The 122,070-nt window shown below is 40.5% G+C and overlaps 3 protein-coding genes across 8 annotated transcripts; all 3 read right to left on the bottom strand.

Annotated features, from left to right (window-relative positions):
- Window positions 1-537: 537 nt before the first annotated feature.
- parvg (parvin, gamma) lies at window positions 538-36,815 on the bottom strand. Of its 2 annotated transcripts, none has more exons than XM_055009147.1 (13): window positions 35,650-36,815; window positions 34,810-34,924; window positions 33,269-33,333; window positions 32,512-32,614; window positions 32,206-32,349; window positions 28,590-28,705; window positions 28,426-28,481; window positions 28,301-28,338; window positions 28,135-28,196; window positions 27,229-27,297; window positions 26,991-27,092; window positions 24,636-24,708; window positions 538-2,109 (listed from the first exon to the last, which is right to left on the bottom strand). In XM_055009147.1, the coding sequence occupies exons 2-13, from the start codon at window positions 34,877-34,879 to the stop codon at window positions 1,985-1,987; spliced, it is 1,023 nt and encodes a 340-aa protein (XP_054865122.1). In that variant the 5' UTR covers window positions 34,880-34,924; window positions 35,650-36,815; the 3' UTR covers window positions 538-1,984. The 2 variants fall into 2 exon arrangements, with proteins under 2 accessions (XP_054865122.1, XP_023134344.1); XM_023278576.3 differs by lacking the exon at window positions 538-2,109 and adding an exon at window positions 21,962-22,226.
- Window positions 36,816-38,517: 1,702 nt separating this feature from the next.
- On the bottom strand, window positions 38,518-53,530 carry parvb (parvin, beta). Of its 3 annotated transcripts, none has more exons than XM_023278572.3 (13): window positions 52,964-53,530; window positions 46,445-46,534; window positions 45,903-45,973; window positions 45,686-45,788; window positions 44,076-44,216; window positions 43,254-43,369; window positions 42,722-42,780; window positions 42,544-42,563; window positions 40,986-41,047; window positions 40,810-40,878; window positions 40,446-40,547; window positions 40,288-40,360; window positions 38,518-38,685 (listed from the first exon to the last, which is right to left on the bottom strand). In XM_023278572.3, exons 1-13 carry the CDS (start codon window positions 53,076-53,078, stop codon window positions 38,609-38,611), a joined length of 1,098 nt encoding a protein of 365 aa, XP_023134340.1. In that variant the 5' UTR covers window positions 53,079-53,530; the 3' UTR covers window positions 38,518-38,608. The 3 variants fall into 3 exon arrangements, with proteins under 3 accessions (XP_023134340.1, XP_035807969.1, XP_023134341.1); XM_035952076.2 differs by lacking the exon at window positions 52,964-53,530 and adding an exon at window positions 48,160-48,277; XM_023278573.3 differs by lacking the exon at window positions 52,964-53,530 and adding an exon at window positions 48,102-48,271.
- A 1,976-nt stretch (window positions 53,531-55,506) lies between these two features.
- hdac10 (histone deacetylase 10) lies at window positions 55,507-65,623 on the bottom strand. 3 transcript variants are annotated; one of them, XM_023278578.3, is made up of 21 exons: window positions 65,517-65,623; window positions 64,923-65,120; window positions 62,967-63,101; window positions 62,759-62,855; window positions 62,512-62,609; window positions 61,407-61,511; window positions 61,234-61,302; window positions 61,015-61,141; window positions 60,367-60,432; window positions 60,223-60,282; window positions 59,974-60,063; window positions 59,716-59,822; window positions 59,573-59,640; window positions 58,249-58,495; window positions 58,042-58,135; window positions 57,846-57,931; window positions 56,799-56,855; window positions 56,585-56,666; window positions 56,097-56,285; window positions 55,786-55,945; window positions 55,507-55,676 (listed from the first exon to the last, which is right to left on the bottom strand). In XM_023278578.3, the coding sequence occupies exons 2-21, from the start codon at window positions 64,985-64,987 to the stop codon at window positions 55,624-55,626; spliced, it is 2,055 nt and encodes a 684-aa protein (XP_023134346.2). In that variant the 5' UTR covers window positions 64,988-65,120; window positions 65,517-65,623; the 3' UTR covers window positions 55,507-55,623. The 3 variants fall into 3 exon arrangements, with proteins under 3 accessions (XP_023134346.2, XP_054865120.1, XP_054865121.1); XM_055009145.1 differs by lacking the exons at window positions 64,923-65,120; window positions 65,517-65,623 and having other exon boundaries at window positions 62,784-62,855; window positions 62,967-62,984; XM_055009146.1 differs by lacking the exons at window positions 62,967-63,101; window positions 64,923-65,120; window positions 65,517-65,623 and having other exon boundaries at window positions 62,512-62,615; window positions 62,759-62,834.
- Between the last annotated feature and the right edge of the window lie 56,447 nt (window positions 65,624-122,070).

Genomic DNA, 122,070 nt, shown 5'->3' with positions numbered 1-122,070 from the left:
TGAGACTGAGCAAACACACAAACCCCCTGAGCGTCCCTTGGACCACTGTGAGCAACATCAGACGTGTGCACTGTGGTCACACCAGCATCACATCCATTCAAGTTACATGGTTCATTAAAAGAATCATATTACAGCATTTACATTTCTGTTAAAACACTTTGTCAACAGGAGCCAGTTGAAGGCTGCAGTGATTTTAGTGACACTACAATGTATAAGAGTGAAGTTATTGAATATTTGTCTCTCTTTACTGTTGCAGTGGTTTTACAAATTGCAGACGGACCCTGTTCACTCCATAGACACCAATGTTATTCCTGTAGCTTGAAAGACAGCTACTTTTGATAAAACTGGGCTTGTAGCACATTGTCTGCCTTGCAACAATGGGAAAGAGGCACCGTTTATGTTTTGACAACCTATATCTAACGAGTTATTGATGCTGGAAGTCCGAATCTGTGAATATCTTTCCAACTTTACTGAACTTGGGACCACTACCACCTAAGGAGTGATATATTTAATTCTGAAAAAAGCATTTAGCCATACTTAAAGCTTTAAGTGCTTTATTAACACGGAACTAAAAATTTTGTATTGTTTTATTATCACAGGTTCTGTCTGAAAAGAGGTGGCATCATTTTAAACAGTGAAATCAAACTAACAAAATGTAATGACCAACCAGTGAGCAATACTGGATTCTGTAAAAACATAAACAACTTTTTTAAAAATCTAAATCTTATCTTAACACAGTTAATATATTAACTTATTTTTGTGTGTATGCATGTATTTATTGATTTATTTAGTACTGTTAACATATCAGAGTTCTGAGTGAATTTTTCTTAAGATAGGCAAAGGCCATTTATTGATTACATATAGGCTGTTAAATGTTTATTAAAAACTAAAAAGCATTAAAAAAATTAGGCATTTATTGAGTCACTAAAATACTGTAGAGTACAGACCACATCAGCATGATTATAAGCATCCTCTGGTAAATTAACAACCAGATACTGATGTCTCTCACCATATGGACTTCAGGAGATGACTGGGGGATGATAAACTGTGACCTACTGGTTGGGTTCTCTCTGTTCTCATGTTTCTTACATGTTTGTCCCCTGACAGCCGGGTCCTAATGTTTTTTGAGCAACACACCATACTATGACGTTTTTACAATGATGGTTCTACTATGAAACCAGTTTGACATGTTCAGGTGTTCTTTGTGTGAAAACTCAGAGATTTCAGGTATCAGAAGGTGGTTTTCAACTTTCTTTGTTAACTTTCTGCTTCAACTTTAAACTAAATTTCCTTCACTAACCCCGCCCTCTGGACTTCCAGTAAGCTGTGTTCCTATTGGCTGTCCAGGTGGCTGCTTGGTGTTATCAGGAACACCTGAGCAGCTCAGTGTCTTCCTGCTTTATGTGGCTGCAGACAAACATTTCCTCTGATTCTCTTCACCACTGAACCGGGTTTGGCTTCATTGCTTTAGTTTGTTCTTTAGGCATTGGCTTGCAGCTTCCAGCAGTAAAATAGGCTTTAATGTGTTTCTTGGTGTGTTTTAGGGCTTTGTACTGGATAGTTGTCTTGGTAAAGGTGGTTCTTTATCCACAGTTAGCACATGGTGCCAATGTGTGCAGTGATTAGTGGATTTGGTACAGCTGAGTTGTGTCTTTATCTTGGCTGTAGTGAGTCTTTAGAGGTTTTTGGTCAGACACATTCTGTATTCTTGTTTGAGAACCAACGTTGGTTGTCCGGAAGGTAAGAGTTCCTGTCCTGATTCTCTGTTCTCAGAGGTTCTCTGGTAGGCTGCAGGAGACTTTAGCGTTTGGGTTGTGCTAGTTTGGTTTTTGTATGGTTTCATTTGGACGACTATCTTGAGGCCCCTCCATGTGGTTTAGTGAGGTTTTCTGCAACAGTTCTACAAAGCAACCTGCAGCAGAAGAGACTTTGAGAGTTTTTAGGAAGTTCTGGAGACCAGACTTTAGAGCAGCAGAAACATTTGTCAGCAGTTTGAGCAGGAGAAGGTGATCTTCAGAGTAGAAATGAGACGGAAACCTTCTTGACCCATGTGGTGAGGTCCTGTACCAAGAGTTTGAGCAGGTTGTGAAGAGTCTGTAGTTCTTTGGTCTGAAAGCACAAGAAAAGTCGACTCATTAAAGGAGAAAACAGGAGATATTGTTGGTTTTTCTGTCGCTCTGCAGTTTCCTGAGGCTGAATATCAAGTTTATATTTTAAATGATTTCCCATGTGAGCCCAAGAAGACTTCAATAAACTCCCTCCATCCCCTGGACACAACATATTTTATTACCATGTTAAATCTTTTTTTTTTTTTTTTTTAAATGTTTTTGAGTTTTATTCATAGTTTTAGCATAGTTTTTTCTCTTTGCTTGTTTAATTTTGTCATCTGTGTGAAAGGTGCTAAAAAAATAAAGTTGAATTGATAAACTGAATAATTGACTAACTCATGATTGTGACAACAGAAGTATTTTCATTGTGATTTAAGGGTTTATTTCATTTTAAAAGGTTAATAGGTTTAATAGAGTTAAACATTAAATACAATTAAATTATATTAAACAGACAAAATATTGAATTAGATCATTCAACAAGATACAATATATGTCATTATGAAATTAAACACAATGTTTAAAATACAAATATTAAAAATTACAGATAAAATATTTTCCATAATTAAACATTTAAAAAATACAATTAAACAAGAAGAATATTAAACATTTTTAAAAATGCAAAACATTTAATTAGATTATTAAACCTTTAAAAAGACAAAACATGTAATTAAAAAAATTTATGTTTCATTAGAAAATTACATCTTAAAGACAATAAAACTTCAAATAGGAATTAAACAGAAAATACAATGAAGCATTTAAAAAGAAAATTAAGCATTAAAAGATGGCAAAACATTTAAAAAGAAAAACCTTAAAGATTTAATCGAAACATTAAATATTGGGAAAGGAAAAAAACTCAAACAAGCCGATAAAACATTTGAAAAAACAATTAAACATTAAAAAGTCAAAACATTTGGAAATCAAATAAGACATTAGAAAAGAATAAAAGGTGAGAAAAGAGCAAAACTAAACGTTTAAGAAGAATCAAACTAAAGACAATACATTTGAAAAGACACCAGTTAGACTTTAGAAGATCAAATTAAACAGAAGAGACAATAAAACGATCAAAAAGAGATAAAGGTATTAAAGTGTTTTCTAGTCTGAAATGAAAACATCAAGTTGTTTCTTCAAACATTTCCTCTTTCTATGTTCTTGGTTTGATTGTGGACAGATTTACTAAGAACTCATTTCAGAAAACTGCTTTCCAGATAAAGTCTACTAGTAGTTGAAGGCATTTATCAAACTAATGTTACCTTCTGATCTCCACAAACTTTACTGTTCAGTGAAGAGAATCAAAGTTTGTTGAGGATTTCTAAAAAACCCACAGGTGAAGGTCTGACAAGAACTCAGATGGATGGTCTAAATGTGAAATCAAGACTCATGGTCACAAGTTTTAAGGCTTCTGTTAACCAGAAAGTTCAAACTAACAGAGAAGTACTGAGAAACTTTTAAAATTTCAGTCCTCAGACTGTCTGAAGGTTCAAACTAACAGAGAACTACTCAGGAACTTAGAGGATTTCAGTCCTTGGACTGTCTAGAAGTTCAATCTAACAGAGAACTACTGTGGGACTTAGAAAATTTCAGCCCTCAGACTGTGTGAAAGCTCAGGTCCTGAGGATTCGGGAGGTGTGGAGGCTTGGAAAGTCTTGGAACTGAGGGTTCCACCCTCCAGCACAAAGGGTGAAGTCCAACCTCCTGAGAAAAACGGTCGAGTCGAGACTCGAGTTAAAAAAAAACTCGAAAAACGACAAAAAGTAGATGACAAATGCGCAAAAAAAAGAAGAATTAGTATCTGAGCGAATAGCTCAGGGGATAAGAAGACAGACTACCAAGTGGAAGGTCGCAGGTTCAAGACCCACCACCGGCAATTTTCTTTCTTTGTCTTTGTCAGGATTTTGATAAAAACTTAAGAAGGGTCTGGTCTTGAACCAGCGACCTGCAGCTCCACAGGCAAATCCTTAACTCACTGAGCTACAGATCAGATGAAAAGAAATAAATTCGTCGTCCCTTTGGCATCGTAGTTCGTGAAGTGACCACATGGGTGGAGCCAAGGCGGAGTCTGGGTGGAGTCAGGGCGGAGAGTAGGCGGGGAGGTGGGTGGCGGCCTCCCCCCTCTACTCCCCCACCGCCCACCACACCTTCCCCCGCCTGACGAGTTCTTTGAGTCGCCACGAGTTCTTCGAGTCTCCATGGGTTTTCCCGAGTTTCTGGAGTTTCCACCAGGTCAGAGGCAGAACAAGCTGTCATGAAGAGGTGTTGAAGTCGGTCAGGATGGACTGACTTTTTACAGCGACTACAAGGAAGATCACTAGAAGAGCAGGTCTTTAACCACCAGCCATAAAATCCATGGAGTCGCTCCAGAGAAATGAAAGGTCAACTTTTATCAACCTCCATCCAGATGTTCAACTTGATATCTTTACTTTGACATTTTTAGCACCACAAACCTTTAGTATCACACTTTATTATCATTTATTAGGACTTTAATGGAATCCACCAGCAGATTTAGTTTTTGTTGACAAACTTTATTCTTGTCATCGTGGGACTGCAGTATTTAAAACTGTTCCTTCTATCTGACCTCATGTTTATTAGTTTTAGTGGAGAAAGTTATTTTAGTTGTCTATTAGTCTCTTAAAAACCAAATAATAAATTGGATTAGTCAAGAGGTTTAAATTTCTTACTTTGTCATATTTTGAATATGACAAAAAATATAAAAATAAAGTGTCTTGAGACAATTTGACCTGTATTTGGCATTATATAAATAAAATAGAACTTGAATTATATGTATCTTGTAATGTTGGAGTAATTCAGCCATATATGTTGGAAAACACATTTTCTTTGTCCATTAATCTGTTGATTGTTTTCTCCAATAATTCATTTCTTGTTCTCGTTTATAAAATGTCAAACCCAAATATATTCAGTTTACTGTCATAAAAACCAAAAAGATTTACATTCATGATGCAGGAATCAGGCAGTTTTTCACTTTTTATCTTAGTTTAGTCAGAAAGATAGTTGATAATGTGTGAATTGTTGCAGCTTGTGAGCCGTAAAAGGTTTTAATCTTTGGGGCCGAGTGTCAGAAAACATTTACAAACAAACATCAACAAAACACTCAACAAAGATTTGAACATCATTAAAAGGAAATCCAAATTTTGCATGACAATGTCTCATTAAAGGACATTTATTTCCAACGTAAATGTGTGATATTCATCCTCTGGAGCTTTCTCTTCACATCGTCTTCCACCTGGACTGGTTTGGTCAGGAGCATGTGCAACAAACATTTGAAAAACTGCATTTTAACATCAATGAATGACACTGAAGTTTAATCTCTACATAAATGAGACGGAGTCTGGATGTGCTGCTCTGTCATTAACTCCTAAGTTTAGGGAAAGTTCAAACAAAAGAGGACAGTTCAGATCAGACTTGAGAATGAGCTTATTTTGAACAAACATCTCAGACTTTCTGAGCTTCAGCACCTACAGCAAGATATTTTAACAAGCAACTCAAGAGATCTAGAAGTTGGAGAGAGTTAGCTTTAGCTGAGCCAAAGAACATGTGGGACGCTAACCTAGCAAACATTTCAGACTTTCCTCTGTGAATTCAGAGAAATAATTTACTATTTAATGACAGAGCTACACATCTTAACTCAGTCTCATTAAAACAGACTCTAATTCAGTGTCAACCATCCATATTAAAGTGCAGTTACCCAAAATGTTTGCTGCATGAGCTCCAACAAAACCTGTCCAGGTAGAAGGCCACTTTGACAAACAGGAAGTGGACGATTCCAAGCAGATTTATAGAAGGGGAACCGGACTGTACCAAGTGTGGTCGAGTATAGAGGGGTGTTTTATGAGTTTTTAAGGCTGATAATGATTATTAGTGAGACATTTAGAGTAGATATTCATTTGCAGTAAATGAAAGTATTTAAAATCTTGGAGTTAAACTTAGAAGAACACAAACTCTAACAGAAAACTTTGTTGATACGTTTTTGTTTTGTTTACAGATGTTAAGTTAAAGGTTTTATTCGTGACGTATAACCAATCAAATCACTCCAGAAGACAGAGCGACCACAGGCAGATAAAGGTTCAGAGCCAAAGTAGCACCATTTTTAAATGTATTTATTACCGTAAATCAATAAAAAATAAAATACTGATAATCAGTAAATCAGTCAGCCCACAATTACTACAATTCTACAATGTATGTCTCTTTCCTTTGACTTGTTATTTGTACACTATATACGATGTATATGATGGTGTTTTTTCATACCAAAGGCTATACTATGATGTTTTCTAAGAGACATACTCTGTTTGTTCTGGCCCTGGGCCACTGCACTCCTCCTCTGTTGTTTTCTGGATTGTACTCAGCTGCATGCCTTCGTCCACCAGGCCTCCGTTGACTCGTCCCGCCTGCCGTCTCTGGAGCTGAAGCTGGATTGGAACAGACCAAAGTACAGTCCAATCACGATGCCAGCTGCCTCTCAAAAGGCTCCTTCATCTGGTGGAACTTCTTCTGAGGGGAAGCTGAGCTGGCCCGGCAGAACTTTGGAGATGTGTTCCAGTGGTTGGTGGATGTGTGGGGAGATAGAGAGGGACCTTTGAATTGTTCAGAAAGGAAAACAGGGAACCCATTGGTAGTTTTAGTTTAGGGTGCTACTGCGGTGTGTTTTTGGGTTTTAAGAGGTGAACAGGAAGAGTTTTTTTTTCGTATTGATTATCTTTTACTTTGTTCCTGGTTGGAATGCCCATCAATGTCAACATGAAGTTCACTTTTAGTTCTGTTTATTTATTTTTATTTTACTAACACATTTGCTTTTAACCCCCTCACGTCATGTTGTTGTAAACTTCCTCTTTCAAATAAATACTCGTCTAACCCTCTGGAAACCAGCGTTTGGACTGTTTTTGTGTTGTTCCTCACCTGCTGACAGCTGTGGACTAAAGGCTATACTGTGACGTTTTTAGAGCGACATGCTATACTATAGGTTTTTTTAATTGACATATTACTGTGACCTTTTTTTTGTTTTAGTTTTTTTTTTTAGCAACATATAAGAATTTGAACAGTTTTAAAAGTTACTATACTTTTACTTGTGCAATGAAATTATTATTCTATGGCATTTTTTATATGACATACTCTGATGTTTTCTTGAATTACATGCTATTTTGACAATATACTGCACTATGACATTTTTTGAACCACATATTATACATGACAATTTTAGGCAACATCCTATCATTTTGCAATTTTTGAACCACATAATAATCTATGTTTTGTTTTGTTTTTTTTCTTGCCAACATGCTGTACTATGAACTACAGGCCATACTATGTTATTCTTGAGTAAAGCATACTATACTTTGATGTTTTCTGAACTACATCCTATACTATGGCGTTATACACAGAGTGCTTTGGTTGATTTATAATCTAGATTTTTTTTCTGTTTTGTTTTTTGATGGGATTACCACAGACCTGACCGTGAACACCGTCGACACCCACCTCAGGGAGACGCTGTCTAAGATCTCAAGGCTGCTTGGTCGTGGTCTTTCTGGCACGTACTCTTCCAAGATGAGCCGGGAAGTTTAACACTGATGGAATGACACCAGGTCTAAGCCGACAAACTTCCAGTTCCTCCTCAACCCATAGTCTCTGGGAAACCTGCATGGCGTAAGAAAAGTAGACAGAGAAGTAATTAAGTCTGTACACAACATATTAAAAAGAAATCATGCTAATAAATTAAGTACAAAGAACCGAATTTGCCAATATACTGGAGACCAGAGCTATTTAATTTGATAAGTATAACCTTGTTTAGTAACATTTCAATTATTTGAGAGCAGTCCTAAAGAACTGACTGTAATCCCAATCATAAAATGGGTTTGGAGGAAGAACATAGATGGTAATCTGGATATATGAGTTAGGCTTTATAACTACTATTGGTAGTATTGGTGGTAGTAATAGCAATGTGACTACTACTAGTAGTAGTGGTAGTAACTACTGCTGCTGATACTGGCACTGCTACTACAACTTGTAATACTATTACAAATGCTGATACTACTTCTACGACTCTAACAGCTGTTTATACTACTACTGCTGCTTGTACATTTAGTATTACTACTACAGCTTGTACAACTATACTATAGCTACTATTAATCGTCTGGTATTTGCTTGTCAAGCTGCTAGCTTGCCTTAGTGTTTTGCTAGTGGCTAACTAGTTAGCTCATAGACTGGAAGCTCTCAACAAGATTTCATAATGAAAAAAGAGCCAAAAACTATTCTTACCTATGAAAAGTCATTCCAAGTTTCCTTGTCTCAATCGTACGACGCAGTGTGTAACTGTATGCAGCACAGTGAGCCGGCATACTTCTTCTTTCCGTTTTCATGCTGTCTACATCAACGGAATGCACTGAAACTTTGCCCCCACTAGCTTAGCCTCGCTGTAGCCGCAGCTCAAAGGGGCGTGTCCTATCTACTCATTCATATCTATGACAATAACGGTGGCTGCACAGAAGGACGCCTGTCAATGACGTTGATTAGCTGCGTAAATACCATTATATACAGTCTATGGTAAATACGTATGTGAATCGCATCATTAGCTGCAGCAGCCAGTCACTCACTGACTCACACTGAAAAATAGCACAGAATGAATTGTTACGTGTTTATTTTATTTACAATTTAGGTTGAATTTTTTTTGTGCGCAGCGCAGATTTTCTGTGCGTGGAGACCGTGTCAGCAGTGCGCAATTGCGCACGCGCGCAGTTTAGAGGGAACAGTGGTTGTGAGCATTTCAACCAGCAAGTGAGGTTCTTAAATCAGACTCATTTAGATTGTAGATTATAGATGTCTGAAGGTTCCACCACTATCTTACAAGAGGAAACAAAGGTTAGAGAAATCACAGTTTGTGCAGCAGAAATGTGTTTTTATCTTTCCCTTTTAATCATTTCCTAACCTCTCAGAATGTTTCAGTGACCCTGATGGTCCAAAACCTGAGGTTGGAAACCACTGGTTTAAATATTATCAAACATTAAGACAAACTGTTTGAAATATACTGTACACAGACCATTAACTTATGTTATTTGACTAGTAGTTATTTGATAACCTGCATTTATAGTTACTTCATATACACTACTGTTCTAAAGATTGGGGTCGCCCAGACAATTTCATGTTTTTCCATGAAATTCACACTTTTATTCATGTGTTAACATAATTACACAAGTGTTTTATAATCATCAATTAGCCTTTAAACATGATTAGCTAATGCAATGTAGCATTAGAACACAGGAGTGATGGTTACTGGAAATGTTCCTCTGTACACCTAGGTATTCCATTAAAAAGCAGCCGTTTCCAGCTAGAATAGTCATTTACCACATTAACAATGTCTACACTGTATTTCTGATTCATTTAACGTTATCTTTATTGAAAAAAAAAAAAACAGTTTTTCTTTCAAAAATAAGGACATTTGTCAGTGACACCAAACTTTTGTTTACCTAAGTAGTGTAGGTAATCCCACAAAATCTAAACACCACAATCATCAATCACGATTCGGAGCAGCAAACTAAGATAATTTGTTTATGCATCAGGTAACAATTGCTCACAGTGAAATCACAAAAAAGCAATTCTATAAGCAGATGATGTATTTTTAAATGCTACTTAAGCCATAAACGAATGACAACAAACAACAACAGAAGCTCAGCAGTCAACAAGTCACTGAGATGATGATATGTAGGATAGCAAAGCGGGCTGTCACCAAACCCAGTGATCTGGGTTGAAATGTTTCTAATGCTCAGCCTAACATGAAATGTGTGGCGAAAATATGACAATGCGTGACAAAAGCTTTAGCAGGCTCCCCGTGAAGCATAACCGGAATACGATTATGCAAGTACCCTGCGTGCGGTCATGTTTACATCGCTAAAGCCAATACAGCGTCATTTTTAACAACAGACATAGCTTTCAATGAGCCCTGAAAACAACAAGAAGAAGAAAAAGCACAGGAGGGAAGCATGGACAATATCCATTCAGCGTCTGAGGCACAGTGCTCACACATGAGCAATGATAGTTCAACGCTATGTAAATCAACAGCATGAAAAAGTACATGAAAAATGAATCACCATCAACCATGTCAAGAACTTGCAGTTAACGTGGACGGTATCACTGCACATAATGTAACAGCATTAAAGTAGAAAGCAGCCAGCAGACATCACAAAGACATCAAGCAGATCAAAGAGTAAAATAAAACAGCCAGTTTCATAGTTGACTGATAATCCCAAGCGCATAAAATACCTACTAAACAGAGCCAACACACACACATATACACAGATTAGCACAAACAGCTAGCTCCGCTCAAACCTCCATGCCCTAATTATACATAGCTTTAAACCTTAATAAATTTTAAACAGGTTAATTCTATAAAAATTCAAACCCTGTACAGTTGTCATAAAATGAGAAATTAGCTATAGGGACTGACACTATTTCCATACCAGGCTGTTAACGTGTTTATTCCTACTGTAAAGTTTGACATTTTAACATGGCTTCTATGGGAATTGACTCACTTTAGTAGCCAGGTGTCAAATTATTTAAATAATCATTAATGTTTTGAAGCTCTTGACTGTATTTATTTAGTATTTTACCTGGGGTCTATATTAGATATTAGCTGAGTGGATACAGAAAGTAAAATTGGCTTTAGAAGCTCGGCTGCCTAAATGGCTGCTGATAAAACACGAACGCTGATTGCTGAAAAAGCTCATGTGTTGCATCATTTCACAGTGCGAATTGATGTCTGCTTTCAGCTCTCTTACTGTACAGTTTGATCAGAATCTCTCAATGCTGCACCTTGCAGGAGGTACATCCTCAATCTGTTACCTTCTCTCTTCACCTTCAATTCACCAGGAAGTCCAATCGAGATCAAAAATCTCTTTTATGAGAGAATATTGGGCGAGTTAGCTCAAGGTAAAAAATAAAAAAAAAAGGAGAAAAAAAAGGTTTCATACAAATGTGTCCAATTTTAGATCTTTCTGCAGATTATTTCATGTCCAAGGTGCATTGCAGAAAAACGCAGCTTTTCCGGATCGGTTAGATTAGATACAAGGCAACGCTTCCTGCCAGACTCTTACCATGTACCTTCTGATAAACAAATCTGTAAAAGTTGGGCAATCGTGGCTGAATTGTATCATTTTAAGTCGAAAAAAGTTACATAAGAACTAATAGATTGTTTTCCTCTGTAAGCTTACAAAATGTTTTGTTGTATTAGTATAATAAGACTTTCTGTATGGAATTTTTACCTTTAAATATTTGATAAATTAAGGAATATTACTTTTTATTCATTATGTATTTAATAACTTATGAATTCTGAGTAACATGAATAAATAAGTAAGGGCCTACCACTCACTACAATTACCTTTGGGCTTTAAAAAAAAGGAACAAAAACAAAGAAAAAAACACAACTATATCTTAATCTTTTTTAGTTAGGTATGCGTCTAACAAAATTATGTCCAAACAACAAACTTGATTGACTTAGGAGAATTAGTTTTTCCCCTTCAGTCAAAGGTATTTTTAATGACTTAATAGCATAAACACAAGTCTTTAAGCTACTTACTCATACAAATTGAGTTGTTTGAAACTATCTTTTTTACATTATTTAAAAGGAATTTTGTGTGTTGCATCTTTAAGTTTTAAGTTTTTAAAAATTAACTTCCTCCAATTTAATCTTTTTTTTTAAGGTATTTTATAATGAACTGTTTGCTAACTGATATTTAAATCCACGAATTTAAATTGTTGTAAACATGAAAAGCCCTCTGTAGCTGAGCAGATTTGTCAAATTATATGTTATTATTCTTATCCACAAGTATGCTGAACTGACGAGTGTGATGGGCAAATTTCACTTCTAAATATACAGAAAACAGATCATATTCTACCACCTGTCTTGGTTAATGTTGCCTGAACTCCATGCATGAATCTGCTATTGGTCGTATCACAATTGAAAATATTCCTAAATTTATTGCTTTGGTGGAATTTATTTGAAGAGACAATACTCACCTTAAAATGTCCTTTGTATCGCATTTGTTCTGCCTACAGACACTCTAACATACAATAGTAACTGTCTGAAGTTATCCAGGTATGTTCAATAGGAAAGGGATGGACTTGAAATCCTGAACTCAAGGTATAGAAAAATTATTTATCCAGCCAATTTCATTCTTACAATTAAACTATTATATCAACCCAACTGATCAAAATAGGGTTTGCAACTGAAAGCTTTATCTAAATCTGTAAATTACAGTTTTCATCTTACAATGCAAGTGTCTTGGATATTTATAGAGCATACTGATTCTATGTGGACTTTGTATAATGCTTATGTAACGCTCTGTCCATTTGTGACCTCCCTCCTGAAAAGATGCCGTGTTTGGTATCAGCTGCAGACCCCGAATCACTATAAATATGGAGGAGGGGTTAAAACCAGAGGACAAGTTTCCCTCAGGACAATCTGCAGTTTACAGCATGAAGAACATGAGGGTAAACAAAATGATGCTTAAATCTCTTTTCATTATGTCGGCGTTGGTCACAGCACCAAAGAGAAAGTGGGGATTATCAGCATCACTTATTTTCAGCAAAATACCAGGCTCACTCCAGGGAGGAAATAATACTTTTTTGGCTTCATTCAAATGCCTCCAATGTTCCCAATTTTTTAACAGAGCAACTCACTGTGATTTTTTTTCAAGGATCATGAACACAAGTGGCACAAATGATATCACTCATAAAGATAAGAAAGATAGAAATCAGGAGCAAAAGTTATTTTATGTATATCTTATAAAATGTAACAAAATACATAAAATCTGATAATAAATTGCCACTTTTTTGCAGCAAGTGTATAATTTATTTGTAAATACACTTACACAAACCCACAGGGGATCTTTTTTTTTATTGAAACTACTGAATAGTAATTTCCCACCCATGGTTTTCATGCACACCTCCTCTCCTGCCTCCAGTTCTAAAGTGATTGCATTTGAAACATAATTATAACGTCTGTAATGATTCTTCAGTGCAGCAGCACACAAGAAATGTTTGTTATTATTTAAGTCAGCGTAGGTCGGGAAACTGAAATAGTCTGACACAGCCGATGTCTTCCACTGTCAGAAATCCTGTAATTGGGTGAACTGTAGGTCACTGGTTCAACAAAAGCAGCAGAAGAGGCGACCTTAGACCTTGTTCCAGTCTTAGACTCTTCACAGAGCTTCTTCAGCACCTCATCACATGCCATTATTCTGGAAACAAAGACTGACAGCCACATATCGAAGGTTATTTTTCCTCAGCTCAGCTCTCACTGGCGCTCAGTCTAGTTTTATAGCAGCCAGTTTGGTCACTTTGGTTGAGTGTGAATAGTTGTCAACAGTCTCATTAGTAATCAGCCTTCTGTTCAACAACGCCTTTAAATGGGCCCCAACATTTTGAAATTTTGAAGTCCTTCTTTTCTTTTGATCACATTTCTCAGTTTATCTTTTTGATCTTTTAATGCAGTGGTTCCCAAACGTTTTGGATCATAACACCTCCAGATGAAGCAGTGTTTTTATGGTACTTCAAGAGGCAGCGTGCAGATATTATATATACCAGTTATTTCACAATTCTCTTACATACATCATGAGCTTTTGAAGATGCTGACTGTTTTAACTTCAGTCTTTTGCTGTGACATCATGTATCTGTTCATGAAATTCACATTTAATCTTTTACAAGACTTTGATTTTATAACATGTTAATCAGATAACACTTGATAAATTCAAACAAACAACAAAAATTTATAATTCTTGGCAAAAAATGAGAGGCACAGTTTTCAAAAAATTACAACAAATATGAGTGGTGCAACTGTTATCACATAAACTGTATATGTGTTCTGCCAGAATCAAAAACCTCTCGAGAGAAGCCACAAAAACTCGGGGCTGGGTCTTACGGAATAGTCAGTTATGAGCTTTAGATGTTTTTAGAGGCCTGAAGAGGTAAAATTCAAACAAAAAACAAAACTGACAGAAAATATGTTTTATGCTACATCTTTTTGATTATGTTAATTATCTTGTGACCCCTTTACATCAATCTTGTTTGAAACCTAATTTATACTTCTCCAGTTAATAAAAATTTAGTCCTTTGTCATTTTCATGTAGGGTACACAAACAAAACATTAATATTGTTCACATTAAATGTAGTTATAAAGCGCATTCAAAACAACAAGAGTTAAACCAAATTACTCTACAATTAAAACAGCAAAGTTTTGACCCATCTAGGTGTTAACATCTTTTCAGCAGTTCAGCAAAGACTGTACTGAGTTGTTCTTTTTTCATTCTCGCAGGCAGTTAGATTTGTATGTTGTCTTCAGAACAATGAAAATGAATCTGATGTTTCTTAAATATGGACCCCAAGGGGAGCATATACAATGATAACAGGACTGGGCCCAAAATGGAGCCTTGGAGTACCCCACAAGTAAGTGGGGCAGGAAGTTCCGGTCTGTGAGAGGTGTTTTGAAATGTCTGAGGACACTATCCTTGATGTCTATACACTGTTCAGCACTTGATACAAGGATCCTGTGTCAAAGACAACAGCCAGGTCCTGAATCAACATTTAAAAGAAGATCAATAAAAACTCATAAAAGAGCTGTTTTGATATTGTGAGATCTAATACTAGGTTGAAACTTTTTCCTAAATGAAATGATCATCTAGAAAAGACTGAGTTTGAAAAATAACTTCATTCTTCAGAACTCTGGACAGAAATGGTGGCCTAGAAATCAGCCTAAAGTTAGAGAGCACAGAAATAACTACAGTGCATGTATGTAGATACCCATACATGAGAATCTGGAGCAGCCGTTTTACTGCAGCTCCTGGTATTGTCTCCTGCTCTCTCAGCAGCTGCTTGTGGAATCTGACCTGACTCAAATAACAGCTTTGTCCTCTCGTCTGAACCCTGTAGCTGTTTCATCTACTCATTCAACTGTTCTCCACAGGCATCCATTTTTAAACATCTCAAGTATGTTTTTTTTCTTGTGACAACATCTCTGACTTCCCTGTTGGCCTGGCTTTTGTTTCTTGCTGCCTCACGAATGACTGACTGACTGAGTGCCTTGAATGCAAACCCTGTCAGTTTCAAACCCCAACCATTCCCATTTGCACTAGAGAAATTTAGACTAAGTTCTCCACTGCAACCAAAGCACTCACTTCACACAGATGCACCATTTGACCTCGAAAACATTTTGTGTCTTCAGAGAGATTTATCTGTCAGATATGCAACATTGTCCTGCACTTATCCCACATGTTGGATCATTTCCAATTTTGTCAACCATCAGTATGTCACCAAGAGAGAGCAGAGGCAGCAGGGCTCAAACCAGGAAGCACTTACACAACAGGCAACCTTTCTTTTCTCTTTTCTTCAGCATATACAAATCATTTCATGAAGTTGACCGTGAGGTTTAATTTGGTCTTTATTTTTCAGAATTGTTCTCATTCAGTGAGAGATTCATGTGTACCAGTGAATTGCTGGCTGAAAAAATACCTCATCTATATGTTTTTCCTACTTACTTAAACGTATTTGTGAATTTGTTTACAATAATCCCTCACGGGAATATAGTAGAGGGATGGAAGACATAAGGAGACAGGTGGAGGCTGATATGATTGAAATGGAGGAGATGTTGAGGACAACAGCAAAGATGATGGTCCTCAAGGAGTGTCTGGCTGGGTAAAATGACAGACAGCATTTTCTTGAAGAAAATAAACCCTTGCATGAGCCAAGCTTTCTGCCACTGAGCACAGGAGCAGAAAGCTAAAGCCAAACTTCAAGGCAAAGAAGGAGATCAGATCTTTTCCCACCATCTCTCTGTCTGCTCTGGAGGAAAAGAGCTTTCAGCAGGTTGCCTCTCTTTAACAGTGAATCCACATTCAAAAGAAGAACACTTAGAAGGTCAGAGCTTCTGCTGAGTCCAGCAGGGTGAAAGTCATGGTTGAAAGGTGGCAGAGGAAATTCAGCCAGCTTGAGGAGCTCTTTGGAGAAAAGTGGAAGCCTTGGCCCATTTGAGATCGAGTTAACTCTCAAACAGGGAAAACGATGCTTTGGAGGAAAGAGTCCAAAAGAATTTGGCTGAAAAAGGTGACCCCAGAAAAAAGGAGAACTTTAAGAAAGAGAGCTTGGCCAGGATGTTCTCTAAACTGTCAGAGAGCTGGGAGAGGAGAACCCAACAACTGGAGACGGTAAAAACAGAGGTGGAAGAGATGATGCCAAAGAAAAGCTTTGAACACACAAAAACGGAGAGAGGAAAGAAGAGATCCAACACCCCACAAGGCTGATCCAACCTCAGGTACAACAATGTATTTCAGACAACTCTAAGCCTCTGGAAGTGAAATACAAAATGCTGATTTTCTTTTTTCAGAAGTTCTAAACAGAGAGGGAGGATGAAAAGAGCTTCCTAAATGCATAAAAAAGTATGACAATATGCAATGTTTGTCTGACTCAGGATGGACAACTCCTCAGATTAATTAACTGATGTGGAGTTCCACAAGGTAGCGCTTTGGGTACACTTTTAGCTTTCTTCTCATTATGTATTAAATATAAAGTCAGCCTGTTCTGGTGTTTGTTATATGCAGATGAGTGTGTTTTACTGGAGTCTCATATAAATACAAGACTAGTTAAAGCTATGCTGTTTACTTCTAAAACTTCCGCAGCAGACCTCAAACAGACTTTTAGGTTTAGAGTCAAAGCTGCAAAACTTACTTAATTACCAGTAGAAATAGTGTTACATAATTGGGATGAGAACTCCATGAACTCCACACAACTGTCACCTCCCTGTGAGCCAGTAAAAACATACATAAATACATGAAGCAGCAGAAGAATAACCACCAGTTTATTTATTTTTTTACTGTCTGATACTGCTCTGTTGCTTCTGTTCCCTCTTTCATGCACAGAGAGATGCATCTGTTCAGTGTGACAAGGGAGGTAGATATTACTCATGTTTCCTGTCAACATTTTTGGATGGACTCCAACAGCTATTTGTCTAGTGGGTTTCCAGGCTGAGGGACAGCATTTGTTTTCTTCAAAATCAGCTTATGAGAAATCCTCTGCTGTATTGGCTTCAGGGAGCAAAATATACTCACAGTAGCCTCACAAATAATATTAAATGGTTTCTACTGCAGTCTCAGCCTTTGCTTTAAACTGTAGGCATAAATTATGTATTTCTATTTCCTATTGCTGTCTCATATTGTTGAGAAGTCAGTACTGATGATGCGCTGTCCTACAGGAGAAGAAAAAGGTGTTGGCGCTGAAGCAGAACAGGTTTAATCCCTTGAGCGTTTATCCTAAAATTTATCCTTGTTTGTTCAGATGGATTAGAAACTGGTGTCATACTAAGCTGCGACCTTGTCATTGATATGCATACAGTGGCTAAAAGACATTAATCTTCCTTGACTTTCACTCACGTTGTATGTCACAAAGGTCTTCACAAATCTGAGATACACAAATGTTTATACATACATGCAAAAACAGTCTTGCGATTTATGAATCCAGTTCTACTATCAGATAATAGAGTAAAATGCAGCTACTGTATGAATCAGGTAACAAAACAAAAAAAATCCTTGCCAGTTACCACTACCTACTGGATGCAGTGGAAGAAAGCATGACAAAAAAAGAACAAGAGAACAACAACTGGACATTTCAGATGAAAAGAAAAATTACATCTTGGAGTCTACACTAGGAAATAATGCTGAAGTCTGGTGAAAACAACTCTGATATTATTTGGAATCACATATTTCACTGTTGCAACATTCTGTCTAAACTGTGGGGGCAGAGTAAGGTAGCAAGAGGCTGTATGGGAAAGAGAAAGCAGTGTGGTCCTGAGAATCTTCAAGAGTAGGGTACAAATTATCAAACAACAAAGAACTTGTGAATCATTTTGCAGTATAGTAATGTACATACTGGGAAATTACAATGCCTTCTCAAAGCACAGGGTGAAACCAGTTTGCATTTTTGGACTAGTCTCCCACAACCTTACCTATCTACACAGCATTGTGTCAGTGCTAGAGAACAGTCTGACTATACCTCAGTATCAATCTGTTATAGGGGAGGACAAAAAATGCTCTGGCTTGTTTGTATTCTTTAAACTCACCACAGTCATTTTGGGCAGTGCTGAGCCCAGGAAACAGTGATGGTGCCCCAGCAAAATAGTGAGAATTGTTTTGTTGCAACATTTGCATACAGGAAAGGTGAGAACTGCTTTTAAAATGGCAAATTCCTGAAAAGGAGGGATGCCTTTTACAGGTTTCAAATCTTCAGTGAAACCTTTATTGTTTGTAGTTTCTGCTTGGAGGTTGTTGTTGTTGTTCTCCGTATGTTAAGGGATTTTGAAAACAGAAAATAGTGAAAGGGGAGGAGAAAGCCTTTTGAAATCAGCAACAGAAATGGCAGATCTATACCCAAAATCTACAACTAGTGAGTCCGACTGTCTTTAGATGGACTACCTTAAGGTGTTGTGGGAATGCAAGTTGTACAACAGAAACGAATGCTTTTGTCATTTACTCGTGTCAGTAAATAAATCTGTAAGGTTATGAGATCAACCAAGCAGAAAATGCTGCTCCAGTTTGGTAGCATATTCTAACTGCGAAATATGTAATGCAAAGATTACTTTCATTCCACATTTCCCTCTGAAATGCTCAATTGTTGCTCCCTTGTTGTCCGTTGTCTTGTTTGCCTCCACTATAGTAAATCCAAGCAACAATAGGAACTATTAAGTATTTGATTGTCACCTGATTTATACAACAAAGTTCCATTGTATTCCATAGGATGCATCACAGTGTTAGAAACTGCTCCGACAAAGTTTACAGAGTTTGAATGATGCAGGGTTCCAATCATAAAATCACAAATATTGACAGCAAGAACTTTTAACGTGCAAGAGAAGATGTGATGTGACTCTTTAAAAGACACTTGTAATATCAGGAAAGATTGCTAGCAATGACATCTACAACAATATGGTTATGTCTCAGTTATCTCAGCAGTCACCATATTCACTATCTTCCACTCAATACACTGGAATAAAGGCTTTAACCATTTATTGCAACAACAGTACACTTTTTTGTATGTTTTCATGTGACAATCGGCAAAATATCTGAGCATGCTTGATCAGACCGTCCTTGAATTCCAAATCCTTCCGACTGACAATGAAATACACAGCATTCAGTGAATGTGTCCAAACAGTTTAGCAGGAGGCTGAGGATGTGGAGGTGGAGGAAGATGAATTGCTCAAAGCAGCAAGGATGCAGAGTTCATCACTCATGTAAGCTACACCGAGCACAGAATGTCTACATTGTATGCCTTGAGTTAGAGATTTGCACAATATATGATGAATATGTGAAATATGTGCTAATAAGACTAATTTCATTCATGCTTGAACAATTGCAGAGCATCATATAATTTATACTAATGTGCACTAGAAAGCTTTGAAATGCATGAAATGAGCACCTTACTGAAAGTGTCTTCTTTCATGTTTTGAACAAGCATTGCAGCTGGTTTTGCTTTCATAAAGTAACGTGCAATTTCAGTTTCAACAAGCAAATCCAGTTTTACAATCACTCAGGGTGAACAGTTTGAAGGCTGCAAATTTGAAAAGAGCAACTCCATCATCTGAATTTCATAATATGAATGCTGGAGAACAAAATGGTCACTAAATGATGAGCACGTCACCGCGGTGTCTCTGGTGTCTCTTGCCATACAGCAGCAATGTTTCCATCTGACTGCTGAGCAAATTTTATGCAAACTTTTTGAAATGTCAGGGGAAATAAAATGGGAATTAGGAGCATTTTCCATCACCTTGGTGGAAACAAATAAATTGGCTTCTTGAATGTCAACAAACATCTGCAGTGTGACAGTGATGGCAGTTAATATTTAGTGCCACAAATTTCATACATTAACCTCAAGATCAAATCAAAGAGACACACAGCAATTTGCCAACACACAATCTAAATATAAAAGGCTAAACCAGAGGCAGTGATAGACTGCTGTTAATGTTATTATTTAACACTAAAGAACTGCTAAATATAACAGACTCCCACTTTTTAAAAAAATCACTAATGGCTTGAATAAATTGTATTTAAACAGCGATAGGGGGAGAAAATTAAGTGCACTTTGCCAGTTTTTGTCGACTTTTTTCCAATTCAACACATAATTACCTAAATGTGCTTCGTTAGAATGGTATCTATTGTCTGTCTGTCGCTGCATGCTGCACCCTCTCTGCGATTGTGTGGCGCTGAGTTGTGAACAATTCAATAGAAAAAGAGGGGGGGAAAAAGAGGTCAGAGACTGCCAGCAGGAACGCATGGAGAGGCAGAAGAAGAAATTCACATTGCTTATTGAGAAGTGACAGTCAAAGGCAGGGGGAGTGGTATGGCAAGAATGAAAAGTGACATGTTCCAAGAGTCGGGCTGAAAAGGAAATACAGTGAAAGAAGAGGAGAAAGAGACAGAGGAAAAAGCACTAAATTACTAGGGAGCGACACTTTAATGGGCTGACATCCATACCCAACATCTCTCGACAAAATGTACGTAATAGCTGTCATTACTTTTAAACATACCATTCAGACATATATTCACTGGCATTATTGCTTAGTGTGCAGTTGATGAATCTTATTTTATTGCATCATTTTAAAGTGGTAATAATTCCCGATTATTACAAATTAGGTCTTATTTCATGGCTTTGGCTCTAGTTTTCTTCAGATATGATAAAGATGTAAGCGATAGAGTAATTGCTGAGATGTGAGAGCTGACACCATCACTGCAAGTCAGAGGCGACAAAAAAACACAAGCAGTTAGATGATCAGACAGGCTGTTGAGAAGAGTTCATTTGTTGTAATACTTCTTTGCACAAGAAAACTGTGGAAAATATGAAGCCGGGATGTAAACTGTGATGGATATTTACAATAGAGAGTTTTCCCTTTCCTTCCCTTTTATTTCTTTTTGAAAGCTGTTTGTCTAACTTGGGCATTTATTTAAAACATGCTTGATCATGTGTCTGCTTTTTTCTTTTAAAACTGATGTCACTGAGCTCTCATCTGAAGTTTCATTTGCATTAACTTACTTGCATCAGCTGCTTCATTCATGTTTTGCCATCTCTGGCTCAGTCAGGTGTAAACAGTCATAACTTAACACTTCTCCCTATCAATCTTCTGATCCATTTCTGCCAAGGCCATTTGCTGCAGCAGCTGCTTCAAACACCTGAGCCTTGAAAACCTGAAGTTATTGCTGCTGCATATTTAACTACAAGACATAATGTTCATATACAACATATGCTGGATGAAGACAGAGAAATTTTAAAAACACCTTTTCTGTCATGATCCTGTGTTTAGAAACAATCATTCAATTATCTCTCATATGCTAAATGTATCAATATTTCACTGTGGCTTTTGATAGGCAGCAATAACAGCCCAAACTATGAAAATCTGGGTTGCATGAAACTAGTATTATCCTGGACATCAGGGGTGTCAAACATGTGGCCCGCGGGCCAAAAGCGGCCCTCCAGATAGTCCAATCCGACCCGTGGGACGACTTGTAAAGTGTAAAAATTACAGAAAGACAAACTGCAAATTTTAAATTTGTAAAACTACAAATTTCAAATAATTTCTAGACTTTGACAAGTTGTTTTGATCATAAAGCAAAATACTAGATTATTCATTGTTCTTTTGTTATTTTGTGTCTCATTTTTTGAATATTTTGTCTTATTTTTGTCTTCTTATGTCTGACTTCTGTCATTTTGATCATAAAGTACAATACTATACCATTCAGTTCAAGATACCTGTGACTAAATATTTTGTTCCTTTGTAGACACTCTGTGATCTGGAAGTTTTAATGTGTAAATGATAAAGTGAGGCATGATGTTGCTGAAATTGAATTTATTTTACTTAGGAAATTTCAGGTTGTTATTAATGTTTTGTAAAAAGCTAATTCCTAAATTGTGAACTTTTTCGCACTAAAACAAAGGAAATATTTGGAGTTGTGGTTATTTATAGGTTATTATGCTGTGATTTTACTCGTATTTCCAGCTCATCTTCACATAATGTCCTTTTTCACTTCTCTTTGTGCCTCTTGAACAGGGCGTACAGGACCTTCAAGGTGGCGGCGACGTCCTGAGAGACAATATCTGTCGCAGGAGACACAATGCACAATCAGCAAACACTGGGCCGCTCAGGCAGTGCGAATGTGAGGCTGCTTTTACCAACATTAGCTAATAACTGTTTTCGCAATCTGTCCTCACAGGTCACAGATCAGGAGGACAAAGGACAACATTAGCCCGAAACTTAATCAATACATCTTTGCTGAGATGAGATCCTAACAAAATTGCTCTCTGTTGTGAGATGCACTAACTGAGTGAAAGTGGCAGAAAGATGGACTCCAGCTCTGGCTAACCTAATTAATGCACGCGGTACGCTCCCATTTTAGACCCTGAGTGCTGGGATTCCTCATTCCATCACAGCAATTATGCCGTTAATTAAAAAGACACAAAAAAATGAATTAAATTAGCCACTTGCTCCTGGCTTAGATTAATTGTGCTGGTCCTTACATTAGCAGTTATCACACTGAGAACTTATTTTACAATTACAGGCTATATGGCTGGCAGGCAACATTATGGGAAAGTTTTAGTGATTGTGAGAGGGAGACTGAAGCTCAGAGAGAAGCTCGTCTCGTCGATACTGGATCTGCAGGGAAGCGAAGTTGATCCATTTGCTATTGACTGCTTCACGCACTTAGACACGTCAGTAACTCATCCAGTCGCTCGCTCTACTTCACGCCTCTCCTTATGGATTGATGAAGGCTGCATGGTCCAAAGTAAACACCCAAACACCGACGTAAGGTCTAGTAGTGATAAAAAACCCCTGACCCAAAACAAATCATGTTGACAGCTCTACCTACGGTGTGATAGGAGCCTAAGATGTAACTAAGGAGTGTAACCACCTTGGATGCAGTTTATACTTCTGTGTAAGCAACATTTTATACAGCATCCCTGAACTGAATCTAAAGGGATGAGTCAAAACCATGACAACGGCCTATAAACACATGAGGGAGATGAACATGCAAGTGGAATAAAACATGCTTGTTGCATGTGGTACCCATTATCTCTCTCTCCCCCTTGATTTCCTGTCTCATCCCAGTCTGATGAAGGCAAACATTACATTAATTACTGCTCATCAGTTGATTGCATGTTGTAAAATTCAATACAACTGCCATAATTAAAATTAGCCCATCATCAAAAAATGACCCATTGTTACTTTGTAATGGCATTTTATAATTAGCTAAATCTTCTCAAATGGGAAAATTATCTCCTTTAAAGTAAATTAGATGTGCTTTGCACTGTTTGTCCAGCAAAACAAGACATTTGATGGCATGTCTTTGGACGCAGGGAAATGGATTTTTAAAAATATTTTCTGATGTTTTGTAGACCAAAAGATTAACCAACAAAATTATATGCAGGTGAGGTGAAGATGGAAATAATTGCTGCTCTAAAATTCACTACAAGACTGGTCATAAGGTTAAATAAATATCGTCTGTCATAACTATGAAAACCTACTAGTTTATTACCTGACTTCCGGTCTTCTTCTGTTGTTAAATACTTTATTTATACCTAATTGCATGGCAGTAAGTGCAGAGGTACTTGAACTTATTATTTAAAGCCTTATCTAAACTTTTGATTCACTTACTGCATGAGCAGTACATCAAGAACCTATTCTAAACTCATTAAACCAGGGAGAAAGCGGAATTTTCTGAACATTTACATAAAACACAAACTGAAAAATCTGCAGCAAAAAGGCGTTTCTGTTGCATAATGTTTCCGATGAATGCTCCGCAGCCAAGTTTGTGACACAAATCAAAAACATGTTATTTTACAGTTGGAAATCTGATAACTCGCAGTAACAAGCTGGAACTGACAAACACTCTAAACTTCACAGCGAGGAGATCAAATCTGAATATTCCTGGGATCTAACTGATCGCTGTGTGATATACAGTAGCAGTGCTCATGAATACAGATACCATATCTTCCTCCAGACAGTAGATATAGCCATAGCAGCAAGGTTAAATCCCTGTGTCTATCAGCGGACACCACAGTGACATCGTCCCCTTGAGACTGTCTCCCCCACTGCTCCGTTCTAAATGAATGATGATGGCCTTGGACTGAGCCAATCATCCGCAGTGATACTCATCAAGACACGAGTCGCACTCATTCATATTCCGCCAGCAATTCCGTCTTTCCCTCCAAAACGCTGTCAAACCCTCCCTCCACGGTGCAGCGCAGATTAACTCAAGCTACCGGAGCGATTCCCCATCCCCACCTGACATACAAACAGATTTTGGCATTTCCCTGTCATCCAGATAAATGTTCTTGATAGAGGATATCATCTGAATTAGCTTGACGTTGCTGTCTTGGAGCTCAGGTGTTTTGTTGTTACAGTCGTACTCACGGGCCTTCTGTTTTTGTTTTGTTCCTCCTCTCTGCCTGGCATTTTAATTTGAGTAAAATCTGCTGTAAACAAGTCAGAGTGTGGGTTTTCCTCACCTTGTGGGTCAACAGTTGACAGCTGCAGGCCGCTATCATTCAGGAGGTCCAAGGCCAAAGTCACATTATGAAGCTAGAGGTCAAAGAGAAACAAAACACAAAAGCAAGATTCGCCTGTTAACTGTATTTACCACAAGACTCTGGAATTGATCAAATTTTCACTGTTATCCAGCAGTGAAATGTGACAACAGTAGATCTATTTACCCTGACATTTAGAGTTCTGAGGTGCTTGAATTTAAATGTTTACATTTTGTAATATTTTGCATTTTACTATTATCTATACAGCACCAGTCAAAAGTTTGGACACATCTTCTCACTCAGTGGTTTTTAGTATCAGTTGTATTGTGCAGAGGTAGGGTTAGACCACAGTGGATCACCCTTTCAATAGTTTAGGTGTCTTCAGCATGAATCTACAATGTGGAAAATAATTAAAATAAATTAAAACCATTGAATGAGAAGGTGTGTCCAAACTTTTGACAGGTACTGTATATACTATCAATTTATGAATTGTCTACTCCAATGTATTTACCTGACAAATATAGCTATGAATCAGTTTTATTAATCATTTATTATTAAATACTAATCGCTGATGATTAAAGTACTCAACTAAACTACTACTCAATTATTAATGGTATATATATATATATATATATATATATATATATATATATATATATATATACACATATATATATATATATATATTGGTAATTACTCAGCCAAGGAATGCGGTGGAGTTATGTGACGATCGGCATACGTTTGTCTGTTTGTCTGTCTTTTAGCAACATTACTCAAAAACGGAATAATGGATTTGGATGAAATTTTCAGGGAAGGTCAGAAATGACACAAACATCAAGTGATTAGATTTTGGCAGTGATGCGGCTTATAGTCTGGAGCTACAAATTTGTTAAAAATTTCTGCATCATTGCGAGATAGCGGCATGGCGTCACTGTAACTATGACTACAAGTGAACACTACGTCAGCTGCTTGCTGATGATCACATGATTGTCATCCTACTGCAAATCTACCACTGCGGACTTATCCATCGGAAATTAAACAACAACTGAGCAGCCTTGGCAGTGTACCACGCTCTCTAAGCTCTTCTCTTGTTATCTATGTATCTATGTATCTATCTATGTGTCTGTGTCAATCTATGTATCTGTCTATCTATGTATCTGTCTATCTATGTATCTGTCTATGTGTCTCTGTGTCTCTGTGTCTATCTATCTATTTATCTATCTATCTATGTATCTATCTATGTATCTATCTATGTATCTATGTATCTATGTATCTATCTATCTATCTATCTATCTATCTATCTATCTATGTATCTATCTATGTATCTATCTATCTATCTATCTATCTATCTATCTATCTATCTATCTATCTATCTATCTATCTATCTATCTATCTATCTATCTATCTATCTATCTATCCTATATTCATTGGTGCAATGGCCGATTGATTGTGAATAATCTCTATAAGGTATAGTAAGTGATATTTGGAATTAGAACTCAATGCATTATTATGTGCACACATCATTTCTAATCACTATCGCAAGGTTTTATATGCTGTCGCCTACAAATTTAGAGAGGAGTTTGTTTTAGCTGCTGACATCTTGGCAGAGTGCAAAGTTCTACAGCAGATTTCAGGGTTTTAATCATCCAGTCAGCTGAATCTATGCCTCTTTTTATTTTTGTTTGTGTATTGTTACATATTACGGTACGCTTTCTTCTTTTCAAAATATCAGAAAAAGTCATAAATTGAGTATCACAGCGTCTGTCCTCAGTAAGTTATTCATGAACTAATCATATCTGTGATAAAAGAGCCATAACTTTTTCATAGACTCATCTTATTGCTTCAAGTAAAGTGAGCTCAAAGATATCATTATAAGTGAGCCATGACACAGTAGTAATTATGCATCCACTTTTATTATAGGATTTGTAAAATATTCATTTAATCCTATCTTATATTGTAACAGGCATGGTTTTGGATCAGGTTTTAGCACTGTAGTTCATTATCCTCTGTGCTCCAACAGGAATTAGATTAGATTAGCTCCAATTAGATATGAGAAAAGTGTGGTATATTTTTAGTATGTGTGAAGTATAATAGCACAATCTATGTGTAGTAAAATGTTTGCAAAAAAATGTAAAAAAAAAATGAAATACATTCCAATGAATTTGATTATTTCTACTTTGACCAGCTGATTTTTGACAAATGAAAGGGGGGATACTACAGGCAGGATAATGGTGATGATATCATGAAGTTAAGTGTTGCAGGTGGGTGTAGTCTCAGGTCTGTCCTGTGTTAATTTCTGGCACTGTGTCATGAATCCAAAGTGAATCAATACTGTACCATCTCAGAGTCATTGACGGGGGTCAGGTTGAAGTCAAAGAGCGGGACGAAGAAGCCCTCCAACTGTCCAATCAGCAGCAGCAGAATCACACCATCAGCAAACTGGACAGGAAACACACAGGACATTGGAACATGTCCATGGAAGGTGATATAATCTTAGGGGAGGTAATCAGTGGGTCTATTTTTATTGCAGGAAAGCATGCAAGCACTACAACAACATTCAACTGTTGGTTTCTACCTGTTTGTCCATATCAGCCACCTGCAGACCCATAGCTGCCATATTCTGGTTGACAAAATGTAAGATGGCCTGAAAGTGGAAAAAACTGGGAGGTTACAAAGTTCGAAATGCAACTTCGCCTCATTTATCAAACATTTTAAGGAATATTTTCAAGGCATTTTGATAAAATCTGACATTCACCCTGTCTTTGTTGCAGATAGGAGCAGGGAATATAATATCAGACTGCTAATAGAATAGAAGCTTTTCAATTCTGCACTCCACATGAGCGCCTTAAAATCAGTTTTAAAAGGATTAGTCAATTCAGGGGAAATTAATGAACAACCATTTTCATAACTAATGGAGTCATCAAGCAAAATGGTTTACATCATACGTGCTCAAAATGCTGCTAATGGTCAGGTTAACTTGCTGATGTTTCACAGGTATTATTCTCACCATGTTCATCAGTCTGTTAGCGGCTCACGCTTTATAATTAGCAATAAAATCCAAGTACAGCTCACACTGATAGTTTCTGGCATTAATCAAGAATTGGACAAATTATATTCTGGCTCTTATAAAGGCAGTGGATGAAAAGTCAAAGAATCACCACCAAAATGATCACACATCCTGAGGGAGACACACATATGTGAACTAAATCTCATGGAAGTTCATGAAGAAATATTACTAAAATATCAACCTCGGGGTGACATTACAGGAAAAGGAAGAGGATCACGGCAGTCCTTAGATCCATATTCATAACCTACAGTAGCCAGCAATGCTTGTATATTGTAGGTTCACATTAAGGAAACAGACATACGGCGACACATTGATGTTCTGTGGTACCACGGCTGTATTTCTTCTCTCACTGTGGAGATTAAAAATTCTCCAACTCAGACTGTCTCAGCATTTCTCCACCTGTCCCTGTTATACCTTCTTCACTGTGTTGACCTTGTGAGCCTCAAGCTTCAGCAGTTGCTCGATGGGATCTTCCCCTGGGCGACCAGACAGCCAGAAAAAATGTGTTAGTAGGCTGTAATGCTGTTTGGATGACATTCAAGATGTCACATCAGCTCAACCTCTGACCACTCTCACTCACTTTCAGCACTGCTGGGGGAGTCGGAGCTCATGTTGCTGCTGAGAAACTCCAAAAAGAAATATGAGGTGAAGTGAAGTGAAATTTTCTCACATTCGCAGGATCGCACGGAACACAAGTCTGCTCACCTTTCCTCTGTTAGGACTTCTGTCTGCACATCTGATTTGATTCCACTCCTGCTGACCTGGGTGGAAATAAAGCGAACCACAACTGAGCAGCAATTCCACAAGAGTGTCTTTGAGACTGACTCAGAGCAGGAAACATAGGAAAAGAAGATTGAGCTGAAACTCACTTCCACGACTACAACTTCAACCTTCACATTTGGTGGCAAATCCAGTTCAGGCTGGAAACGTCTCACCATGGCAACCAGCAGATGAATAGTGGCCAAAAGGTCTTTGTTGTGGATGACTGACAGACAAACAGCAAAGAACAAAACACAAAAAAACATCAACTTTCACTGACTTGACAGGACTCTGTGCCACCCAGTATGGAAACAAAGAAAGGAGGCAAGATTTTTGGATTAATAACAAATGGAAACATAGCTCTGTAATTTAATTAGAACAGAATATTTGAAGTTAGATTCCTTAAGATTATCATGAAAACAAGCAAAAAAACCCATCTTATGTTGGTCATTCACAACATTAAAACGCTGGCAGGTGAAGTGAAAAACACTGACTATCTTGTTACAATAGCACCTGTTGAGGGCATTAGGCAGCAAGTCAGCAGTCAGTTCTTGAGGTTGATGCGTGTGTGAGAATCTGAGCGACTTTGACAAGGAACAAATGGTGATGGGTAGACCACTGGGTCAGAGCATTTGCAAAACGGTAGATTTTATGGGATATTCCCAGAATGCAGTGGTTAATAACTACCAACAGTGATCCAAGGAAGGACAACCAGTGAAGCAGCGATATGGTCCAGGCTCAAGCCCTGTGTGGTCACAGCTACTGTTGCACAACTACTGAAAGCCTTAAAATCCCTCTCAGTGATTAAAAACTTATCTCAGTTTATCATTGTCACATATTTTGGAGTTTCTTCAATGCAAATAAATCCATCCTCCCCTAAAATAGCTTAGATGTAACGCTGCATCATTGCTTCCTCTAACGCGTGCAGATCTATGCAAGACTTAAAAGATGTGCTGCTAACGTCTTGATGCCTGCTACCACAGGACTCCTTCAGAGGTCTTGTGGAGTCCAGGCCTCGACAGGTTGAAACTATTGACCCTCGTGTTGTCCTGTGGGTCCAAATTGACCCGGTTTAAAGTGTGAAAATGTTAAAAAATATATATATGTTTTCACAGTGAAACTTCTGATGTCCACATTTTCATCATTTTTGGGAAATCTTTGAACATTTTTTGGTGGAAAAAAAGAAATGTTAAAAATGTTTCTTGAGAACATTCACTAAAAAATCAACCAAAATCCAGCGAATTTTGCTGGATTTTGGTTGTTTTTTTTGTCAATGTTCTTAAAGAAAATATTAAAAGTTTTACTATATAAATGATATAGATGTGATCATTTTAGATATTTTTAGGATTGTTTTTTTGAAGATTTTTTGAAAATATTTATAGGAATTTTCTTGCCAAATTTTATTTTTAAATTTTTTTTTTTTTTTTTAAATAAAACTTTTAAGGGAAACTTTTAAGGAATTATTGGAATTTTCTTCCTGAAGGTTTTGTAAGTTTTCAGAAATTTGGGGAATTTTTTTGCTGAATTTTTGGATGTTTTTTCAGACAAGGAAATAATATTTTTTGGTGCCCGTAAATGAGGACAATAGGAGGGTTAAGGTAATGAGATGGGGATTTGTAATATTGTTGCTGATTCGTTTATGCATCTATGTGCACGTGCGTCATTCATTTTTTATTTTATTGGTTATTTATTGCAGTAACAGCGCACAATTAAAACACAGTCAACTAACATCCTATTTACATCTGTTGTCCCTGAGCAGCTACACAAAAAACAACCACAGAACAATAAGTACAATACATAAAACAACACGCCTAAAAGTCCAGCCATAATAGATAATAATACAGTGAGTAAATGTAATAAATTAAAGGCAATCATTTGTTGTTCTCACTATTTGACAATACTGTTTTTGGTTTCATATCATCTTCATCATTTGCTTTTCACTCTCCTACGGTAATATCAAAGCTTTATAAATTACTGATTCAATTTAGAAAGTATTCAAGTAGCGAAATGTGGGGTGTTTTTATTGTGAAGCTGTGACAGAACATTTCATGATTTTATCAAAGCAGTTACCGCTGATTGTGATCATTTATGACTAATGTTTTTACAAAACAAGACATGACCATTTTGGCACTTTTTTGTTGGCAGATCACTTTTAAAGACCCCCTTGTTATATTCTGGAAAAGACATCATTAACAAAATGATCAGTCAACACCACAGCTTAGAATTACCACCGTGAAGCTGCAGCGTCCAGATCCAGACTTCCTGGGTTTTATACATAACAAACATAAAGAGTCGATCCTGTCAGCTTGCATCAGTGGCCTTTCTGTATCATTATTCTTTTCAGAATCGATTTCAAGTTAAACACGCATTCCTGAATTACTCCTATATTACACTGTGCAGTGCAGAATAGTTTTATGGTGTTTAAGCAGAGTTGGAGGTGAGCTGGTGTGCTCGAGCTGCAGTGAGCAACAGGGAGGGCGGGAGGAGAAAGTGACGGAAACTTTATGGATCTGCACATTCTACAGGAACCAACTGTGTGGAGTTACATTTCGGAAAATGGGGTGCAGGAAGGGGTTATTTTCATTGAGTTTTGGGAGGTAATCAATGACCAGAGAGGGATTTAAAATAATAAAGAGAGTAAATGAAAAGATAGGCAACAAGTTGTACATCTCCAAATCCTCAGCAAGGTAACCAGATTGACTGTGCTCTGCTAAATCAGACTGACATTTTGATTCAGTATTGCTCGCTGTAGGATAAATTTTAGACCTAATCTGAAAAGCAGATAGCTTTCTGTATTTACACTGGCAGCTGGTTTCAGAGGAGAGAAGCCTGATGGCAAAAAGCTCTGCCTCCCATTCTACTTTTAGGAGTAGTGCTCCACTGGGATAATGCGGTATATGAGAGGTCTTTAAGTTATGATGGTGTCTGCCCATTAAGGGTTTTCTATGTGAGGAGAAGTATTTTAAATTCTATTTTGGATTTTACAGAAGAGAAACTAATAAAAGAGAAATATGATCTCCTGCTTTTTCCTGTCAGTGGTCTTGCTGCAGCGCTTTGCGTCAGCTGGAGGCTTTTTAGTGAGTTACTGGGACAATGAGGAGTTATAACAGTTTACAGCATAGGAATAATGCATGGACTAGTTTTTTAGCATCGCTCTGAGTCAGGATGTTCCTAATTTTAACAATGTAATGCAGGTAAAAGAAAGCTGCCCCAGAAACTTGTTTTATGTGCGACTTAAATGATGTTCCTGGTCAAAAATAACTTAATTGTTCCTCACAGTCTGTTGGAGGCCATCCAGAGTAACTGAATAGTTAGATAATGTGTTTTTGATGTTTTTAGGGCAAAATAAAACAACTAGAGTTTTGGCTGCATTTAGAAGAGAAAATTACACCACAGCCAGATCAATGAAAGAATATCTCAGAGGAGTGAAACCACTCAAATTTCACTGTCAGGTGTTCATTTGCTTCTAATTTTGCAGTTATTAGCATGGTCTTTCTTTGCTCCATACCCCAACACTATCAAATAATCCACTAACAGCTGATTAAAACGGAACCCCATAATGACAGTGAATTTAATCTCTACTAAAATCCCTCCCAGTTGGTGTGAGCTTATGTGGCACCCTCAAGCTAGCACCAAATCCTGTTGTAATGTGAAGTCGTTGCCAGAAAGGGAACATTTGTTGACTTGTTGCTTTGTTGCTGAAGCCCAGTCAGCTGCATGACTCACGTTTGACATTCCATTTGATGTGACTGCAGTCCTGCAGGCCCAGCCTCTTGTCCAACTCCTCAATGATCATTTCCAGTTTGCGGATCTGAGCCGTGCTGGTCAGTGCTATCTCCTCCACGGTCAAGTGCACACCTGCCAACTGGGCTGCAGGATTGAGAAAAATCATTATTTGTAATGTTAGAGTCAGGCACAGCTAGCAGCGTTTAAAGCAAAACATTTGGCCGTTTGTTTTTATTCCTGGAATTAACACAATAATTGAGTGGAAGTTGGTATGATTAATGAAATATCAAATGTGTATTATCTTACACAGCAGGTGATGAAGCACCAGTCCATCGTACAGATCCTCCTCCAGACTCTGAACCACTATGTGCTCCGGTTTCAAAGTCTTATTGATCCAGTCAACCAATTCCTACCAAGTCATAATTCATCACACAGTCAGAGATATGAAACACTTTCATCTTCTTTCATACATTTTTCTTTTGCCAGTGTGGCAGATGAAAAAACAGCACGATCTCTTGTTTTTTAAATTCTCTTAATCGCTTTTCAGAGATAAGATCCTGAACTAAACTGAAGTGGTGACAGATACAAAGTACTACCCAAAAAATTATATATTATTATTTTTCACTTGATTTCCTCCTCTTCATGCAAGACATGTCAGAACTACTTAGAATTTCCATTTGCATGAAGCACTAGAGATGCCATCTTTATCCATAACAATGTGTTTTAAAATCTGACTCCCATGACACTCTGATCCGTCTCCCATCACCTCTTATAATTATGTTCATTAAAATTTCACTGATCCTTCCACCTCTCTCCCTGCAGCACATATTATTCATGCTCTTTACTGCACATACACATGCAGGAACCCATTATACATGCAGGAAAAACATTATAGAGACGCACAATGTTTCATATGTAGCATGTATGCAGCCCATTAAAGACACACAGGGAGTCTTGGATGTGTGGTTGCCCAGAACGAGATTTGATGTTACAGCAAATATTGAACAGAAGACAAAGACTCCTAGAAAGATTTATGTGTAGGTGGAGGGAATATATTTCTTACCTGCTTTAGCTTTTCGAGTTTGGGATCTTTTAGAGATGTTGGCTGAATGAGTTTCCTCTTTTCTCCTGTGAGAATATATATAAAAAATGCATTGATCATACTGCATTTTTTTATACATGACACAGTCTTTTATGTCTGATAAATTGTGATTGACACTCATTATTTTTTATACTTTGAATGTTTATTTTACCTTATAAATGTTCTATATTTTCGCGATATGTCTGTTGACACTTCAAATGCATTTCTAGATCTAGAAGATGTTTTCCCCCACAGTTTCAAGCAGCCATTGTTTTTTTCTCTTCCATACAACATGAAAATTAATCCTGACAGCTGTTTGATTTGGAAAATATCTCACACCAAACATTTTATCGTTAATATTTTTGCCAGGCTTCATCATGACTTGGTAATACAGTTAAAAGCTGGTCAAATAGATAATTTTATATGAATTATGGATCAAAGGACCATGTGAAATGTGAGCTGTGATGCTCATAATGATAAACTTTCTGTAACTTTGTAGCATGCAGTGTCTTGGCATCTTTTAACTGATCATTTTGGTTTTAGGGCCAACTTTAGTCTTCAACAGACCTGTTTCCACAGGCAGTTAGAGGTTTTCAAAAACCACCATACAAAGCACAGAAAGGCAGTGACCAGCTGGTAAACACAGCAGAAGATCTGGCAGCTAAAGAAGCCAGGTAAGTGAGCACAGAAGACTGGGGTAAGCTGATCCATGGGGCAACATGAGCCATGCCTAATAGCTGCCTCTGTTGAAGAGAAAGCAGGACACTGGCACCACCTATGCTTTAGCCGTGTCCTGGTTTATTTCTCACGTTTAGCAGCAACATCAGAATTGCAAACATCATCCTCCAGGAGAGGATTTCACCTGACAAGGTGAAGAGCTTTCTCATATGTTCACTGTAGATAGCTTAATGCTTCTATTTATAGTGTCAGGTAGTGTAATATGTGCTATACTTAGAGAGAAATTATAATCTCTGCCACTAAATATTAGGCCATAAAAGGTTGTTGTTAATACATCAGACCTCCAAGGTGTAAGATGAGGCACTGTGAGTATTTTGAGCAAAACTGACTAAACCACTATGAAGGATTGCGCATCCCAATCTAAAGTCTGGTAGCCAGTTTTAATAGGGTCCACACATTAAAAGCCATAAATCACTACTTAACATACTTGGGGCAAAAAAAAGTCCTTATTGAGGTTATAGTGTTCAAGTTTAACTAAAAATATTTTAGGTTGGTTGATGAAACATCATGGTCACTGTGGGGGCTGTAGTTTGTTGTGCTTTTAAGCTGTATTGCTACATAAGCTGCTGTAACAATGTGAATTTCCCCCGGAGTGGGGAGAAATAAAGGACTTATCTTATACTGAGTGGTGTTTCTAATGTTTTTCTATTCCAGTGACGAGGAAAGTTTAAATATTTGGAAAAAAAGATCTTAGCTGTGATGTAATATTGACATTTCTAACACATGGTTTGCAAACCTACTACAACTGAAATTATGATCTACCTGTTTACGAAATTCACACATACCCTGAAAAGACTCAACGTCCAGTGTGTCTTCTTCTTTGTGGTACTCGAAGACGTCAGCCTCCATCGCCATGACCTCTTAACAAAACCTACAGAAGAGTCAGGTCTGCTCCGACACCTTCAGAAGCAGCAGTTAAACCACAGCAGAATGAAGAAACACTTTTAGAGAGTCTCCCAGCAGCAGCTCAGTAAGTGTCCTTGACCACATTGCTCAACTCTCAGCAGCTGCTGGAGACTGACTCACTGACCAGCAGTGGAAGATGCTGATTGTACTGACAGTTTACTGCTGAGTGAAAATTTTCTACCTTCAAATCTATGCTTTTAAAGTACAAAGAATATCGGTCTTATGCTCAGCTCAGCTAGAACGCACTTCTATAGCAGGGTTTTAAAGATATTTTTTTCTGACTGAGGGTGTTAAAAGTTTCTACAAACACAGAGGAGCACAGAATCCAACTGATCCGGTCAGAAACTTGTCAGTCTGAGGAAGCAAGATATTTAGCTTCCTCACTTCCTTTTCTATTTTTTTTTCAGTGGCACACTCAACAGATCAAGTACTGTAGATCCCCGGAGACTTGCTGGGCTGCACCTCTCCCTCTAAACATTTTGAATCATTCGGTCCAAGACAAAAAAAAACAGCAAACACATGAAGGAACACTTGCTGACAAAACAGTCATGACCTGGAGCATGTCAGACCGTTGTTTCCTGGATCTGGCGAGGAGAAAAGGCTCAACAAGGAACTTTTCTTTCTCTGTGTGCTTTATGTTTGTGTGGCTTCCTTTTCCTGAGGTTGACAGTAACTTTCAAACAAGGTCATAAACAAAAGGTCTTTTTGAATAAGCTTACCTTCAGCACTCTGAGAACGACAGAACCGTGTGACTTCTGCTGAATCGACTTCCTTAACTGATGTCAACTCCGCAAACTGTCAAAACAGCGATAGAAGAAGTGGAGGGCTGCACTCGATCTGAATGGCAGCTCTTGTAAGTCCTATCAGTGAAAAAGGCCTGACTGCACTCGATTTCAAAGTGTTGTTTTAAAAGAAAATAACATGTCAGAGGGTCGAAAGGGAAGGTAATCTGAAATGAGAGGATGTGGCAGAGAAGTAGGTAGCACTTCCTCTTTCTGAGACAGGCTTTGCGGCAGAGGATATTCTGATAAGTACATTCATGTTCTGTGTCACGGACTGTATTTGAGACTTTAATAATTGGTGCATGTTGAGGGGAAGAGAACGGGGAGGACTCTTGGGTTCAAATGTATTGTTTGGAAAACCACACTTCGGGAGGGCTGAGAGAAACGTGACACTCGGAGGCCTGAACCACTCAAGCTCGACTCACACATCTCCATCTGTGACCAGTCGGATCAATTTTCCGTCATCTGGTCTCCAGCCTTCCCCATTCTACAACAAACACGACAAAACAAGAAAGAAAGCAAGAAAGACATAGAGGCAACAAAAAAACCCACCTCTGTGTCTGCACCGGCCTCGTTGAAGAAAAGATAAAGGACCACCCATCAGCCAGAGGAAGGGGCAATTTGGGGGATGTGGAAGGTTACCATAGCAACAAAGGAATGAGACAAGAAAATAAAGGCCTAAAATAAACCCATAATTCCTTTAGCTAAACCCAAATTGCAGGAATTGGCTGTTCCAAAGCCAATCTCGCTCAAAAGCCAAAGCAAATCTAACCTATCAAACAAGTAAGGGCTGAAATGAAATTCTCATTCTGTTTGATTCCAGGCGTTTATTTCTTGATAGGCGACATTAAAAAAAACGCACAGGGGGTGAGCCACCCAATGCTAACTCAGCCTGGATTGACTCATCCATTTTCTCAATAATTCAGACAGGCTTTAAAATGCATGAGCACTCGTGCACTGTACATGTTAGCAGGTCTCCAGGTGGCAGAGCAGGCCCAGCTCTGCTTCAGAGAGCGGTGAGAGGTCCAGGCCTCCTCAGAGACTCGTCTGAGAGGACGGTCAATATGAGGATACTCTGACTGGGTTTCTCCAGGGACGCTGAGAACACACTGCACTTAAGGCAGAAGGCAACAGCATCGGCTTCTAAATATGGCTTGAAATATGGCGTGCATAGTTCAGAGTAAATAAGAATAGTTCCCGGCTCCTTCAGCTTTTAGGAAATGAGCATAACTATGGGAGAAATATACAGAATGTTTTTCTATATTATATAGGTTTTTTATTTTTACATGTTGGGGAAATATGTTTATTTGCTCTGTTGTAGAAACTTTTCAAATTTGGTTTTTGGATCAATTAAAAAAATAACACATAAAATATGGACAGAGCTGCAAGATTTCCTTGTTTACAGTCTTTTGTGAAGCTTGGCTAACCGGATTAATACAGACATGACAGTGGAGCGATCATCTCCATTACTTTTTAAGTGTATTAGCGAAATTGTCAAATAGTTAGTAGCTAGTTACCTTAGCTGTGCATAAATGCTGGAAGTAGGAGAAAACACTGTAGTTCTGAGCTACAAAAGAAAAATACTGTCAATTTTAGTTAATTAGGTTCAAAATCTGCAACAGGAACTGCTTTACAAATCCTCAGTAACTAGAGCTAAAACCAACAAAAAAAGCCAGCCAGGCTGCTAAAGAAAGGGAGTTAGCTGGTAGGATAGCCACAGCTAGCCAAAATACATTTATGTAAATATCTTTCCCCTATCTGCTATCCCATGAAAAATAGCAATTTTGAAGTTAAATCTTGAAAGATTCAGTGCATTTTCCACATAAATACATTTGGTAATACTGTATTGTACTGTAAATCCAGTTATGATACCACAAAATTCATGCTAATGGTAAGTAGCATAGCAGGGCAAGAGTAATCGCATTTCAGCTTTTAATTTCATTAAAATTTATGATATTGGTGTGGTCTTTAAATCTTTAAAGCTTTAAAATTATCTATAGACTATAAAAAAATCAAAGCATCATTTATTATCTCAACAAACCAGCTGAAATGAATATGTACACATTTATTATTATATTAAGCTACTAATGTTAGCTACTAGCTTAGTGCTGCTACTAAAATAATGTTTTCTTAACATTAGAATGAATATGAATAATGTATTATTCATAATTTTTGTCATTATTATTATTTGCACCATATCGATACTACATTAGTCCCTACAATATATAAAAATAATTCAAAAGGCATGATGAGTTTTCATATGCTGAGGTGTTACGTAGGGTCTGTTTGCACTGTTTTTTGATGGGTAAAATACAGACAGCATGACTTTCAGTCAGGCAATTTGCTGTCAAATGTAAAAACTTTTTTCTAAACTTATCACATTCTAGAAAACTTATATGTTAATTTACCGAGCTGAGCTTACCAGATTCTTACTTTACCAAACAGAGCGACTGGAAAGAAGCGTATTTACCAAAATATCTAATAATTCCTTTAACGTTTATAGAAAGCATGTAGATACTATATCATTTATATCAGCATTTTTGATTTTTTTAAAGTATTCTGTGATGGTAATCAGTTCGGTTTAACACACAAATGTCGTCCAGTTTCAACATTTTCCCGTGACAGTCATGTATTCAAATGCAGGACTAAAGGTTGCAGGGCTTCCTGGGTCGCAGTTAGCATTTGAGCAAGGCATAAATAAATACTGACATTTAGGGAAGATTAAATACTAATGTTCAGAGTCTTTTTCTGGCTATACCCACTGGGTCTTTTTAAGTCCCACATAATGATGACTTTCAGTCCCAGTTGATCTCCAGTGTCCAGACTGTAATGCAAATGATCAGCTCAGGCACAGGCCAGTGTTCAAAGTAATATCAGAGGGTAAAAGTGGAAAAGTTCACTCAGTATTTTTGTAGTTGGTGAACAGGTTGTAGAGGACTCTGAGGGTGGACTTGAGGTTCAGATTCACAACATCTGGAAAACAAAATTGAGAGACAGCAGAGAGCATTAGAGTTCACCAGACTCGAACTGCTTTGAGCAAGAAAATATAACCTTTGATGTGTACAAAAACTTAATATCATTAATATTATAAATTGCCTGCTTAGAATTCTGCGGCACAAAATAAATGGGCTGTACCACCATAAAATCTTATTTACAATGCAAAGGAGACCATTCTATGATTGCTGTTGGACCGCTTCCCTTCAAAAGGTTATTTGTAATTTTGGAAATGAAATGGAGCTTAAAATAGCACCTAAGAATTTGCACATGATTATCATATGATGTATGACTTCTTACCGAGAGATTCAGAGGCAAAAAAGTACTTTCTGTTCCCTTTCTAGGTACCTTGGTGCTCTACATAAGGGCTTGTCTGCTTATTTGAATTTATCATCACAACTAGGGCAGATTTAAGTGAGTCCAGTCAGACAACAGCAGTGTGAAACTAGCATGCATCAGGAACTAAACATCTGTATTTAACTGTTTGTCTCTATTGTTGTTTAGAAAGAAGCTGCAGATGTGCACAAACCGGAGCAAACCCAATGCTAATCAGAGAGGCTATGATAATAACAGCTATAATGGTTTAGATTACTGCAAAAATTATGAGTAGTGATTGTAAGTAGTGATTTTCTGCTTTATCAGGAAACGGTCTGAAGACAGGATAAAAACACTTGATTTAACACAGCACTGAGAGAAAATATTTACACATCTTGAAAATCTTTTGTAACTTGTGTTACTTCAAAGGTTTTGAAGTGTTTTTTAAAATGAGCAAAAGCTGCAGTCAAAAGTACAAGTAATTAAATTGCGAATAGAGAGTGCCAGATATTAAATATCCAACACTTGATATGATGTAGCTGAACAAAATAAGAATACTAAATAAGCAGAGGTAAAGCAGGACATGTACTGCTAAATTGCACAAGTATAGTAAAGAGAGTGACATACCATACAGTGCAAAAAAAACACGTGAATACAGTGTGATGACATGGTTGAATGGGTATTGCTGACTCTAAACGTAAATGTGTAGTAATTGTATAGACTCTTACATAGATGATTTAAATTTGCAAACAAGAAAATCGAATAAAATGATCTTTTTACAAGAATCGTTTTCTGTATATTTGAATACTAAATTATTTTAATGTTTACTTATTTACATTTTAAGCAGGTAATCAGCTATATTAGATTACATTCTGAAAACCGCTTTTCCAGATTTTGTGTGCAAACATTTCTAACTGTGCAGTAGCTGTGCAGAACATAAGGATGACATGGAAAAAAAATGCAAAACTGTGACAAATTTAAAATACGTATAATATAAAAACACTAAGTCCTTTTCTTTTATTGTAATCTTTATTTTAAAAAGTGCAGCTCAGGGCTGAATAAACTCAGCAGCACCATCCAGTGATGGAGCTTAAGGCAAGGTTTCCACCTACTGGTCAGCCTTTAATATGACTGTTGCTGTGGGAGATCAACAGTGCGATGCTTTTTTAAAGCAATCCAGCAGGCCTCAACAAAATCTCCCCTGGGAAATTCATGTGTTTCATCTTTTATTTGATCTTATAATAATGTAAAATAACAGTAAAATACCTTCTGGTCTGGCTTTGGGTTTTTTCAGGCCTCCGTCCTGCATCAGTTCAAAAGCAAAAGCCACATTGTGAACCTGAGGAGGAATAAAACTGACAGTTAATAACCTTAAACACTGCTTTGAAAAATCCTGCAGTTTCATTGTTTTAAGATGAAGTCACCTTCTGCTCGAAGCTCTCTGGGGTGAGGAAGAAGTTGTACAGAGGGACAAAGTAGTCTTCCAGCAGCCCCATCAGTAAAATCAGGTACACTCCATCAGCAAACTGAACAAACACACACGTATCATATACACACATATAGTCACACTCACAGGTGCATGAATACAGCACAGCTTCTTCCATCACACAAGTAGATTAGATTGGATATTTTAAAATTAAAACCTGAGCCATAGATGTAGAGCGCACATGTCAGGCTGAAACCTTGTTACATAACATGCATACGACTAATGACAGACTTAATAACTCAGTGGATTGTGCTGCGACAGTGATGTAATGAGTCTGTAGATAAGCCGTTAAAATCTCTTACCTGAGATTCCAGCTCAGTAACTTCCAGATTCAACTTGTTCAAGTGTTTGTTCACAAAGGTGATGAGTGACTGGTAAGAGAAGCAAAAAGCTATCAGTCATACTGACAATGTAGCTCTAAAAACCTGCAATTTTTTTGACATTATACCATTACTGTACAAAGAAAAGGTATTTTTACCGTTTTAACCACGTTGAGCTTGTCAGGTGCGTGATCCAGCAAAGTATCAAATGCATCCCTCTCTGAAATAAAGATTAAAGAACACAAAGGTTATGAATACTTAAATAGTTTGATGTGTTAGGCACTATCAGCTGTGTCAAAATGATACAAAGATCAACACTACTCTCGTATCTGTCATATAAATGCACTGACTGGTGACAAATTAAAGGAAAAACCAACATGAAGGATTTTGGTACAGTGTTGGGCCAGTGCTCCTTGATATTGATTCTCTAAGTCTCTGTAAGTCTACTGGAGGAATGAACATTATTCTTTCAAAAGATATTGCCTTATTCTGTGATTTGCTGACAGTTGTGGAGAACGCTGGCTCATACATTGTTCCAAAATCTGCCATAGATGTTCAAAAGGTTGAGATCTGGTAACTGTGAGGGCTATATTACATGATTTACACCTTTTTCATAGTCATCACACCACTCAGGGACGCCTGAACAGGAGCATTGTTACCCCGAAAGAGGCTCATTGTTCCCTGGTCTGTGTGATAAAGCCAAAACAACAGCCAATCAAAAACCAGCCCAATACTAAAACTAACCAGCTAGTTTTTCTACTTTACTTCCTAAACTAGCAGAGTTGGGATTGAGAGCATTGCATGATGCATGTGTGAGTCAATTTGATAGGATTTGGGTATATAATAAAGCTTTATTTCTAGAAATTCATGTAATTTGCATGCAGAATAGGTCTTTCCAAATCAGCAGACAAAAAATTCATCCCATAGTAACACTTTAAAAGTAGCCCAATTCTCCAGGAAACCCACAGATCTGGCAACCCTGAGGAGAGAACATCCGTAAAGACACAAAGGAGATCACTAAGAACAACTTTGTATTTATTCGGAGTGACCCTTTCCTCTAAAGGGACAATTAGACTCAAACCTTGCCAGCAAAATGCCCCCACAACATAGCAGTGCCATCAAGTCCCCTCAGGGTAGAAGGCAAGGGTTCAGGTTCTTCCTTTGATTTGACACCTGTCTGTATAGCTACAGCCTGTAGCTCATTAGCTTAGATTAAGGGAACTAGCTGGCTTCATGAAAAGGTAAAAAAAAAAATTAAACAACACATTTAAAGCTCTCTTTTTCACACATTAGATCTCATTTACTAAATTCATACAAAAACTAAGTTTAAAATAAAAATGAGAAATTTGTATTTTACAGGTAGTTAGATTCCAAACTATTTCATAGCCAGGAGCAAAGACATTCTCTCTACTGGCAGCCTGAGAATCTTAACTGAACAACAGCCATAAAACTGCAAATTGCTGCTTTAAAACCTGTTGTGTTTTTATTGATTTAAGTAACTGAATATAATGTTTGGTCGGCTGATTTCCATCTTTGGACAGAGAAAAGGTAACTGTTTGCACTTGTTTGTACTCTTTGTGCTTGGCTGCTAAACTCTGCTGACTCAGGCTGCATGTTTATGCACGAAACATTTCCCCAGAAAGCTGAATTATTTGTTTGAGTAGTTTAATTACAGAACAGTAAAAGCAAAGGTATTGATTTATGGCAGGGACTCACCAAATCTTCCCATCATCATTCTGAAAAAAATAAGAGAATAAAAACCTATAAATTTTTCACTCTCTATGCCTGATTCTTTGACCTTCAGTTACTTTGTAATACATTAAATACTCTTAGTAATTCACATTACAACAGTGAAAAGAGCACAGATCATTAAGGGAACTGTAGCAGCTCTTACTCTGTGGTACTCGTCAGCTCCTTGGTGACCAGAGCAGTCTGCAGGATGCCCTCTCGCTTCTGCGCACACAAAAATCTAATTTAGTCCTGGCACGAAAGTATAACTAGACCCGAGGATTCACATTTTGAAAATCACATCGATGGTCAAGACAGTGACAGAAAGAAGACAGAAGCAGCTATAAATCGATACTTTAAGTAGAAGTTATGATATGTGAGCCTCATTACATTGTTGTTTTGGGTTAATCTTGGTTATTTGTAGGTTTTTAGACGGACAGCTCTGGTTAATTTAAAGTGTCAGTAAGGCAATTTCTAAAGAGAAATGACTGTATTGCATCTATATTATTGTGATTTCATTACTGTATCTATGACTGATTCTAATTTTTTAGCATATTTGTGTTACTTGTCTGCAATTCACTTTTCTCAGTGTTTATCTTCAAAAGTATCTAAAGGTTTTCTGATTTAATAATAAGCTAAATTTAATAACACAAACTACACATGTATGTATGCATCCCTACGGTTGACGGGTTCCTTACCTTGACCACCACCACCTGTACAGAGACGTGCTCAGGCAGCCTGATGGGGGCCTGGAAGTGCATAGCGAGAGCCACCAGCAGATAAACGATGGCCACCAGGTTCTTTGAATGGATCGCTGTAAAAGCGAATCACATGAGAAGACTGTCAGCTCTCTCACATACCAAGGTAACATAATGGCATGAGCAATTTCCTACACATGAAAGGCAACAGTTGATGCATTTTTAGAGACAAAAGAAAGATTAAAAAGCTGCAAGTGACTGAACCATTAATGACGCACGAATTAAAGCGACTCCGACATTATTTCCGGTGAGAAATCCTTGTGTTTCCAGTGTTATTTCAAACTCTGTATAGATTAAAAACTCAGCATTTGAGATGCAAATTAGGAAAGTCGATTGTGTGTTAAAGGGCCTTTCCACCCAATTTCACACGTGAGTTCAGTGCCTCCTTATGATGAGGAGTACTACTTAGCTTGTATAATATCTTCAGTGGCCTAACCGAAGCTTTTTAAAGTTGGAAAAAAATAATTATAATAACCCTAATGATGGTTATGAGTCATCCTAATGCCATTATAGTTATCTTGGCTTGAGACTTAACAGAATGCCTGCAATACAAACTGGAGGCTTTTGACAAGTGGGGCATTTAGGATGCATGAAGGAGAGCCTAATTTAAATGATGGTCTCAGTAATTTTAGAACTAAACCCACACTCAGAACTAAAAGTCAAGACATGTCGACCTCTAAGGCTTCAGTTTCGATCACTGTTTTACAATCTGTTTCAGCTCATCATTAAGGCAGCACCAACTTAGGTCACTGCAAAACTCACAGTCCACACTCCACTCGATGGTCCAGCCGTGAGGCCTCAGCAGGTCGTTGACAGCCTCTAAAACTGTCTGAAGCTTCTGCTTCTGGCCGATCTCCGACTGGGTGACCTCCGCCACGTTCAGCTTTCTGCCTGACAACTTTTCTGTCACCAACCGAAAGGACAGCAGTGATATATTTATGTCAGGGCAAACACACAAGTAAATACAATCCATATACAGAAGACACTTGCTAACAATACTGAGATGTATTGCACAGAAAAATTACTGTCTCCTCAGAGCTAGGAAGCTTCAGGTGTGTGGGCTTACAAAAAAAATGACAGGAGCTGAAGAAAAAAATGTAAATTAAGTCTACTGGTGAAGGACAATTTACATGAAACACAAAAGTTACAGAAGTGCCTCAAACCAAATAAAGTCTACAACTAAATGTTTGTTCAGACCTCTATTAGTGTGGGTTCTGGTTACTGATTCTGAGATCTTGAAAAAAAACCTCAGCAACAACAAAGCTGACTTACAAAGGAACTTTCCTGCTCTAAGCAGCAAGTAAGGAAGAGGATTTAGGAGGCTTAGCTCAAGTGCGTGGGTTCAAATATTACAGAAGAAAAGAAAGAAGAAAAAGAAGAAGAAGAAAGAAACCAGCAGCAGCACTGATGCAATAAAAGACTGAGGTTGCATAATGTACAAAAGTGATAGAGGAGTGTGAAAACTAAGAAAGGCTTCAACAGAAAGCGAGAAATCACACATATATTCCCCAATGGGTTTTCTGTTGTGCATTTTAAATTGTTGTTATTAACACTGTGGCAACATATGTGATAAAATGTGTATATTTTATTGATTTCCTTTGTATTAACATGTAGTTTCTTGCTGTTTTGTTTTTGTACAAAAACAAAATCTGCATGTAAGAAAGACATGATTAAGGTAGGAAATGAATGGAGCACAAAAAAATGGATATTAAATACAACACGGTCTATGTAAACATATATCTGAGTAAGAATCACAAATTTTACTGGATAACTTCAGTTTTGACGGTATTAGAGTTGCACTGCCAAGTAACAGTCACAAGGGGGAAGCTCTGAACAGACCATAAACACTGGTTTATCAGACTCTACAGCCCAGTAGTGAATTCATATTTATCACAGTGGACAAAGGAATAATGTTAATAAAGTAATGGCAATAGAATGTCAAGTGGAAGCTTGAGCTACTGCTGCCAATTCACTTTTTTAGCAAATAGTTGTGTCTTCTGCACAGTTGGTAAATAGACGAATAAGAAATCCTACAAAGGAAAATGTTTAATTCTTGGATGCTGTCATGGCTGAGTTTATTGAAAATGCAACAAACTCACAATAGCAAGAAAATATAGAATGGAAGAGCAGCAGGTTGCAAAAATCACACCATCAGTTACTGTAATTGTCTCATGACACCTGTTGTTCTGGTATAAATGTGTTGTGTTGTTGTGCATTTACTGTCAGATGAAAATCTCTGACTGAAACTTTACATTTCCAGCAAACTTGTTGTCAAACAATGAACATTTAAAACTTTCTACTACTGTTTATAATGCTACTTTTTATACATGGCAGGTTGTGGTCCAAAATGTTGTGAGCAACCAGTTTCTCACCAAATAACTTCTGGAGCACTTGTCCATCATAGCAATCCTCCTCCAGGTCTTTGACTATGATCCTCTCTTCCTCCAACTCACTGTTGATCCAGTCAATCAGGACCTGGATGCACATCAGAATACAATAAAACCCACAACCCGACTTTCTCATTTCACTGCTCTGATTGTGTTGAAGAGATATCTCGATGTTTGTGCACAAAATATGATCACAGACTACCTTCAAAAGATCTTTAAATTTAAGATTTTCCCGTGACGTCGGGTCCAACATGAGTCTCTCAGCATTTTCCTCTGTGGAAGATAATAGGAAATAAGCTAAGACAACACATGTGAGTGACTGGCACTTCAGTTTCCTACCAGGCCTTTAAATACAGACATATTTTGGTCTTACGTAAATACAAATTCATAGCCACAAAAACAAATGTTCCCCCCACCCTCATGTCAACAGTGATTCACAAGGCTGCTGAAGACAAAGGCGTCGCCACTCCACCCACTTTCATTTCCTGCTGCTCCACTGTCAAAGTCCCTTTTAGTCAACATGTGTCAACAGATTCATATTATCTTCTGTGACCTTAGTAAGCTCTGACGTGCTGCTGCAGAAACCCCCCTAGAAAACTCCATCTTGAGAAATTGAAAATGTTGGATGTGTCACCAACAGTTAACTCCTGCAACTTCCAGTCAAAAAAACTGATATATGTTTCACATTCAAGCAGAAATTTGAAACATCAGATGTTCTTTACAGTTGCACATGTGTGCACATACCCAGCAGCGTGTCCTCTGGATGGATGTCTGTCCCTGAAAGCAGCATGGGAGCATTGATTGCATTCTTCCCCTCTTCGTGGAGATCGCTCACTGGGGAGACAGCAACAACACAAAAACCATGAAGCTGAACGAGCAGAAAAATCAATAAACAAGCAACAAAATACTTGATTTAAAGTATATTAGCTGGAAAAGTAAGAGAGTGCTTCGATAAAAAAGAAAATATGCAGGCAATGATCCTGTACCAGAAAGAAAAGAAGAGGAGAATAAGAAGCAGTGTCAGTGGCAGCGCTATTAATGCGGCATCACCACAGGAACCTCTGTGGGGAAACTATGGTGCCAAATTGGAGTCTATTTGTTGGGCCTGCTCCTCCTCCGTAAACACCTCTTCAATCATGTAACCACCACTGTTACTTGCGCATTTATTCAAGCCCTATAGTTAAGCACAACCCTGAGCTACCACTTTTGAATTTCTTTAGACGGTGCAGGCCAGCGAGAGATTCAATAAAAGTGATTTAGAGACAGATTTAGATTCCATTGATTTGTTCTACACTAATCACTACACAAGAAGTGCACTGTTGGACATTCTTATTAGATGTTTTTGAAATGTCACATTTTGATTGGATTTTGAGCTGTCACATATCTGCCAGTTTCTCAGTTTTATTCCTTTCCACTACAGATTACAGTATAACGCAGCAGCATCTATCCACAACATACTAAAAACTCTATTTGTTCAGCACAAGCATATGACAGGAAGACAACGTGACTGAAATTTCATCACTGAGCTGATTGAAAAGTGGCGAGACACTCAAAAACGAACCAATACACCAGCAACACACACTTTGAGTTTAGCTTTGATTAAAATCAATTCCTTTGGAGAGGCTTTCACTTCTGACTGGAGAGATTCTCCGGGGATTTGAAGGCTTTCTGCTCCTAATGGCCACATCGCTTTTATCTACCCGCTTTTCAGTTTGTGAGATGTCACGATCAATGGTCTCAAATCTGTCATTTCATTGACGTACCTGCTATTTATAAAGCCAAGGTGAAGTTGAAAACCAAAAACATTGCTGCTCCTGAAGCTTTTTCACATTAAAAGCATGAAAAATCGATTTTTCGGACTGAAAATGAAATCAAATAAAGTCTAGACCAGAGTGCTTTAGAGCACAATCAGAACAAAATCACAACTTCAAAGCGTGAGCAAAGAGAGAATACACAGAACTGGCCGGGGAGGAGGGAGTCCCCACAGGTTTACTATCTGATTCAGCCTTCTCATGAGAGCTGAAATCCGGCTCGAGCCCCGAATCTCACTACAGATCAGCAGTTTGCTTGGTAATTACAGAGGAGGCTCGGTGCATTTCATCATAATTGTGCTGCTTCCTCCCTCTCTGTCCATCTGACTGCATTGCTGCTGCTTTGGACAGTACTGGGCTCAGCTTTGGCGCAGAAAATTACTGTTAAAAGAGTCAAGTTATAAAATAAAACTCATTGACGGAGTCAGATTTATGCAGCACAATATGTGGAAATAAAAATAAATCTTAAGCCATGAGAACCAAAACAACACACTGCTGGATTTTAACCAACACTGCACTAAGGTAACAGGTCCTGCTTCCCCATTTCCACTTCCAAGTTCCTCAAAGCCCAGACATTAAAATCAAATTACCTTGTTTCTTCCTCTTGGTCCCACACAGCAGCCCCGCCATGTCCCCACAATAACTCACCGGATTCTCCCTAATGGCAGAGAGCGGAGGTAGAGAACGCAGGAGTGTATGTCTATATGTAAGTTCAGTGTGTGCATATATGTGTGTGTGAATGGCAGTCGGTGCAGCTGAGCGGCGGCAGGGGCGTCATCACGTGTTTATTTCTGTCACAGCCCTCCACCCCACCTCTGCGGTCCAGTTACCGGACAGGCTGACGGAGCGGAGGAGGGGGGCGGGTGAGTGTGCATGGGACAGGAAGGAGACGCCACACTGGACGTAAACCCACCAAAGCACCCCTGCACACCACTCACCTCTGGGTCGTCAAACTGTGGACGCAGGACAGACTTCACCGAGCGATGACGGGTAATGTGATAACTAGATATCCGCTAATTCACCGTGCAGGCAGCGGCATGAATGCTGCATGTTGTTTTAACCCTCAAAAAAGCATTTTCTCACACCAGCAATGCCCTGATATGTCCTCACAATAACAACTGCCTGTCAAAATTAGCTGCAGCCCGCTTATTCCACAGCAATATAAGAGAGAGCAGGGTTATTTCAGTGAATAACTCTACCCCTCTCAATGAGCATGTGAATGGAGCGTTTAATATGTTTAGCTGCAGCAGATAATCAATCAGGCAGCAACTGCACTCCCGTTAACAGAATTACATTAATTCAATGCAAACAAAGCCTGCAGTCAGGAGCATTTATCTTACACCGGCTTCATTGCACATTCACATAAGAAGCCGCTCTGCTGTACTGCAAACCGTTAAATGACACAGTGATCAGTCAAGGCAACAGGAGCATATGGTCGGATTTCTTTTTGCTTTAAAGCGAAAAATGCTCTAAGTATAATCTGCGTGCGTCCTAAGCAGCAGCGTAAGATGGATTGATATTGACCTCGTCTCGTTTGGTCCCACTGCTCCCAAGGGAGGGGAGGCGGTTCCCTGTGGCACAGGGGAAAGATATAAATAATGTGGTAGAATGGAGAAGACAGGCTGGACCTTAAATATAGCTCTGGTTATTTACACCAACACAGGCACCAGTGAGTAACAGCAGCCAGGAGATGACAGTGTGGCTGAGTATGTTCCACAGGGGGCCTTCAGCGGATATTAAGAATGACAGTCTAAACTATCTAACTCATCACACCCACTATTTGCTTCATATTATATGTTACTTGCTGTTGTAATTCCTCCAAAATGAAATAATGCTACGGCTTCTCTGTATGCATGTTGCACTTGATGCTTTTCATGAGCTGTTGCATTCATTTTCTATTCTGTTAAAAGATGAATGTTGTTAAACTATGACGCATTTGGTGCAAATACTGAGGTGGAACAATTTAGAGGAAAAAAGATGCATCTGGCAATACTAATCCTTGACATAAACACGCAAGTGTAAAGAGAGAAAGAGAGAAAAATCCTCCTCAAATCCAGGCACTCCTTTGATTAAAATGTTCTTATTATAGCGATATGTCCTGGCTGGACTGTTAAAAAGAAGGCCACATGTAGCAACTTGCGGCTTCGCCAAGACAAAGTGCAAATGTACATCGAGTGTGACATTTTACGGTTGGAAAATAAACTTTCCAGTGGTCGCTGTTGAAGAAACTAATGGCATGAGTGAAAGTGAATTTCCCTAATTCACACATATCTTAGCTATTTCTGCTTTTACAGGTTTCGATATTGGTTGAGATTCTTCCCAAGTACATATTGATAAAATAATACTGGTCACCACATCAACTACTTAAATAATTGCTTTACATAGTGAGAATATGTTTCTGTCCATTTTGCATCCACTTACTTGAAATACAACAACAACAACAATAATAATAATAATAATAATAATAATAATAAAAGCTTTGTTCATACAGAACTTAGAAGGTGCTTTTACAGCTTTTGCAGACAAACCAAAGCAGAATAAGCAGAAAGTAAAATGACAACAATCAGCCAGTAAAGCTACAAAAGTATGGCAAAATTAAGATAATTTGACTTAGTCAAAACAAGAAGACAAAAGATACAAAACCCAGTAATATGGGTCAGGCCTGGACATGCTTCAAAAGGAATCAATAAAATCTTAAAATCAATTCTAGTGGAGAGAAGTGAGAACTGGGGTAATGTGATGCTGTGGGCTAAAACCAGTAAGAAGTGAATCTTTGGCAAAAAATAAAATCTTCTAAATTCTGATTACTAATAATGCTATACTTCTATCTGCAAAAAAGCACTTTAGTTTTCCACTAAATCTTTAAATCCCTACTATGAAGCACGACGCTTCAGTATAAAAATACAGGGTATTTAGTAATGTTGGTTAACCATTTAAAACAAATGCATGATACATAGGTAGGTAAAATAAGTGGAAAAGAGCACAGCAACAAAACACTTTGGTTAGAAAAACAGACAACTTACTATTAACAACATCCATCCTGCAGCAATGTGCATCTGAACTACACTTATTATGTATTTTCAAAGTGTTACCAAACCGTTACTGTTCAGGATGTGACAGATGACAACACACTCATCCCCTCATTCCTTATTCACTAAATTATCATTATTACAGCTCTGTCTGCTGCTGACAAAAGCAGTACAGCCTTGTCAGAGCAATGCAGACTTCCTCTCAGTTTATCAGGATATACAGAAAGAAGCATATCTACAAACTCAGCTCCACAGCTGCAGGGATCTGGATGCGTCTTGTCAAACAGCCTTGAGCAATATTCTCTGTCCCATTTCAATTCAACAAGGGGAAGAGGACGGTTTAAGTGCAAGTGAAGTGTCAGCATGATTTTGCAAACTGCAAGTCCCCGTTATTAATGGTGGTTATTCACCAACTTTTCCAGTAGCAACGTGTCTCTGTTGGGCGTTGCCTTAAAAAGAAGATAGAGTGCCACACCCTAAAGTAACAGAAACCACAACAACATGCTGTGCTCCGTTAACAACAACAACTACACGTACTTTTGCTTTGCTATGCTGATTTTAAATCTAACATCACTGTGAATGTTTGCCTTTCCACTGACCTGTGTTTATCTGAGCTTTGATCTTATCTGACCACACAGGGGCACTGCTCTCTAACAAGCTGCAGGAGACACTGGTGCTGAGGCCTCACGGGATTCCCAGCTATCACCCTGCAGATGTCATTGCAAACAGCACTTAGAGCTGAATACTGGCAAAAATAAGTTATGAGGTCTTCTACCAACCAACGCAGGTATCCTGGAGGTTTAGAATTAAAAGAACAGCCGCATTTTGATGACATCATTCATCCACAAAAGAATTTTCTTCAGCTTTCTCTTTGCACACTTTTAATACACTAAAGTCTGAGACGTTTTCTTTTCAGGCTAATAAAAAAGTACACCTTGTTAAAAATGGATTGGACAACTCCACACCTCTAACGTTTGGGTCATAACTCGTTTGGACCTCAATATAAGAAACCTCTGTGAGAAACACTTTGTTGACAGTGTTGATTCTTATACCACATTCTACTGACCTGCAGCAGAAATCTAGCAGGTTCTGGCAAAGCTTTAAGCACAAGTTCAAGCAGGATGATGATTATACTAATTCCCTCAATACACAGAGCTGCACCTCTCAGCTATCATCTAATCAACTCTGGGGGCTGTTGGCTGCAGGATGCCGTTTTTAAGCTATGAACATTTCACAATTTGTTTCCCTTAAAGCTGTTTTCATGTTGGAAAAATCCATCAAATTGTGTTTATTAGTCTTGAAATGAACTATTAATATTATTATGAATTACAACCAGTATCTTCGAGTCTATAAAAATGAAGAAAAAATCTCTTTTTGCTTCATAAATGAAGTCATACAATTAAGAAATTACCAAAATAGTTTCAGATCTAGTGTATAATTTACATCAGCTTTTGCAGCTTTTCATTTAAAGTCCACGATGCTGCCTTGTGTATTATTTTATACACATTTCCCTCAAATTCAGAGCCCACTAGAGCCAAAAATAAACTTCTGTATTTGGATTACAATTTTAGGAGGTATAATAATACTTTTTTGAAATAAACAAAGCATCCACTTTTGGAGGTGGAAGTGAACGAGGCTCCTTAACAATTAAACTGTCTGTGTCTGCCTGCTGGTGGCCCTCCTTTAATGGAGATTACAAACACATGGGTGAGAGCACACGCGCGCGCGCGCGCACACACACACACACACACACACACACACACACACACACACACACACACACACACACACACACACACACACACACACACACACACACACACTGAGGCGTTAAACCCTGCAGCTGTCCCTTTGACCAGACAGTGTGTGACCTGTGGGAGGGCAGAAAACAGTCCACAGTTGTGAAAACTAGAGAATTAAGTTAGGGAGGAGTGTTCTGGATGTCCAAAACAACACGGGCACACTAATCTTCTTACACCTTTATCTTTATAAACTCGCATTCCTGACAGGGGTCACTGAGTGTATGATCTATTTCTGTTTACTTACCTCATGTTGAATGCCAGTGGAGACACTGTGAAGCTTTGTCTCGCCCTTTCTATAAGTATTTCTTACTGTTAAATTGGTGTCTGTGTAAAACCGGTTAATTCATGAACCAACTATGGACTGACTTGGCAACACAGAACCTCACATCAAAAACTGAGAAAACTTGAAGTGACTGCTAGGAAAAACCTCCCACACTGCTGTATAAATGTATTAAATCGAGTGTACAGTCTATGGACCAGCTGCCAGTGATGTCCCAGAGGTGAATCCTTTATTAGCGCATCATGTGATTGCAGCACCATGGACAGAAACACAACAGAAGGGACACAAATACAGGCCTTTGATCAAGTAAAACTAACAGAAACAGCCTCTAAAACGCTCACCTTCTTTAGATTTCTTTTTCCGGACTAGGGTTCCTCCTAGTTTGCCCAGAAAGGACTCGTCCTTTTTCATTTTTGCGGGCTGCAGGGTCGCAGATGTGGCCGGAGTCCCGGACATGTTTCAGCGCGTCAGCGGGAGCTTCTGGCCCGTCTGTCGGTGAGCTCAGTCCGCCCTGCGATGCATCCACGCACCGGCCTCTGCTCCAATCACGGCGACAACACACGACTCACAGGCACACAGCAGCTTTAAGGAGCAGCATCAACACAAACCAATGACTCACATGTGAGTAAAAGCCTCATCTGCTCCACCGGCAGACACACAATCACACACAGCGCCACCCACAGGCCTGAGGAGGAACACAAGGTTTCAGTGTCAAGGACAGAAAAACATACTTCATGTTTGGTCTGAAGCCAGAGAAGCACGGAGTATCACACAATAACACAGCACAACACAGCGTAAAAGAGAAGAGAGTCAGATGTAGTTGCCATAAAATTATAAATAAAATAAAAAATATATATATTAAATGCAGTCTCCCATTGTGTAAAATTGGAATTTGCAACTAAAAACATTCAACTACAAAATTATCATCCATTTGAATAGAAAAAAGACATTCTGCTTAAGGTCCACTTATTATAGAATTTAGTTGATATTAATTAAATATGTATATAATTAAATTATATTCAAATTAAATAAACAGCCATTAAATAAATATTGAAATAAACAAATGAGGCAACTAACATATAAATGCATTTAATAAATACCCAAGTTTATATTTTTTAAATGGATGTTTCTGTTTATTTCAGGGGACTTGTAATGCCACATTTATTTCAGTCTTTATTCAATAGCCATGTTTATTTTTTCCCATAGGAATATTTATTCAATGTATGTATGTATGTATTTAATATTGAATATAATGGGACTCCATAACTTAGTAGTTCTGACTTATTAGAAGAAATGAAGAGTATAAAATGCAATTGGACAGCTAACAAATAAGGCAAGTTATATATAAATAAATTCAATAATTAAATAACTTGGTTAACACTTTTTAAAGGAAAATTTTTAAAGAAATATTTTTATTTACTTCACATCACTTCTATGCCATTACTCAAAATGTTTTTATCTCAGGATTTATTTCATAGCCTTATTTATTTTATAGGAATATTTATTAGTCTGCCAAGGAACGCAGTGGAGTTATGTGACAATTGGTGTAGATTTGTCTGTCTGTGCGCAACATTACTCAAAAACAGACTAACAGATTTGGATGAAATTTTCAGGGAAGGTCAGAAATAACACAAGGACCACCTGATTAGATTTTGACAGTGATGCAGCTTATAGTCTGGATCCAAGGATTTTAGGATTCGGTATCCTTACATAATGTACACATGCATAACACACGCCTGTGCTCAGCGCAACATCATTTTGTTTGTGGGCACATCTATATTAAATAGCCACATTCTATGTTGCTGTGACTTTTGATCATCAATAACTAATAAACAAATGCTGTATTTCTTTAAAAAAAAAAAAAAAAGAAAAAAGCTGCATTTCTGACAATGCCATATGGAGGAATGAACAACCTTGGTGGAGTACTGCGCTCTCTGAATGCTTTTCTTGTTTAGTGTATGTATTTAATACTGAATAAATTAGGATTCCATAACTTACTAGTTATGACTTATTAGGAGAAATTAAGAGTATTAAACATAGTTAAAGCCCTCCAGATGTTACAACGTGTACGCAGAATGGTCCATCTAAAATATTTTGCAAACCCACTCAAAGCTCCCCTGTTGGCTGCAAACACCTCTATGGGAAAAGCAGTAACACACTGCTGTTCACAAACCACATATTAACACTTCAGTGGTGATTTGTAATAAAGTCGAAACCAGGTTTAACCATATGGCGGTCATCCATTTAAAAAACAAAACAAAAAAATAACACCCAATAAATGTATTAATTAAGGCTGCATTTCTAATTAGATCATAGGTTTATAGTACATGAGTAATTTTTACAACATTAAATATATAAAACTACATACTTAGTCAGTTAATCAATTAGCTGACCACAAGACCTACATAGGGCAACTGTACTGATCAGAGAATCTTCTCAAGTTGCAGTAAAATGTGAATACTTTCTGTTTCTCTTAAACTTTTATGACAGCAAACTAGCAGTGTTTGGGCTGACGAAAGAAACAGCTTGAACATTTTCCTTTAGGGTTTAGGAAATAGATTTGAGATTCTTTACTATTTTATGCCATGTTTTAAATTACATTAATAATTAGTTAACCAGGAAATAATCATCGGTTTAATCAGTAATGAAAAGCTGCAGCCTTCTTTCAGTTATTCTAAAAAATGAGTTACATAAAGGCCCAAATAGTACATTTTAGAGAGCATGCACTTACACAGTACAGTCTGAGTTATAGGGAGAAATTGCCATTTTCTGTTACTCACCAGATTGGATTGTATAGGCCTTCATTACGTACATGACTATTAACGATGTAAAAACACATTTCACAGAATCAAACAATATTAATAACATAGACTAAGCTAAAAGGTTCAGTTCTTTCATACAGTGTTTAATATTTGTGCTCTCACTTTGACAGTAAAAACGGCTAAAAAATACAAAATTACACTGAAAAGTCTGACTGACGTCCTTCATCTCTACTGAAGGATTAAACAGGAGCAGCATGGCTTTGGCGTTCATCACCTCCTCCGGTTTCTGGTGCTGTTTTTAGGAGATAAATATTCCAGTTAATCGAGTGCAGGTGATTTTAAGCTCTCCGTGTGTCCAATTATGTAAATACTGAAATGTGATGCTGCTGTTGCGCGTTCACCTGTGGTCTGCAGAAGCTTCCAGGCAGCCTGCAGTTTGTGTCTAAGTCTCTCCATGGCCTCCACATCCTCTGGTAGTGCAGCCTGGAGCCGCTCCAGAGGAGGAGCCGGGTCCCCGAGGAGGCAGGAGGCTGTGGGGCCGACACAAGCCTTCTCATCCTCCTGAAATAAAAGCCAAGGGGAAAAATGCTGACCACAAAAGCAGACAACCCCGCTGCTAATTCTTCTTAGAAATGCAGACAATTTCACTTCACTATGGCATAATTAGATGACATCTAGTGTAGTTTTACGCAGCATACACCAGCCTTCTTACCTGCATTAGCACCAGTGTGTGTCCTTGTGCAAAGCTCTGCAGCAGGGCTGTCAGCTGCTGCCACACGCTGTCATGTACTTCACTATCTGGCATCCGAACCAACAGAACAAGATCGGGGTCGTACTCGTACCCCAGAGGTAGAAGGAGGCCAAACACCGCCTGTAAGAACCCTGACATGTCACTGCAGCCCTGTGGGAGAACAGACAAACGTATTTACTAAAACCCCCAGTGTATGGTACCAGCATGTAAAACAGACATGAACATATCCTGGTAAGATGCTGAGGACAATATGGACAGTGTTTCTATAAAACTAACAGGAATATAAACAGTAAATATTACACTTATGTTTTGATGATCTTGAAATCAGAGCTTTCCTACACTATTATGATAATAAAGGAGGGAAGTAAAGACGCAATGTTAAAATCCACAGAAAATATTAAATGACAAATTCTGTCAGGTGTGATTTCTATTTCAGTAATACAGACTACCTTCTTTAAACACACGGGAATGTAATATTTGCATTTCTGTTCCTCTTTGTCTTCACTGCTGATCTGCACCACAAGTGTTTTCCTAAAGACAGAACAATTTTGTTAACATGGTATTTTCACTGTTATGGATAAAGAGTGATTTTACTGGATCAAAAGAGACAAATCCATTCCCTTTCTACCAACTCTGACACAAAGAGCATAAATGATAAATCACCCGTCTTCTGTGATGTGACTCGGGACCTTCCCATTGCCGACGCACACGACCAAAACCCTGCATGAAGACAAAAGTAAACAAATATGACTGAAGTCTTTAAAAAAAAAAAAAAAATCCTTTTACATTTTTGCACATCCCAGCAGTAAGTTTTCTCTCAAACTCCTTTAAAAGGATCCTTTCCCCTCTAGGTCATCTTTCATTGCAATTGTTTGGAAAGTAAACATTTCTCTACACTTTGAAGAGGCATTTATCATTAATGTTGCAGTTAGGTGCTAAAACTATCTATAATAGAAATCACTTCAGGGAGTCAAAGCACAAATGAGAAGCACAAACCACTGAACAGCAAATTAACCACAAACAAACACACAGAACGTTTCTGATGCTGTATAAACAAACACGTTTGGGGAAGTACACTCATCCCCTGCCTTGCAGCAAGTTAGATGAGAAGAGACCCCTCCGTGAGTTAAATATGAAGCAACAGCCAGCAGCTGATTACACTAGCCTACGGGGAAAAAATGGGAGACAGCTGGTCTGGCTTTGTCTAAAGGTAACAAAGTCTGCTTATCCGCGTCTCTGTGGCTGACTAATTAATTTGCTTGTTTTCCTTGAAAATTGTAAAACACAGGTGTGTGGTGGTAAAGTGTTTCTGTTTAGCAAAGACAAAATCGTTGTTCTTGAGCAAAAAAAGAGGGCAAAAAAGTCTTGCACATAACCCTACCTAGAAGTTATCCTTTTTACACTTAGTTTTTAACACAAATTGAACAAATTAGACAAACTATATTAACTAGTGAGCTAAAAGGGTTCAAGGGACAATTTTGGTACTAATGGAGCGTTACCAGTCTGTAAACTGAGCTAAGTCGACTACCTCCAGCTTGAGTGTGTTGAACTTCTCATGTAACATTCGCAAAGTGGCTAAGCAAGTGTGTTTTCAAAATGTCAATGTATTCCTTTTAGGTGTGGGATTATTACCTGTGAGAATATTTCTGTCAAGTAATCTGTTGTATCACAAGCTCATTATAAAACATGCAGTGCATTAGATTGCTATACCGGTTGCTGAGAGCAGCTGCAACATGCTGGACAACGCACATCATCGCCATGGTGACGTCGCAGACCAGCGCCAGGCCATTGCAAATCTACGAGGCAGTAATTAAATATGGTATCAGCCTGCAGCAAAGCAAACACTGTATTTACAACAACATCATATCACAGCACTCAGGCAGACAAGATGCAAACATCCAATTACCTCATTCTTGTTCATTTTCTCTGTGAGGCTGATAAGACTGGAGAGGGCTGTGAGAGCATCACTGTCATCATCTGCATCTTGGAGGAAATTCTCCCTTATTGTTAGAAGAAGACACACTTTTGATTACTGAAGCAGATTAAATAATCGCTAATTAAAATTAAAGCCGATCACAATGAATATCTTTGGTGGATTTTAAGTGTTTCACACCTGAGTTTGTTGACTATGAGTGGGTCGAGATCCTCTGAGGAGCTGAAGCGTTTACATCCTTCTGGACAAGCCACATCGCTGGGGAGCACGGCAGCAGAACGAACAGGTGGAGCGACACGTTTTGGAGGCTCGGGCCACGCCTTTTCCTCTGGGCTTTTCTTTTCCTCTTCCGTCACTGTCTTTTCTTCTTCTTTCACTTCTGTTAATTTAACGCGCTTGGTGCTGATATCAGAGGGTGGCGGATCAGCTGGAGAAGGGAATAAGGGAGATTTAATGAGAGGGTGGATATAAAAGTGACAGGAGGTGTAACCATGACGTGCTGTAGGTGTCAGTCTTCTGTCAGGGTTTGGCTGTGACATTAAAAAAGCTGTTTGAAGCCTCCACAGGGAGCTGTGAACGGTCTGATAACGTGAGTTCACTTCTGTGTGTGTAGATTTGGGCCATGAATTGTATAAAGTTTTATGAACAGTCTGTGGTTGAGGCTGAAAACTACAAAGAGAGAAGTGAGGTTACTAGTCTGCTGTAGCCTGCTGCTCATCTCTGCTTAAGGCTAGTAGCTCCAAGCTCCATTAACCCTCCTGTTGTCTTCATTTACGGGCATCAAAAAATATTGTTTCCTTGTCTGAAAAAAATCCAAAAATTCAGCAAAAAATTCCCCAAATTCCTGAAAATTTGCAAAACCTTCAGGAAGAAAATTCCAATAATTCCTTAAAAGTTTCCATTAAAAGCTTTATTTTTTTTTTTAAAAATCCCCCAAATTTTGCAAGAAACCCCTTGTAAATATTTTCAAAAAATGAGTAAAAATCTTCCAAAAAAATCCTAAAAATATCTAAAGTCATTACATATATATCAGTAAAACTTCTAATATTTTCTTTAAGAACATTCATAAAACAAATCTACAAAACAAAACAAATCTCTTGATTTTTTTTGTGAATGTTCTTAAAACATTTTTAACATTTCTTTTTTTACACCAAGAAATGTTCAAAGATTTCCCAAAAATGCTGAAAATGTGGACATCAGAAGTTTCACTGTGAAAATATTTTTTTTCTCCACGTTTTCAAACTTTAAAACGTGTCAATATTGACCCACAGGACGACACGAGGGTGAAATGCTGGTGGCATAACACGTCCAAATCTCTCACGAATTGTCTGTGGCCCAGTTGCATTCTGGGTTATAAAGGGACCAGAATGAAAAGCATCTCATATCTCTGGTTTTGCTGCTGTAGTTTTGATCCTTGTATACCTGTCCGTCATGAGTCCACAAATATGATATGACTGAAATCTGTGGCAGGAGAATCTCAACAATAATTCTGTGGATGTTCTACCTGCATGTTTGAGGCAGGACCAGTACGGCCTATGAGCTGATCGGACACAGTGAAGGGACTCGAGAGCACTGAAAGAGAAAAACAAAATTGCTACAGTTATAAAACACACACACGAGACAGTTTGGCTACATAGTGACACGCACCTTGTACAGGGAGCGCTGAGGTTTGCAGGCTGAGGCAAAGGATCTCCGAGCAAAGTCTGAACTGTCTGACACACAGACTGAGGGAGGGAAGTCAAGTTGTATCCTCCCTGGAAAATAACCACACATAACTTTTTATAACCCAGTGCTCCTCCACATGATGGTTGCAGCATGTGAATCTTTCACGGGCTGCTGAGGGGATGGTGGAAAAAATGAGCACTGTTGCCTCATATGTTTGATGTTAAGTACATGTTGCCTGACCTCGAGCACTGCACACAGTCTCCCTCCTGCTAGGTTCATTAGGAGGTGAGTCAGGTGGGCGAAGATGTCGGGAGTGGCACACATTTCACCCTGAAAAAAATAAGACTCCACCATGACTCAGCTGTTTAATGTCCTAGTGACATATTACAATAAAGAGTGGAAGTGCAAGGGGTACATGAACATAAGATGAGTTCAGCATACACACAAAAGAGAATATATACAAAATTGCATTTCAATTGTATTCAGTACTTCTGGGTCACCGATGGCTGAGTCAAAGCCTGCACACACCAACACCAAATCCGGACAAAACTATGAGAAAGAATCACATATTTAGAAAAGTCATGTCTAAACTTATTTTTTAGCAAAAACTGTTAATTTACCAAAATGGTCCACCTCATATGCGACTGGCAGAAGGACGTGACAGAAGACTGAAAGATAGTCACTGTTTTCCATTCCCACCTGAAACAGCATAATGAGGCCTATTTAATAAATATATGAACACATTCACAAAGCTGCCAAATTTAAAAGCTAATTTCAGACTGGGTCAGTTAGTCTGACTAACAATGAGGCTGTTCCCCTTACGGCACTGAAAGATGGATTTAATATTTTACATTGATCATTAAAAGAAAAACACTGAAAATGAACAGAGGCTCACAAGTGATTTTCTCTGCAGTATCAGACACATTTTGTTCAGAGATTTAAAATGTCCCTTTGGATTATATGAATTTGTAATGGCCATGTCATACCAGCTGGCAACTTAATATACTAAATTATACTTCAATTAATAATAAAGGACTTGTAAATATCAAAGACAACTGCTAATTGCAGCACAAAACTGCATTTTGCAAAGATTTTTTATTTCATTTTCTGTCATATTGAAAAAAGTTGAAAAAAGACCACTTCTCCTATTATTACTATATATTCTTTAACCTGAGCTAAAAGTAGAATGTAACATAAAGCAAGCAACATGTTATTATGAAGAAGGTCTCATAAGAAATACATCATTGACTTCAAGGATACACCATCTGTGTGATTTCCTACCTTGTTCCATGGTACATTTATATTGAATCCAGCCCCTTTCTCTTTGCCAACGTTGTCATACTCTGATTCTCTAAGCTGAGGCCAGAATTTCTGATGTTCATAGCGGTGCCAAGAAAAGCAGAGGACGCTGGGGGGGGGGAAGTAGCATTCAGAATCTAAGATGCCAGAAGAAATCATCCACGTAAACAAATCAGAAATATTCCTTCAATAAAAAGTCACCTTGGATCGTCTTCAAAGCAAAACTGCACCCCCTGACCGTGATGTATATCCCAGTCTACTATCAACACCCTGAAAAAGAACAAATCGGATGGGAGTATAAACAGCTAAATTAAAAGAAGTGATCTTACTAACAGTTGCCAGGAATAAAACATGAAGATTAAACGTCCTGTTACCTTTTAAGTCCATATTTCTGTTTGGCGTATCGAGCTGCTATGGCCACATTGTTGAACACACAGAAACCATTAGCAGCACTGCGCATACTGTGGTGTCCTGGTGGTCTATTAGCAAAAAAAGAGAAGTGTTAATATTTCATACGTTTATTCAGTAATAGTTTTAGAATGTAGTCTATGCATAGAAGAAAACAATATTTTGAAACTTCTTAATTGGCCTGACATGCAGAACCCCCTTGGTAGTACTTTATCATATTATAAAAAAGTAGAAAAAGATGCCAATTTTAGAATTTATAAACCCCTAAACAAAAGTTCCTTAAATGGAATTTTAGTCCTACAAATCCAAAATTAAAGACAAGAATTTTTAAATGACAAATTAACATTTGTCTCAATATTTTTCAATTTGAAGCTTTCCCCTCCACTTTCCTTAATAACGATATTCATCTTAATTGATAAATTTACTGTTTTCTAAAATACTGAACAAGAATAACTTAAATCACTGAAATAATTCATACAGAAAAATCCAGTATGAATTATTTCCAATTACTGGTAATAGCAGAAGTAGTAGTAGTTATGTGTAGTTTTCTTATTGATTACTAATTTTGTATTAACTGTCCAGGACTTTCTATTTCACGGTTTCTATTGATTGCAAAATCTGCATCTCTTCTGTGTCTAATACGAATTTCATAATGATGCTTACTGTGGAAATACTACTATAGCATCTTTCGGTGAATTAAATATGCAAGAGTCATTCCTTGCATTACAGCCACTTGGAAAAAATTCAGCGGAGTCATAAATTAAGATTATACCCCAGGCACCACCACATTTATGTTTTCTTAGCCCTTTCTGGACATATTCTCTTGTGCGTTCGTGATGTGACTCTTTTCTGATTTTTTTTTTTATTGCAAAAACGTAAACAGTATAAAAATGTTGTTTTTATCTATTGTTGCTTTACATGACAGACTAGTAAGACATTAACATTTAATGGGCAAAACCTAGAAGCATTGAAGCATAGCAGCACACACAAAACTAAACTTCATCACAAAGTAGCCAATCAGCATCAGAGTACATCTCAGATCTGCTGTGTGTCACTGGCTAACAGCCTCACCTGACGAGAGCCATGCCGTTCCTCACCTTCCCCGTCATAACACTGTCCACCAGTTGTAGCGCAGCTCCTGCAGCCAGTTTGGCACAGTGATAGATGTTCTAGGACAGTAAACGAGAAAGAGTAGTGAAAGCGACTACAACAACCTGAGACTCAGCCCCGAGCAGATGTGCGATAGATAAATGACAGCAGCTACAAATATAAATAGTAAAATAGTAAATAGTAAATTATTACTGATTGCAGGACTAACTGGGTGAAAGTAGACATCACCATACTGGAGGGTGAACTCCTTCAAGTCCTCCAGAGTCATGTAAGGAGTCTTTTTCACTGCCTCCAGGTATTCCTCACTGTTAGGAGCAGCAAAATAAATCATTTGAGATGTTTATCTCCCTTTCATGACTAGAGTGAGAAGAATTCACTGAGATGTGAAAAAGCTCTTTATCACCATCAGGTCTGACCTGTGAACCAACAGAATGTCTGCGTCCGTGGCCTCGCGGACAGGTATGGAGACACATCGATCAGTCAAACCAGTCCTCACCAAAGCTTCATGACTCACAGTCAAACGCTCGGGTACCTCGATCTTACACGCTGGACTGGAGAAAAAACATGACGTCAAACATGTGTGAATTAGCTAATAGTGTGATACGCATCTTACTGATTAAATGAATTTGGATTTGTATACTTGAATGTGTTTTTTATTTAGCCATGTGTAATTTAACAATGTGATTCTGCTCCCATATAAGCACTGTAAAAATAGATTTTAAAAAGTGAAACTGATCAAAAAAGACACACAAAATGAACAGAACAATGCCACACTGATAATCTAACAATAAGCCTTTTCCATAAATGCATGACGAATTAGGGGAATTGGCTCCACAGAAGAAAAATTTCAAAGTTAAGATTCAAAGACCACACAGTACTTTTTGTGATCTCGCTTTTGCCAGCAGGAAACCACAAATGTACGTAAAAAGTGTGCAGCTTTCACACTTCATGAGAGTCTGAAAACTTTAGGAATGTCTACAATATATTCAAACACATAATTATTAACAATGACATTTAGTATGATATGGGAAATTCTCAGAGATTTATTTCTATCAGAGGTGAAACACAAAATGCAGAATCAATGAACATGTCAAAACATTTTACATATGAGTTTGTCACAAAAAGAAGTTTAACATTATTTTCCATGACAAATATCTGATATATCAGTGATATAACTCCTTGTATTTTCGGAGGTATAGTCATTTCTGTATCGAGCTATATTTAGTCATTAGTCACAACAGGTTATGCTTTATTTTACACAAAAACATGTATAGAAATACAAGTTTCAGGACAAAAAAATGACACACTTACTGATCAGATAGAAACAAATACAATTAATTATAATATGCATCTTGAGGAAGTAATGATAATATATGTTGCACCATGACTATGAGTTTCAATGCATCTATTGGGTTTATGGGAATTATTATAAAAGATTTTAGGAAAAACATTCACTGCAGTCTCATACTTTAATTTAAAATATTTCAGTGGATTTCGCTCAGCTTTACTTTATGTGCTGTAAAGGTAATAATAATGTAATGATGTGACTACAATTAAAACCACAAATATTGTGGTTTTATTTACTTCTTTTGGGCTTTGTATTATTCATGGGAGCACAAACTGTAAAATGCAAACACAAACAGGGCAGTCTCCCTAAAATTTGTGAAGTTATGTCAAACACTTTAATATGATGTCTTACAGTTGATCTTTAACCACAGATAAAGAAAAATAATGCATATCTATGAACTGCATTTATGTAGCAGTGCTTGAACAAAGTGCATATTAACAGTAAGATTGAAAGAACGGGGAAAAAACAAACTTTAGGAATGGATGTGACAACTTCATGCTGCATTTTTGAATAAATAACTTGTGTAAGCCAAGGAAACTTTACCACAGCTGTTAGCATGAATCTAACAAACCTTGTGCTACTCTCTGACCGTGCTAGCAACAACAAACTGCAACTTCAGTTCCTACCCATAGTACAGCTTATTCATTTCACAGAATTTGTAGAACAATTTGAGACACTAATAGGATGAAGCCATTTAACAGTTACGTGTTAAAATAATCACACAATAACCTCTTATTACCATTTGTTCCTACACAGACAGTACGTGCGCGTTAGCAAGTTGTTAGCCTTCAACTAAGCTACAACTACTTGGTGGACGATGCGTTCACTGTAAGGGTAATGTATCGTTGCTTGTCGTATCATTTCAATGTGTTAACAGGAAGAAATTAAAATAGAAGTCATACAGCAGCCGTGGTATACCCGAAATTACACAGCAGTCACTTATACCAGCCTAACTTGTATTGATTCAGGCTTGTTTTGTTTGCTAAGTTAGCTATGTCTGCCTGCATGTGTGTTTACTACTCACTCAACCCAGAGCAGCTTGTATTTGGTCATCTCCTCATCGTAAATCAGCGCTGTTCCCATCTTCATCACCTCTCAGAGCACACAAGACATGTGGGGTACGACACATATGTCCCTGTTTTCCAGTTTAACTGGTGATCAGGTTAACTGGCGATAGTTTCCGTCTCCAGATGTTTCGTCCGCAGATTCGTCACGATCAGACCTGGATTTACGTGAAATAAAGATACCAGATAAAGAAGACCTCGCCGAAAAACGTCGGCATCACTACTTAACAAAGTCTATATCCATGTAAATATCATCTACAGACAGTAAAAAGAAATGTGCGGGCTGAAATAAAAAACACGTATTTTTCAAGTAGGGTGAGAGGATTCGAAACCACGTAATCCAGCGATAAAATTACGGGATCACCGTTTTACTCACTGTACTACCGACCAGCTCGACAAGCATTCTGCTTCATCCATATAGATCACTGTCATTCTGTCAGGTGTTTAACACCTGGTGATTGTTCAGGAAACACGTCCATGTCAACTGGGGATAATCACAACTTAACACAGGCTGCCTGGTTAAGAACGAGTCACAAAACTATTTATTGTCTCACCAAGAAAACCCACAACATAGAAGCACGTCCACTGCTGTGTTGTGTGTTAGTTTGTGTGTTCAGTAGAACAGATCCAGAGCAGAACTTCAGGTTTAACTCGGGTTTGTTCTCAGAAACACTCCGACCCTCAGCAGCCTCCCATCAGAACAACACGCAGCACATCAGCTGGATCTGATAAAATACATCAGAACAACACGCAGCACAACATTGCTTTATTTGCTAAAATGCATCGGAACAAACTGAGACCGCGTTGTTAAAACTAGTCACTCAGAAAACAATGAAAACTCGTTCAGTCATCCACGTCCTAGCCGTCATTCAGAGCATATTAACCGCTGACAATATATATATATATATATATATATATATATATATATATATATATATATATATATATATCTATATATATATATATATATATATATATATATTAAAATATTTATATATATATATATATATATATATATATATATATCTATATATATATATATATATATATATATATATTTATTTTTATATATATATATATATATATATATATATATATATATATATATATATATATATATATATATATATATATATATATTTAAAAATGAAGTAAAGGGATTCGATCTGGTCAAAACAAACAATGGTTTATTCGTTCTACACAGTGAGCCATGAGCACCTATTGCATGTATTGAAGTGACTACAGTCACATTTGAACGTTACAGCTACAGATATTCCTGTTGGACTCTGAAGATATTGTGCTGCCATATTTGTGTATTTAGCCTACATGTACTCTAAGGTGGATTAGGAACATGTCATTAAATCAAATCCTGTCAATCACCACAATTCACACTAGTCTTCCTCTGCGACATCTTTAAAAGTATCTTCTGCCATTTCTAAACCAGCCAGGGTGTTTGGGAAGACACAAATCACACAAATATATTGTTTGTTTTGACCAGGTCGGATCCCGTTACTTCCTTTTTAAAAAAAAAATATTGTCAGTGGTTAACGTGCTTTGAAATGATACCCCCTGGCTCTTCTAAACAAAAAACAAAAAACAAAAAAACAACTGGCTTAAACGTTTAATATATCACTTAGTCATTTATGCTAGAAAGTGTTATCAAAAAAAAAATCTCACAGGTGTAAATGTCTCACTCTCCTAATCTACACGCCCCACTGGAGAACACCCTCCTCCTTCTACTTTTCTCTCTGTCCCTCTCTATATGTCTCCCTTTAGCCCTCTCACCCTCTCACACACTCACACTCTATGTACCCCCCATGTTTATTGTGCTTGTATGTTTTATAATGTGTTTGTTGATAGTTTTTCAGGCAATGATGTGCTATTATATAATGTATATATAGATCCTGACCTGCTGTATACATCTCTCTCCAACACTCACAGCTCACAGACAGCAACAGACAGCTCACAAGGACACACACAGATGTTTTATTACATTACTACATACTCAGTGACAGAACATCTTCTCTCTCCATGTTCAAGTTTAATATCGTAGCCTGGAATGTTCATGGCATATGCTCACAAACAAAAAGAGTTAAAATCATGGACTATGTCTCTAAATTAAAAGCAGATATTTTGCTCCTCCAAGAAACGCATTTACGACAGTCGGAAGAAAAATGTTTATCAGACTCGAATTATAGTATTATCTTTTCATCTTGTTATAACAGCAGACAAAGAGGGGTCTCCATTCTAGTCCATAAGAGAATTCCATTCACTTTAAACAGTACAGTAACGGACTCAGAGGGCAGATATATTATTATCCAGGCAACAATCTGTAATAAATTACATTCTATTGTAAACCTCTATGCTCCGAATAATGACGATCCAGCCTTCTTTCACACTGTTTTCTCTCACTTAGCAGACTTATCTGCTAACTCAACAACTATTATCGGTGGTGACTTCAACATAGTTTTAAACCCTTCAGTAGATCGATCTAATAGTCCAATACATGTAAAACAATCACAATCAGTTAAGGTCATACATGACTATATGAAAGATTTCGGACTAGACGACGTCTGGAGACTCAAAAACCCAACAAAGAGGGACTATACGTTTTTCTCTCCGGTGCACAAAACATTTTCAAGAATTGACTTTTTCCTCTTAAATAACTCTATTGCACATAAAGTTACTACTAAAATCCACCCAATCGTTATCAGCGACCACGCACCAATATCTCTCAGCCTGCAAACAGATTCCATCCCTAAACCTCCTCAGACTTGGCGCCTCAACATCTCTCTACTCAAAGACCCAGAATTTGATCGAGTAATAAGGAGTGAGTGGACAGACTTTCTAAAAAACAATGACTCTAATGACTTACCCCCATCTTTGCTTTGGGAAACTGGAAAGGCTGTAATCAGAGGTAAAATAATATCGTACTCCTCATACAAGAAAAAAAAAGATCTACAAACAGAAAAAGAAATTGAAGAAAAATTAAACAACTTACAGAGAATTATGCAATAAACCCAAGTGATCAATTATGGTCCGAACTACAAAATGCAAAACTAAACCTCGATAATATCCTATCCAAGAAAACAGAGTTTTTATTACAACAACTAAGATATAATGATTTCGAACACAATAATAAATCAGGAAAATTTCTGGCGAACCAACTCCAGCGCAATAAAGAAAAATCCTTCATAACAGCAATTCAGGATCCCTCAGGAAAATATACTCAGTCACCTCAGGAAATTAACCAGACCTTCTATAATTATCTCATTTATCAGGTAGAGATTCATCCTGAAACCTGCAGAAAGATGTTAAATTTATGAGAAAAATATCAGAATTATAATATTTATCAGGTTGAGATTCACCCTGAGAGATTTGAAACCTGCAGAAAGATGCTAAATTTAGAGGAAAAACATAAGAATTTTAACATTTATTGGGCAGAGATTCACCCTGAGAGATTTGAAACCTGCAGAAAGATGCTAAATTTATAAGAAAAATATCAGAATTATAACATTTATCAGGCAGAGATTCATCCCGAGAGCCCTGAAACCTGCAGGAAGATGCTAAATTTAAAGAAAAAACATCAGATTTATAACATTTATGGGGCAGAAATTCATCCCGAGAGCCCTGAAACCTGAAGAAAGACATTAAATTTAGAGGAAAAACTGAGAAATTACAACAAAAGCTGCAGGAAGACATCAAGTTTAGAGGAAAAACATCAGAATTATAACATTTATCAGGTAGAGATTCATCCTGAGAGCCCTGAAACCTGCAGAAAGATGTTAAATTTAGAGGAAAAACTGAGAAATTACACCAAAACCTGCAGAAAGACGTTAAATTTAGAGGAAAAACTGAGAAATTACACCAAAACCTGCAGGAAGACATCAAGTTTAGAGGAAAAACTTCAGAATTATAACATTTATCAGGCAGAGATTCATCCTGAGTGGCCCTAAAGCTGCAGAAAGATGTTAAATTTATAAGAAAAATATCAGAATTATAACATTTATCAGGTAGAGATTCACCCTGAAACCTGCAGGAAGATGCTAAATTTAGAGGAAAAACATCAAAATAACTACTTTTATCAGGTAGAGATTCACCCTGAAAGCTGCAGAAAGACGCTAAATTTAGAGAGAAAACATCAAAATTAGACCAAAACCTGGAGGAAGATGTCAAATTTATAAAAAAAATATCAGGATTATGACATTTATCAGGTAGAGATTCACCCTGAAACCTGCAGGAAGATGCTAAATTTAGAGGAAAACATCAGAATTGTCACATTTATCAGGCAGATTCATCCTGAGAGCCCTGAAATCTGCAGAAAGACGCTAAATTTAGAGGAAAAACTGAGAAATTACACCAAAACCAGCAGAAAGATGCTAAATTTAGAGGAAAAACATCAGAATTATAACATTTATCAGGCAGAGATTCATCCCGAGAGCCCTGAAACCTGCAGAAAGACGTTAAATTTAGAGGAAAAACATGAAAATACCAACTTTTATCGGGTAGAGATTCATCCTGAGAGCCCTGAAACCTGCAGGAAGACGCTAAATTTAGAGGAAAAACTGAGAAATTACACCAAAACCTGCAGGAAGATCCTAAATTTAGAGGAAAAACATCAGAATTATAATATTTATCAGGTAGAGATTCATTCCGAGAGCCCTGAAACCTGCAGAAAGACGCTAAATTTAGAGAGAAAACATCAAAATTAGACCAAAACCTGCAGGAAGATGTTAAATTTATAAGAAAAATATCAGGATTATGACATTTATCAGGTAGAGATTCACCCTGAAACCTGCAGGAAGATGCTAAATTTAGAGGAAAACATCAGAATTGTCACATTTATCAGGCAGATTCATCCTGAGAGCCCTGAAATCTGCAGAAAGACGCTAAATTTAGAGGAAAAACTGAGAAATTACACCAAAACCAGCAGAAAGATGCTAAATTTAGAGGAAAAACATCAGAATTATAACATTTATCAGGCAGAGATTCATCCCGAGAGCCCTGAAACCTGCAGAAAGACGTTAAATTTAGAGGAAAAACATGAAAATACCAACTTTTATCGGGTAGAGATTCATCCTGAGAGCCCTGAAACCTGCAGGAAGACGCTAAATTTAGAGGAAAAACTGAGAAATTACACCAAAACCTGCAGGAAGATCCTAAATTTAGAGGAAAAACATCAGAATTATAACATTTATCAGACAGAGATTCACCCTGAGAGCCCTGAAACCTGCAGAAAGATGATAAATTTAGAAAAAAACTGAGAAATTACACCAAAACCTGCAGAAAGATGCTAAATTTAGAGGAAAATCATCAGAATTATGACATTTTTCGGGCAGAGATTAGTCGCAAGAGCCCTGAAACCTGCAGGAAGATGCTAAATTTAGAGGAAAACATCAAAATTATAATATTTATCAGGTAGAGATTCATTCCGAGAGCCCTGAAACCTGCAGAAAGACGCTAAATTTAGAGGGAAAACATCAAAATTAGACCAAAACCTGCAGGAAGATGTTAAATTTATAAGAAAAATGTCAGAATTATAACATTTATCAGGTAGAGATTCACCCTGAGAGCCCTGAAACCTGCAGAAAGGTGCTAAATTTAGAGGAAAAACATCAGAATTATGACATTTATCGGGCAGAAATTCATCCCGAGAGCCCTGAAACCTGCAGGAAGATGCTAAATATAGAGGAAAAATTGAGAAATTACACCAAAACCTGCAGGAAGACTTCAAGTTTAGAGGAAAAACATCAAAATAACTTTTATCAGGTAGAGATTCATCCCGAGAGCCGTGAAACCTGAAGAAAGACATTAAATTTAGAGGAAAAACTGAGAAATTACACCAAAATCTGCAGGAAGATGCTAAATTTAGAGGAAAACATCAAAATTATAATATTTATCAGGTAGAGATTCATTCCGAGAGCCCTGAAACCTGCAGAAAGACGCTAAATTTAGAGAGAAAACATCAAAATAACTTTTATCAGGAAGAGATTCATCCTGAAACCTGCAGAAAGATGATAAATTTAGAGAGAAAACATCAAAATTAGACCAAAACCTGCAGGAAGATGTTAAATTTATAAGAAAAATATCAGGATTATGACATTTATCAGGTAGAGATTCACCCTGAAACCTGCAGGAAGATGCTAAATTTAGAGGAAAACATCAGAATTGTCACATTTATCAGGCAGATTCATCCTGAGAGCCCTGAAATCTGCAGAAAGACGCTAAATTTAGAGGAAAAACTGAGAAATTACACCAAAACCAGCAGAAAGATGCTAAATTTAGAGGAAAAACATCAGAATTATAACATTTATCAGGCAGAGATTCATCCCGAGAGCCCTGAAACCTGCAGAAAGACGTTAAATTTAGAGGAAAAACATGAAAATACCAACTTTTATCGGGTAGAGATTCATCCTGAGAGCCCTGAAACCTGCAGGAAGACGCTAAATTTAGAGGAAAAACTGAGAAATTACACCAAAACCTGCAGGAAGATCCTAAATTTAGAGGAAAAACATCAGAATTATAACATTTATCAGACAGAGATTCACCCTGAGAGCCCTGAAACCTGCAGAAAGATGATAAATTTAGAAAAAAACTGAGAAATTACACCAAAACCTGCAGAAAGATGCTAAATTTAGAGGAAAATCATCAGAATTATGACATTTTTCGGGCAGAGATTAGTCGCAAGAGCCCTGAAACCTGCAGGAAGATGCTAAATTTAGAGGAAAACATCAAAATTATAATATTTATCAGGTAGAGATTCATTCCGAGAGCCCTGAAACCTGCAGAAAGACGCTAAATTTAGAGGGAAAACATCAAAATTAGACCAAAACCTGCAGGAAGATGTTAAATTTATAAGAAAAATGTCAGAATTATAACATTTATCAGGTAGAGATTCACCCTGAGAGCCCTGAAACCTGCAGAAAGGTGCTAAATTTAGAGGAAAAACATCAGAATTATGACATTTATCGGGCAGAAATTCATCCCGAGAGCCCTGAAACCTGCAGGAAGATGCTAAATATAGAGGAAAAATTGAGAAATTACACCAAAACCTGCAGGAAGACTTCAAGTTTAGAGGAAAAACATCAAAATAACTTTTATCAGGTAGAGATTCATCCCGAGAGCCGTGAAACCTGAAGAAAGACATTAAATTTAGAGGAAAAACTGAGAAATTACACCAAAATCTGCAGGAAGATGCTAAATTTAGAGGAAAACATCAAAATTATAATATTTATCAGGTAGAGATTCATTCCGAGAGCCCTGAAACCTGCAGAAAGACGCTAAATTTAGAGAGAAAACATCAAAATAACTTTTATCAGGAAGAGATTCATCCTGAAACCTGCAGAAAGATGATAAATTTAGAGGAAAAACTGAGAAATTACACCAAAACCTGCAGAAAGATGCTAAACTTAGAGGAAAATAATCAGAATTATGACATTTATCAGGCAGAGATTAGTCCCAAGAGCCCAGAAACCTGCAGGAAGATGCTAAATTTATAAGAAAAATATCAGAATTAGAACATTTTTCAGGTACAGATTCACCCTGAGAGCCCTGAAACCTGCAGGAAGATGCTAAATTTAGAGGAAAACATCAAAATAACTACTTTTATCAGGTAGAGATTCATCCTGAAACCTGAAGAAAGACATTAAATTTAGAGGAAAAACTGAGAAATTACACCAAAACCTGCAGGAAGATGCTAAATTTAGAGGAAAACATCAAAATTATAATATTTATCAGGTAGAGATTCACCCTGAGAGCCCTGAAACCTGCAGGAAGATGCTAAATTTAGAGGAAAAACTGAGAAATTAACCCAAAACCTGCAGGAAGATCCTAAATCTAGAGGAAAAACTGAGAAATTAAACCAAAACCTGCAGGAAGATCCTAAATTTAGAGGAAAAACATCAGAATTATAACATTTATTGGGCAGAGATTAATCCTGAGAGCCCTGAAACCTGCAGAAAGATGCTAAATTTAGAGGAAAACATCAGAATTATAAAATTTATCGGGCAGAAATTCACCCTGAGAGCCCTGAAACCTGCAGGAAGATGCTAAATTTAGAGGAAAACATCAAAATAACTACTTTTGTCAGGTAGAGATTCATCCCGAGAGCCCTGAAACCTGCAGGAAGATGATAAACTTAGAGGAAAAACATCAGAATTGTAACATTTATCAGGCAGAGATTCATCCCGAGAGCCCTGAAAGCTGCAGGAAAACGTTAAATTTAGAGGAAAAACATCAAATTTATAACATTTATCAGGTAGAGATTCATCCTGAAACCTGCAGGAAGATGCTAAATTTAGAGGAAAAACATCAGAATTATGACATTTATCAGGCAGAGATTCATCCCGAGAGCCCTGAAAGCTGCAGGAAAACGTTAAATTTAGAGGAAAAACATCAAATTTATAACATTTATCAGGTAGAGATTCATCCTGAAACCTGCAGGAAGATGCTAAATTTAGAGGAAAAACATCAGAATTATGACATTTATCAGGCAGATTCATCCCGAGAGCCCTGAAACCTGCAGGAAGATGTTAAATTTATAAGAAAAACCTCAGAATTATAACATTTATCGGGCAGAAATTCACCCTTAGATCCCTGAAACCTGCAGGAAGACGCTAAATATAGAGGAAAAATTGAGAAATTACACAAAAACCTGCAGGAAGACATCAAGTTTAGAGGAAAAACATCAAAATAACAACTTTTATCAGGTAGAGATTCACCCTGAGAGCCCTGAAAGCTGCAGAATGATGCTAAATTTAGAGGAAAAATTGAGAAATTACACCAAAACCTGTAGGAACAAATCAAGTTTAGAGGAAAAACATCAGAATTATAACATTTATCAGGTAGAGATTCATCCTGAAAACTGCAGGAAGATGCTAAATTTAGAGGAAAAACTGACAAATTACACCAAAACCTGCAGGAAGACATTAAATTTATCTGAAAAATATCAGAATTATAACATTTATCAGGCAGAGATTCATCCCGAGAGCCCTGAAATATGCAGGAAGATGCTAAATTTAGAGGAAAACATCAAAATTATAATATTTATCAGGTAGAGATTCATTCCGAGAGCCCTGAAACCTGCAGAAAGACGCTAAATTTAGAGGGAAAACATCAAAATTAGACCAAAACCTGCAGGAAGATGTTAAATTTATAAGAAAAATGTCAGAATTATAACATTTATCAGGTAGAGATTCACCCTGAGAGCCCTGAAACCTGCAGAAAGGTGCTAAATTTAGAGGAAAAACATCAGAATTATGACATTTATCGGGCAGAAATTCATCCCGAGAGCCCTGAAACCTGCAGGAAGATGCTAAATATAGAGGAAAAATTGAGAAATTACACCAAAACCTGCAGGAAGACTTCAAGTTTAGAGGAAAAACATCAAAATAACTTTTATCAGGTAGAGATTCATCCCGAGAGCCGTGAAACCTGAAGAAAGACATTAAATTTAGAGGAAAAACTGAGAAATTACACCAAAATCTGCAGGAAGATGCTAAATTTAGAGGAAAACATCAAAATTATAATATTTATCAGGTAGAGATTCATTCCGAGAGCCCTGAAACCTGCAGAAAGACGCTAAATTTAGAGAGAAAACATCAAAATTAGACCAAAACCTGCAGGAAGATGTTAAATTTATAAGAAAAATATCAGAATTATAACATTGAGGCAGAGATTCACCCTGAAACCTGCAGGAAGATGCTAAATTTAGAGGAAAAACATCAGAATTGTAACATTTACCAGGCAGATTCATCCCGAGAGCCCTGAAACCTGCAAAGACGTTAAATTTGTCAGAAAAATGTCAAAATTACAACATTTATCAGGTAGAGATTCATCCTGAAACTTGCAGAAAGACGCTAAATTTATAAAATATCAGAATTATAACATTTATCAGGTAGAGATTCATCCTGAGAGCCCTGAAACCTGCAGAAAGACGTTAAATTTATAAGAAAAAAATCAGAATTATAACATTTATCAGGTAAAGATTCATCCCGAGAGCCCTGAAACCTGCAGAAAGAAGTTAAATTTAGAGGAAAATATGAGAAATTAAACCAAAACCTGCAGGAAGACATCAAGTTTAGAGGAAAAACGTCAGAATTGTAACATTCATCAGGCAGAGATTCAAGCTGAGAGCCCTGAAACCTGCAGGAAGATGCTAAATTTAGAGAAAAAACATCAGAATTGTAACATTCATCAGGCAGAGATTCACCCTGAGAGCCCTGAAACCTGCAGGAAGAAGTCATATTTATGAGAAAATCATTAAAATTACAACATTTATGAAGTTAATTCACCATCCAGGCCCTGTCCTACCCAGATAAAACTGCCCCCAACCTACCCTTAGGAAGGAAAACTACCCCCAAACCTCCCCTCTTCTGGTAAAAGTATCCTCAAAGTTGCTCTCCCTGGGTAAGACTGCCCCCCAATCTACCCTTACCAAGGAAAACTGCCTAAAACCTGCACTCCTATTGGCCTGTGAGATGAAGATGAAGACGAGGGTCCTAGTGTTCAGATGAAGATGAAGTTGAGGGTCCTGGTATTCAGATGAAGATGAGGGTCCTGGTGTTCAGATGAAGATGAGGTCCTTGTATTCAGATAAAGATGAAGATGAGGGTCCTGGTATTCAGATGAAGATGAGAGTCCTGGTCTTCAGATGAAGATGAAGATCCTGGTCTTCAGATGAAGATGAACATGAAGACGAGAGTCTTGGTGTTCAGGTGAAGATGAAGGTCCTGGTATTCAAATGAAGATGAAGACGAGGGTCCTGGTGTTCAAGTGAAGATGAAGGTCCTGGTATTCAGATGAAGACGAGAGTCCTGGTCTTCAGATGAAGACAAGAGTCTTGGTGTTCAGGTGAAGATGAAGGTCCTGGTATTCAGATGAAGATGAAGACGAGGGTCCTGGTGTTCAGCTGAAGATGAAGACGAGAGTCCTGGTCTTCAGATGAAGACGAGAGTCCTGGTCTTCAGATGAAGACAAGAGTCTTGGTGTTCAATTGAAGATGAAGGTCCTGGTGTTCAGATGAAGATGAGAGTCCTGGTCTTCAGATGAAGATAAGGATCCTGGTCTTCAGATGAAGATGAAAAGGAAGACGAGAGTCCTGGTGTTCAGGTGAAGATGAAGACGAGAGTCCTGGTCTTCAGATGAAGACGAGGGTCCTGGTGTTCAGATGAAGACAAGAGTCTTGGTGTACAAGTGAAGATGAAGGTCCTGGTATTCAGATGAAGATGAGGGTCCTGGTCTTCAGATGAAGATGAGAGTCCTGGTCTTCAGATGAAGATGAAGATCCTGGTCTTCAGATGAAGATGAACATGAAGACGAGAGTCTTGGTGTTCAGGTGAAGATGAAGGTCCTGGTATTCAGATGAAGATGAAGACGAGGGTCCTGGTGTTCAGATGAGGATGAAGACAAGAGTCTTGGTGTTCAAGTGAAGATGAAGGTCCTGGTATTCAGATGAAGATGAGAGTCCTGGTCTTCAGATGAAGATAAGGATCCGGGTATTCAGATGAAGATGAACAGGAAGATGAGAGTCCTGGTGTTCAGGTGAAGATGAAGACGAGAGTCCTGGTCTTCAGATGAAGATGAAGACAAGAGTCTTGGTGTTCAAGTGAAGATGAAGGTCCTGGTATTCAGATGAAGATGACAGTCCTGGTCTTCAGATGAAGATAAGGATCCTGGTCTTCAGATGAAGATGAACAGGAAGACGAGAGTCCTGGTGTTCAGGTGAAGATGTAGACGAGAGTCCTGGTCTTCAGATGAAGATGAAGACAACAGTCTTGGTGTTCAAGTGAAGATGAAGGTCCTGGTATTCAGATGAAGATGAGAGTCCTGGTCTTCAGATGAAGATAAGGATCCTGGTCTTCAGATGAAGATGAAAAGGAAGACGAGAGTCCTGGTGTTCAGGTGAAGATGAAGACGAGAGTCCTGGTCTTCAGATGAAGACAAGGGTCCTGGTGTTCAGATGAAGATGAACAGGAAGACGAGAGTCCTGGTGTTCAGGTGAAGATGAAGACGAGAGTCCTGGTCTTCAGATGAAGGTCCTGGTCTTCAGATGAAGACGAGGGCCCTGGTGTTCAGATGAAGACAAGAGTCTTGGTGTACAAGTGAAGATGAAGGTCCTGGGATTCAGATGAAGATGAGGGTCCTGGTCTTCAGATGAAGATGAGAGTCCTGGTCTTCAGATGAAGATGATGATCTGGTCTTCAGATGAAGATGAACATGAAGACGAGAGTCTTGGTGTTCAGGTGAAGATGAAGGTCCTGGTATTTAGATGAAGATGAACACGAGGGTCCTGGTGTTCAGATGAAGATGAAGACAAGAGTCTTGGTGTTCAAGTGAAGATGAAGGTCCTGGTATTCAGATGAAGATGAGAGTCCTGGTCTTCAGATGAAGATGAAGACAAGAGTCTTGGTGTTCAAGTGAAGATGAAGGTCCTGGTATTCAGATGAAGATGAGAGTCCTGGTCTTCAGATGAAGATAAGGATCCTGGTCTTCAGATGAAGATGAACAGGAAGACGAGAGTCCTGGTGTTCAGGTGAAGATGTAGACGAGAGTCCTGGTCTTCAGATGAAGATGAAGATGAAGACAAGAGTCTTGGTGTTCAAGTGAAGATGAAGGTCCTGGTATTCAGATGAAGATGAGAGTCCTGGTCTTCAGATGAAGATGAGAGTCCTGGTCTTCAGATGAAGATGATGATCCTGGTCTTCAGATGAAGATGAACATGAAGACGAGAGTCTTGGTGTTCAGGTGAAGATGAAGGTCCTGGTATTCAGATGAAGATGAACACGAGGGTCCTGGTGTTCAGATGAAGATAAGAGTCTTGGTGTTCAAGTGAAGATGAAGGTCCTGGTATTCAGATGAAGATGAGAGTCCTGGTCTTCAGATGAAGATGAAGATGAAGACAAGAGTCTTGGTGTTCAAGTGAAGATGAAGGTCCTGGTATTCAGATGAAGATGAGAATCCTGGTCTTCAGATGAAGATAAGCATCCTGGTCTTCAGATGAAGATGAACAGGAAGACGAGAGTCCTGGTGTTCAGGTGAAGATGTAGACGAGAGTCCTGGTCTTCAGATGAAGATGAAGACAAGAGTCTTGGTGTTCAAGTGAAGATGAAGGTCCTGGTATTCAGATGAAGATGAGAGTCCTGGTCTTCAGATGAAGATAAGGATCCTGGTCTTCAGATGAAGATGAAGATGAAGACAAGAGTCTTGGTGTTCAAGTGAAGATGAAGGTCCTGGTATTCAGATGAAGATGAGAGTCCTGGTCTTCAGATGAAGATAAGGATCCTGGTCTTCAGATGAAGATGAACAGGAAGACGAGACTCCTGGTGTTCAGGTGAAGATGTAGACGAGAGTCCTGGTCCTCAGATGAAGATGAAGACAAGAGTCTTGGTGTTCAAGTGAAGATGAAGGTCCTGGTATTCAGATGAAGATGAGAGTCCTGGTCTTCAGATGAAGATAAGGATCCTGGTCTTCAGATGAAGATGAACAGGAAGACGAGAGTCCTGGTGTTCAGGTGAAGATGAAGACGAGAGTCCTGGTCTTCAGATGAAGGTCCTGGTCTTCAGATGAAGATGAGGGCCCTGGTGTTCAGATGAAGACAAGAGTCTTGGTGTACAAGTGAAGATGAAGGTCCTGGGATTCAGATGAAGATGAGGGTCCTGGTCTTCACATGAAGATGAGAGTCCTGTTCTTCAGATGAAGATGAAGATCCTGGTCTTCAGATGAAGATGAACATGAAGACGAGAGTCTTGGTGTTTAGGTGAAGATGAAGGTCCTGGTATTCAGATGAAGATGAACACGAGGGTCCTGGTGTTCAGATGAAGATGAAGACAAGAGTCTTGGTGTTCAAGTGAAGATGAAGGTCCTGGTATTCAGATGAAGATGAGAGTCCTGGTCTTCAGATGAAGATAAGGATCCTGGTCTTCAGATGAAGATGAACAGGAAGACGAGAGTCCTGGTGTTCAGGTGAAGATGAAGACCAGAGTCCTGGTCGTCAGATGAAGATGAAGATGAAGACAAGAGTCTTAGTGTTCAAGTGAAGATGAAGGTCCTGGTATTCAGATGAAGATGAGAGTCCTGGTCTTCAGATGAAGATAAGGATCCTGGTCTTCAGATGAAGATGAACAGGAAGACGAGAGTCCTGGTGTTCAGGTGAAGATGTAGACGAGAGTCCTGGTCTTCAGATGAAGATGAAGACAAGAGTCTTGGTGTTCAAGTGAAGATGAAGGTCCTGGTATTCAGATGAAGATGAGAGTCCTGGTCTTCAGATGAAGATAAGGATCCTGGTCTTCATATGAAGATGAACAGGAAGACGAGAGTCCTGGTGTTCAGGTGAAGATGAAGACGAGAGTCCTGGTCTTCAGATGAAGACAAGAGTCTTGGTGTTAAAGTGAAGATGAAGGTCCTGGTATTCAGATGAAGATGAGAGTCCTGGTCTTCAGATGAAGATAAGGATCTTGGTCTTCAGATGAAGATGAACAGGAAGACGAGAGTCCTGGTGTTCAGGTGAAGATGTAGACGAGAGTCCTGGTCTTCAGATGAAGATGAAGATGAAGACAAGAGTCTTGGTGTTCAAGTGAAGATGAAAGTCCTGGTATCTAGATGAAGATGAGAGTCCTGGTCTTCAGATGAAGATAAGGATCCTGGTCTACAGATGAAGATGAACAGGAAGACGAGAGTCCTGGTGTTCAGGTGAAGATGAAGACGAGAGTCCTGGTCGTCAGATGAAGATGAAGACAAGAGTCTTGGTGTTCAAGTGAAGATGAAGGTCCTGGTATTCAGATGAAGATGAACAGGAAGACGAGAGTCCTGGTGTTCAGGTGAAGATGAAGACGAGAGTCCTGGTCTTCAGATGAAGACGAGGGTCCTGGTGTTCAGAAGAAGATGAAGACAAGAGTCTTGGTGTTCAAGTGAAGATGAAGGTCCTGGTCTTCAGATGAAGACGAGGGTCCTGGTGTTCAGATGAAGACAAGAGTCTTGGTGTACAAGTGAAGATGAAGGTCCTGGTATTCAGATGAAGATGAGGGTCCTGGTCTTCAGATGAAGATGAGAGTCCTGGTGTTCAGATGAAGATCCTGGTCTTCAGATGAAGATGAACATGAAGACGAGAGTCTTGGTGTTCAGGTGAAGATGAAGGTCCTGGAATTCAGATGAAGATGAAGACGAGGGTCCTGGTGTTAAAGTGAAGATGAAGGTCCTGGTATTCAGATGAAGACGAGAGTCCTGGTCTTCAGATGAAGACAAGAGTCTTGGTGTTCAGGTGAAGATGAAGGTCCTGGTATTCAGATGAAGATGAAGACCAGGGTCCTGGTGTTCAGCTGAAGATGAAGACGAGAGTCCTGGTCTTCAGATGAAGACGAGAGTCCTGGTCTTCAGATGAAGACGAGAGTCCTGGTCTTCAGATGAAGACAAGAGTCTTGGTGTTCAAGTGAAGATGAAGGTCCTGGTGTTCAGATGAAGATGAGAGTCCTGGTCTTCAGATGAAGATAAGGATCCTGGTCTTCAGATGAAGATGAAAAGGAAGACGAGAGTCCTGGTGTTCAGGTGAAGATGAAGACGAGAGTCCTGGTCTTCAGATGAAGACGAGGGTCCTGGTGTTCAGATGAAGACAAGAGTCTTGGTGTTCAAGTGAAAATGAAGGTCCTGGTATTCAGATGAAGATGAGAGTCCTGGTCTTCAGATGAAGATAAGGATCCTGGTCTTCAGATGAAGATGAACAGGAAGACGAGAGTCCTGGTGTTCAGGTGAAGATGTAGACGAGAGTCCTGGTCTTCAGATGAAGATGAAGATGAAGACAAGAGTCTTGGTGTTCAAGTGAAGATGAAAGTCCTGGTATCTAGATGAAGATGAGAGTCCTGGTCTTCAGATGAAGATAAGGATCCTGGTCTACAGATGAAGATGAACAGGAAGACGAGAGTCCTGGTGTTCAGGTGAAGATGAAGACGAGAGTCCTGGTCGTCAGATGAAGATGAAGACAAGAGTCTTGGTGTTCAAGTGAAGATGAAGGTCCTGGTATTCAGATGAAGATGAGAGTCCTGGTCTTCAGATGAAGATAAAGATCCTGGTCTTCAGATGAAGATGAACAGGAAGACGAGAGTCCTGGTGTTCAGGTGAAGATGAAGACGAGAGTCCTGGTCTTCAGATGAAGACGAGGGTCCTGGTGTTCAGAAGAAGATGAAGACAAGAGTCTTGGTGTTCAAGTGAAGATGAAGGTCCTGGTCTTCAGATGAAGACGAGGGTCCTGGTGTTCAGATGAAGACAAGAGTCTTGGTGTACAAGTGAAGATGAAGGTCCTGGTATTCAGATGAAGATGAGGGTCCTGGTCATCAGATGAAGATGAGAGTCCTGGTGTTCAGATGAAGATGAAGATCCTGGTCTTCAGATGAAGATGAACATGAAGACGAGAGTCTTGGTGTTCAGGTGAAGATGAAGGTCCTGGAATTCAGATGAAGATGAAGACGAGGGTCCTGGTGTTCAAGTGAAGATGAAGGTCCTGGTATTCAGATGAAGACGAGAGTCCTGGTCTTCAGATGAAGACAAGAGTCTTGGTGTTCAGGTGAAGATGAAGGTCCTGGTATTCAGATGAAGATGAAGACCAGGGTCCTGGTGTTCAGCTGAAGATGAAGACGAGAGTCCTGGTCTTCAGATGAAGACGAGAGTCCTGGTCTTCAGATGAAGACAAGAGTCTTGGTGTTCAAGTGAAGATGAAGGTCCTGGTGTTCAGATGAAGATGAGAGTCCTGGTCTTCAGATGAAGATAAGGATCCTGGTCTTCAGATGAAGATGAAAAGGAAGACGAGAGTCCTGGTGTTCAGGTGAAGATGAAGACGAGAGTCCTGGTCTTCAGATGAAGACGAGGGTCCTGGTGTTCAGATGAAGACAAGAGTCTTCGTGTACAAGTGAAGAGGAAAGTCCTGGTATTCAGATGAAGATGAGGGTCCTGGTCTTCAGATGAAGATGAGAGTCTTGGTCTTCAGATGTAGATAAGGATCCTGGTCTTTAGATGAAGATGAACAGGAAGATGAGAGTCCTGGTGTTCAGGTGAAGATGAAGACGAGAGTCCTGGTCTTCAGATGAAGATGAAGATGAAGACAAGAGTCTTGGTGTTCAAGTGAAGATGAAGGTCCTGGTATTCAGATGAAGATGAGAGTCCTGGTCTTCAGATGAAGATAAGGATCCTGGTCTTCAGATGAAGATGAACAGGAAGATGAGAGTCCTGGTGTTCAGGTGAAGATGAAGACGAGAGTCCTGGTCTTCAGATGAAGATGAAGATGAAGACAAGAGTCTTGGTGTTCAAGTGAAGATGAAGGTCCTGGTATTCAGATGAAGATGAGAGTCCCGGTCTTCAGATGAAGATAAGGATCCTGGTCTTCAGATGAAGATGAACAGGAAGACGAGAGTCCTGGTGTTCAGGTGAAGATGAAGACGAGAGTCCTGGTCTTCAGATGAAGATGAAGATGAAGACAAGAGTCTTGGTGTTCAAGTGAAGATGAAGGTCCTGGTATTCAGATGAAGATGAGAGTCCTGGTCTTCAGATGAAGATAAGGATCCTGGTCTTCAGATGAACAGGAAGATGAGAGTCCTGGTGTTCAGGTGAAGATGTAGACGAGAGTCCTGGTCTTCAGATGAAGATGAAGATGAAGACAAGAGTCTTGGTGTTCAAGTAAAGATGAAGGTCCTGGTCTTCAGATGAAGATGAGAGTCCTGGTCTTCAGATGAAGATGAGAGTTCTGGTCTTCAGATGAAGATGAGAGTCCTGGTCTTCAGATGAAGATGATGATCTGGTCTTCAGATGAAGATGAACATGAAGACGAGAGTCTTGGTGTTCAGGTGAAGATGAAGGTCCTGGTATTCAGATGAAGATGAACACGAGGGTCCTGGTGTTCAGATGAAGATGAAGACAAGAGTCTTTGTGTTCAAGTGAAGATGAAGGTCCTGGTATTCAGATGAAGATGAGAGTCCTGGTCTTCAGATGAAGATGAAGACAAGAGTCTTGGTGTTCAAGTGAAGATGAAGGTCCTGGTATTCAGATGAAGATGAGAGTCCTGGTCTTCAGATGAAGATAAGGATCCTGGTCTTCAGATGAAGATGAACAGGAAGACGAGAGTCCTGGTGTTCAGGTGAAGATGTAGACGAGAGTCCTGGTCTTCAGATGAAGATGAAGACAAGAGTCTTGGTGTTCAAGTGAAGATGAAGGTCCTGGGATTCAGATGAAGATGAGAGTCCTGGTCTTCAGATGAAGATGAGAGTCCTGGTCTTCAGATGAAGATGAAGATCCTGGTCTTCAGATGAAGATGAACATGAAGACGAGAGTCTTGGTGTTCAGGTGAAGATGAAGGTCCTGGTATTCAGATGAAGATGAAGACGAGGGTCCTGGTGTTCAGATGAGGATGAAGACAAGAGTCTTGGTATTCAAGTGAAGATGAAGGTCCTGGTATTCAGATGAAGATGAGAGTCCTGGTCTTCAGATGAAGATAAGCATCCTGGTCTTCAGATGAAGATGAACAGGAAGACGAGAGTCCTGGTGTTCAGGTGAAGATGTAGACGAGAGTCCTGGTCTTCAGATGAAGATGAAGACAAGAGTCTTGGTGTTCAAGTGAAGATGAAGGTCCTGGTATTCAGATGAAGATGAGAGTCCTGGTCTTCAGATGAAGATAAGGATCCTGGTCTTCAGATGAAGATGAAGACAAGAGTCTTGGTGTTCAAGTGAAGATGAAGGTCCTGGTATTCAGATGAAGATGAGAGTCCTGGTCTTCAGATGAAGATAAGGATCCTGGTCTTCAGATGAAGATGAACAGGAAGACGAGAGTCCTGGTGTTCAGGTGAAGATGAAGACGAGAGTCCTGGTCTTCAGATGAAGGTCCTGGTCTTCAGATGAAGACGAGGGCCCTGGTGTTCAGATGAAGACAAGAGTCTTGGTGTACAAGTGAAGATGAAGGTCCTGGGATTCAGATGAAGATGAGGGTCCTGGTCTTCACATGAAGATGAGAGTCCTGTTCTTCAGATGAAGATGAACATGAAGACGAGAGTCTTGGTGTTTAGGTGAAGATGAAGGTCCTGGTATTCAGATGAAGATGAACACGAGGGTCCTGGTGTTCAGATGAAGATGAAGACAAGAGTCTTGGTGTTCAAGTGAAGATGAAGGTCCTGGTATTCAGATGAAGATGAGAGTCCTGGTCTTCAGATGAAGATAAGGATCCTGGTCTTCAGATGAAGATGAACAGGAAGACGAGAGTCCTGGTGTTCAGGTGAAGATGAAGACCAGAGTCCTGGTCGTCAGATGAAGATGAAGATGAAGACAAGAGTCTTGGTGTTCAAGTGAAGATGAAGGTTCTGGTATTCAGATGAAGATGAGAGTCCTGGTCTTCAGATGAAGATAAGGATCCTGGTCTTCAGATGAAGATGAACAGGAATACGAGAGTCCTGGTGTTCAGGTGAAGATGTAGACGAGAGTCCTGGTCTTCAGATGAAGATGAAGATGAAGACAAGAGTCTTGGTGTTCAAGTGAAGATGAAGGTCCTGGTATTCAGATGAAGATGAGAGTCCTGGTCTTCAGATGAAGATAAGGATCCTGGTCTTCAGATGAAGATGAACAGGAAGACGAGAGTCCTGGTGTTCAAGTGAAGATGAAGACGAGAGTCCTGGTCTTCAGATGAAGACAAGAGTCTTGGTGTTCAAGTGAAGATGAAGGTCCTGGTATTGAGATGAAGATGAGAGTCCTGGTCTTCAGATGAAGATAAGGATCTTGGTCTTCAGATGAAGATGAACAGGAAGACGAGAGTCCTGGTGTTCAGGTGAAGATGTAGACGAGAGTCCTGGTCTTCAGATGAAGATGAAGATGAAGACAAGTGTCTTGGTGTTCAAGTGAAGATGAAAGTCCTGGTATCCAGATGAAGATGAGAGTCCTGGTCTTCAGATGAAGATAAGGATCCTGGTCTTCAGATGAAGATGAACAGGAAGACGAGAGTCCTGGTGTTCAGGTGAAGATGAAGACGAGAGTCCTGGTCTTCAGATGAAGGTCCTGGTCTTCAGATGAAGACGAGGGCCCTGGTGTTCAGATGAAGACAAGACTCTTGGTGTACAAGTGAAGATGAAGGTCCTGGGATTCAGATGAAGATGAGGGTCCTGGTCTTCACATGAAGATGAGAGTCCTGTTCTTCAGATGAAGATGAAGATCCTGGTCTTCAGATGAAGATGAACATGAAGACGAGAGTCTTGGTGTTTAGGTGAAGATGAAGGTCCTGGTATTCAGATGAAGATGAACACGAGGGTCCTGGTGTTCAGATGAAGATGAAGACAAGAGTCTTGGTGTTCAAGTGAAGATGAAGGTCCTGGTATTCAGATGAAGATGAGAGTCCTGGTCTTCAGATGAAGATAAGGATCCTGGTCTTCAGATGAAGATGAACAGGAAGACGAGAGTCCTGGTGTTCAGGTGAAGATGAAGACCAGAGTCCTGGTCGTCAGATGAAGATGAAGATGAAGACAAGAGTCTTAGTGTTCAAGTGAAGATGAAGGTCCTGGTATTCAGATGAAGATGAGAGTCCTGGTCTTCAGATGAAGATAAGGATCCTGGTCTTCAGATGAAGATGAACAGGAAGACGAGAGTCCTGGTGTTCAGGTGAAGATGAAGACGAGAGTCCTGGTCGTCAGATGAAGATGAAGACAAGAGTCTTGGTGTTCAAGTGAAGATGAAGGTCCTGGTATTCAGATGAAGATGAGAGTCCTGGTCTTCAGATGAAGATAAGGATCCTGGTCTTCAGATGAAGATGAACAGGAAGACGAGAGTCCTGGTGTTCAGGTGAAGATGAAGACGAGAGTCCTGGTCTTCAGATGAAGACAAGAGTCTTGGTGTTAAAGTGAAGATGAAGGTCCTGGGATTCAGATGAAGATGAGGGTCCTGGTCTTCACATGAAGATGAGAGTCCTGTTCTTCAGATGAAGATGAACATGAAGACGAGAGTCTTGGTGTTTAGGTGAAGATGAAGGTCCTGGTATTCAGATGAAGATGAACACGAGGGTCCTGTTGTTCAGATGAAGATGAAGACAAGAGTCTTGGTGTTCAAGTGAAGATGAAGGTCCTGGTATTCAGATGAAGATGAGAGTCCTGGTCTTCAGATGAAGATAAGGATCCTGGTCTTCAGATGAAGATGAACAGGAAGACGAGAGTCCTGGTGTTCAGGTGAAGATGAAGACCAGAGTCCTGGTCGTCAGATGAAGATGAAGATGAAGACAAGAGTCTTGGTGTTCAAGTGAAGATGAAGGTTCTGGTATTCAGATGAAGATGAGAGTCCTGGTCTTCAGATGAAGATAAGGATCCTGGTCTTCAGATGAAGATGAACAGGAATACGAGAGTCCTGGTGTTCAGGTGAAGATGTAGACGAGAGTCCTGGTCTTCAGATGAAGATGAAGATGAAGACAAGAGTCTTGGTGTTCAAGTGAAGATGAAGGTCCTGGTATTCAGATGAAGATGAGAGTCCTGGTCTTCAGATGAAGATAAGGATCCTGGTCTTCAGATGAAGATGAACAGGAAGACGAGAGTCCTGGTGTTCAAGTGAAGATGAAGACGAGAGTCCTGGTCTTCAGATGAAGACAAGAGTCTTGGTGTTCAAGTGAAGATGAAGGTCCTGGTATTGAGATGAAGATGAGAGTCCTGGTCTTCAGATGAAGATAAGGATCTTGGTCTTCAGATGAAGATGAACAGGAAGACGAGAGTCCTGGTGTTCAGGTGAAGATGTAGACGAGAGTCCTGGTCTTCAGATGAAGATGAAGATGAAGACAAGTGTCTTGGTGTTCAAGTGAAGATGAAAGTCCTGGTATCCAGATGAAGATGAGAGTCCTGGTCTTCAGATGAAGATAAGGATCCTGGTCTTCAGATGAAGATGAACAGGAAGACGAGAGTCCTGGTGTTCAGGTGAAGATGAAGACGAGAGTCCTGGTCTTCAGATGAAGGTCCTGGTCTTCAGATGAAGACGAGGGCCCTGGTGTTCAGATGAAGACAAGACTCTTGGTGTACAAGTGAAGATGAAGGTCCTGGGATTCAGATGAAGATGAGGGTCCTGGTCTTCACATGAAGATGAGAGTCCTGTTCTTCAGATGAAGATGAAGATCCTGGTCTTCAGATGAAGATGAACATGAAGACGAGAGTCTTGGTGTTTAGGTGAAGATGAAGGTCCTGGTATTCAGATGAAGATGAACACGAGGGTCCTGGTGTTCAGATGAAGATGAAGACAAGAGTCTTGGTGTTCAAGTGAAGATGAAGGTCCTGGTATTCAGATGAAGATGAGAGTCCTGGTCTTCAGATGAAGATAAGGATCCTGGTCTTCAGATGAAGATGAACAGGAAGACGAGAGTCCTGGTGTTCAGGTGAAGATGAAGACCAGAGTCCTGGTCGTCAGATGAAGATGAAGATGAAGACAAGAGTCTTAGTGTTCAAGTGAAGATGAAGGTCCTGGTATTCAGATGAAGATGAGAGTCCTGGTCTTCAGATGAAGATAAGGATCCTGGTCTTCAGATGAAGATGAACAGGAAGACGAGAGTCCTGGTGTTCAGGTGAAGATGAAGACGAGAGTCCTGGTCGTCAGATGAAGATGAAGACAAGAGTCTTGGTGTTCAAGTGAAGATGAAGGTCCTGGTATTCAGATGAAGATGAGAGTCCTGGTCTTCAGATGAAGATAAGGATCCTGGTCTTCAGATGAAGATGAACAGGAAGACGAGAGTCCTGGTGTTCAGGTGAAGATGAAGACGAGAGTCCTGGTCTTCAGATGAAGACAAGAGTCTTGGTGTTAAAGTGAAGATGAAGGTCCTGGTATTCAGATGAAGATGAGAGTCCTGGTCTTCAGATGAAGATGAACAGGAAGACGAGAGTCCTGGTGTTCAGGTGAAGATGTAGACGAGAGTCCTGGTCTTCAGATGAAGATGAAGACAAGAGTCTTGGTGTTCAAGTGAAGATGAAAGTCCTGGTATCTAGATGAAGATGAGAGTCCTGGTCTTCAGATGAAGATAAGGATCCTGGTCTACAGATGAAGATGAACAGGAAGACGAGAGTCCTGGTGTTCAGGTGAAGATGAAGACGAGAGTCCTGGTCGTCAGATGAAGATGAAGACAAGAGTCTTGGTGTTCAAGTGAAGATGAAGGTCCTGGTATTCAGATGAAGATGAGAGTCCTGGTCTTCAGATGAAGATAAGGATCCTGGTCTTCAGATGAAGATGAACAGGAAGACGAGAGTCCTGGTGTTCAGGTGAAGATGAAGACGAGAGTCCTGGTCTTCAGATGAAGACGAGGGTCCTGGTGTTCAGAAGAAGATGAAGACAAGAGTCTTGGTGTTCAAGTGAAGATGAAGGTCCTGGTCTTCAGATGAAGATGACGGGTCCTGGTGTTCAGATGAAGATGAGAGTCCTGGTGTTCAGATGAAGATGAAGATCCTGGTCTTCAGATGAAGATGAACATGAAGACGAGAGTCTTGGTGTTCAGGTGAAGATGAAGGTCCTGGAATTCAGATGAAGATGAAGACGAGGGTCCTGGTGTTCAAGTGAAGATGAAGGTCCTGGTATTCAGATGAAGACGAGAGTCCTGGTCTTCAGATGAAGACAAGAGTCTTGGTGTTCAGGTGAAGATGAAGGTCCTGGTATTCAGATGAAGATGAAGACCAGGGTCCTGGTGTTCAGCTGAAGATGAAGACGAGAGTCCTGGTCTTCAGATGAAGACGAGAGTCCTGGTCTTCAGATGAAGACGAGAGTCCTGGTCTTCAGATGAAGACAAGAGTCTTGGTGTTCAAGTGAAGATGAAGGTCCTGGTGTTCAGATGAAGATGAGAGTCCTGGTCTTCAGATGAAGATAAGGATCCTGGTCTTCAGATGAAGATGAAAAGGAAGACGAGAGTCCTGGTGTTCAGGTGAAGATGAAGACGAAAGTCCTGGTCTTCAGATGAAGACGAGGGTCCTGGTGTTCAGATGAAGACAAGAGTCTTCGTGTACAAGTGAAGATGAAAGTCCTGGTATTCAGATGAAGATGAGGGTCCTGGTCTTCAGATGAAGATGAGAGTCTTGGTCTTCAGATGAAGATAAGGATCCTGGTCTTTAGATGAAGATGAACAGGAAGATGAGAGTCCTGGTGTTCAGGTGAAGATGAAGACGAGAGTCCTGGTCTTCAGATGAAGATGAAGATGAAGACAAGAGTCTTGGTGTTCAAGTGAAGATGAAGGTCCTGGTATTCAGATGAAGATGAGAGTCCTGGTCTTCAGATGAAGATAAGGATCCTGGTCTTCAGATGAAGATGAACAGGAAGACGAGAGTCCTGGTGTTCAGGTGAAGATGTAGACGAGAGTCCTGGTCTTCAGATGAAGATGAAGATGAAGACAAGAGTCTTGGTGTTCAAGTGAAGATGAAAGTCCTGGTATCTAGATGAAGATGAGAGTCCTGGTCTTCAGATGAAGATAAGGATCCTGGTCTACAGATGAAGATCAACAGGAAGACGAGAGTCCTGGTGTTCAGGTGAAGATGAAGACGAGAGTCCTGGTCGTCAGATGAAGATGAGGGTCCTGGTGTTCAGAAGAAGATGAAGACAAGAGTCTTGGTGTTCAAGTGAAGATGAAGGTCCTGGTCTTCAGATGAAGACGAGGGTCCTGGTGTTCAGATGAAGACAAGAGTCTTGGTTTACAAGTGAAGATGAAGGTCCTGGTATTCAGATGAAGATGAGGGTCCTGGTCTTCAGATGAAGATGAGGTCCTGGTCTTCAGATGAAGATGAGAGTCCTGGTCTTCAGATGAAGATGAAGATCCTGGTCTTCAGATGAAGATGAACATGAAGACGAGAGTCTTGGTGTTCAGGTGAAGATGAAGGTCCTGCTATTCAGATGAAGATGAAGACGAAGGTCCTGGTGTTCAGATGAGGATGAAGACAAGAGTCTTGGTGTTCAAGTGAAGATGAAGGTCCTGGTATTCAGATGAAGATGAGAGTCCTGGTCTTCAGATGAAGATAAGGATCCTGGTCTTCAGATGAAGATGAACAGGAAGACGAGAGTCCTGGTGTTCAGGTGAAGATGAAGACGAGAGTCCTGGTCTTCAGATGAAGACGAGGGTCCTGGTGTTCAGAAGAAGATGAAGACAAGAGTCTTGGTGTTCAAGTGAAGATGAAGGTCCTGGTATTCAGATGAAGATGAGGGTGCTGGTGTTCAGATGAAGATGAGAGTCCTGGTGTTCAGATGAAGATGAAGATCCTGGTCTTCAGATGAAGATGAACATGAAGACGAGAGTCTTGGTGTTCAGGTGAAGATGAAGGTCCTGGAATTCAGATGAAGATGAAGACGAGGGTCCTGGTGTTCAAGTGAAGATGAAGGTCCTGGTATTCAGATGAAGACGAGAGTCCTGGTCTTCAGATGAAGACAAGAGTCTTGGTGTTCAGGTGAAGATGAAGGTCCTGGTATTCAGATGAAGATGAAGACCAGGGTCCTGGTGTTCAGCTGAAGATGAAGACGAGAGTCCTGGTCTTCAGATGAAGACGAGAGTCCTGGTCTTCAGATGAAGACGAGAGTCCTGGTCTTCAGATGAAGACAAGAGTCTTGGTGTTCAAGTGAAGATGAAGGTCCTGGTGTTCAGATGAAGATGAGAGTCCTGGTCTTCAGATGAAGATAAGGATCCTGGTCTTCAGATGAAGATGAAAAGGAAGACGAGAGTCCTGGTGTTCAGGTGAAGATGAAGACGAAAGTCCTGGTCTTCAGATGAAGACGAGGGTCCTGGTGTTCAGATGAAGACAAGAGTCTTCGTGTACAAGTGAAGATGAAAGTCCTGGTATTCAGATGAAGATGAGGGTCCTGGTCTTCAGATGAAGATGAGAGTCTTGGTCTTCAGATGAAGATAAGGATCCTGGTCTTTAGATGAAGATGAACAGGAAGATGAGAGTCCTGGTGTTCAGGTGAAGATGAAGACGAGAGTCCTGGTCTTCAGATGAAGATGAAGATGAAGACAAGAGTCTTGGTGTTCAAGTGAAGATGAAGGTCCTGGTATTCAGATGAAGATGAGAGTCCTGGTCTTCAGATGAAGATAAGGATCCTGGTCTTCAGATGAAGATGAACAGGAAGACGAGAGTCCTGGTGTTCAGGTGAAGATGTAGACGAGAGTCCTGGTCTTCAGATGAAGATGAAGATGAAGACAAGAGTCTTGGTGTTCAAGTGAAGATGAAAGTCCTGGTATCTCGATGAAGATGAGAGTCCTGGTCTTCAGATGAAGATAAGGATCCTGGTCTACAGATGAAGATCAACAGGAAGACGAGAGTCCTGGTGTTCAGGTGAAGATGAAGACGAGAGTCCTGGTCGTCAGATGAAGATGAGGGTCCTGGTGTTCAGAAGAAGATGAAGACAAGAGTCTTGGTGTTCAAGTGAAGATGAAGGTCCTGGTCTTCAGATGAAGACGAGGGTCCTGGTGTTCAGATGAAGACAAGAGTCTTGGTGTACAAGTGAAGATGAAGGTCCTGGTATTCAGATGAAGATGAGGGTCCTGGTCTTCAGATGAAGATGAGGGTCCTGGTCTTCAGATGAAGATGAGAGTCCTGGTCTTCAGATGAAGATGAAGATCTTGGTCTTCAGATGAAGATGAACATGAAGACGAGAGTCTTGGTGTTCAGGTGAAGATGAAGGTCCTGCTATTCAGATGAAGATGAAGACGAAGGTCCTGGTGTTCAGATGAGGATGAAGACAAGAGTCTTGGTGTTCAAGTGAAGATGAAGGTCCTGGTATTCAGATGAAGATGAGAGTCCTGGTCTTCAGATGAAGATAAGGATCCTGGTCTTCAGATGAAGATGAAATGGAAGATGAGAGTCCTGGTGTTCAGGTGAAGATGAAGACGAGAGTCCTGGTCTTCAGATGAAGATGAAGATGAAGACAAGAGTCTTGGTGTTCAAGTGAAGATGAAGGTCCTGGTATTCAGATGAAGATGAGAGTCCTGGTCTTCAGATGAAGATAAGGATCCTGGTCTTCAGATGAAGATGAACAGGAAGACGAGAGTCCTGGTGTTCAGGTGAAGATGAAGACGAGAGTCCTGGTCTTCAGATGAAGATGAAGATGAAGACAAGAGTCTTGGTGTTCAAGTGAAGATGAAGGTCCTGGTATTCAGATGAAGATGAGAGTCCTGGTCTTCAGATGAAGATAAGGATCCTGGTCTTCAGATGAAGATGAACAGGAAGATGAGAGTCCTGGTGTTCAGGTGAAGATGTAGACGAGAGTCCTGGTCTTCAGATGAAGATGAAGATGAAGACAAGAGTCTTGGTGTTCAAGTGAAGATGAAGGTCCTGGTATTCAGATGAAGATGAGAGTCCTGGTCTTCAGATGAAGATAAGGATCCTGGTCTTCAGATGAAGATGAACAGGAAGACGAGAGTCCTGGTGTTCAGGTGAAGATGAAGACAAGAGTCTTGGTGTTCAAGTGAAGATGAAGGTCCTGGGATTCAGATGAAGATGAGAGTCCTGGTCTTCAGATGAAGATGAGAGTCCTGGTCTTCAGATGAAGATGAAGATCCTGGTCTTCAGATGAAGATGAACATGAAGACGAGAGTCTTGGTGTTCAGGTGAAGATGAAGGTCCTGGTATTCGGATGAAGATGAAGACGAGGGTCCTGGTGTTCAGATGAGGATGAAGACAAGAGTCTTGGTATTCAAGTGAAGATGAAGGTCCTGGTATTCAGATGAAGATGAGAGTCCTGGTCTTCAGATGAAGATAAGCATCCTGGTCTTCAGATGAAGATGAACAGGAAGACGAGAGTCCTGGTGTTCAGGTGAAGGTGTAGACGAGAGTCCTGGTCTTCAGATGAAGATGAAGACAAGAGTCTTGGTGTTCAAGTGAAGATGAAGGTCCTGGTATTCAGATGAAGATGAGAGTCCTGGTCTTCAGATGAAGATAAGGATCCTGGTCTTCAGATGAAGATGAAGATGAAGACAAGAGTCTTGGTGTTCAAGTGAAGATGAAGGTCCTGGTATTCAGATGAAGATGAGAGTCCTGGTCTTCAGATGAAGATAAGGATCCTGGTCTTCAGATGAAGATGAACAGGAAGACGAGAGTCCTGGTGTTCAGGTGAAGATGTAGACGAGAGTCCTGGTCTTCAGATGAAGATGAAGACAAGAGTCTTGGTGTTCAAGTGAAGATGAAGGTCCTGGTATTCAGATGAAGATGAGATTCCTGGTCTTCAGATGAAGATAAGGATCCTGGTCTTCAGATGAAGATGAACAGGAAGACGAGAGTCCTGGTGTTCAGGTGAAGATGAAGACGAGAGTCCTGGTCTTCAGATGAAGGTCCTGGTCTTCAGATGAAGACGAGGGCCCTGGTGTTCAGATGAAGACAAGAGTCTTGGTGTACAAGTGAAGATGAAGGTCCTGGGATTCAGATGAAGATGAGGGTCCTGGTCTTCACATGAAGATGAGAGTCCTGTTCTTCAGATGAAGATGAACATGAAGACGAGAGTCTTGGTGTTTAGGTGAAGATGAAGGTCCTGGTATTCAGATGAAGATGAACACGAGGGTCCTGGTGTTCAGATGAAGATCCTGGTATTCAGATGAAGATGAGAGTCCTGGTCTTCAGATGAAGATAAGGATCCTGGTCTTCAGATGAAGATGAACAGGAAGACGAGAGTCCTGGTGTTCAGGTGAAGATGTAGACGAGAGTCCTGGTCTTCAGATGAAGATGAAGATGAAGACAAGAGTCTTGGTGTTCAAGTGAAGATGAAGGTCCTGGTATTCAGATGAAGATGAGAGTCCTGGTCTTCATATGAAGATAAGGATCCTGGTCTTCAGATGAAGATGAACAGGAAGACGAGAGTCCTGGTGTTCAAGTGAAGATGAAGACGAGAGTCCTGGTCTTCAGATGAAGACAAGAGTCTTGGTGTTCAAGTGAAGATGAAGGTCCTGGTATTCAGATGAAGATGAGAGTCCTGGTCTTCAGATGAAGATAAGGATCTTGGTCTTCAGATGAAGATGAACAGGAAGACGAGAGTCCTGGTGTTCAGGTGAAGATGTAGACGAGAGTCCTGGTCTTCAGATGAAGATGAAGATGAAGACAAGTGTCCTGGTGTTCAAGTGAAGATGAAAGTCCTGGTATCCAGATGAAGATGAGAGTCCTGGTCTTCAGATGAAGATAAGGATCCTGGTCTTCAGATGAAGATGAACAGGAAGACGAGAGTACTGGTGTTCAGGTGAAGATGAAGACGAGAGTCCTGGTCTTCAGATGAAGGTCCTGGTCTTCAGATGAAGATGAGGGCCCTGGTGTTCAGATGAAGACAAGAGTCTTGGTGTACAAGTGAAGATGAAGGTCCTGGGATTCAGATGAAGATGAGGGTCCTGGTCTTCACATGAAGATGAGAGTACTGTTCTTCAGATGAAGATGAAGATCCTGGTCTTCAGATGAAGATGAACATGAAGACGAGAGTCTTGGTGTTTAGGTGAAGATGAAGGTCCTGGTATTCAGATGAAGATGAACACGAGGGTCCTGGTGTTCAGATGAAGATGAAGACAAGAGTCTTGGTGTTCAAGTGAAGATGAAGGTCCTGGTATTCAGATGAAGATGAGAGTCCTGGTCTTCAGATGAAGATAAGGATCCTGGTCTTCAGATGAAGATGAACAGGAAGACGAGAGTCCTGGTGTTCAGGTGAAGATGAAGACGAGAGTCCTGGTCGTCAGATGAAGATGAAGACAAGAGTCTTGGTGTTCAAGTGAAGATGAAGGTCCTGGTATTCAGATGAAGATGAGAGTCCTGGTCTTCAGATGAAGATAAGGATCCTGGTCTTCAGATGAAGATGAACAGGAAGACGAGAGTCCTGGTGTTCAGGTGAAGATGAAGACGAGAGTCCTGGTCTTCAGATGAAGATGAAGATGAAGACAAGAGTCTTGGTGTTCAAGTGAAGATGAAGGTCCTGGTATTCAGATGAAGATGAAGACCAGGGTCCTGGTGTTCAGCTGAAGATGAAGACGAGAGTCCTGGTCTTCAGATGAAGACGAGAGTCCTGGTCTTCAGATGAAGACGAGAGTCCTGGTCTTCAGATGAAGACAAGAGTCTTGGTGTTCAAGTGAAGATGAAGGTCCTGGTATTCAGATGAAGATGAGAGTCCCGGTCTTCAGATGAAGATAAGGATCCTGGTCTTCAGATGAACAGGAAGATGAGAGTCCTGGTGTTCAGGTGAAGATGTAGACGAGAGTCCTGGTCTTCAGATGAAGATGAAGATGAAGACAAGAGTCTTGGTGTTCAAGTGAAGATGAAGGTCCTGGTATTCAGATGAAGATGAGAGTCCTGGTCTTCAGATGAAGATAAGGATCCTGGTCTTCAGATGAACAGGAAGATGAGAGTCCTGGTGTTCAGGTGAAGATGTAGACGAGAGTCCTGGTCTTCAGATGAAGATGAAGATGAAGACAAGAGTCTTGGTGTTCAAGTAAAGATGAAGGTCCTGGTATTCAGATGAAGACGAGAGTCCTGGTCTTCAGATGAAGATAAGGATCCTGGTCTTCGGATGAAGATGAACAGGAAGACGAGAGTCCTGGTGTTCAGGTGAAGATGTAGACGAGAGTCCTGGTCTTCAGATGAAGATGAAGACAAGAGTCTTGGTGTTCAAGTGAAGATGAAGGTCCTGGTGTTCAGATGAAGATGAGAGTCCTGGTCTTCAGATGAAGATAAGGATCCTGGTCTTCAGATGAAGATGAATAGGAAGAGGAGAGTCCTGGTGTTCAGGTGAAGATGAAGACGAGAGTCCTGGTCTTCAGATGAAGACGAGGGTCCTGGTGTTGAGATGAAGATGAAGACAAGAGTCTTGGTGTTCAAGTGAAGATGAAGGTCCTGGTCTTCAGATGAAGACGAGGGTCCTGGTGTTCAGATGAAGACAAGAGTCTTGGTGTACAAGTGAAGATGAAGGTCCTGGTATTCAGATGAAGATGAGGGTCCTGGTCTTCACATGAAGATGAGAGTCCTGGTCTTCAGATGAAGATGAAGATCCTGGTCTTCAGATGAAGATGAACATGAAGACGAGAGTCTTGGTGTTCAGGTGAAGATGAAGGTCCTGGTATTCAGATGAAGATGAAGACGAGGGTCCTGGTGTTCAGATGAGGATGAAGACAAGAGTCTTGGTGTTCAAGTGAAGATGAAGGTCCTGGTATTCAGATGAAGATGAGAGTCCTGGTCTTCAGATGAAGATAAGGATCCGGGTATTCAGATGAAGATGAACAGGAAGACGAGAGTCCTGGTGTTCAGGTGAAGATGAAGACGAGAGTCCTGGTCGTCAGATGAAGATGAAGACAAGAGTCTTGGTGTTCAAGTGAAGATGAAGGTCCTGGTATTCAGATGAAGATGAGAGTCCTGGTCTTCAGATGAAGATAAGGATCCTGGTCTTCAGATGAAGATGAACAGGAAGACGAGAGTCCTGGTGTTCAGGTGAAGATGAAGACGAGAGTCCTGGTCTTCAGATGAAGACGAGGGTCCTGGTGTTCAGATGAAGATGAACAGGAAGACGAGAGTCCTGGTGTTCAGGTGAAGATGAAGACGAGAGTCCTGGTCTTCAGATGAAGGTCCTGGTCTTCAGATGAAGACGAGGGCCCTGGTGTTCAGATGAAGACAAGAGTCTTGGTGTACAAGTGAAGATGAAGGTCCTGGGATTCAGATGAAGATGAGGGTCCTGGTCTTCAGATGAAGATGAGAGTCCTGGTCTTCAGATGAAGATGATGATCCTGGTCTTCAGATGAAGATGAACATGAAGACGAGAGTCTTGGTGTTCAGGTGAAGATGAAGGTCCTGGTATTCAGATGAAGATGAACACGAGGGTCCTAGTGTTCAGATGAAGATGAAGACAAGAGTCTTGGTGTTCAAGTGAAGACGAAGGTCCTGGTATTCAGATGAAGATGAGAGTCCTGGTCTTTTGATGAAGATGAAGATGAAGACAAGAGTCTTGGTGTTCAAGTGAAGATGAAGGTCCTGGTATTCAGATGAAGATGAGAGTCCTGGTCTTCAGATGAAGATAAGGATCCTGGTCTTCAGATGAAGATGAACAGGAAGACGAGAGTCCTGGTGTTCAGGTGAAGATGTAGACGAGAGTCCTGGTCTTCAGATGAAGATGAAGACAAGAGTCTTGGTGTTCAAGTGAAGATGAAGGTCCTGGGATTCAGATGAAGATGAGAGTCCTGGTCTTCAGATGAAGATGAGAGTCCTGGTCTTCAGATGAAGATGAGAGTTCTGGTCTTCAGATGAAGATGAGAGTCCTGGTCTTCAGATGAAGATGATGATCTGGTCTTCAGATGAAGATGAACATGAAGACGAGAGTCTTGGTGTTCAGGTGAAGATGAAGGTCCTGGTATTCAGATGAAGATGAACACGAGGGTTCTGGTGTTCAGATGAAGATGAAGACAAGAGTCTTTGTGTTCAAGTGAAGATGAAGGTCCTGGTATTCAGATGAAGATGAGAGTCCTGGTCTTCAGATGAAGATGAAGACAAGAGTCTTGGTGTTCAAGTGAAGATGAAGGTCCTGGTATTCAGATGAAGATGAGAGTCCTGGTCTTCAGATGAAGATAAGGATCCTGGTCTTCAGATGAAGATGAACAGGAAGACGAGAGTCCTGGTGTTCAGGTGAAGATGTAGACGAGAGTCCTGGTCTTCAGATGAAGATGAAGACAAGAGTCTTGGTGTTCAAGTGAAGATGAAGGTCCTGGGATTCAGATGAAGATGAGAGTCCTGGTCTTCAGATGAAGATGAGAGTCCTGGTCTTCAGATGAAGATGAAGATCCTGGTCTTCAGATGAAGATGAACATGAAGACGAGAGTCTTGGTGTTCAGGTGAAGATGAAGGTCCTGGTATTCAGATGAAGATGAAGACGAGGGTCCTGGTGTTCAGATGAGGATGAAGACAAGAGTCTTGGTATTCAAGTGAAGATGAAGGTCCTGGTATTCAGATGAAGATGAGAGTCCTGGTCTTCAGATGAAGATAAGCATCCTGGTCTTCAGATGAAGATGAACAGGAAGACGAGAGTCCTGGTGTTCAGGTGAAGATGTAGACGAGAGTCCTGGTCTTCAGATGAAGATGAAGACAAGAGTCTTGGTGTTCAAGTGAAGATGAAGGTCCTGGTATTCAGATGAAGATGAGAGTCCTGGTCTTCAGATGAAGATAAGGATCCTGGTCTTCAGATGAAGATGAAGACAAGAGTCTTGGTGTTCAAGTGAAGATGAAGGTCCTGGTATTCAGATGAAGATGAGAGTCCTGGTCTTCAGATGAAGATAAGGATCCTGGTCTTCAGATGAAGATGAACAGGAAGACGAGAGTCCTGGTGTTCAGGTGAAGATGAAGACGAGAGTCCTGGTCTTCAGATGAAGGTCCTGGTCTTCAGATGAAGACGAGGGCCCTGGTGTTCAGATGAAGACAAGAGTCTTGGTGTACAAGTGAAGATGAAGGTCCTGGGATTCAGATGAAGATGAGGGTCCTGGTCTTCACATGAAGATGAGAGTCCTGTTCTTCAGATGAAGATGAACATGAAGACGAGAGTCTTGGTGTTTAGGTGAAGATGAAGGTCCTGGTATTCAGATGAAGATGAACACGAGGGTCCTGGTGTTCAGATGAAGATGAAGACAAGAGTCTTGGTGTTCAAGTGAAGATGAAGGTCCTGGTATTCAGATGAAGATGAGAGTCCTGGTCTTCAGATGAAGATAAGGATCCTGGTCTTCAGATGAAGATGAACAGGAAGACGAGAGTCCTGGTGTTCAGGTGAAGATGAAGACCAGAGTCCTGGTCGTCAGATGAAGATGAAGATGAAGACAAGAGTCTTGGTGTTCAAGTGAAGATGAAGGTTCTGGTATTCAGATGAAGATGAGAGTCCTGGTCTTCAGATGAAGATAAGGATCCTGGTCTTCAGATGAAGATGAACAGGAATACGAGAGTCCTGGTCTTCAGATGAAGATGAAGATGAAGACAAGAGTCTTGGTGTTCAAGTGAAGATGAAGGTCCTGGTATTCAGATGAAGATGAGAGTCCTGGTCTTCAGATGAAGATAAGGATCCTGGTCTTCAGATGAAGATGAACAGGAAGACGAGAGTCCTGGTGTTCAAGTGAAGATGAAGACGAGAGTCCTGGTCTTCAGATGAAGACAAGAGTCTTGGTGTTCAAGTGAAGATGAAGGTCCTGGTATTGAGATGAAGATGAGAGTCCTGGTCTTCAGATGAAGATAAGGATCTTGGTCTTCAGATGAAGATGAACAGGAAGACGAGAGTCCTGGTGTTCAGGTGAAGATGTAGACGAGAGTCCTGGTCTTCAGATGAAGATGAAGATGAAGACAAGTGTCTTGGTGTTCAAGTGAAGATGAAAGTCCTGGTATCCAGATGAAGATGAGAGTCCTGGTCTTCAGATGAAGATAAGGATCCTGGTCTTCAGATGAAGATGAACAGGAAGACGAGAGTCCTGGTGTTCAGGTGAAGATGAAGACGAGAGTCCTGGTCTTCAGATGAAGGTCTGGTCTTCAGATGAAGACGAGGGGCCCTGGGTTCAGATGAAGACAAGACTCTTGGTGATACAAAGTGAGATGAAGGTCCTGGAGATTCAGATAAGAGTGAGGTCCCTGGTCTTCACCATGAAGAGAAGTCCCTGTACTCAGATGAAGATGAAGATGCCTGGATCTTCAGATGAAGATGAACATGAAGAACGAGAGTCTTGGGTGTATTAGGTGAAGAAGAAGGTCCCTGGTATTCAGATAAGAGAACCCGAGGTCCTGGTGTTTCAGATGAAGATGACGACAAGAGTCTTGGTGTTCAAGAAGATGAAGTCCTGGTATTCAATAAGATGAGAGTCCTGGTCTACAGATAAGATAAGGATCCTGGTCTCAGATGAAGATGAACAAAGACTAGAGTCCTGGTGGTTCAGGTGAAGATAAGACCAAGTCCTGGTCGTCAGATGAAGATTAAGGATGAAGACAAGAGATCTTAGTGTTCAAGTGAAGATGAAGGTCCGGGTATTCAGATAAGATGAGAGTCCTGGTGTTCAGATGAAGACAAGAGTCTTGGTGTACAAGTGAAGATGAAGGTCCTGGTATTCAGATGAAGATGAGGGTCCTGGTCTTCACATGAAGATGAGAGTCCTGGTCTTCAGATGAAGATGAAGATCCTGGTCTTCAGATGAAGATGAACATGAAGACGAGAGTCTTGGTGTTCAGGTGAAGATGAAGGTCCTGGTATTCAGATGAAGATGAAGACGAGGGTCCTGGTGTTCAGATGAGGATGAAGACATAGAGTCTTGCGTGTTCAAGTGAAGATGAAGGTCCTGGTATTCAGATGAAGATGAGAGTCCTGGTCTTCAGATGAAGATAAGGATCCGGGTATTCAGATGAAGATGAACAGGAAGACGAGAGTCCTGGTGTTCAGTGTGAAGATGAAGACGAGAGTCCTGGTCGTCAGATGAAGATGAAGACAAGAGTCTTGGTGTTCAAGTGAAGATGAAGGTCCTGGTATTCAGATGAAGATGAGACTCCTGGTCTTCAGATGAAGATAAGGATCCTGGTCTTCAGATTGAAGATGAACAGGAAGACGAGAGTCCTGGTGGTTCAGGTGAAGATGAAGACGAGAGTCCTGGTCTTCAGATGTAAGACGTAGGGTCCTGGTGTTCAGATGAGATGAACAGGAAGACTGAGAGTCCCTGGTGTTCAGGTGAAGATGAAGACGAGAGTCCTGGTCTTCAGATGAAGGTCCTGTGTCTTCAGGATGAAGACGAGGGCCCTGGTGTTCAGATGAAGACAAGAGGTCTTGGTGTTAGCAAGTGAGATGAAGGTCCTGGGATTCAGAGTGAAGGGATTGAGGGTCCTGGTCTTCAGATGAAGATGGAGAGTCCTGGTCTTCAGATGAAGATGGAGATGATCCTGGTCTTCAGATGAGATGAACATGAAGACGAGAGTCTTGGTTGTTAAGGTTGAAGATTGAGGTCCTGGTATTCAGATGAAGATGAACACGAGGGCCTAGTGTTCAGATGAAGATGAAGACAAGAGTCTTGGTGTTTAAAGTGAAGACGAAGGTCCTGGTATTCAGATGAAGATGAGAGTCCTGGTCTTTTGATGAAGATGAAGATGAAGACAAGAGTCTTGGTGTTCAAGTGAAGATGAAGGTCCTGGTATTCAGATGAAGATGAGAGTCCTGGTCTTCAGATGAAGATAAGGATCCTGGTCTTCAGATGAAGATGAACAGGAAGACGAGAGTCCTGGTGTTCAGGTGAAGATGTAGACGAAGTCCTGGTCTTCAGATGAAGATGAAGACAAGAGTCTTGGTGTTCAAGTGAAGATGAAGGTCCTGGGATTCAGATGAAGATGAGAGTCCTGGTCTTCAGATGAAGATGAGAGTCCTGGTCTTCAGATGAAGATGAGAGTTCTGGTCTTCAGATGAAGATGAGAGTCCTGGTCTTCAGATGAAGATGATGATCTGGTCTTCAGATGAAGATGAACATGAAGACGAGAGTCTTGGTGTTCAGGTGAAGATGAAGGTCCTGGTATTCAGATGAAGATGAACACGAGGGTCCTGGTCTTCAGATGAAGATGAACATGAAGACGAGAGTCTTGGTGTTCAGGTGAAGATGAAGGTCCTGCTATTCAGATGAAGATGAAGACGAAGGTCCTGGTGTTCAGATGAGGATGAAGACAAGAGTCTTGGTGTTCAAGTGAAGATGAAGGTCCTGGTATTGAGATGAAGATGAGAGTCCTGGTCTTCAGATGAAGATAAGGATCTTGGTCTTCAGATGAAGATGAACAGGAAGACGAGAGTCCTGGTGTTCAGGTGAAGATGTAGACGAGAGTCCTGGTCTTCAGATGAAGATGAAGACAAGAGTCTTGGTGTTCAAGTGAAGATGAAGGTCCTGGGATTCAGATGAAGATGAGAGTCCTGGTCTTCAGATGAAGATGAGAGTCCTGGTCTTCAGATGAAGATGAAGATCCTGGTCTTCAGATGAAGATGAACATGAAGACGAGAGTCTTGGTGTTCAGGTGAAGATGAAGGTCCTGGTATTCAGATGAAGATGAAGACGAGGGTCCTGGTGTTCAGATGAGGATGAAGACAAGAGTCTTGGTATTCAAGTGAAGATGAAGGTCCTGGTATTCAGATGAAGATGAGAGTCCTGGTCTTCAGATGAAGATAAGCATCCTGGTCTTCAGATGAAGATGAACAGGAAGACGAGAGTCCTGGTGTTCAGGTGAAGATGTAGACGAGAGTCCTGGTCTTCAGATGAAGATGAAGACAAGAGTCTTGGTGTTCAAGTGAAGATGAAGGTCCTGGTATTCAGATGAAGATGAGAGTCCTGGTCTTCAGATGAAGATAAGGATCCTGGTCTTCAGATGAAGATGAAGACAAGAGTCTTGGTGTTCAAGTGAAGATGAAGGTCCTGGTATTCAGATGAAGATGAGAGTCCTGGTCTTCAGATGAAGATAAGGATCCTGGTCTTCAGATGAAGATGAACAGGAAGACGAGAGTCCTGGTGTTCAGGTGAAGATGAAGACGAGAGTCCTGGTCTTCAGATGAAGGTCCTGGTCTTCAGATGAAGACGAGGGCCCTGGTGTTCAGATGAAGACAAGAGTCTTGGTGTACAAGTGAAGATGAAGGTCCTGGGATTCAGATGAAGATGAGGGTCCTGGTCTTCACATGAAGATGAGAGTCCTGTTCTTCAGATGAAGATGAACATGAAGACGAGAGTCTTGGTGTTTAGGTGAAGATGAAGGTCCTGGTATTCAGATGAAGATGAACACGAGGGTCCTGGTGTTCAGATGAAGATGAAGACAAGAGTCTTGGTGTTCAAGTGAAGATGAAGGTCCTGGTATTCAGATGAAGATGAGAGTCCTGGTCTTCAGATGAAGATAAGGATCCTGGTCTTCAGATGAAGATGAACAGGAAGACGAGAGTCCTGGTGTTCAGGTGAAGATGAAGACCAGAGTCCTGGTCGTCAGATGAAGATGAAGATGAAGACAAGAGTCTTGGTGTTCAAGTGAAGATGAAGGTTCTGGTATTCAGATGAAGATGAGAGTCCTGGTCTTCAGATGAAGATAAGGATCCTGGTCTTCAGATGAAGATGAACAGGAATACGAGAGTCCTGGTGTTCAGGTGAAGATGTAACGAGAGTCTGGTCTTCAGATGAAGATGAAGACAAGAGTCTTGGTGTTCAAGTGAAGATGAAGGTCCTGGTATTCAGATGAAGATGAGAGTCCTGGTCTTCAGATGAAGATAAGGATCCTGGTCTTCAGATGAAGATGAACAGGAAGACGAGAGTCCTGGTGTTCAAGTGAAGATGAAGACGAGAGTCCTGGTCTTCAGATGAAGACAAGAGTCTTGGTGTTCAAGTGAAGATGAAGGTCCTGGTATTGAGATGAAGATGAGAGTCCTGGTCTTCAGATGAAGATAAGGATCTTGGTCTTCAGATGAAGATGAACAGGAAGACGAGAGTCCTGGTGTTCAGGTGAAGATGTAGACGAGAGTCCTGGTCTTCAGATGAAGATGAAGATGAAGACAAGTGTCTTGGTGTTCAAGTGAAGATGAAAGTCCTGGTATCCAGATGAAGATGAGAGTCCTGGTCTTCAGATGAAGATAAGGATCCTGGTCTTCAGATGAAGATGAACAGGAAGACGAGAGTCCTGGTGTTCAGGTGAAGATGAAGACGAGAGTCCTGGTCTTCAGATGAAGGTCCTGGTCTTCAGATGAAGACGAGGGCCCTGGTGTTCAGATGAAGACAAGACTCTTGGTGTACAAGTGAAGATGAAGGTCCTGGGATTCAGATGAAGATGAGGGTCCTGGTCTTCACATGAAGATGAGAGTCCTGTTCTTCAGATGAAGATGAAGATCCTGGTCTTCAGATGAAGATGAACATGAAGACGAGAGTCTTGGTGTTTAGGTGAAGATGAAGGTCCTGGTATTCAGATGAAGATGAACACGAGGGTCCTGGTGTTCAGATGAAGATGAAGACAAGAGTCTTGGTGTTCAAGTGAAGATGAAGGTCCTGGTATTCAGATGAAGATGAGAGTCCTGGTCTTCAGATGAAGATAAGGATCCTGGTCTTCAGATGAAGATGAACAGGAAGACGAGAGTCCTGGTGTTCAGGTGAAGATGAAGACCAGAGTCCTGGTCGTCAGATGAAGATGAAGATGAAGACAAGAGTCTTAGTGTTCAAGTGAAGATGAAGGTCCTGGTATTCAGATGAAGATGAGAGTCCTGGTCTTCAGATGAAGATAAGGATCCTGGTCTTCAGATGAAGATGAACAGGAAGACGAGAGTCCTGGTGTTCAGGTGAAGATGAAGACGAGAGTCCTGGTCGTCAGATGAAGATGAAGACAAGAGTCTTGGTGTTCAAGTGAAGATGAAGGTCCTGGTATTCAGATGAAGATGAGAGTCCTGGTCTTCAGATGAAGATAAGGATCCTGGTCTTCAGATGAAGATGAACAGGAAGACGAGAGTCCTGGTGTTCAGGTGAAGATGAAGACGAGAGTCCTGGTCTTCAGATGAAGACAAGAGTCTTGGTGTTAAAGTGAAGATGAAGGTCCTGGTATTCAGATGAAGATGAGAGTCCTGGTCTTCAGCATGAAGATGGATCAGAGAAGATGACGACGAGAGTCCTGGTGTTTAGGTGAAGATGAGGTCCTGGGATCAGAGAGTCCTGGTCCTTCAGATGAAGATGAAGACAGAGTCTTGGTGTTCAAGTGAAGATGAAGGTCCTGGTATCTAGATGAAGATGAGAGTCCTGGTCTTCAGATGAAGATAAGGATCCTGGTCTTCAGATGAAGATGAACAGGAAGACGAGAGTCCTGGTGTTCAGGTGAAGATGGAAGACCGAGAGTCCTGGTCGTCAGATGAAGATGAAGACAAGAGTCTTGGTGTTCAAGTGAAGATGAAGGTCTGGTATTCAGATGAAGATGAGAGTCCTGGTCTTCAGATGAAGATAAGGATCCTGGTCTTCAGATGAAGATGACAGGAAGACGAGAGTCCTGGTGTTCAGGTGAAGATGTAGACGAGAGTCCTGGTCCTTCAGATGAAGACGAGGGTCCTGGTGTTCAGAAGAAGGATGAAGACAAGAGTCTTGGGTGTTCAAGTGAAGATGAAGGTCCTGGTATTCAGATGAAGATGAGAGTCCTGGTCTTCAGATGAAGATAAGGATCCTGGTCTTCAGATGAAGATGAACAGGAAGACGAGAGTCCCTGGGTGTTCAAGTGAAGATGAAGACGAGAGTCCTGGGTCTTCAGATGAAGAACAAGAGTCTTGGTGTTCAAGTGAAGATGAAGGTCCTGGTATTCAGATGAAGATGAGAGTCCTGGGTCTTCAGATGAAGATAAGGATCCTTGGTCTTCAGATGAAGATGAACAGGAAGACGAGAGTCCTGTGTGTTCAGGTGAAGATGTAGACGAGAGTCCTGGTCTTCAGATGAAGATGAAGATGAAGACAAGTGGTGTTCTTGGGTGTTCAAAGTGAAGATGAAAGGCCTGGTATCCAGGATTGAAGATGAGAGTCCTGGTCTTCAGATGAAGATAAGGATCCTGGTCTTCAGATGAAGGATGAGACAGGAAGACGAGAGTCCTGGTGTTTCAGGTGAAGGATGAAGACGAGAGTCCTGGTCTTCAGATGAAAGGTCCTGGTTTCAGATGAAGAGAGGGCCTGGTGTTCAGATGAAGATCAAGAGTCTTGTGTACAAGTGAAGATGAAGGTCCTGGGATTCAGATGAAGATGAGGTCCTGGTCTTCAATGAAGATGAAGTCGTTCTTCAGATGAAGATGAAGATCCTGGTCTTCAGATGAAGATGAACATGAAGACGAGAGTCCTGGTGTTCAGGTGAAGATGAAGGTCCTGTTCAGATGAAGATGAACACGAGTCCTGGTGTCAGATGAAGATGAAGACAAGAGTCTTGGTGTTCAAGTGAAGATGAAGGTCCTGGTATTCAGATGAAGATGAGAGTCCTGTCTTCAGATGAAGATAAGGATCCTGGTCTTCAGATGAAGATGAACAGGAAGACGAGAGTCCTGGTGTTCAGGTGAAGATGAAGACGAGAGTCCTGGTCGTCAGATGAAGATGAGATGAAGACAAGAGTCTTGGTGTTCAAGTGAAGATGAAGGTCCTGGTATTCAGATGAAGATGAGAGTCCTGGTCTTCAGATGAAGATAAGGATCCTGGTCTTCAGATGAAGATGAACAGGAAGACGAGAGTCCTGGTGTTCAGGTGAAGATGAAGACGAGGAGTCCTGGTCGTCAGATTGAAGATGAAGACAAGAGTCTTGGTGTTCAAGTGAAGATGAAGGTCCTGGTATTCAGATGAAGATGAGTGTCCTGGTCTTCAGATGAAGATAAGGATCCTGGTCTTCAGATGAAGATGAACAGGAAGACGAGAGTCCTGGTGTTTCAGGTGAAGATGAAGACGAGATTCCTGGTCTTCAGATGAAGACAAGAGTCTTGGTGGTTAAAGTGAAGATGAAGGTCCTGGTATTCAGATGAAGATGAGAGTCCTGGTCTTCAGATGAAGATGATACAGAGAGACAGGAAGACGAGAGTCCTGTGTTCAGGTGAAGATTGTAGACGAGAGTCCTGGTCTTCAGATGAAGATGAAGACAAGAGTCTTGGTGTTCAAGTGAAGATGAAAGTCCTGGTATCTAGATGAAGATGAGAGTCCTGGTCTTCAGATGAAGATAAGGATCCTGGTCTACAGATGAAGATGAACAGGAAGACGAGAGTCCTGGTGTTCAGGTGAAGATGAAGACGAGAGTCCTGGTCGTCAGATGAAGATGAAGACAAGAGTCTTGGTGTTCAAGTGAAGATGAAGGTCCTGGTATTCAGATGAAGATGAGAGTCCTGGTCTTCAGATGAAGATAAGGATCCTGGTCTTCAGATGAAGATGAACAGGAAGACGAGAGTCCTGGTGTTCAGGTGAAGATGAAGACGAGAGTCCTGGTCTTCAGATGAAGACGAGGGTCCTGGTGTTCAGAAGAAGATGAAGACAAGAGTCTTGGTGTTCAAGTGAAGATGAAGGTCCTGGTCTTCAGATGAAGATGAGGGTCCTGGTGTTCAGATGAAGATGAGAGTCCTGGTGTTCAGATGAAGATGAAGATCCTGGTCTTCAGATGAAGATGAACATGAAGACGAGAGTCTTGGTGTTCAGGTGAAGATGAAGGTCCTGGAATTCAGATGAAGATGAAGACGAGGGTCCTGGTGTTCAAGTGAAGATGAAGGTCCTGGTATTCAGATGAAGACGAGAGTCCTGGTCTTCAGATGAAGACAAGAGTCTTGGTGTTCAGGTGAAGATGAAGGTCCTGGTATTCAGATGAAGATGAAGACCAGGGTCCTGGTGTTCAGCTGAAGATGAAGACGAGAGTCCTGGTCTTCAGATGAAGACGAGAGTCCTGGTCTTCAGATGAAGACGAGAGTCCTGGTCTTCAGATGAAGACAAGAGTCTTGGTGTTCAAGTGAAGATGAAGGTCCTGGTGTTCAGATGAAGATGAGAGTCCCTGGTCTTCAGATGAAGATAAGGATCCTGGTCTTCAGATGAAGATGAAAAGGAAGACGAGAGTCCTGGTGTTCAGGTGAAGATGAAGACGAAAGTCCTGGTCTTCAGATGAAGACGAGGGTCCTGGTGTTCAGATGAAGACAAGAGTCTTCGTGTACAAGTGAAGATGAAAGTCCTGGTATTCAGATGAAGATGAGGGTCCTGGTCTTCAGATGAAGATGAGAGTCTTGGTCTTCAGATGAAGATAAGGATCCTGGTCTTTAGATGAAGATGAACAGGAAGATGAGAGTCCTGGTGTTCAGGTGAAGATGAAGACGAGAGTCCTGGTCTTCAGATGAAGATGAAGATGAAGACAAGAGTCTTGGTGTTCAAGTGAAGATGAAGGTCCTGGTATTCAGATGAAGATGAGAGTCCTGGTCTTCAGATGAAGATAAGGGATCCTGGTCTTCAGATGAAGATGAACAGGAAGACGAGAGTCCTGGTGTTCAGGTGAAGATGTAGACGAGAGTCCTGGTCTTCAGATGAAGATGAAGATGAAGACAAGAGTCTTGGTGTTCAAGTGAAGATGAAAGTCCTGGTATCTAGATGAAGATGAGAGTCCTGGTCTTCAGATGAAGATAAGGATCCTGGTCTACAGATGAAGATCAACAGGAAGACGAGAGTCCTGGTGTTCAGGTGAAGATGAAGACGAGAGTCCTGGTCGTCAGATGAAGATGAGGGTCCTGGTGTTCAGAAGAAGATGAAGACAAGAGTCTTGGTGTTCAAGTGAAGATGAAGGTCCTGGTCTTCAGATGAAGACGAGGGTCCTGGTGTTCAGATGAAGACAAGAGTCTTGGTGTACAAGTGAAGATGAAGGTCCTGGTATTCAGATGAAGATGAGGGTCCTGGTCTTCAGATGAAGATGAGGGTCCTGGTCTTCAGATGAAGATGAGAGTCCTGGTCTTCAGATGAAGATGAAGATCCTGGTCTTCAGATGAAGATGAACATGAAGACGAGAGTCTTGGTGTTCAGGTGAAGATGAAGGTCCTGCTATTAAGATGAAGATGAAGACGAAGGTCCTGGTGTTCAGATGAGGATGAAGACAAGAGTCTTGGTGTTCAAGTGAAGATGAAGGTCCTGGTATTCAGATGAAGATGAGAGTCCTGGTCTTCAGATGAAGATAAGGATCCTGGTCTTCAGATGAAGATGAACAGGAAGACGAGAGTCCTGGTGTTCAGGTGAAGATGAAGACGAGAGTCCTGGTCTTCAGATGAAGACGAGGGTCCTGGTGTTCAGAAGAAGATGAAGACAAGAGTCTTGGTGTTCAAGTGAAGATGAAGGTCCTGGTATTCAGATGAAGATGAGGGTCCTGGTGTTCAGATGAAGATGAGAGTCCTGGTGTTCAGATGAAGATGAAGATCCTGGTCTTCAGATGAAGATGAACATGAAGACGAGAGTCTTGGTGTTCAGGTGAAGATGAAGGTCCTGGAATTCAGATGAAGATGAAGACGAGGGTCCTGGTGTTCAAGTGAAGATGAAGGTCCTGGTATTCAGATGAAGACGAGAGTCCTGGTCTTCAGATGAAGACAAGAGTCTTGGTGTTCAGGTGAAGATGAAGGTCCTGGTATTCAGATGAAGATGAAGACCAGGGTCCTGGTGTTCAGCTGAAGATGAAGACGAGAGTCCTGGTCTTCAGATGAAGACGAGAGTCCTGGTCTTCAGATGAAGACGAGAGTCCTGGTCTTCAGATGAAGACAAGAGTCTTGGTGTTCAAGTGAAGATGAAGGTCCTGGTGTTCAGATGAAGATGAGAGTCCTGGTCTTCAGATGAAGATAAGGATCCTGGTCTTCAGATGAAGATGAAAAGGAAGACGAGAGTCCTGGTGTTCAGGTGAAGATGAAGACGAAAGTCCTGGTCTTCAGATGAAGACGAGGGTCCTGGTGTTCAGATGAAGACAAGAGTCTTCGTGTACAAGTGAAGATGAAAGTCCTGGTATTCAGATGAAGATGAGGGTCCTGGTCTTCAGATGAAGATGAGAGTCTTGGTCTTCAGATGAAGATAAGGATCCTGGTCTTTAGATGAAGATGAACAGGAAGATGAGAGTCCTGGTGTTCAGGTGAAGATGAAGACGAGAGTCCTGGTCTTCAGATGAAGATGAAGATGAAGACAAGAGTCTTGGTGTTCAAGTGAAGATGAAGGTCCTGGTATTCAGATGAAGATGAGAGTCCTGGTCTTCAGATGAAGATAAGGATCCTGGTCTTCAGATGAAGATGAACAGGAAGACGAGAGTCCTGGTGTTCAGGTGAAGATGTAGACGAGAGTCCTGGTCTTCAGATGAAGATGAAGATGAAGACAAGAGTCTTGGTGTTCAAGTGAAGATGAAAGTCCTGGTATCTCGATGAAGATGAGAGTCCTGGTCTTCAGATGAAGATAAGGATCCTGGTCTACAGATGAAGATCAACAGGAAGACGAGAGTCCTGGTGTTCAGGTGAAGATGAAGACGAGAGTCCTGGTCGTCAGATGAAGATGAGGGTCCTGGTGTTCAGAAGAAGATGAAGACAAGAGTCTTGGTGTTCAAGTGAAGATGAAGGTCCTGGTCTTCAGATGAAGACGAGGGTCCTGGTGTTCAGATGAAGACAAGAGTCTTGGTGTACAAGTGAAGATGAAGGTCCTGGTATTCAGATGAAGATGAGGGTCCTGGTCTTCAGATGAAGATGAGGGTCCTGGTCTTCAGATGAAGATGAGAGTCCTGGTCTTCAGATGAAGATGAAGATCTTGGTCTTCAGATGAAGATGAACATGAAGACGAGAGTCTTGGTGTTCAGGTGAAGATGAAGGTCCTGCTATTCAGATGAAGATGAAGACGAAGGTCCTGGTGTTCAGATGAGGATGAAGACAAGAGTCTTGGTGTTCAAGTGAAGATGAAGGTCCTGGTATTCAGATGAAGATGAGAGTCCTGGTCTTCAGATGAAGATAAGGATCCTGGTCTTCAGATGAAGATGAAATGGAAGATGAGAGTCCTGGTGTTCAGGTGAAGATGAAGACGAGAGTCCTGGTCTTCAGATGAAGATGAAGATGAAGACAAGAGTCTTGGTGTTCAAGTGAAGATGAAGGTCCTGGTATTCAGATGAAGATGAGAGTCCTGGTCTTCAGATGAAGATAAGGATCCTGGTCTTCAGATGAAGATGAACAGGAAGACGAGAGTCCTGGTGTTCAGGTGAAGATGAAGACGAGAGTCCTGGTCTTCAGATGAAGATGAAGATGAAGACAAGAGTCTTGGTGTTCAAGTGAAGATGAAGGTCCTGGTATTCAGATGAAGATGAGAGTCCTGGTCTTCAGATGAAGATAAGGATCCTGGTCTTCAGATGAAGATGAACAGGAAGATGAGAGTCCTGGTGTTCAGGTGAAGATGTAGACGAGAGTCCTGGTCTTCAGATGAAGATGAAGATGAAGACAAGAGTCTTGGTGTTCAAGTGAAGATGAAGGTCCTGGTATTCAGATGAAGATGAGAGTCCTGGTCTTCAGATGAAGATAAGGATCCTGGTCTTCAGATGAAGATGAACAGGAAGACGAGAGTCCTGGTGTTCAGGTGAAGATGAAGACAAGAGTCTTGGTGTTCAAGTGAAGATGAAGGTCCTGGGATTCAGATGAAGATGAGAGTCCTGGTCTTCAGATGAAGATGAGAGTCCTGGTCTTCAGATGAAGATGAAGATCCTGGTCTTCAGATGAAGATGAACATGAAGACGAGAGTCTTGGTGTTCAGGTGAAGATGAAGGTCCTGGTATTCAGATGAAGATGAAGACGAGGGTCCTGGTGTTCAGATGAGGATGAAGACAAGAGTCTTGGTATTCAAGTGAAGATGAAGGTCCTGGTATTCAGATGAAGATGAGAGTCCTGGTCTTCAGATGAAGATAAGCATCCTGGTCTTCAGATGAAGATGAACAGGAAGACGAGAGTCCTGGTGTTCAGGTGAAGGTGTAGACGAGAGTCCTGGTCTTCAGATGAAGATGAAGACAAGAGTCTTGGTGTTCAAGTGAAGATGAAGGTCCTGGTATTCAGATGAAGATGAGAGTCCTGGTCTTCAGATGAAGATAAGGATCCTGGTCTTCAGATGAAGATGAAGATGAAGACAAGAGTCTTGGTGTTCAAGTGAAGATGAAGGTCCTGGTATTCAGATGAAGATGAGAGTCCTGGTCTTCAGATGAAGATAAGGATCCTGGTCTTCAGATGAAGATGAACAGGAAGACGAGAGTCCTGGTGTTCAGGTGAAGATGTAGACGAGAGTCCTGGTCTTCAGATGAAGATGAAGACAAGAGTCTTGGTGTTCAAGTGAAGATGAAGGTCCTGGTATTCAGATGAAGATGAGATTCCTGGTCTTCAGATGAAGATAAGGATCCTGGTCTTCAGATGAAGATGAACAGGAAGACGAGAGTCCTGGTGTTCAGGTGAAGATGAAGACGAGAGTCCTGGTCTTCAGATGAAGGTCCTGGTCTTCAGATGAAGACGAGGGCCCTGGTGTTCAGATGAAGACAAGAGTCTTGGTGTACAAGTGAAGATGAAGGTCCTGGGATTCAGATGAAGATGAGGGTCCTGGTCTTCACATGAAGATGAGAGTCCTGTTCTTCAGATGAAGATGAACATGAAGACGAGAGTCTTGGTGTTTAGGTGAAGATGAAGGTCCTGGTATTCAGATGAAGATGAACACGAGGGTCCTGGTGTTCAGATGAAGATCCTGGTATTCAGATGAAGATGAGAGTCCTGGTCTTCAGATGAAGATAAGGATCCTGGTCTTCAGATGAAGATGAACAGGAAGACGAGAGTCCTGGTGTTCAGGTGAAGATGTAGACGAGAGTCCTGGTCTTCAGATGAAGATGAAGACAAGAGTCTTGGTGTTCAAGTGAAGATGAAGGTCCTGGTATTCAGATGAAGATGAGAGTCCTGGTCTTCATATGAAGATAAGGATCCTGGTCTTCAGATGAAGATGAACAGGAAGACGAGAGTCCTGGTGTTCAAGTGAAGATGAAGACGAGAGTCCTGGTCTTCAGATGAAGACAAGAGTCTTGGTGTTCAAGTGAAGATGAAGGTCCTGGTATTCAGATGAAGATGAGAGTCCTGGTCTTCAGATGAAGATAAGGATCTTGGTCTTCAGATGAAGATGAACAGGAAGACGAGAGTCCTGGTGTTCAGGTGAAGATGTAGACGAGAGTCCTGGTCTTCAGATGAAGATGAAGATGAAGACAAGTGTCCTGGTGTTCAAGTGAAGATGAAAGTCCTGGTATCCAGATGAAGATGAGAGTCCTGGTCTTCAGATGAAGATAAGGATCCTGGTCTTCAGATGAAGATGAACAGGAAGACGAGAGTACTGGTGTTCAGGTGAAGATGAAGACGAGAGTCCTGGTCTTCAGATGAAGGTCCTGGTCTTCAGATGAAGATGAGGGCCCTGGTGTTCAGATGAAGACAAGAGTCTTGGTGTACAAGTGAAGATGAAGGTCCTGGGATTCAGATGAAGATGAGGGTCCTGGTCTTCACATGAAGATGAGAGTACTGTTCTTCAGATGAAGATGAAGATCCTGGTCTTCAGATGAAGATGAACATGAAGACGAGAGTCTTGGTGTTTAGGTGAAGATGAAGGTCCTGGTATTCAGATGAAGATGAACACGAGGGTCCTGGTGTTCAGATGAAGATGAAGACAAGAGTCTTGGTGTTCAAGTGAAGATGAAGGTCCTGGTATTCAGATGAAGATGAGAGTCCTGGTCTTCAGATGAAGATAAGGATCCTGGTCTTCAGATGAAGATGAACAGGAAGACGAGAGTCCTGGTGTTCAGGTGAAGATGAAGACCAGAGTCCTGGTCGTCAGATGAAGATGAAGACAAGAGTCTTAGTGTTCAAGTGAAGATGAAGGTCCTGGTATTCAGATGAAGATGAGAGTCCTGTTCTTCAGATGAAGATAAGGATCCTGGTCTTCAGATGAAGATGAACAGGAAGACGAGAGTCCTGGTGTTCAGGTGAAGATGTAGACGAGAGTCCTGGTCTTCAGATGAAGATGAAGATGAAGACAAGAGTCTTGGTGTTCAAGTGAAGATGAAGGTCCTGGTATTCAGATGAAGATGAGAGTCCTGGTCTTCATATGAAGATAAGGATCCTGGTCTTCAGATGAAGATGAACAGGAAGACGAGAGTCCTGGTGTTCAAGTGAAGATGAAGACGAGAGTCCTGGTCTTCAGATGAAGACAAGAGTCTTGGTGTTCAAGTGAAGATGAAGGTCCTGGTATTCAGATGAAGATGAGAGTCCTGGTCTTCAGATGAAGATAAGGATCTTGGTCTTCAGATGAAGATGAACAGGAAGACGAGAGTCCTGGTGTTCAGGTGAAGATGTAGACGAGAGTCCTGGTCTTCAGATGAAGATGAAGATGAAGACAAGAGTCTTGGTGTTCAAGTGAAGATGAAGGTCCTGGTATTCAGATGAAGATGAGAGTCCTGGTCTTCATATGAAGATAAGGATCCTGGTCTTCAGATGAAGATGAACAGGAAGACGAGAGTCCTGGTGTTCAAGTGAAGATGAAGACGAGAGTCCTGGTCTTCAGATGAAGACAAGAGTCTTGGTGTTCAAGTGAAGATGAAGGTCCTGGTATTCAGATGAAGATGAGAGTCCTGGTCTTCAGATGAAGATAAGGATCTTGGTCTTCAGATGAAGATGAAAAGGAAGACGAGAGTCCTGGTGTTCAGGTGAAGATGTAGACGAGAGTCCTGGTCTTCAGATGAAGATGAAGATGAAGACAAGTGTCTTGGTGTTCAAGTGAAGATGAAAGTCCTGGTATCCAGATGAAGATGAGAGTCCTGGTCTTCAGATGAAGATAAGGATCCTGGTCTTCAGATGAAGATGAACAGGAAGACGAGAGTACTGGTGTTCAGGTGAAGATGAAGACGAGAGTCCTGGTCTTCAGATGAAGGTCCTGGTCTTCAGATGAAGACGAGGGCCCTGGTGTTAGGATGAAGACAAGAGTCTTGGTGTACAAGTGAAGATGAAGGTCCTGGGATTCAGATGAAGATGAGGGTCCTGGTCTTCACATGAAGATGAGAGTCCTGGTCTTCAGATGAAGATGAAGATCCTGGTCTTCAGATGAAGATGAACATGAAGACGAGAGTCTTGGTGTTTAGGTGAAGATGAAGGTCCTAGTATTAAGATGAAGATGAACACGAGGGTCCTGGTGTTCAGATGAAGATGAAGACAAGAGTCTTGGTGTTCAAGTGAAGATGAAGGTCCTGGTATTCAGATGAAGATGAGAGTCCTGGTCTTCAGATGAAGATAAGGATCCTGGTCTTCAGATGAAGATGAACAGGAAGACGAGAGTCCTGGTGTTCAGGTGAAGATGAAGACCAGAGTCCTGGTCGTCAGATGAAGATGAAGATGAAGACAAGAGTCTTAGTGTTCAAGTGAAGATGAAGGTCCTGGTATTCAGATGAAGATGAGAGTCCTGGTCTTCAGATGAAGATAAGGATCCTGGTCTTCAGATGAAGATGAACAGGAAGACGAGAGTCCTGGTGTTCAGGTGAAGATGTAGACGAGAGTCCTGGTCTTCAGATGAAGATGAAGATGAAGACAAGAGTCTTGGTGTTCAAGTGAAGATGAAGGTCCTGGTATTCAGATGAAGATGAGAGTCCTGGTCTTCAGATGAAGATAAGGATCCTGGTCTTCAGATGAAGATGAAAAGGAAGACGAGAGTCCTGGTGTTCAGGTGAAGATGAAGACGAGATTCCTGGTCTTCAGATGAAGACAAGAGTCTTGGTGTTAAAGTGAAGATGAAGGTCCTGGTATTCAGATGAAGATGAGAGTCCTGGTCTTCAGATGAAGATGAACAGGAAGACGAGAGTCCTGGTGTTCAGGTGAAGATGTAGACGAGAGTCCTGGTCTTCAGATGAAGATGAAGACAAGAGTCTTGGTGTTCAAGTGAAGATGAAAGTCCTGGTATCTAGATGAAGATGAGAGTCCTGGTCTTCAGATGAAGATAAGGATCCTGGTCTACAGATGAAGATGAACAGGAAGATGAGAGTCCTGGTGTTCAGGTGAAGATGAAGACGAGAGTCCTGGTCGTCAGATGAAGATGAAGACAAGAGTCTTGGTGTTCAAGTGAAGATGAAGGTCCTGGTATTCAGATGAAGATGAGAGTCCTGGTCTTCAGATGAAGATAAGGATCCTGGTCTTCAGATGAAGATGAACAGGAAGACGAGAGTCCTGGTGTTCAGGTGAAGGTGAAGACGAGAGTCCTGGTCTTCAGATGAAGACGAGGGTCCTGGTGTTCAGAAGAAGATGAAGACAAGAGTCTTGGTGTTCAAGTGAAGATGAAGGTCCTGGTCTTCAGATGAAGATGAGGGTCCTGGTGTTCAGATGAAGATGAGAGTCCTGGTGTTCAGATGAAGATGAAGATCCTGGTCTTCAGATGAAGATGAACATGAAGACGAGAGTCTTGGTGTTCAGGTGAAGATGAAGGTCCTGGAATTCAGATGAAGATGAAGACGAGGGTCCTGGTGTTCAAGTGAAGATGAAGGTCCTGGTATTCAGATGAAGACGAGAGTCCTGGTCTTCAGATGAAGACAAGAGTCTTGGTGTTCAGGTGAAGATGAAGGTCCTGGTATTCAGATGAAGATGAAGACCAGGGTCCTGGTGTTCAGCTGAAGATGAAGACGAGAGTCCTGGTCTTCAGATGAAGACGAGAGTCCTGGTCTTCAGATGAAGACAAGAGTCTTGGTGTTCAAGTGAAGATGAAGGTCCTGGTGTTCAGATGAAGATGAGAGTCCTGGTCTTCAGATGAAGATAAGGATCCTGGTCTTCAGATGAAGATGAACAGGAAGACGAGAGTCCTGGTGTTCAGGTGAAGATGAAGACCAGAGTCCTGGTCGTCAGATGAAGATGAAGACAAGAGTCTTAGTGTTCAAGTGAAGATGAAGGTCCTGGTCTTCAGATGAAGATGAGAGTCTTGGTCTTCAGATGAAGATAAGGATCCTGGTCTTTAGATGAAGATGAACAGGAAGATGAGAGTCCTGGTGTTCAGGTGAAGATGAAGACGAGAGTCCTGGTCTTCAGATGAAGATGAAGATGAAGACAAGAGTCTTGGTGTTCAAGTGAAGATGAAGGTCCTGGTATTCAGATGAAGATAAGAGTCCTGGTCTTCAGATGAAGATAAGGATCCTGCTCTTCAGATGAAGATGAACAGGAAGACGAGAGTCCTGGTGTTCAGGTGAAGATGTAGACGAGAGTCCTGGTCTTCAGATGAAGATGAAGATGAAGACAAGAGTCTTGGTGTTCAAGTGAAGATGAAAGTCCTGGTATCTAGATGAAGATGAGAGTCCTGGTCTTCAGATGAAGATAAGGATCCTGGTCTACAGATGAAGATGAACAGGAAGACGAGAGTCCTGGTGTTCAGGTGAAGATGAAGACGAGAGTCCTGGTCGTCAGATGAAGATGAAGACAAGAGTCTTGGTGTTCAAGTGAAGATGAAGGTCCTGGTATTCAGATGAAGATGAGAGTCCTGGTCTTCAGATGAAGATAAGGATCCTGGTCTTCAGATGAAGATGAACAGGAAGACGAGAGTCCTGGTGTTCAGGTGAAGATGAAGACGAGAGTCCTGGTCTTCAGATGAAGACGAGGGTCCTGGTGTTCAGAAGAAGATGAAGACAAGAGTCTTGGTGTTCAAGTGAAGATGAAGGTCCTGGTCTTCAGATGAAGATGAGGGTCCTGGTGTTCAGATGAAGATGAGAGTCCTGGTGTTCAGATGAAGATGAAGATCCTGGTCTTCAGATGAAGATGAACATGAAGACGAGAGTCTTGGTGTTCAGGTGAAGATGAAGGTCCTGGAATTCAGATGAAGATGAAGACGAGGGTCCTGGTGTTCAAGTGAAGATGAAGGTCCTGGTATTCAGATGAAGACGAGAGTCCTGGTCTTCAGATGAAGACAAGAGTCTTGGTGTTCAGGTGAAGATGAAGGTCCTGGTATTCAGATGAAGATGAAGACCAGGGTCCTGGTGTTCAGCTGAAGATGAAGACGAGAGTCCTGGTCTTCAGATGAAGACGAGAGTCCTGGTCTTCAGATGAAGACGAGAGTCCTGGTCTTCAGATGAAGACAAGAGTCTTGGTGTTCAAGTGAAGATGAAGGTCCTGGTGTTCAGATGAAGATGAGAGTCCTGGTCTTCAGATGAAGATAAGGATCCTGGTCTTCAGATGAAGATGAAAAGGAAAACGAGAGTCCTGGTGTTCAGGTGAAGATGAAGACGAGAGTCCTGGTCTTCAGATGAAGACGAGGGTCCTGGTGTTCAGATGAAGACAAGAGTCTTCGTGTACAAGTGAAGATGAAAGTCCTGGTATTCAGATGAAGATGAGGGTCCTGGTCTTCAGATGAAGATGAGAGTCTTGGTCTTCAGATGAAGATAAGGATCCTGGTCTTTAGATGAAGATGAACAGGAAGATGAGAGTCCTGGTGTTCAGGTGAAGATGAAGACGAGAGTCCTGGTCTTCAGATGAAGATGAAGATGAAGTCAAGAGTCTTGGTGTTCAAGTGAAGATGAAGGTCCTGGTATTCAGATGAAGATGAGAGTCCTGGTCTTCAGATGAAGATAAGGATCCTGCTCTTCAGATGAAGATGAACAGGAAGACGAGAGTCCTGGTGTTCAGGTGAAGATGAAGACGAGAGTCCTGGTCGTCAGATGAAGATGAAGACAAGAGTCTTGGTGTTCAAGTGAAGATGAAGGTCCTGGTATTCAGATGAAGATGAGAGTCCTGGTCTTCAGATGAAGATAAGGATCCTGGTCTTCAGATGAAGATGAACAGGAAGACGAGAGTCCTGGTGTTCAGGTGAAGATGAAGACGAGAGTCCTGGTCTTCAGATGAAGACGAGGGTCCTGGTGTTCAGAAGAAGATGAAGACAAGAGTCTTGGTGTTCAAGTGAAGATGAAGGTCCTGGTCTTCAGATGAAGATGAGGGTCCTGGTGTTCAGATGAAGATGAGAGTCCTGGTGTTCAGATGAAGATGAAGATCCTGGTCTTCAGATGAAGATGAACATGAAGACGAGAGTCTTGGTGTTCAGGTGAAGATGAAGGTCCTGGAATTCAGATGAAGATGAAGACGAGGGTCCTGGTGTTCAAGTGAAGATGAAGGTCCTGGTATTCAGATGAAGACGAGAGTCCTGGTCTTCAGATGAAGACAAGAGTCTTGGTGTTCAGGTGAAGATGAAGGTCCTGGTATTCAGATGAAGATGAAGACCAGGGTCCTGGTGTTCAGCTGAAGATGAAGACGAGAGTCCTGGTCTTCAGATGAAGACGAGAGTCCTGGTCTTCAGATGAAGACAAGAGTCTTGGTGTTCAAGTGAAGATGAAGGTCCTGGTGTTCAGATGAAGATGAGAGTCCTGGTCTTCAGATGAAGATAAGGATCCTGGTCTTCAGATGAAGATGAAAAGGAAAACGAGAGTCCTGGTGTTCAGGTGAAGATGAAGACGAGAGTCCTGGTCTTCAGATGAAGACGAGGGTCCTGGTGTTCAGATGAAGACAAGAGTCTTCGTGTACAAGTGAAGATGAAAGTCCTGGTATTCAGATGAAGATGAGGGTCCTGGTCTTCAGATGAAGATGAGAGTCTTGGTCTTCAGATGAAGATAAGGATCCTGGTCTTTAGATGAAGATGAACAGGAAGATGAGAGTCCTGGTGTTCAGGTGAAGATGAAGACGAGAGTCCTGGTCTTCAGATGAAGATGAAGACAAGAGTCTTGGTGTTCAAGTGAAGATGAAGGTCCTGGTATTCAGATGAAGATGAGAGTCCTGGTCTTCAGATGAAGATAAGGATCCTGCTCTTCAGATGAAGATGAACAGGAAGACGAGAGTCCTGGTGTTCAGGTGAAGATGTAGACGAGAGTCCTGGTCTTCAGATGAAGATGAAGATGAAGACAAGAGTCTTGGTGTTCAAGTGAAGATGAAAGTCCTGGTATCTAGATGAAGATGAGAGTCCTGGTCTTCAGATGAAGATAAGGATCCTGGTCTACAGATGAAGATGAACAGGAAGACGAGAGTCCTGGTGTTCAGGTGAAGATGAAGACGAGAGTCCTGGTCGTCAGATGAAGATGAGGGTCCTGGTGTTCAGAAGAAGATGAAGACAAGAGTCTTGGTGTTCAAGTGAAGATGAAGGTCCTGGTCTTCAGATGAAGACGAGGGTCCTGGTGTTCAGATGAAGACAAGAGTCTTGGTGTACAAGTGAAGATGAAGGTCCTGGTATTCAGATGAAGATGAGGGTCCTGGTCTTCAGATGAAGATGAGGGTCCTGGTCTTCAGATGAAGATGAGAGTCCTGGTCTTCAGATGAAGATGAAGATCCTGGTCTTCAGATGAAGATGAACATGAAGACGAGAGTCTTGGTGTTCAGGTGAAGATGAAGGTCCTGCTATTCAGATGAAGATGAAGACGAAGGTCCTGGTGTTCAGATGAGGATGAAGACAAGAGTCTTGGTGTTCAAGTGAAGATGAAGGTCCTGGTATTCAGATGAAGATGAGAGTCCTGGTCTTCAGATGAAGATAAGGATCCTGGTCTTCAGATGAAGATGAACAGGAAGATGAGAGTCCTGGTGTTCAGGTGAAGATGAAGACGAGAGTCCTGGTCTTCAGATGAAGATGAAGATGAAGACGAGTCTTGGTGTTCAAGTGAAGATGAAGGTCCTGGTATTCAGATGAAGATGAGAGTCCTGGTCTTCAGATGAAGATAAGGATCCTGGTCTTAGGATGAAGATGAACAGGAAGACGAGAGTCCTGGTGTTCAGGTGAAGATGAAGACGAGAGTCCTGGTCTTCAGATGAAGATGAAGACAAGAGTCTTGGTGTTCAAGTGAAGATGAAGGTCCTGGTATTCAGATGAAGATGAGAGTCCTGGTCTTCAGATGAAGATAAGGATCCTGGTCTTCAGATGAAGATGAACAGGAAGATGAGAGTCCTGGTGTTCAGGTGAAGATGTAGACGAGAGTCCTGGTCTTCAGATGAAGATGAAGATGAAGACAAGAGTCTTGGTGTTCAAGTGAAGATGAAGGTCCTGGTATTCAGATGAAGATGAGAGTCCTGGTCTTCAGATGAAGATAAGGATCCTGGTCTTCAGATGAAGATGAACAGGAAGACGAGAGTCCTGGTGTTCAGGTGAAGATGAAGACAAGAGTCTTGGTGTTCAAGTGAAGATGAAGGTCCTGGGATTCAGATGAAGATGAGAGTCCTGGTCTTCAGATGAAGATGAGAGTCCTGGTCTTCAGATGAAGATGAAGATCCTGGTCTTCAGATGAAGATGAACATGAAGACGAGAGTCTTGGTGTTCAGGTGAAGATGAAGGTCCTGGTATTCAGATGAAGATGAGAGTCCTGGTCTTCAGATGAAGATAAGCATCCTGGTCTTCAGATGAAGATGAACAGGAAGACGAGAGTCCTGGTGTTCAGGTGAAGATGTAGACGAGAGTCCTGGTCTTCAGATGAAGATGAAGACAAGAGTCTTGGTGTTCAAGTGAAGATGAAGGTCCTGGTATTCAGATGAAGATGAGAGTCCTGGTCTTCAGATGAAGATAAGGATCCTGGTCTTCAGATGAAGATAAAGATGAAGACAAGAGTCTTGGTGTTCAAGTGAAGATGAAGGTCCTGGTATTCAGATGAAGATGAGAGTCCTGGTCTTCAGATGAAGATAAGGATCCTGGTCTTCAGATGAAGATGAACAGGAAGACGAGAGTCCTGGTGTTCAGGTGAAGATGAAGACGAGATTCCTGGTCTTCAGATGAAGGTCCTGGTCTTCAGATGAAGACGAGGGCCCTGGTGTTCAGATGAAGACAAGAGTCTTGGTGTACAAGTGAAGATGAAGGTCCTGGGATTCAGATGAAGATGAGGGTCCTGGTCTTCACATGAAGATGAGAGTCCTGTTCTTCAGATGAAGATGAACATGAAGACGAGAGTCTTGGTGTTTAGGTGAAGTTGAAGGTCCTGGTATTCAGATGAAGATGAACACGAGGGTCCTGGTGTTCAGATGAAGATGAAGACAAGAGTCTTGGTGTTCAAGTGAAGATGAAGGTCCTGGTATTCAGATGAAGATGAGAGTCCTGGTCTTCAGATGAAGATAAGGATCCTGGTCTTCAGATGAAGATGAAAAGGAAGACGAGAGTCCTGGTGTTCAGGTGAAGATGTAGACGAGAGTCCTGGTCTTCAGATGAAGACGAGGGTCCTGGTGTTCAGAAGAAGATGAAGACAAGAGTCTTGGTGTTCAAGTGAAGATGAAGGTCCTGGTCTTCAGATGAAGACGAGGGTCCTGGTGTTCAGATGAAGACAAGAGTCTTGGTGTACAAGTGAAGATGAAGGTCCTGGTATTCAGATGAAGATGAGGGTCCTGGTCTTCAGATGAAGATGAGAGTCCTGGTCTTCATATGAAGATAAGGATCCTGGTCTTCAGATGAAGATGAACAGGAAGACGAGAGTCCTGGTGTTCAAGTGAAGATGAAGACGAGAGTCCTGGTCTTCAGATGAAGACAAGAGTCTTGGTGTTCAAGTGAAGATGAAGGTCCTGGTATTCAGATGAAGATGAGAGTCCTGGTCTTCAGATGAAGATAAGGATCCTGGTCTTCAGATGAAGATGAACAGGAAGACGAGAGTCCTGGTGTTCAGGTGAAGATGTAGACGAGAGTCCTGGTCTTCAGATGAAGATGAAGATGAAGACAAGT

This window comes from Amphiprion ocellaris, chromosome 3 (assembly GCF_022539595.1).
Source record: "Amphiprion ocellaris isolate individual 3 ecotype Okinawa chromosome 3, ASM2253959v1, whole genome shotgun sequence".
NCBI classification, from domain to species: Eukaryota; Metazoa; Chordata; class Actinopteri; family Pomacentridae; genus Amphiprion; species Amphiprion ocellaris.
This window is presented reverse-complemented; position numbering and strand designations above follow the sequence as displayed.

What these genes read in the sequence shown, in the direction of transcription:
- parvg (XM_055009147.1), bottom strand. Translation starts at nt 34,879, where the DNA reads ATGGCGATGGAGGCTGACGTCTTCGAGTACCACAAAGAAGAAGACACA. An exon ending in CCGTCAATGACTCTGAGATG is followed by an intron (nt 24,709 to 26,990) that starts GTACAGTATTGA and finishes TTTGACCTCTAG; the next exon opens with CTTCATAATGTGACTTTGGC. An exon ending in GTCAACTGTTGACCCACAAG is followed by an intron (nt 2,110 to 24,635) that starts GTGAGGAAAACC and finishes TTGTGCTTTCAG; the next exon opens with ACCAAAGAACTACAGACTCT.
- parvb (XM_023278572.3), bottom strand. Translation starts at nt 53,078, where the DNA reads ATGTCCGGGACTCCGGCCACATCTGCGACCCTGCAGCCCGCAAAAATG. An exon ending in CATCGAGTGGAGTGTGGACT is followed by an intron (nt 43,370 to 44,075) that starts GTGAGTTTTGCA and finishes TCGCTTTTACAG; the next exon opens with CGATCCATTCAAAGAACCTG. An exon ending in CAGAGAGCTTCGAGCAGAAG is followed by an intron (nt 40,361 to 40,445) that starts GTGACTTCATCT and finishes ATTCCTCCTCAG; the next exon opens with GTTCACAATGTGGCTTTTGC.
- hdac10 (XM_023278578.3), bottom strand. Translation starts at nt 64,987, where the DNA reads ATGAAGATGGGAACAGCGCTGATTTACGATGAGGAGATGACCAAATAC. An exon ending in CAGAAATATGGACTTAAAAG is followed by an intron (nt 61,303 to 61,406) that starts GTAACAGGACGT and finishes GTTCTTTTTCAG; the next exon opens with GGTGTTGATAGTAGACTGGG. An exon ending in AGTCACATCACAGAAGACGG is followed by an intron (nt 56,667 to 56,798) that starts GTGATTTATCAT and finishes TTCTGTCTTTAG; the next exon opens with GAAAACACTTGTGGTGCAGA.